Source organism: Dama dama, chromosome 23 (assembly GCF_033118175.1).
Source record: "Dama dama isolate Ldn47 chromosome 23, ASM3311817v1, whole genome shotgun sequence".
In the NCBI taxonomy this organism is placed as follows: domain Eukaryota; kingdom Metazoa; phylum Chordata; class Mammalia; order Artiodactyla; family Cervidae; genus Dama; species Dama dama.
In genome coordinates, this window is record NC_083703.1 from 51,036,750 (window position 1) to 51,180,928 (window position 144,179).

General features: G+C 43.9%; 1 protein-coding gene and 3 pseudogenes across 2 annotated transcripts; 1 reads left to right on the top strand and 3 right to left on the bottom strand.

Annotated features, from left to right (window-relative positions):
* The first annotated feature begins 13,176 nt into the window (after positions 1-13,176).
* On the top strand, positions 13,177-14,250 carry LOC133044854 (melanocortin receptor 3-like; annotated as a pseudogene).
* Positions 14,251-25,173: 10,923 nt separating this feature from the next.
* Positions 25,174-26,293, bottom strand: LOC133044266 (alpha/beta hydrolase domain-containing protein 17C-like; annotated as a pseudogene).
* Positions 26,294-29,794: 3,501 nt separating this feature from the next.
* Positions 29,795-69,839, bottom strand: LOC133044855 (tyrosine-protein phosphatase non-receptor type substrate 1-like). Of its 2 annotated transcripts, none has more exons than XM_061126668.1 (6): positions 69,717-69,839; positions 45,138-45,497; positions 39,057-39,377; positions 37,954-38,283; positions 34,855-34,960; positions 29,795-34,224 (listed from the first exon to the last, which is right to left on the bottom strand). In XM_061126668.1, exons 1-5 carry the CDS (start codon positions 69,787-69,789, stop codon positions 34,863-34,865), a joined length of 1,182 nt encoding a protein of 393 aa, XP_060982651.1. In that variant the 5' UTR covers positions 69,790-69,839; the 3' UTR covers positions 29,795-34,224; positions 34,855-34,862. The 2 variants fall into 2 exon arrangements, with proteins under 2 accessions (XP_060982651.1, XP_060982652.1); XM_061126669.1 differs by having other exon boundaries at positions 29,795-34,246.
* A 17,697-nt stretch (positions 69,840-87,536) lies between these two features.
* Positions 87,537-95,408, bottom strand: LOC133044267 (NADH-ubiquinone oxidoreductase chain 5-like; annotated as a pseudogene).
* Between the last annotated feature and the right edge of the window lie 48,771 nt (positions 95,409-144,179).

Consider the following 144,179-nt stretch of genomic DNA (forward strand, 5'->3'; position numbering starts at 1 on the left):
GCGAGCTACAGTCCATGGTGTCACAAGAGTCAGACATGGCTTAGGGGCTAAACCACAAACCAGTCCATTTTAGTTCACTGATTCCTAAAATGTCGACGTTCACTCTTGCTATCTCCTTTTTGACCATTTCCAATCTGCCTTGATTCACGGACCTGACATCCCAGGTTCCTATGCAGTATTGCTGTTTACAGCCTCGGACCTGACTTCCATCACCAGTCACATCCACAGCTAGGTGTTTATTTGCTTTGGCTCCATCTGTTCATTCTTTCTGGAGTTCTTTCTCCACTAATCTCCAGTAGCATATTGGGCACTTACCAACCTGGGTAGTTCATCTTTCAGTGGCCTATCTTTTTGCCTTTTCATACTGTTCATGGGGTCCTCCGGGCAAGAATACTGAAGTGGTTTGCCATTCCCTCCTCCAGTGGACCACGTTTTGTCAGAACGTTCCACCATGACCCGTCTGTCTTGGGTGGCCCTTCAAGGCATGGCTCATAATTTCATTGATTTAGACGAAAAAGTACATCAAGGCTGTATATTGTCACCCTGCTTATTTAACTTGTATGCAGAGTACATCATGAGAAGCTGGGCTGGAAGAAGCAGAAGCTGAAATCAAGATTGCCGGGAAAACTATCAATAACTTCAGATATGCAGATGACACCACCTTTATGGAAGAAAGTGAAGAAGAACTAAAGAGCCTCTTGATGAAAGTGAAAGAGGAGAGTGAAAAAGTTGGCTTAAAGCTCAACATTCAGAAAACTAAGATCATGGCATTTGGTCCCATCACTTCATGGCAAATATATCGGGAAACAGTTGAAACAGTGGCTAACTTTCTTTTGGGGGGCTCCAAAATCACTGCAGATGGTGATTGCAGCCATGAAATTAAAAGATGCTTACTCCTTGGAAGGAAAGTTATGACCCACCGAGACAACATATTAAAAAGCAGAGACATTACTTTGCCAATATCAGTCCGTCTAGTCAAGTCTATGGTTTTCCAGTAGTCATGTATGGATGTTAGAGTTGGACCATAAAGCAAGCTGAGCACAGAAAAATTGATGCTTTTGTACTGTGATGTTGGAGAAGACTCTTCAGAGTCTCTTGGACTGCAAGGCGATCCAACCAGTCCATCCTAAAGGAGATCAGTCCTGGGTGCTCATTGGAAGGCCTGATGCTGAAGCTGAAACTCCAGTACTTTGGCCACCTGATGTGAAGTGCTGATTAATTTGAAAAGACCCTGATGCTTAGAAAGATTGAGGGCAGGAGGAGAAGGGGATGACAGAGGATGAGTTGGCTGGTGGCATTACTGACTCAATGGACATGAGTTTGGGTAAACTCCAGGAGTTGGTGATGGACAGGGAGGCCTGGCGTGCTGCAGTTCATGTGGTCACAAAGAGTCGGACACTACTGAGGGGATGAACTGAAGGCAAGGCTGTGGTCCATTAGATCTGATTGGTTAGTTTTCTGTGATTGTGGTTTTCATTGTCTGCCCTCTGATTGAAAAGGATAAGAGGCTTATGGAAGCTTCCTGATGGGAGAGACTGACTGAGGGGGAAAGTGGGTCTTGTTCTGATGGGCAAAGCCATGCTCAATAAATCTTGAATCCAATTTTCTGTTGATGGGCGGGGCTGTGTTCCCTCCCTGTTGTTTGGCCTGAGGCCCAACTATGGTGGAGGTAATGAGGATGACGGTGACCTCCTTCGAAGGTCCCATGCCCGCCCTGCTGCACTCAGTGCCCCTGCCCCTGCAGCAGGCCACCTCCGACCCTCCCCTCTGCCGGAGACTCCTGGAAAATAAAACTACAAAATGTAAAAATATAAGCACACACGGTCATAGTGGCTAATTCCATGAGTCATTAGAGTTCTGATATCACCTATCTTGTCTCTGAAGAACTTCACTGCACTCAGGACAGAATGACAATGGAAGTAACGTTCAGACTTGTTGTGAAAATAGTTTTGACCTCTTGGACCCCCTGTCCCCGTGGGTCTCTGGACTTCAGGGATTCTCAGGGCACACTTCAGAACAACCATTTTAAACCATTGACATGTTTGGATGTGAAATGATAGAGGGGCCCTTGTGTTGACACGGAGTTTAAAGTTTCACTTTTATGTTTCTCGCTTGTTTCTTTGACTTCTCTTAAGAAATTTAGACCTCACAATTCCTATTTTTTAGAGCAAATATTTTTGTGTTGTATTCATTCTTGCCTCATGGCACTCTGCTCTTTGGATCCAGTGTGGTCCTAGACTTATCCTATTTTCACGTGGAAACAATTAGTCACCCACAAGGCGATCATTTCTTATATAAGTTTATGATGTCTATCCAAGGCTTAAAAAATCAGTTCTGAAGATATTGGTAACTTGAGGAAAGACCGTCTCATTGTAATTAAAGTAGTTGTTGCTGTTGGTGATGTTCAGTCGCTACGTCCGGTCCAACTCTCTGTGACCCCATGGACCGCAGCATGCTAGGTCTCCCTGTGCCTCACCATCTCCCGGAGTTTGTTCGAGTTAATGTCCATTGAATTAGCAGTGCTATCCAACCATCTCATCCTCTTCTCCTCTGCCCCCTTCTCCTCCTGCCCTCCATCTTTCCCAGCATCAGGGTCTTTTCCAGTGAGTCGGCTCTTCACATCAGGTGCCCAAAGTATTGAAGCTTTAGTTTCAGCATCAGTCTTTCCAATGAGCATTCAGGGTTGATTTCCCTCAGGATTGACTGGTTTGATCTGTTTGCTGTCCAAGGGTCTCTGAGGTGTCTTTTCCAGCACCACACTTTTGAAAGCACCAGTTCTGCGCTCAGCCTTCTTTATGATCCAACTCTCACATCTGTATGTCACTACTGAAAAAACCATGGCTTTGGCTGTACGGACCTTTGTTGACAAAGTGATGTCTTTTCTTTTTAATGTTGTCTAGGTTTGTAATGTTAATTAAACTAGTAACATTCATTAAAAGTGTTTTTAAAACCATGGTCTCTAGAACACAGGGTATTGTAAGGCATAATTAAGTGTAAAATCAGTTAGAAATATATTTTCTTAATAATATATCTGTGTGTTGAAAAAATTATTGGTAAAGTTCTTATGGAATACAGAGTATGGAATAGAAACTGAGTGAATCAAAATCAGTAATACTAGAAACTTAAAAAGTAGAAGAAATGAGACACTAGTTAACATCTCTCCATGAACGACAGTGACTCATCTGCATATCTGGGGTTATTGATATTTCTCTCCACAATCTTGATTCCAGCTTGTGCTTCATCCAGCCCGGCATTTCCCATGATATACTCTGCATGTAAGTTAAATAAGCAGGGTGACAATATACAGCCTTGACGTACTGCTTTCCCAGTTTGGAACCAGTCTGTTGTTCTATGTCCACTTCTGACCGTTGCTTCTTGACCTGCATACAGGTTTCTTATGAGGCAGGTAAGGTGGCCTGGCAGTCCCATCTCTTTAAGAATTTTCCACAGTTTGTTGTGATCCACACAGTCGAAGGCTTTGACATAGTCAGTGAAGCAGAAGTAGATGTTTTTCTGGAACTCTGTTGCTTTTTTGATGATCCAAAGATGGCAATTTGATCTCTGGTTCCTCTGCCTTTTCTAAATCCAGCTTGAACATCTGGAAGTTCATGGTTTATGTACTGTTGAAGCCTGGCTTGGAGAATTTTGAGGATTACTTTGATAGCGTATGAGATAAAGGCAATTGTGTGGTAGCTTGAACATTCTTTGGCATTGCTCTTTTGGGGGACTGGAATGAAAATTGACCTTTTCCAGTCCTGTGGCCAGTGCTGGGGGTTCCAAATTTGTCAACATATTGAGTGTAGCACTTTAACAGCACCATCTTTAGGACTTGAATGAACTCAACTGGAATTCCATCACCTCCACTTGCTTTGTTCATAGTGTTGAACTTGACTTCGCACCCCAGAATGTCTGGCTCTTGGTAAATGATCATACTGCGGTAGTTATCCGGGTCATTAAGATCTTTTTTTGTGTAGTTCTTCTGTGTATTCTAACCACCTCTTCTTAATATATTCTGCTTCTGTTAGTTTCATACCATTTCTGTCCTTTATTGTGCTCATATTTGCATGAAATGTTCCCTTGGTGTCTCTAATTTTCTTGGTGATATCTCTACTCTTTCCTCTATTTCTATTGCTTTCCTCTATTTCTTTGCACTGATCACTGAGGAAGGCTTTCTTATCTCTCCTTGTTATTCTTTGGAACTCTGCATTCAGATGGGTATATCTTTCCTTTTCTCCTTTGCCTTTTGCTTCTCTTCTTTTCTCAGCTATTTGTAAGGGCTCCTCAGACAACCATTTTTGCCTTTTTGCATTTCTTTTTCTTGGGGATGGTTTTGATCACTGCCTCCTATACAGTGTTACAAACCTCCGTCCATAATTCTTCAAGCACTCTGTTTATCAGATCTAATCCCTTGAATCTATTTGTCGCTTCCACTGTATAATCATGAAGGATTTGACTTAGGTCATACCTGAATGGCCTAGTGGTTTTCCCTACTTTCTTTATTTAAGTCTGAATTTGGCAATAAAGAGTTCATGATCTGAACCACAGTCAGTTCCAGGTCTTGTTTTGGTTGACTGTATAGAGCTTCTCCATCTTTGGCTGCAAAGAATATAATCAATCTGATTTTAGTATTGAGCATCTGATGATATCCATGTCTAGAGTTATCTGTTGTGTTGGAAGAGGGTGTTTGGTATGATTGTGCATTCTCTTAGCAAAACTGTTAGCCTTTGTCATGCCTTGTTTTGTATTTCAAGGCCAAACTTGCCTGTTACTCCAGGTATCTCTTAACTTCCTACTTTTGCATTCCAGCCCCCTATGATGAAAAGGACTTTTTTTTTTTTTTTTTTTTTTTTCGTGTTAGTTCTAGAATGTCTTGTAGGTCTTCATATTCAACTTCAGCTTCTTCGGCATTAGTGATTGGCGCATACATTTCAATTACTGTGATACTGAATGGTTTGCCTTGGAAACAAGCCAAGGTCATTTTGTCTTTTTTGAGATTGCACCCAAGTACTGCATTTTTGACTCTTTGTTGACTATGAGGGCTACTCCATTTCTTCTAAAGGATTCTTGCCCACAGTAGTAGATGTAACGGTCACCTGAATTAAACTTACCCATTCCTATCCATTTTAGTTCACTGATTCCTCAAATGTTGATGTTCACTCCTGCCATCTCCTGTTTGATCACTTTCAATTTACCTTGATTCATGGACCATTTAATGTTCCAGGTTCCTATGCATTGTTGTTTTTTACAGCATCAGACTTTCACCACCAGACACATGCACAGCTGGGCATTGTTTCTGCTTGCTTTTCATTCCTTCTGGCGCTATTTCTCCGCTTGGTGGTTCATTGGAGAAGGGAAGGAAAGTTAAATGAGCTCCATTCATTTTAATCCCCCCGTTTTTGTTCTTGCATTCTCTGACCGAACCACTAGATGGCGCCACGTCATAGAGGGAAAAAAATCCCACCTTCCTCTTCATTGATGTCTAAGTTCTTGTTAAAGTGAGCTAAACTTATACGAACTTAAGCTCTGTAATTCAAGTCTTTCAGTGGATTAACCCTTGGAGTAAATTTTAAAGAAGAATCTACATCATACTAAATTAAGTTTATGTCTGTATTATGTGGGTTTTTGCAGAGTGATAAGCAAGGGTTTTATGAGAAACTGAAAGATGAACAAAATTCACCTTCAGTTCTGCATATTCACTGACCAGTGAATTCACTGACTTCTGCTGACATCTAAGGAAGCAGTCCAGTGTGTGGACAAAAGTTTCCACCAAGAATGCCTACCAGAACATGATTTATAAACCTGAAAACAATCTAAGTGGCCAACCGCAGAGAGATCATCCATCAGGGCATGTCTGCACTTGAGTGAATGAACAAATAATTCACGAGCCTCCACCCCATGCCAGGCACTGTGCTGAGCATTGAGGACACAGTGCTGAACACAGTGGACCGGTCCTCACTGTCCTAGAATGGAATTGTTAAAGGTGTGTTATTTTCAGAGTTGGGAAAACGTTCATTATATCATGCTGCTGCTGCTTAGTTGCTTCAGTAGTGTCTGACTCTGTGTGACCCCATGGACTGTAGCCTGCCAAGCTCCTCTATCCATGGCATTCTCTAGGCAAGAGTACTGGAGTGGGTTGCCATGCCCTCCTCCAGGGGATCTTCCCAACTCAGGGATCTAACCTGAGACTCCTGCATTGCAGGCAGACTCTTTACCGCTGAGCCACCAGGGAAGCCCTCATTATATCATAATCAGAAGCAAAACAAGAGTTTTAAAATGTTTATGCAGCATGCTGCAAACTTATTTAATGTACATCATGATAGAGTATGAAATGTTTCAGTCCCCAAATTCATGTTTGTAAAAAAGTGAACACTTTTTATTTTTCATCAATTCAGTTCAGTCACTCAGTCGTGTCCAACTCTTTGTGACCCCATGGACTGCAGCACGCCAGCCCTCCTGTCTGTCACCAACACCCACAGTTTACTCAAACTCATGTCCACTGAGTCAGTGATGCCATCAACCATCTCATCCTCTGTCATCCCCTTCTCCTCCCAGCTTCAATCATTCCCAGTATTGGGGTCTTTTCCAATGAGTCAGTTCTTCCCATCATGTGGCCAAAGTATTGGAGTTTCAGCTTCAGCATCAGTCCTTCCAATGAATATGCAGGATGATTTCCTTTAGGATGGACTGGTTGGATCTCCTTGCAGTCCAAGGGACTCTCAAGAGTCTTCTCCAACACCACAGTTCAAAAGCTTCAATACCTCGGTGCTCAGCTTTCTTTATAGTCCAACTATCATATCCATTGGAGCTTCCCTGGTGGCTCAGATGGTAAAGAATCTGCCCGCAATGCGGGAGACCCGGGTTCAATCCCTGGGTTGGGAAGATCTCCTGGAGAAGGAAATGGCAACCCACTCCAGTATTCTTGCCTGGAGAATCCCACGGATGGAGGAGCCTGGTAGGCTACACTCCATGGGGTTGCAAAGAGTCGGACACGACTGAGCAACTTCACTTCACTCACTCATATCCATACATGATTACAGGAAAAACCATAGCTTTGACTAGACGGACCTTTGTTGGCAAAATAATGTCTCTGCCTTTTAATATGCTGTCTAGGTTGGTCATAACTTTCCTTCCAAGGAGTAAGCGTCTTTTAATTTCATGGCTGCAGTCACCATCTGCAGTGATTTTGGAGCCCCCCAAAATTAAGTCTGTCACTGTTTCCACTGTTTTCCCATCTATTTGCCATGAAGTGTTGAGACCGGATGCCATGATCTTAGTTTTCCAAATGTTGAGTTTTAAACCAACTTTTTCACTCTCCTCTTTCACTTTCATCAAGAGGCTCCTTAGTTTTTCTCTGCTTTCTGCCGTAAGGGTGGTGTCATCTGCCTATCTGAGATTATTGATAATTCTCCCAGCTGTCTTGATTCCAGCTTGTGCTTCATCTAGCCCAGCGTTTCTCATGATGTTCTCCGCATATAAATTAAATAAGCGGGTGACAGTATACAGCCTTGACATACTCCTTTCTCTATTTGGAACCAGTCCATTGTTCCATGTCCAGTTCTGACTGTTGCTACCTGATCTGCATATAGATTTCTCAGGAGGCAGGTCAGGTGGTCTGGTATTCCCATCTCTTTAAGAATTGTCCACAGTTTGTTTTGATCCACACAGTCAAAGGCTTTGGCATAGTCAATAAAGCAGAAATAGATGTTTTTCTGGAAGTCTCCTGCTTTTTTGATGATCCAGTGCATGTTGGCCATTTGATCTCTGGTTCCTCTGCCTTTTCTAAATCCAACTTGAACATCTGGAAGTTCACAGTTCACGTACTGTTGAAGCCTGGCTTGGAGAATTTTGAGCATTACTTTACTAGCATGTAAGATGAGTGAAATTGTGCAGTCGTTTGAGCATTCTTTGGCATTGCTTTCTTTGGGATTCCAATGAAAACTGACTTTTTCCAGTCCTGTGGCCACTGCTGAGCTTTCCAGATTTGATGGCATATCGAGTGCAGCACTTTCACAGCATCATCTTTTAGCGTTTGAAATAGCTCAACTGGAATTCCATCACCTCCACTAGCTTTGTTTGTAGTGATGCTTCTTAAGGCCCACTTGACTTCACATTCCAGGATGTCTGGCTCTAGGTGAGTGATCATTATCATTGTGATTATCTGCATCGTGAAGATCTTTTTTGTATAGTTCTTCCGTGTTTTCTTGCCACCTCTTCTTAGTATCTTCTGCTTCTGTTAGGTCCATACCATTTCTGTCTTTTATTGTACCCATCTTTGCATGAAATATTCCCTTGGTATCTCTAATTTTCTTGAAGAGATCTCTATAGTCTTTCCCATTCTATTGCTTTCCTCTCTTTCTTGGCACTGATCACCGAGGAAGGCTTTCTTATCTCTCCTTGCTATTCTTTGGAACTCTGCATTCAAATGGGTATATCTTTCCTTTTCCCCTTTGATTTTGGCTTCTCTTCTTTTCACAGCTGTTTGTAAGGGCTCCTCAGACAGCCATTTTGCTTATTGCATTTCTTTTTCTTGGTGATGGTCTTGATCCCTGTCCTCCTGTACAATGTTATGAACCTCCGTCCATAGTTCTTCAGACACTCTATCAGATCTAGTCCCATAAATCTATTTCTCACTTCCACTATATAACCGTAAGGGATTTGGTTTAGGTCATACCTGATTGGCCTAGTGTTTTTCCCTACTTTCTTCAACTTAAGTCTGAATTTGGCAATAAGGAATTCATGACCTGAGCCACAGTCAGCTTCCAGTCTTGTTTTGCTGACTGTATAGAGCTTCTCCATCTTTGGCTGCAAAGAATATACTCAATCTGATTTCGGTGTTGGCCATCTGGTGATGTCCAGGTGTAGAGTCTTCTCTTGTGCTGTTGGAAGAGGGTGTTTGCTATGACCAGTGTGTTCTGTTGGCAGAAGTCTATTAGCCTTTTCCGTGCTTCTTCTTTACTCCAAGGCCAAATTTGCCTGTTACTCCAGGTGTTTCTTGACGTCCTAGTTTTGTATTCCAGTCCCTGATAATGAAAAGGACATCTTTTATGGGGGTTAGTTCTCGAAGGTCTTATTTTTCATAAATCAATTTAATTTTACTTCTAAGTCTAGTCCTGAAAAAATCTTAAGAAATTTGGCCTTGGTTGGGCTCAGCCCTTCCTCCATCTACCATCTGGGGTTTAGTCAAGGTTTTTACCCAGAACCCCGTGGTCTTTGCTCATGTGTGCACAGCATTATCCCAAAATGCCCATTCCCAAGGCCTTCTTTTTCTGCCAGGTCAGCTGCTCTGGTCTCTCTGACCAGAAAAGGTTACAAGTCTGGGTGACACTTATGCCAAAATTCTCGAAAGCAACCTTGACACCCTGTAGGGCCCACCACTCCAGGTGTGGTCTGAACCAGCAGCATGAGCATCACTTGGGTACCACGGGATTAGAGCCTGCACTTCAACCAGATCCTTAAGTGATTTGCGTGCATATTATGTTTCAGGCCTTAGGGCTTCCCCATGGCTCGGATGGTAAAGAATCTGCCTGTAATGCAGGAGATGCGTGTTTGATCCCTGGGTGTGGAAGATTCCCTGGAGAAGGGAATGGCAACCCATTCCAATATTCTTATTCTTGCCTGGAGAATCCCATGGACAGGGGAGCCTGGTGGGCTACAGTCCATGGGGTCACAAAGAGTCAAAAACAAGTGAGCGACTAATAGAGGACTTACCACACCTGCCTGGTACAGCCCAGGTAGAGCTCAGGCTGGGGTCATTCTGGGAACCCCAGGTTAATCATCACTAGTCTGAAGAAGTCCCTCTTTTCTTCCATCAGTGAGCACTGATGTGGAAATAAAGACAACAAAGGAAGGGTCTTGTAGGCAACTTAGCCAGCCTCCCTGCCCCGGCACAGGGCCCCTCCCCAGTTACGGAAGATCAGGGCCCTGTACATGCGTTAATATAGGGAAAGCAGGAGAAAAACTCAAGGAGGGAGGGTAAATTCTAGTCACAAACATATCTTGTTTTTCATAAAATCAAGACTAAAATGAGAATATCATAAGGAAGGTAGCAGTACTATCACTTGTTTTATTTCTTTCTTAAGCTTTTCTGTATTTTTCTACAATGAATATAATTAAATTTACAAAGAGAAAAAAATTAAACATTCTTCAAGCAGGCAGGCATATGTATGGGGATGTTTATTTCAAGGAAAACTTGACAAACACCAAAGCAAGTCATGGCACATTTGGCCAACTCATCCTTCTTTTCTTCAAGTCACTGTTGAGTAAATTGAGAAGAACAAGAGCTTCTTTTCGGATTCTGGCCCTGCCTGAGCCTAGCAGATTTCCAGCTCGTAAATGTTGAGCTTCATCATCCTACATCATTCACTGAATTAACATATCTTTTGAGTATCTACTGTGGAGCATACAACCTCCCCATTTTCTGCCATCTCACAGGAACTTTCAATGGACAACATTCCCAAGCCTCTGAAAACCACTTCATAAAGTCAGAAGACTTCATGAGTGAAAACACATTCTCAGGCACAGAAATCAAGACGAGAGCTATAGCTTCAGTTTCTGCTCTTGGTATCAAGGTGACATTGAGGCTGTTTAATGATGGCTTTGAACAAATAAAACTGTTCTTGCTCTCAGGTAGAAGTCCAGAGGTGGCCAGGTAAGGTGGCTCTGTGCCAATAAGTCCTTAGGAATCTAATTTCTTTCCAGATTCTTATCCCTGAACTGTAGCACTAGTACTCATGGTCCAAGATGTTGGCTGGAGCTCCAGCCATCACAGTTATCTTCAGAAAGCAGGATGGAAGTCAAAAACAAAGGGCATTCACCAGCTCTCCTCAGGAAGTGTCATTGGAAGCCACCAAACAAAGCTTCCATTGCCATCCTACTGGCCAGAATTTAGCCACAGGACACACCTAGCTGCAAGGAGGACTGAAAACAGAATATTTGCTCTGGGTCACTGCCGAGGTCCAGCCCCAGCAGGATCCAGGGGGTTCCCTCAAGATGAACGGCGTCGGCGAGTGATAGAAGACATGTGAGACCAGCCTTGATAGGGCCAAGTCTGTCTTTATTTCTTGACAACAGTTTTTATACCCTTACTCAGAATGTATCCAGGATACAAGATGCTCACTCATGTCTATACAGGGTTAGTTTACATTACGTCAGTTTGTCCTTAAGGAAGAACAAGATGCTTTCTGCATTTCATTTCTATAATAAATCTTTACACATTATCTTTTGGCCTTAGGGCTTATTAACATTTTATGTAAGTCAGGTGAATATAGGCCTGTTTTCTGTTTCTGTGGTGACCTTAACAGAAAAGTTACAGTCTCACAGGGCAACAGGACAGCATGTCACAACATAATAAAAATATAACCCTGTTAATACCAACATCAATTCTTCTGCAAAAGTTGTCAGTTAAATTTATCTAAAAGTTTCACCCCATACAGACTTTGTGGCTCTAATAAGACGGCCTCTGCCTAGCACTCCTAGCTAATAATTAACAACTATTTCATTGTTACAATACTAGGGCTAAGCTCTTATTTCTCTAGATCTATAACTATATTAACAATGATTACCATAGCACAACCTTAGCACACTAAAAGCAAAAACACAGCAAGCAAACATCAACCCAATAACCACTTCTATAATAATTTTTCTTATATATTTTAATTAAACTCCTTCATCCCTCAAAAATGCTCTATATCTATTAGGGCTTTTATATAATTAGATTCTTTATACTATTCTATGATTAAAATATCATAAGCAATCATGCATAATAATACCAAAAACATAAATGCATTTAACTAACAAACTACCAGCAAAGGAGCTCAAATTAAGACACTCCTCTCACCCTAAATAATCTCATAAAATACCACCACCTAAAATACTTATTGATTAAAATTCTAAATTAATTCTCATATGGGAAGAAATCGGGGAAGGCCTTCCTGCCTGTGTCAGAGAAATTAGGGAGTAATCCATTGAGGCAGGCATCAGAAAGACAGATATCATCTTTAAGGTGAGAGCTGGGAGCAGCTTTGGGGCAGCTTTTTGGAATCCCTGAAAGCCTGATCCGCCTTGCCTGTCAGGCTTTCTCCCCATGACCTTGTCATGGGTGGGATCTCGTGAGCTAGCCTTTTTGGAATCCTTGAAAACCTGATCCGCCTTGCCCGTCAGGTTTTCTCCCTTATGGCCTTGTCATGGGTAGGGTCTCATGTGCTGGCTCCCGGCAGGTCACCATGTGTAAACTTTTTATTATTATGGCATGATGGAGAGTAGATACTGAGGAAGGCAAACCAGCAGTCTCTGCCATCGTGTGTCTGTTTGAACTCAGATGATTGTCAAGAAAGTATTTGATGAATTAAAACATGCTCATCACTTTAGTCCCTGCATTCTGAGAATTATTTAAAATTTAATGGTGACTTCTCACATTGCATTCCCTCCCCAACCCCTGGGTATAAGGAGCTTTGTTCATGGTGTCACTCACTGGCTACTTCAACAGTCAAGTCCTCTTGAAGTTCCCCAGCTGGAAGACTCTCAGGGCTGCAAGGAGCCTTGCCTGCTGCTCTTGAACAATTTAGCTATCAGTGGAGACTGGGAAACACAAGAAGCAGTGCATAAGAGGGAATAGCAAAGTTAGCAGAAGAAGCAAGAAAAATCATAGGGAGGCCATGGTTCATTGGAAAGTGTGAATCATTCATCTCATGAGATTTTTCTCAAAGGGAAGAGCTTCAATTTCCTCAAGGTTTAATTACAGCAAATCCTAGACCTGAGGAATATTTGATCCAAGAAGTTGAGTCAGTATATTACCACCAGGGCATCTAGAAAATTAGCAAGTCAAAGAGGAAACACGGCATCTTTGGGATCCTATTAGGCATCTGTTACCTGCTTTATAGGAATTCCTAGGTGGTACTCTGGAGCCAACTCATTGGCAAAGACCCTGATACTGAGAAACACTGAGGGCAGGAAGAGAAGGGGGCAACAGAGGATGAGATGGTTGGATGTCATCACAGACTCAATGGACATGAGTTTCAGCAAGCCCCAGGAGATGGTGAAGGACAGGGAAGCCTGGCATGCTGCAGTCCATGGGGTTGCAAGGATTTGGACACGACTTAGTGACTGAACAACAACGACAGGTAGTTCAGTGGTAAAGAATCTGCCTGCCAATGGAGGAGATGCAGGAGACACAAGTTTGATCGCTGGGTTAGCATATGGACAACATCTTTGACTCCATGATCTGCATCTTCCTGGTGGTTCCCATCTGTAACCTCCTGGCCATTGCAGTCAACAGGTACATCACCATCTTCTACATACTTTGCTACCACAGCATCATGACCATGTGGAAGGTGCTGGTCTTGATTGCGGCCATCTGGCTGGGCTGCAGGGTCTGCAGTGTGATGTTCATCGTCTACTCTGAGAGCAAGATGGTCATCGTGTGCCTGGTCAGCATGTTCCTTGCCACGCTGCTGCTCTTGGGCACCCTCTACGTGCACATGGTCCTCTTCGGCCTGCTTCACATTGAGCACATCACTGCACTGCTGCCCGCTGATGGGGTGGCCCATTGGCCAGCAGCACTTGTGTGTGAAGGGGGCAGTCACCATCACCAGCCTGCTGGGGGTCTCCATCTTCTTCTGGGCCCCCTTCTTTCTCCACCCTGTCCTCATCATAACCTGCCCCACCAACCCCACTGTGTCTGCTACACCACCCACTTCAACACCCACCTGATCTTCATCATGTGCACCTCCATCATCAACCTGCTGATCTATGCTTTCCAGAGCCTGGAGCTGTGCAATACCTTCAAGGAGATTCTCTGTAGCTGCAACAGCATGAACGTGGGATAAGACGGGGGTCCACGGGAAGGGTACTCAGTCTGGTCACCTTCAACCCTCCAGCCAGCCCAGGTGTTTAGCAGGAAGGGAGAAAACTACTTAAAATACATAAAAAATGTGTTATTAGCCATGATCCTACGTGTCTTTTGTTTTTAAGCTTGCAAGAAGCCTTTTGAAAGGGAAAAATGGATATAACAGGCTCTCTGAAAGGATGCCCACGTGCTGTGTGGTTGTGTTAAGTCACTTCAGTCATGTCCGACTCTTTTGTGACCCTGTGGACTATAGCCCACCCGGCTTCTCTGTCCATGGGATTTTCCAGGCAAGAATACTGGAGTGGGTTGCCATTTCCTCCTCCAGGGGTCTTCCTGACCCAGGGATCGAACCCATGTCTCCTGTGTCTCCTGCATTGCAGGCGGATTCTTTACTGGCTCAGCCATGGGTAAGTCACAAACTCTGATTTCTCGAATAGTCACTGGTTGGGGAGGACCTGTGGGGGCTGCTCGGGTGCTGTCTGAATTCATTTTCAGGCATCCAGGGTCTGTGATGCTTCCCACTCACTCCTTCATGTTTCAGGTCAGGCAGACTGAAGGATTTGCAGTAACAGTAAGGGTGGCTGAAATCTCCCTCAAGCAAACCTGTTACAGCTACCAACACCTAGCTGCCAGCTGCTCAAAGAGCTTTGCCCTCATCTCATAAGAGACTGAGTTTCTCATCTATTATTCTATTTACAGTAAAACAACTTCCTAAAAACAGCAACCTCTTTGTGGGAGAAGTAATACTATGCTGTTTGCCCCTCTTCTTGACTCCACCCCCCCCCACACCAAAATAGCATGGGAATGGAACCCACTTCTATTTTTGTGTTATTGATATTGTTTTTGTTGTTGTTGGGTTTGTAAGCATTCAAACAGGGCAGCTTGCAAGACTCTAATGAAAGAGAAGTAAAGTGCTTTGGAGAATCAGAACATACCTGGGTACAAAGTATTTTGATTTATACGTTATGTTTTATGTATTATCTTACTATTTTACAGCATACATTTCCCTATTTCAAAAACGCAATTTTTCCTATCTTTAGGAAATTTCTGTCTTTAAAACAAGAGAGGGAATCGTGGGTGGGAGGATATGTGTTTCAAGAAACCGCTGGATTGTAGTTTCAGGGAGTTAGACTCTGAGCTGCCTGTGGTTTTCTTGGAAGCTGTTTTGTTCATAAGAACTGAGTCTCTATCACAGGTTTTCTATTTGCTGTGATCTATGAAGGAGGATGGTTTCTAATTCACAGTTCCTTTTGTTCAACATGGTGTTACTGTTGGGTGACCCTGTTATCAAGGTCTATATCAAGTAAAGTGATTCACTCCTGTGAACTCAGGGCAAGCTTTGCTGATGAACCCTGTCCAAAGCTGTGTGCTGCATGCATCCATCAAACCCACTTCCACCCCAGGGGACTTTGGACTGTACTTTCTGGATGTCCCCACGTTCCGCTCTCCCATGAATTCTTACATTATGCTGTGTCTTTGGTATACAACTGTGTATTTTTCTTGTGCTGTAATGTTTTGGGGTTTTTGTATTTTATCTGTGCTAATGTGAACAATATGATTTGTTTCTCACTTTGGTTGTGATGTTTGAAAATAATTAAAGGCTTTTGTGGCTAATAAACATGTGTCACATTGAACCATACCACCTGGAAGCATCCTACTGGCTTCTGCTTGTGGCCATCGTTCGTGACATTGCAATTCCATGACTATTTTGTCAATGGTATAAACATCCCCATTGACCACACTGCTGGTCTTTTCTAGGGTAATGCTATTTTGCCAAACTACAAAACTCTCCCATTTAGTTTCCAAACATACCAGGCTGAAATTCCTGGGCCACTGTCACTCTGCATTATTGTAATCGAGACACCAAGTAATAGGTCTTTGCCACTCGGCAAATTAACATGAAAGATGGGGAATTGAATTCTTTGAAAATGGTATTGACAGCCATAGGGATTATGATGTCTTTTTTCTATGTAAACAAGATAAAATAACATACTTTTCACTCTTTTATATTACTTTTCACATTAAAGTCTCCAACATAGGTGAGTCACCTCACAGATGAAGAAATCTCATTCCAGAGGGGTTATGTGACTGCCCCAAAATGCCAGGTAAATCAGAGTCACTGTATATTTTGTGCCCTGGAGCTGATGTCTTTTTGCACCAACATGATGCTGCCAACAGGTTTCCATATCAAAACGGACCCAGCTGCCCTTTCTATGTACCTTTTAACTGAGAGCAGTGCTTTTGAACAGAAATGCCTGCTGGAATCACCCTGGATCTTGTTCAAGTGCTAAAGCTAATTCAACAGGTTGGGAGTGGAGCCTAAGATTCTGAATTTCTTTTTTTATCCTTTATTTTTAATTGGAGTACAATTGCTGTATGATGTTGTGTTAGTTTCTGCTGCACAGCCATGTGAGTCCGCTATAAGCATATTTATATCCTCCCTCTTGAGCCTCCCTCCCATCCCCTACCATCCCACGCCTCCAGGTCATCACAGCACCAAACGGAGCCCCTTGTGTGACACAGCAGCTTCCCACTAGCTATTGTCCATCTGGTCCTGTACATATGCTAATGTCCTTCTCTCAGATTCTGAATTCTGACTCTGACAAGCTCCCATAGGATATGGCTACTGGCCTGGGGCCCTCCTTTTAAATAGCAGGGACACAGAGCACTTATACATGAGCACAGTGTGCAGCCAAAAATACACATCTGCATGCAGAGCTGACCCCATGCCAGGAACTGGGCTAAGTTCTTTACAGGCACTCACTTCCTTGGTCTCTGCATAACCTCTTGAGGCAAATACTGGGCTCATCCTTGTTTTACAGATGAGGCATCTGAAACTCAGGAGTCTACAGAAACTCAGCTACAAGTGGAGAAGTGGAGATTCAAACTCGGGGTGCACACCCACACCCCCAAGTCCAACCTGGACACCCTAGCACCTCTCCTGAAAACTGCATCATTGAACCATGGCCCAGTGACCCCAGAGGGTCATTGCTGCCATGGAGGAGGCTTTAAGGACTATTTCTACAACCAGGAGTCGATATGTTAATAACAGAGCTTCCATCAAGCTGTCATAAAAACCAAGAAGACAATTCATCGTTTTACTTGCTATACCCTTCCAGAGTCTGTGGGTAGCCCTGGGAGTGCAACCTTTTCTGGAGTAAATGACCCTGGATGTCATGCTGCCACTGTCTCCCCCGTGACCACTTTCCCAGACCTTCATGCGGAAACCCACTGTGCATTTTAAGCAGGGGGACAGTCAGGTTCAAAAAATGCTTAATTTTTGGAAATAAAAGTACACTGTGATCTTCATTCATTTGTTGGACTCACTTTCATCCTCTATCTCCAAGGCAGAATCACAGCAGGTGTTGACTTATGGCACCCCTAGAAATCATCACCTGTGGTCCTTATTTAAGTTGAACTTTTGAGCTTAATTGTGATGACTTTCTATGACTTTCTATAGGGTTTGGGGTCCCAAAGAGTCTGACATGACTTAGCAAGTAAACAACAACAACAACATCCCAGAACAATGTAAATCCAGGAACTGGAAAGAAACAGTTGACAAAACGAAGAAAACAAGCAAACCCTTCAAATGAAGAACTCAACCTTTCTCACATAAGAACACTTAAGTGAGAGTCAAATAAGTAAGTGACAATAATACCTGATATTATTATGTGCCAGACATTGGACTAAGCACTTAGGTATATTAACTCACTGAATTCTCATGAAAACCTTATGAGGTAATAAGCACTATTAAAATCTTGTCCTGTAGAAAAAGAAACTTATTAATAGGATCATGGAGGAGGTTAATCATCCAGACCTGAGCTACTCAAAATTCGAGGAGCAGAGCTGGGACTCAGCCCATAGTCAGGCTCCTCGATCCATGGGTTGCCCAGGTACCCATTGTGTGATGAAGCATGTGGCCTGTGGTGACACCCTTCAGGTTTGAAGGGACTCCAGCAGCTCTCAGACCCAATAGAGAACTTTGCGTCCTTTCTAATGAAAGTATTAATAATCAATATACAGAAAAATCCTTACATATTCTCCTTTTTGCCATCTTTTCATCAGGTGACACAGAAAGCCTCTTTAGCCGCAGAGTCAGCAGTTGAGTGGAAGTGGGAAGCAGCTAATGATGTGAGTTGCTCAAGCCAAAGAATTGCATTTCCCGTGAAATACCTGGATAACTGGCTCATTTCCCTGAATGTTATATAGAGCACAGGTCTGACCCAAAAAATAGATACTGAGAAACAAAGAAGAAAGGAAGATTCTTTCTTGGTTTCTAATTGCAGGAAGGAAAGAATCCTTCCCTGAGTTTGTTCCGTTCATGTGGTGACATGCGCTGGATTTTCAAGGGTTGGCACTTTCATGCATCATCAGAGGGAACAGAAGAGCAATGTCACTGATGGTCCCTTAGGATGGATGCCACAAGAGGTGCTTCGAAGAACTCTCTTTATCAGGATATAAAACGGTTTTCCCCTCTCTGAAAACACTGGGGGTGTCAACAGAGGAAACTGAACTGGAATTCAGGAGTGCCTGGGACCTGGCATGTCTCTAGACTGGTGTGGCCGTGAGCAAGTCTGTCACTGTCTCTGGGCTTCAGTCAGGCATCTCTGCAGCTGACAGAACCGGACGTGATGGGAGGTTTTCAGCTTTGTCCCTGTCCATGGCGGTCCCAGGTAACTGCTGCCGCAGGATTGCGAATCAGGTGACTCAGACCCCACTCACCATCAGCCACAGGGAGGTGCCTGGTCCACGAGTCCACCACAGCTGGGGAGCAGCAGCCCCATGTGGCCCAAGGCAGCCCGGCGAGACTCTCAGAACTCGAGCTACTGAGAAAGAGCGGTCCCCCTTCCCATGGACCACTGGGTACCAAGTTGCATGGGACTGCAGGAGTGGTATCTGAGGATGAAGCCACCATCAAAGAAAGCAGGAGGCAGACAAAAGGGACAGGATGCCGGCTGTTCTCATTTGCGCACCTGCCTCCAGCTATGCCTGAAGTTAGTCCTATGCCTGGACTTTCTGTTAGGAGCTCCTGTCATTTGTAAACAATATTGTCGTGACAAATACAGAGGCCCATGGGGGTGGGGTGGAACAAGACGGGGAGGCAGGTGGGGAAAGGGGAGAAGAGAGGGGCAGAGACTGAGAAGAGAGAAGGGCTGCAAGCTCAGGGAGACAGATTCTCCTGTGATCTGACTTACATATTGGGTTTACATATAAGATGCGATGTTCAAAAAGAATTAGCTAAAAGTGAAAACAAAAAGTACTAGAGGAGATGATTCAAGGGAACTTGCGTTTTGCCTTCCTGTTCTACTGAAGATGAGGCAAGCAGAACTCCCCAGAAATGTTTCTAATTAGGGTATGAAAAGAAGCAGAAATCTAGACAACGAAATCAACATTTCCAGTGCTGTGTGTCGCTCACCCTCTCCTTGACCCCTTGATCTTTAGATGAACCCAGATTGAGCACTTCTGGTCTGATTCCATAACTAGAGAATGCAAGGATGCTAACACAATCTGGGTTTTCTGGGCAGCCTCTTCCAGAGGGAAAGACATGCCGTTGTCAGCAGGTGATGGGCAGCTGGATGCAGGTCATGCAGCACAACCCACAATAAATTAATAAAATTAATTTTAAAAAAGATGTTAGGCTTCAAGTATCCCACTCAGCACATAAAATATTTACTCGCTTCAAAGTCTACCTTTTCTTCTTCACATCTCACTTCCTCAGTCTCTTCTGTCATCACAAGTGTCTGTCCAGTGTTTAATGTAGACCAGGTACTGTATGCCAGGGGCAGGGGAGGCCATATCCTCAGAAAGGCTAGGGAGCAGGTGAGGAGACTGCCCTGGACAAGCAAGGTCTGGATCTCCTTTCAAAGTGGGAGACTGCAGGGAAAGAAACAGATAGCCCTGGGCAGGTTGATCTTTTCAGTGTGTGTCTCCTTGACCTAATCATCTCGCCATCCTGAGCCTTGATTTTCTCATCTGTGTCACAGGAGTGGATCTTGTTCTTATCAGCTTCCGTGAGGGGGTAAGGAACAAGAGTTCCAAGTAGATTTTAAATTGCTCAGACTTCCATCCCAACCTCAGATCAACTCCCCAGCAGAGGAAGAGAGAAGGAAGCAAAGATCCAGGGAAAAGACAAATAAACCTCTCCCTGTGTTCAAAGACTCAGCCAGAAATGCTTGAACAGGTAAGAATCTGCTTCACCTCTCTTAGGAACAAGAGACAGCTTGTTACTCTCGTGTTTTTAAATCTAATTCTGATGACCTCAATGTATTCCAAGCAAGAGGAGAGTCAAGACTGTTTGAATTGCTGACAACAAAAACCCATCTCTAACTGGCTTTTTTAAAAACAGAGGGAAGAGTTTATTAATATTTGTCCTCCTACATCTGGGGACTGAAGAGTTGCCATCATAAATCTCTGCCTCATGAGTAATTTCCTCTCCTTTGACTTCTTTCTTGGACAGGTTTTTTTTTTTTTTTTCTTCCACAGTGTGGACCCAATAGCACCAGACTTCTATCAAATCACTGACTCCAGTAGAAAACCAACTTCTCTGTCCCAATCCTCTCCCTATCCATGCCCCACCACCCAAAAGAGAAAAACTTCAGACCAGCTAAATTAAATCATAGGCCCACCCCTATCTCTAAGATAATCACTGTGGCAACTGCATGTGCTCAGGCTTGGATGAAACTCCCACCTGGGAGCTGGGACAGGGCCATCAGCTGTGTAGGGGGTGAGATTGTGGGAGGAGGTCCCACACCAGACACCTGAGTGCTGTTTCCAAAATGAGGCACTGTCCACTCTCCACTCACCCTCCAGCCCTGTCCCCAGTACTTTTGTAGGCTTGATTTGCAGACTCCACTCATTCTTGCCAGTTTCCTGGATTCTTGTCCTTCCCTTAGGATACCCTTGACAGGGATTTTCCTGGTGGTCCAGTAGCTGGGTTCCACGCTCCCATTGTAGAAATCTTGGGTTCAAAGCCTGGTCAGGGAACTGGATCCCACATGTTGCAGCTAAGAGTCCCCATGCTGCAAATAAAGATCCTGCATGCCACAACTATGACCTAGCACAGCCAAATAAATGTTTTAAATATATATATACTTGATAATTTCTAGGTAACTCAATACATTTCTGGGCTTCCCAGGTGCCTACATGCCTGCCTGCCTGAGAGTGACTACTCAGTCATGTCCAACTCTTTGTGACCCCATAGACTATAGCCCACTAGGCTCTGCTGTCTATGGGATTCTCCAGGCAGAAAGGAGAAAGGAGTTGGTTGCCATTCCCAGGTGGCTCAGTGGTAAAGAATCCACTTGCAGTGTAGGAGACACAGGTTCAATCCCTGGGTCAGGAAGGTCCCCTAGAGAATGAAATGGCCCTTCTCCAGTATTCTTGCTTGGGAGATCCCATGGGCAGAGGAACCTGGTGGGCTATAGTCGATGGGGTCACAGAAGAGTCTGACACCACTTAGTGACTAAACAACAACAACACATTTTCAGGTGACTCTTAGCACATTCATTCTAAACTTCTCAAATATCCTTAAAAGACTCTATGCAAAAACAAATATACATGCCAAAAAAGAGACTTCATTTTGTATCAGGCCAACCTACAGTCTGCTTTTTCTAGTCCTTTGCTTCTAACATTCAGGGCTTATATAAGCTAAATTGCTGAATTGCTTGTCTCTCATCCCTACTCTTGTCCTTGGTTTCACAATATCAAGAGGGGGCAGCTTTGAATTTTCTGGGCCATGGACCTCCTAAGAACTAACGGAGTGGATGAGTATTATGAATCAGACAGAAATATATGTAAACAGCATCTTAACACTTAAAACAGTAGTATGAACTGACACATGAAGCAGAGCAAGCCAAGTCGGCGCTCAGGGACAACCCAGAGGGATAGGGGAGGGAGGGAAGTGAGAGGGGAGCTCATGATGGGGGGAACACATATTTATCTGTGGCCAATTCATGCTGATATATTGCAAAAACTGTCACAATATTGTAAATAAGTATTCTACAATTAAAATAATTTTAAAAAATCAAAGAATCATGACCTAAATATCACTTTCATTTTGAAACTTTTCTCCTCTGTACAGATTATTATTATTAAAAATAAATATTATTCATGCAAATATTCTAGCAGCATTGTTTGGTGTAGCCCAAAAGTGGAAAAGAAAAATTAGAACCCTGTATGGAACAACTGATTGCTTCAAGATTGAGAAAGGAGTATAACAGGGCTGTCTGTTGTCACACTGTTTGTTTAATCTATATGCTGAGTACATCATGAGAAATGCTGGGCTGAATGAGTTACAAGCTGGAATCAAGATAGGCGGGAGAAATATCAACAACTGCAGATATGTGGATGATATCACTCTAATGGCAGAAAGTGAAGAGGAACTAAAGAGCCTCTTGATGAGGGTGAAGGAGGAGAGTGAAAGAGCTGGCTTAAAACTAAATATTAAAAAAAAACTAATATCATGTCATCCAGTCCCATTACTTCATGGCAAACAGAGGGGGAAAAGTAGAAGTAGTGACAGATTTCCTCTTCTTGGGCTCTAAAATCTCTGCAGATAGTGACTGTAGTTATCAAATCAGAAGACATTTGCCTCTTGGCAGGAAAGCGATAACAAACCTAGACAGTGTATTAAAAAGCAGTGACATTACTCTGCTGACAAAGGTCCGCATAGTCAAGGCTATGGTCTTCCCAGTGGTCATGTATGGTTGTGAAAGCTGGACCATAAAGAAGGCAGAGTGCCAAAGAATTGATGCCTTCAAACTGTGGTGCTTGGGAGTCCCTTGGAGAGCAAGGAGATCAAACCAGTCGATCTCTGGATTCAGTCAACCATGAATAATCTTTGGAAGGACTGATGCTGAACCCGAAACTCCAGTATTTTGATCATATGATTCGAACAGCTGATTCATTGGTTATGTCCCTGATGCTGGGAGAGATGAAGGGCAGAAGGAGAAGAGGGCATCAGAGGATGAGGTAGCTGGATGGCATCACCGATGCAATGGACATGAACTTGGGCAAACTTTGGGAGATGGTGAGGGACAGAGAGGCCTGGCTTGCTGCAGTCCACAGGGGTCTGTAGGGTCACAAAGAGTTGGACACAACTGGGTGACTGAATAACAACAATAAAAAGTGGAAAAACCCAAATGTCCATCAACTGATAGAGGGATAAACAACAATGTGGCACATTTGTACAATGAAATATTAGCCACAAAATGGGATGAACTACATTTATAACATGGACAACCTCAAAATAGTATGTCTAGTGAAGAACCAGACACAAAAGATGAGATTTCCTATTACTCCATTGATACAAAAATATCTAGAAAAGGCAAATTCATAGAAACAGAAAGTAGATCTATGGTTACCTGGAGCTGGAGCTAGGGATGAGGATTAACTGTAAAAGACAAAAGAGATCTCATTGGGGTGACAGAAATACCCTAACACTGGATTGTGGTATTATTGGATATGATGTAAGAAATCAATATTTGGTCTTTGTCCCTGGTTCCTGGGACATGACTCCTAAAATCCTTGGTGTCTCTGGGGTGATGAGTGGTCTAGATGGCTTCAGCAAGGAGGCTAGTAGCCAAATGACTCATGTTGGGGGCCCCTAGATGGCTTCAGGAAGGAGGCTAGTAAGCACAACTAATGAGTTAAGTTGACCTCCAGAGAGGACAGAGGAGCTAACAGTGAGTTAATCACCACTGGCTAATGATTTACTCAATCAGAACTACGTAATGGATGCTCCATAAAACCCCAAACATCAAGGTTCAGGGAGCTTCCAGACTGGTGAAAACACCAAGGTGTTGAGAGAGTGACATGCCCAGAGAGAGGATGGGAACTCAGCGCCCCTCCTGCATACCTTGCCCCATGCCCATGCAATTGCTCCTGAGTTGTACCCTTTACCATAAACCAGTCATAGTAAGTATTTTCCTGCATTCTTTGAATCCCTCTAGTGAGTTATCACACCTGAGGAGGGGGATGTTGCAGGAAACCCCAATGTATAGCTCATCAGTGAGAAGTACAGGTGACAACCTGAGATTTGAGACTGGCGTCTAACGTGAGGACTGTCTGTGGGACTGAGCCCTGGCATCTGTGGGGTCTGCATAAACTCCTACAAAAATTGTTTTTTCAAATCCATGCATCCTTTATTCCATGACCAACCACTGTGTTGCATCCAGGCAACACTATACAAACTGGCAGTCAACTGCACCCCAGCTGTGCAACAATCGGAGGCCTAGAGTACATTTAAGGCTTTTAAATTTGGGGGAAAAAGTGGTTTTTTAATAAAACTGAAGAACTCTCAAACCCAAATCTTCAACCAACAGAAGTAGTGTAACAATATTAAGCATCTTACATTTCTGATGCTATTGGTGCAACCCCAGTGTCAAAACCCAAATAACTCCTAAACTAAAAAGATTAGTTTTGTGAAATTTTAATTACATGAAATTTTTAAAGCATAAACTTGTCATTTTTTTGTCTTGGAAATGTAAAAATTTTTAATAGCAAAACATAGCAATAAAAACATATTAACAAAATGTATTTAATCACTTACATTACAAGCAAGGAATCTGCAGTTCATTGCTGTGGCCTGACAGAAGAAAATTATTCAATGGGAATCTGTGCACAATGTGTTTGCAAATATGTACAGTACTTTAAAAAAGCCTACAAAGAGGAAAGTCGGCTAGGTTCTTTGTTAGACTAGCCAGACAATCAAAATATTAAAACTCTGTGGACTACTGTAATAAATTTACACTTAAAAAAAAGTTTCATTTTGTTTAAGAATATTCCAGTTATATTTATATGGTTCCAGTTGATGAAGCCAATCACCATAGTTCCAGTAAATTACCTTTAATTGATTTGTTTGGGGGAAAAGATTGGCATGTTAATAAAAATGAAAGAAGGAATTTTTATCACAATGGTTTCCAGTTAAACTATCACAGCTTCACAAATGGACTGATCCCATGAATCCTGTGGCTGAAAGAGAGCTGCTGGTCAAATACTGAGAACATGGGTGGAGAGAGGTTGAGTCCTGCATAAACAAATCCTACCTGACCGGTAAGGTGGACAAAGGGGTGTGAGCATCCTTTTTTACAGCATGAGAAAGTGGTTCCCCCACTCAGCTCTCATTCCCACCCTGCAAGGCAATGAAGCTGGAAGTGACAACTATTCCATTTAACACGATGTGTGAATCGGTAGGATATCTGGATACCAAAGACCGAGAAGGCCTCGGCTGTCTGATGAGGATGAGGAAAAGCTGCGTGCTTCCTTGTGGTGCTCACATCATGACCGTTGTCCAGGGAAAGCGTGTGTAAACGGAGGACTTGTGCTCACAGTCAAAGAGGTAATACCAAGTCGTCGTCTTCAGGAATCGGGAAGTTCATGAGAAGTTCTATTCTCCCTAGGTATTGTGCCTAAAGCTCTATGTCATTATGCCCCGCCCGTTCGGCCCCGGGCGGCTCCATGGCCTGGGGACAGAGCTCGTACATGGCCAGGCGGTGGGAGAAGTCAATGGCATCATCCTCTGGGCCGTGAATAACTAACATGGGAGAGGTGACTTTGGAGATCTTGTCAATGCCGGGGAAGGCGTCAAAATAGTACGTTTTCCTGCTGTCGGGAAAAGACACACGCCACCCAGACATCAGAGGCGAATGGAGAATCACGGCAGCACACTCGTACCTGGAGGCCAGGTCTACCCTGGGGGCCGTTCCAATGCTCTGACCATACAAGATGATGTTCTCGGAACTTCTGCCGTACATGGCAATCCATGCTCCAATGATGGTACGATACCAGAGCACATCCGGAAGAGCTCGTGTCTGCAGCTAGCTCATCACAGGCTGATACAGACAGCAAGAAGATGTTGCTGGGAGGCAGACAGCTAAGTTTTGTGCATTTCATTGATGCAGATCTTTCCGGGTGCGCAGAGTCTGCCACGCGGCGTCGATGTCTGCGAAGAGGTTCTTGGAGCGGCTTGCCGGAGCTGTTGCCGTAGCCGGAGTGGGTCGTAGGAGAAGATGTTGCAGTTGATGAGCGAGCCCAGACTGATGTAGAAGTTGCACATCTGGCTCAGGTCCAAGCGTTGCCGTGCGAGAAGAGCAGCGTGTAGCGGCTGGAGGGCGCGCAGCGCACGAACATGCAACCTAGCCGGTTGTTCCCCGCAGTGCGCGAGAAGACCTCGATCGCGTCCAGCTAGCGCCGCGAGTACTGCCAGTCGGCGCGCTTGGTCAGCTGCAGGCTGCACGCTCCGGGCCCCGCGCCCCTTTCCTCGGACTGCTGAGCCACGGCGGAGGTGGAAGCGGCAGAGGCCGGAGCGGGCGCTCCGGCGCCGCGCAGCTCCGACACCTGCACTGTGTAGGTGGGCTCGGGCGGCAGGAAGGCCAGCTTGGCGGCGACAGCACGCGGGCAGGCCGGCCAGCAGAAGAGCCAGCACAGCTCGCCCACTGAGAAACCGTTCATTCACTGCAAGTAGGCAGGCCCGCTGGGGAGCGAGGGCTGGCGGGCACGCGGCTGGAGGAGGGGCGGGGAGGCGCGCTGGGTGGGGAAGAGGGTGGGGTGGCCTAGCGGGTACGGGGAGGCCGGGCCGGCCTGGCCAGCGCGGCGCTTGCAGCCAGGGCGGGTCAGCTGCGGCCCAGCGGAGCGGGCGAGGCGCCAAACTCCAACAAATTGAATTGATTTGTAGGACACCCTATTGGCGCTGAGCGCCGAAGGATTGATGCTATTGAACTGTGGTGTTGGAGAAGACTCTTGAGAGTCCCTTGGACTGCAAGGAGATCAAACCAGCCAATCCTAAAGGAAATCAGTCCTGAATAGTCACTGGAAGGACTGATGCTGAAGCTGAAACTCCAATGCTTTGGCCACCTGATGCGGAGAACTGACTCATTTGAAAAGACCTTGATGCTGAGAAAAATTGAAGGCAGGAGAAGGGGACGACAGAGGATGGTATGGTTGGATGGTATCACCAACTCAATGGACTTGAGTTTGAGTAAGCTCCGGGAGTTGGTGATGGACAGGGAGACCTAGCAGGCTCCTGTCCATGAGGCGCAGAGCCTGACACGACGGAGCGACTGAACTGATTGGTGTGTAGTAAGTGGGAGAACTGACTGGTGTGGGGAGAAAACCCACGTATCTGGTGTCAGTGTGTTAGAAGTAAAAACAGCTCATTGCACAACTCAGCAAAATGACTAAAACTTAGTGACCCACTTAGAATGCGAGAATTTTATGGTATGTAAATTTTATCTAGATAATGTTGTTAAAACTGGTTTCCCTGGTGGCTCAGCAGTAAAGAATCCGCCTGCCAATGCAAGAGATGTGGGTTCAATCCCTGGGTGGGGAAGATCCCCTGGAGAAGGAAATGGCAATCCACTCCAGTATTCTTGCCTGGGAAATTCCATGGACAGAGAAGCCTGGTGGGCTACATGGGGTTGCAGAATCTGATATGACTTAGTGACTAAACAACAGCAAAGCTGTTGAAACAGGGAAACCTACAAAAAGAATAGACATGTAAACGAGATGTGATGCCCACTGTCCCAGGTGCACTGCTCAATGACCCAGCTACCTGGATGAGCAAGAGTCTAAACCAACCCCAAAAGATACTGGAGCACCTCCACTTTTATTGAAGTCAGGGATGGAGGACCAGTTTCACTTAAACCCATCTCCAAGAACACTTTCAGTTGGTAAGTTTTGCTTCTGGCAGCTTTTCAGGCACCTGACAAGAGGCAGAAGCTGCAGATTCTAAATGATAAAAGGACCGACCATGTGTTTCAGATTTAGCATCTTTACTCATAAAGGACTCACCTGCTTCATTGGTTTGTATGCTCCTGGGGTCCATTCCTTGCGTAGTGTGTACAGGATGTGGCAGAAGAAGGTGCCAGGTGCTCAGAGTAGCTTTTGAAATGAATCAAAACACTGAAGGCAGAACCCCTCTGGCTTAAGCTAATGGCGCATGTGACGGCTTCACAGTGTAGGACAGCCTGACCTTTTATTTAGGTGGAGAATGTATAATTACCTGAATTTTTTCCCCAGACGGCAACAATCGTGTCTTGTCCCATTTAATTTCATTAGTTAAGTTTTTGGTGTACTGAGCATCTAATTATTATCCAGTCATAGAAATGTACACTCAGACTTTGGTCTTTTTCTTTTCAGAGGTTTGGATTTTTCCATTAAAGAGGTATGCCCATCTTATTAAAATCCACCCTTGAGTGTTTTAGACTTTGAGGATTGGTAAATTCCTTTTTTTAAAAAAAAATGGCTGACTGGCTCCTGAACTGGACATGTAGGTACAGAAGTCTGGCAGGGGTGAAAATATCTAGATTAGTGTAATTTTGGACTGCCTCAGTAAGCCGTGAAAGAAAAAGGGCAGGATTTTCATCTTTTTCTTGAGTCACTTCTCTAATCTTATCGTAGTTAACATGAATGTGAGAGCTTTTTAGCATTCCTTCTAGTGAAAAGGCGATCATATGATGCAGGTACCGGATACCGGCATCACCTGCTTGATACGTCCACCGTGGCTCAGTTAAAGGGACTGCATCATCAGCCATCGGATTAGTCCTATCTTGGCTATGGAGCTGATCATCATGAGTCTGGGCTGCCTGCCATATCCGTTCCTTTTCGTCAGGGGTTAAAGTGGCATTTAGGATGTATTAAAGATCATTCCAGGTTAAATGATATGCTTGTGTAAGGCGGAGGAATTCTTTTCTGCATCTGGTAGGATTTTCTGAAAAGGATCCCAATTTTTCTTCAATTTGGCTCATATCAGAAATTGAGAAAGGCACATGAACCTGTGTCGGGCCCTCCGGTCCTGCTACCTCTCTGAGGTCCTGGCTGATGGGGGGGGGGGGGGGGGTGGTGGGTGGATATCTCTTTTGGGGTTTTGGAGTCACCGCTTCCTGTTTTGGAGGAGGAAGGGCTAGAGGATGTGGTCCCAGGGCGGTAGGGAGGAGGCTCATCTGCTGCATTGAAATTGGGAGCTGAGGGTTTAAGGGCCCTTTTAGGGGCTTTAGATTTGGATTCTTTTGTAATGGAGGGGGAGAGAGAGCAGAGGAGAATTTGATAGGTAGAACAGTCCTTGCAGAGAGAAGGACGGCTTCGAAGGTCCCAGAAGGCTTGACTATAGGGGACCTCTGACCATTTGCTCTTCCGTTTGAGAAAGTTAGTGAGATCTGATAAAATATTGAAATGGAAAGTCCCAAACTCAGGCCAGCGGTTTTGGTTATCCAGTTTGTATTGAGGCCAAATTTGATTGCAAAGTGACTTGAGTTTATAAACCTTGAGATTGGTCATGAGTAGAGGTTTGAGGTTTGGTCATGAGTAGAGGTTTGAGGTTTCATTTTACACAGGCCAAGGGAGAGTCCTGTGGGACGGATTGGCTTGACCCCATAGCAAATGGCTAGCGACTGTCCAGTTAAGAGAAAAGGTCGTCACCTAATCTTTTGACTGGGCAAAGAGAGAGAGAGACTCTGAAGGAGGGAGGGGCATCCCCCAAGTACCTCCCTAAAGGGCCTTTTGGCCGGAAGGTTCCCCGGGAACCCGGAAAGGATGATAGTCTATGGCGCCCTAGAGTACTGTCTGAGCTTACCTGGGCTACTGGGTCAGGTGAGAATTCCCCGTGGGTGGAGGGAGGTTGAATGGCAAAAGGCCTCTGTCCTGGAGTTGGTTGGTCTCACGGAAAAGAAAGTGTAGAGAAAAGAGGAAGAGAAAGAGAGGCCAATATTCCTCGGGTTACGTGGAAAACCAGTAAAGCCCTTCCACAGGACTTGTACCACTCACGAAGGCACAGGGCGTCCTCTTGAGGAGTTCTTGAAAGCCCGGGAGGAAAGTGAGCTCGGCAGGCTTTCACACTCTGAAGAGCTGGCCATGGAGAATGACAAGGAACCTCAACCTCCTGGGGTTTCAGCACCAAAAAATGTAGGGTAAGGGAGTTACAGAAGGCAAGGTTCGGAAAAAGAACAAGACCGGCACTTTACAGGAACAGATCACCTTTAATGAGGCGAGAAAGGGCAGCAGTCAGATCAGTGAGCTGCTGCACTAACCCAAGAAAAGAGTAAGTATATACAGGCACATATGTGGAAAACTACTGTCGTAAGGGGGCCTGTTCTTCTCCAAGGTTGTTCAGAATAGTTATCTCTTAAATGACTGGGGCAAGGAATTCTGGAGATCCGCCAGAGGCTGGACTGGCTGGGAGCTGGGCATAATCAACCTTAATGTCCATTTTTTTTTCCTTTGGGTGAGAGAGTTCTTTGTTTTACATAGCATGGTGGGGAGAACCTGGAGGGGAGTTTTAACTCCAGGCTATTTTGAGCCATGTAACATTCCTTCAATGACAAACCCAAACAGTGTATTAAAAAGCAGAGACATCACTTTGCCTCCAAAGGCCGTATAGTCAAAGCTATGGTTTTTCCAGTAGTCATGTATGGATGTGAGAGTTGGACCATTAAGAAGGCTGAGCCCCAAAGAATTGATGCTTTCAAACTGTGGTGTTGGAGAAGACTCTTGAGAGTCCCTTGGACAGCAAGGAGATCAAACCAGTCAATCCTAAAGGAAATAAATCCTGAATATTGACTGGATAGACTGATGCTGCAGCTAAAGCTCCAATACTTTGGCCACCTGATGGGAAGAACCGACTCATTGAAAGAGACCCTGATGCTGAAAACCCTGATGCTGGGAAAGATTGAAGGCAGGATGAGAAGGGGGTGACAAAGACTGAGATGGTTTGATGGCATCACTAACTCAGTGGACATGAATTTAAGCAAACTCCAGGAGATAGTGAAGGACAGGAAAGTCTGGCATGCTGCAGTTCACGGGTAGGAAAGAGTTGGACACAAATAGCAACTGAACAGCAGCAACAATGTTGTAAATTATACAAGAAGAATGTAAGTAGGGTGCAAGCATTTTTATATGTTTTTACAAAGAAATATTGATAAATTAGTTAAATTCTCAATGTTTCTAATTTATCAAAGTACAAGTAGTAGGAGCTGACAGTTTATAATGTTTTGAAAACAAATTTAAAGCATCATAGAATGAACATTATATTTCCTATTGATTACTGAGTTCACTGCCAGTTTATTCAGTAATTGTTATGGTCCTTTTCTACCATGCAAAGTGAGGACTGCATATGCTTGGTATGTCAGGTGGTAATATGTAGGGAGCCATATACCAGTATTGCAGGTGGGAGGCCTTGTACCAATGCCACAGATGCGGAACCCAGCACAAAAGTCATCTCCAGAACCGACTGACCCTCTTTCCATCCTTTACCATGACTCCCATCCCCACTCCTGATCTAAACTGGCCTTCTCCCTGACCCCACATTAGGTAAAAATACCTATCCTAACCAATCACTTACTGCCACCCTTTCAGCAGGAATTTTATTTTTCCTGAGGCTGTTAAAAGTTGACTACTAACCCACAGAAAGCATGGCTCTCCCTTGAGCTGGCCCACTGTTTAACAGTTATCTCTCTGTGGTCTGATAGGAAGTTGGCCCTTTGTTTCCAGTGTCCTCATTATCTCTGATCTTTATTCTTAGTTAACTCACTCCTTTCTGAAATATTCTGTGTTTAGAAATTCTTTTCCAACTTGTGTACAGACCATCAAGACAATAAGTACTTAGGAAACAAATTAACCAGGTTAAGAGCTCATGGAATGCCAGGGTAAGAGAGGAACTAACATTTTATACAGGGTAGTGTATGAAAGGTGCCTTGGATAAAGTGACATTTGAGCAGAGGTTGGAAAGAAGAGAGAGAGAGGTGCATATGTGTGGGGGTGGGGAGCAGAGGAGTGGTAGGATTTGACTGACATTCCCCAAAATTCACTGTGCCTGAAACAGGAAAGCCAGTTAGAGATCATAGCAATGGTACAGGAAGAGATGATGGTGGCTGAGACGAGGGAGTGGTGGTAGGGATGAGAATGTGGACATTATGGAAAGAGTCCAGTGGTGTGTTGGAAGAGGCTTGGACTGGCTCGTGAGACTTGATATTTTCATTCTGAGGTATTTTGCAAGCAAGTTGTTAAACTGATGCTAACCTAAAATTGACCACAGTGGGGGTAGTTACAGAAAGAATTGGCATGTCCTACCAACCAAGCTTTCCTTTTTTTTTTAAGAGTCAGTTGTTGGGTGGGATGATTTGAGAGGATAGCATTGAAACATGTATATTACCATGTGTGAAATAGACCACCAGTCCAGGTTTGATGCATGAGACAGGTGCTCAGGGCCGGAGCACTGGGATGACCCTGAGGGATGGGATGGGGAGGGAGGTGGGAGGGGAGGTTCAGGATAGGGAACACATGTACACCCATGGCTGATTCATGTCAATGTGTGGCAAAAAGCACTACAATATTGTAAAGCCTCCAATTAAAATAAATTAATTAATTAAAAAAAAAAAGAATCAGTTGTTAAAGGTTTACTATCTCACCGCTGGACTTTACTGTTTTAAAGGCAGAATTGAATATGAGTTATAAACTGTGGCAAATTCTTAACGAGATGTAAATACCAGACCATATTACCAACCTCCTGAGAAATCTGTATGCAGGTCAAGAAGCAACAGTTAGAACCGGACATGGAACAATGGACTGGTTCCAAATTGGGAAAGGAGTACATCAAGGCTGTATATTGTCACCTTGCTTATTTAACTTATATGCAGAGAAAAATCATGTGAAATGGATGAAGCACTAGCTGGAACAAGACAGCTGGAATAAATATCAACAACCTCAGATATGCAGATGACACCACCCTAATGGCAGAAAGTGAAGAGGAACTAAGGAGCCTCTTGATGAAAGTGAAAGAGGAAAGTGAAAGATCTGACTTAAAACTCAACATTCAAAAAATGAAGATCATGGCATCTGGTCACATCATTGCATGGCAAATAGATGGCGATAAAAATGGAAACAGTGACAGACTTTATTTTCTTGGACTCCAAATTCAATGTGGACAGAGACTGCAATCAGGAAATTAAAAGATTCTTGCTCCTTGAAAGATAAGCTATAACCAACCTAGACAGCATATTAAGAAGCAGAGACATCTCTTTTCCAACAAAGATCCTACTAGTCAAACCTATGGCTTTTCCAGTAGCCATGTACCAATGTGAGAGCTGGACCGTAAAGAAGGCTTAGCACCGAAGAATTGATGCTTTTGAGCTGTGGTGCTGGAGAAGACTCTTGAGAGTCCCTTGGACAGCAAAGAGATCAAACCAGTCATTCCTAAATCAACCCTAATTATTAATCGGAAGCACTGTGCTGTTGCTGAAGCTCCAAAATTTTGACTACCTAATGGGGGGAGCTGACTCATTGGAAAAGACCCTGATGCTGGAAAAGTTTAAGGGAGCAGGGGAAGGGGGTGACAGAGGATGAGTTGGGTGGCATCATCAAATCAATGGACATGAGTTTGAGCAAACTCCAGGAGACAGTGAAGGACAGGGACACCTGGCATGCTGCAGTCCATGGGTTTGGAAAGAGTCAGATATATTGAATGATTGAACAACAACAATAGCATAGAAGAAAGAGAAATCAAGGATGAATTCAAATCTTCTGGACACAGCATATTTCCCATGAGCAATTCATAAGGATTGTGAAATATTCAAGTCAATGGAAAACTACTCTTTCCATTGCAGAAAGAGGATGAAACACTAATTTCTGGGTTTGAGAAGTAGGCTATCTAGACAAATAGAGAAGGAGAAAAGTTTTTCTTAAAACCAAGATGGCACTTGGTTTAAAACTAGACAGGCACTTCAATGGTGGGGAGTTAAGTGAAGGCAAGAATTCAGAAGACAGAATAACTCTTCTCCACAGGGTATTAGTGTATAGTCCATGGCTCAGTCCAAGGTGATGGATGATCTGTATTAGTTGGACTCAAGGAGATCCTAGTCCATCCTAAAGGAGATCAGTCCTGGGTGTTCACTGGTAGGACTGATGTTGAAGCTGAAACTCCAATACTTTGGCCACTTGATGCGAAGAGGTGGCTCATTTGAAATGGCCCTGATGCTGGGAAAGATTGAGGGCAGGAGGAGAAGGGGACGACAGAGGATGAGATGGTTGGATGGCATCACCGACTCAATGGACATGGGTTTGGGTGGACTCTGGGAGCTGGTGATGGACAGGGAGGCCTGGTGTGCTGCGGTTCATGGGGTCGCAAAGAGTCGGACAGGACTGAGCGACTGAGCTGAACTAAATTCTCACGTCCCAGGGAGATGTTGTGAGTCAGTCTCCAGAGCTACTTCCCATGATCTCTGCTCAGGATCACATATGAAGATTCAGCTCTGGGGGTTTCATGAACATGTGGGCAGGCAGATCTCCATGGACAGAAGACTTTTGGAGTAGAGTTGTGGAAGCTTTCAGCTGGGTCCTTCTTGTGGGCTGTGTCCCCAGTGAGGGAAGGAGACAGTAGAGGCTGACGGAGGCACCTAGCAGGGAGGAAGGAAGGAGCTGTGGGAAACATTTTCATACTTAATTATCTGCTCATCATTCAAGAAAAGTTCTCTGCATGCCTCCCACATGCCCAGGTATTCTCCTCCTGGGCTACCAGTCCTCAAAGGATGGACAGCCCCTGACTCTGGCCCCTTAGCCTCCTCCCAGGTCCTCATGCTCCCTCCCCAGGCCTTCCACTCTGTCACACAGAAGTCACAGTTGGAACAGCCATCAGAGGAGCTGATCTGGGACTAATCAATATTACCTTAAGTGTGGATACCTGTTGCCCTAGGGAGCCCCAGAGTTCAGTGATCTAGAAATGGTCTCCAAGGGAGCCACGCACTCAGCTGCTCCTCATTCAGCACACTCTGCCTACCCCCTCCACAGAAACACCAGGAGAAACCCTTGGAAATCCGTGATCCAGTCCACCTCCTCCAGGACCTCACCGTCTCCTGGGAGCTGGGCACCTCTTAGAGGGAAACATGATACTCCTGAGGGTACTGAGGGAGGTGTGCCTCCTTCTCTTAACTCCGTGTGAGCCCTGCCCCTGTGTGGCCTGTGGGTGGCCCCCCTAATGACCACGTGTCTTCTAGATTTTGTCCTGCCCTCCCTCATCCATAACTCACAGGCAGGCTCAACACTTCCTGTGGACAAAGATGACAGATACAGTGAGCAGCAGCAGCACCTTGGGTACTAGGAAGACAACTGCCCAAAGAGAAGACAGCTCTGGACCTGGAAATCAGGGCACAAGAGGAGTGATTAGATACACCACGCAGGAGCCACTCCCAGGGGCCTCCACTTACTCCATCTGAAGCTGAAGCCCATCAACATGCTATGGCTTTGACCTGCAACCTGAGCTAAGGCTCAAGGCAGAAATTAGGGTACAGAATCCCCTCATTTTCCCTCTCTCTTTTCTCAGGCTGCAAGGGTCCTATTATTTGAAGAGAAAATGCCAGGATTGGAAATAACTGTGAGACAAGAAAAATTCAGCAAATCCTCATGCACAATCTCTCATTAGACTGTGATTCCATCCTTGGCAAGTCATCAGGAAAATGCAGGAGAAACAGGCAAGGCAGCTAGAACAGGTGCCTAGAATTATTTGGAATTATCATCATTAATATTAAATATATCTAAACTTTGAAAATATTGGGAAAATTTCCTAAGAGCACAGACTATAGGAAAAGGATTCAAGGTAAGCCTGATTTTAAAGGATTGGCACAAAATCCCCAGGTTCTGTGCATATGTTACCTTACATGTCAAAAAGGATTAGCAGTGGTGATTTGTTAAGGATCTTGAGATGGGCACATTAAATTAGATTTTCCAAGCAGAGCCAGTGTAGTTATGAAGATTCTTATAAGTGAAAGATGGAGGCAGGTCATTTGGAGAAGCAGACGTGATCAGAAGCAGAGGTCAGAGTAATGTGGGGCCTCTACCAAGGAGTGTGGGCACCCTTGGAAGCTGGGAAAGGCAAGGAAACGGATTCTCCTCTAGAATCTTCAGAAGGAACACAGCCTAGTCACCCATTATAGTGTCTGACCTCTACAACTATATGATAATATATTTATCTTGTATTAAATCACTAAACATATTAATTACTCACAGTGACTATAGGAACATAATTCAAGGAAGACAGATTTGACTCTATGGACAGGCATGATTTAAAATGCATACCCTCTGGGTAGAAAAGGCAAAAAGAGAAAAGAAGTGCTATTTGGCAATTGAGTGGTAAAGAGAAAAAGAAAAAGGTAGGGAGAAGGGATTTCAGACATTGGTTCCTGAAAGATGAAAGAGAACCAAAGAATTAGACAACTCAGAACTTTTTTCCCTCTATCAAAACCAACGAGCCAACCAGCCAAAAACTCCATTACTGTATTGGACTTTTCTATATTGCAGGAAGAGAAGTCATTAGGATAGGAATATATTGTAAAATACCCCAATACCAGAAAAACAAACAATAAGATGTCCATCCTCACACCAGGCTGACTGGACCCGGCATGGCAGTGGTTGAGCCCTCAGATGCCCAGGGTAGGTTCTGGGTCCCAGTAGGAAAGTCACATCAACATCTTACACTTCTCTTCAGCCTGACAACCTAGATGCCCCAAAAAACACACTAGCAGGCATGCTGAGTCAGGCCCCTACAGCAGCCCTGGTTGAGCCCAACAGGAGATTGAAGACTAAAAGCATGTCCAAGCCACTGCAGACAAAATGGCATGGGCTTTTCTCTCCTATGCTCCCTGTTAAGTACAACTTGAACCCTAGAAAGAGCATGAGAGACAAGCATAGGAGGACTCTGAGGTGGGAGAGGAGGCAGAGTGCCTAGGGATCTGGGATCTGGAGGAAGAACACAGTAGTCAGTCTTCCAGGTCTGTCCTCCTAACTCCACACTTCAAGAGGAGACTCAGGTGTGGCACTAGAAGAAAGAGAAAGTCTAAACCAATTACCTAAATTCCTGCCTCAATAAGTGAGAAAAGGAGGAGCAAAATAAACCCAAGGCAAGTAGAAGGAAGGAAATAATAAAGAAAGAAAGAAAAACCAATGAAATTAGAAACAGAGAAGCAATAGAGAAAAATCACTGAAAGAAAGAGGGTGTTCTTTTTAAAAGACCAATAACATTGAAAATTTTCCAGTACAACTGACAAATAAAAAAGGAGGAATGATACATTTCCAGTATTAGGATGAAACCAAGGATGTCACTACAGATACTGCAGACAAAAGGGTAATAAAGAAATGTCATGAACAACTGTACAGAAAGACATTTGACAACTCAGAGATGATGGAACAAATACCTCAAAAAAAAAAAACAAAAAACCCACTACTTCAGCTCATTCAATGTGAAATGAATAATCTGAATACTCTTAAATATTTGATTCAAATTAATTTTCAAAAGATTCTCAAGGCCAGATGGTTTCATGGGAAAATTTTGCCAAGAAGTTGCAAATAAATTAAAAATAATTTTGGTACACAGAAAACAATAATAGTATTTTGGAAAATTTGAATTTATGCTCCATTTGAAATGGTGTTAGTCAATTAGAATTGATTATATTCAGTGTGCACTTGTATGACTTTTGTAGAAAGTCAATATACTTAACCAGATAACCACACTACTGTGGACGCCATTGACTGGTTGTGCACACAGGACTAAGTTAAAGTGGACATTATTATGAAACTGTTCTGTATCTATTGTTTAAGGGAAGTTGTTTATTCTCCCCTTGCTCTCTTTATTCTTCCAGCAGGCAGGGACATGGACACTCGGTGACCCAGTATTGACCCAGCAGATGAGGACAACACCATAGAGTATGTCGGAAGAAATGTGGGCCTCTGATAGGTCTTCTGGAGTAACGATTCCTGAAACCTGACTTGACCCTCTCTTGATGTTACATGAGAGCCTACAAGATGTTTTATTTATAGAAAGGGGGACTGTCCTTGGGACAAGCCCCAGCTAAGGGGGGAATCTGTCTCTAATTAGCACATATTTATTATATAGACTGGTGGTCCCTGTCCTCAGAGACTCAGATTCACCTTGATTATCTTAGCCCAGTCATCTGGACTAAAAGTGACACATTTTTTCTTACCAGTGGTCTGGAGGTGGGAACTCACTTTAAAGTTCTATTTTATATCTATTGACTTCTAGATTGTTCTTTTAAAAGAATGAATTACTACCTTCAATAGTAAAAAAAAAAAAAAAAAAAGACAAACAGCTGGGTCAGTTGCAGTGGTGACCTCACCAGGGGTTTGACCTGTGTCCTGGTCCTTCTGGGGAGCAGAGACCTCCAGGGTATGGTTTTTGGAGACCGCCGGCTGCCCGTCATGCTCCACCTGGCAGGTGAGCACCACAGCCTCCCTGTGGGCAGAGGAGTTTACCAGGAACCAGCTTGTATGGTTAAAGGTCCCATCCTTGTTCTCTACGAGGGTCGAGGCCGGTTCTGTTCGGGACACGTTTCCGTTCTCCAACCAGGTCAGCTGTAGGCGCTGCGGGTAGAACTTGTTCACCTGACAGGTGACGTTCACCTGGTTCCCCGATGTGGGGTATCCAGTAATCTCCAGGGTGGGTGGAACTGAAACAGCACAGGAAGAAGTTCTGACCTCATGGAACACACAGGTCATAGGGGAGGAGATGGATAACAGCTCAGCACAGCCAGGGAGTCACCCAGAGCCACGCATGCAGTAGGTGCTCAAGCACTGAGGGTCTATTTGCATATGAATGAAGTCCCTGAACACAGTGAAAGTACACTGCTCAAGGACAGGGACCTCCTGTTAGGTTTATAATGTGTGAAATCAACAAGCTCAGCCTCTGGCATGCAGTTGGAATGGAAGACTGCAGCAAAATAAATGAAATCACCAAGCACATAGGGTCCTGGGCTTAGCATAGTTGCTCAGTAATTGGAGATACTCAGATGGTAAAGCATCTGGTTGCAGTGCGGGAGACCCTGGGTTTGACCCCTGGGTTGGGAAGATCCCCTGGAGAAGGAAATGGCAACCCACTCCAGTACTCTTGCCTGGAAAATTCCATGGATGGAGGAGCCTGGTAGCCTACAGTCCATGGGGTCTCAAAGAGTCGGACCCGACTGAGAGACTTCACTTTCACTTTCATTGATAAAGAAAAACTACTTATCACAGTGCTTGGCACATGGCAGTTGTACATCTGGCACTTTCATTAAAATGGAGTTACCAACTCTTCTAGGAGCCCTTTCTAGAAGGGCTAGATTGGACAGGACTGTCAGGAAGTAGATTTCAGGCAATTCAAGGCCTGAAGCAAAAGGCAAGGAGGAGGAGCAGGCTGAGGTCTTGGGGGCAGGTGTGGGCTAGGGTTGACAGAAGGGACATCTACCTCGGATGGTCTCAGACAAGTTGGCAGTCCCACGGAGAGGAGGGCCCCCCTGCAGGGTGACGTGGGCCACCTCGCAGATGACCTGGGAGTGGACGTCCCCTGGGGCCAGCAGCACCTTGGTTGTGCTGTTGATGCTGTAGGAAGCATTGTCTTTCTGTGGGTCCACGCTGGTCTGGGAGACTGAGAGCTGATTGCCATTTTTGAACCATTTCAGGGAGATGTTTCTGGGGGAGAAGCCGTGGGATGTGCAGGTGAAGCTCACTGTCTGCTCAGGTGTAGCCTTCACTGTAGGGCCGGATACCATGGGTGGAGAGGGCTTGGCTACAAAAGAAACATTTATAAATGAAGGACATAATTTTGATTATCATCACTACAAAAAGCTTGTAACAATGTTAAGAAATTGCAAATATATTATTTTTAAATTCACTGTTGCAGTGAGGGTTAAATCAGGCACTGGAAGCATTTTTTTCTGGGAGGAAAATGTCAGGTGCTTCACAAAACTAAAGAAACACAGACCTCTATTTAACCCAGAATGTATTTATATGCAGACCTGTCCTCTCAGGAATTTATGAATTTCCTTCACAATTGTCTTTCTTTTCATGAATATTCCAGTAGGACCAATGTATGAATCCCTGAATTTCCAAGGAATGGTGCAAAAAGGTATTTTTTCTGAGTCTGGGTTTTTCTCTTAGATTAGTACTGGGTTGAAAAGAAAGATTACTGAGTGCTGAGAAACCAGTGGTGGTTAATTTCTTATATATGTGTGTGTGTTAGCTGTTCAGCTGTTTCTTTATGTCTCAGTTGATTCTTTATGACCCCATGGACTGTAGCCTGCCCAGCTCCTCTGTCCATGGAATTCTCCAGGCCAGAATACTGGAGTAGGTAGCCATTTCCTTTTCAGGGGATCTTCCTGACCCAGGGATTGAACCCCGGTCTCCTGCATTACAGGCAAATTCTTTACTGTCTGAGCAACCAGGGAAGCCTGGTTAATTTTTTAGCTGTTATTAAATCTGTAGATACACAAATCAGCAAACCAAATATGAGGGTGGTTTCTCTCTGTTGATGGGTGCTGTAGGGTGTCTCTAAATTGTTCATTATTACACAACATCCCGTGTATAAGTTGTCAGACAGCAAATGTAACAAATATTTTCATTTCTAAACATTTAACTTGCTTCCTAAAACTCAAACATTTGAGGACATAGTTAGGAGTTACCTTAATATGTCAAATCCAACACACACCAGCATCATGGATGCCCCTTAAAGTACTGTGATTAGATACCACTTGTCCAGAGTTGTTCAGAGCTTAAAGATGGGCTGAACTCTTAACCACCCTCGGCTCTCTAATCTTCCCACCAGCCCTGAGGGGGGGAACTGAGAGTGGCCCTATACATAGGATGAGGCTCAGGAAGGATGCAGCTGGCCTGGGGCAGCCAGCAGGTGAGGTCAGAGCTCACCTCACTGCACAGGACATACTGATTTTAGTGTCGCTGTTCTTTATCCTGGAGCCTCACTGTTTCTGGACAAAGTGGATACAAGCACCATTTGTAAGATGAGTGAGGATGTATGTAACATAAAGAGCCTGACACACAGTAGATGCTTAATTAGTAACACCTGTGATTGTTATCCTATGATCTGATCGTTCTAGTTCTGAAACTACATTTTTGGCAAAAGAAAGCAAAACAAAAGCACAATAGAAGCACCAAGGAGAGCCTCAAGTCTTGCTCCATACAGCTGCCTTGCAAAAATCAACATGTAAAGAAATAGTAGGAACACCAAATTATGAATCTGACCCCTATAAAATACATAATCCCCTCAAGAGGTAAGTTTGGGAAATTGGCTTTCAAAACACACAAGAGACCACAGGTACTTTTCCTGTGGATCAGATCATTACAGAATCTGTAAGCAAGTTGAAAGGAAGGAGGACAGATTTCATCAGAGCCTCTCTGGTGTTTGAGGCAGGAGGGCTCCTGGCTGAGCAGGGAGTGTTTGTAGAGATTCTAGCACCTGTTTAGACACCTGTGTTTAAAGTTGGGAAGGTTTCCCCAGTGATGAAGCTCATGTCTGCACAGCGTGGCCTGAGTGGGGAAGAATACCCTCTCAGATCAGGAGAGCTTGGTTGGAGGTGGGATTTATTCCTACCACTCCACTTGGGATGATTTTCTTGGGCCTCCTAAGATCTGTCAATATCACAGTCTATTCTGAAGCACCGACCCCTGTGAGAGCTGTTCTTTCAACCCAGGCACCAGAGGGGTCCACGTCTATCAGGGAAAAACTGCAGCCCTCTCCCTCTGTGGCCCCAGAGAACACGTAGCTCTGAGCTCCTGTGCCCTGGCTGGACACCAGCGTCCTCCACAGGAGTTAAGACACTCAGCTGCCCAGACCGTGTCTGTGCACTTAAATCAGAGTTTCTAGGGTAGAGCCAGGGTCTGGGGATCTTTTCACCAGCTCCCAGGTGATGCCATGAATGGTTGAAGTTGAAAGGTACCTAGTCCCACACCAACCCTAGTTGTACTTAGTCTTAGAGGGAAAGTGGCCCATAGAACATCCTCTGGCTTTGGCACATCAGAGCTCATGTTGGTGGAAGACATGCCAGGCTCTGCTCTAATCACTTGACATGCGTCCCTCATTCAATCCCTGCAGCTACTCTGTTAGGATGGGGCTGTCACTGAGGGACGAGGACACTGACGCAGTGTTGGGAAGGACTTGTCAGAGGTCCCAGAGCCGGGATGGGGCAGAGCTGGGATGGGGGCCCAGTCAGGGGTATGGCCCAGGCTCTCAACCACAGTGCCCTGAGTCCAGGGCTTTTAGACCCTCACCAGTCATCACAGATTCTTGAAAGGTAATGTAATTACAACTATTTCACAGATAGGGAAACTGAGACGTTCCCAGGATCCCACTGCCCTCCTGGGATGGACAGCACCATCGCCCGCTGAGGGGTGGTGCTGTTACAGGTCATTGTATCCTCAGGACACCCTGCAAAGGTTGTATGATTATCCTTTTTCTACAGGTGAGGAATGGGGACAAGCTCAGGGAGCTGGGTCTCAGCTTTGAAATAACACCTGAATTAGGAGAACCTACTCTGTGCTGGTGATTTAGACAGAGCACCTCAAACACTTCTAATTCTCCTGAAAGGAGACCATGAGGACCGCTATTATACGAAGAGAAAACTGACGCTGAGAGAAGTGAAGAGACCGTCTCCTCTCACTCCCCACTGTGTCCCAGTGTTTCCTGTCACCTCCATGTTTCCCTTGTGGCTCCGCTGGTAAAGAATCCACCTGAAATGCGGGAGACCTGGGATTGATCCCTGGGTTGAAAAGATCACCTGGAGAGGGGGAAGGCTACCCACTCCAGCATTCTGGCCTGGAGAATTCCATGGACTGTTATAGTCCATGGGGTTGCAAAGAGTTGGACACAACTGAGCGACTTTCACTTTCACTTTCCATGAAAGTGAACCTGAACCGTGCTTCAGGTTCATTAGCAGAGCAAGTGCCCACCTTCAGGAGCCCCCAGACTGACCACCACCCTCCCCTTTTCCCTCAGATTCTTGACTTCAAAAGACTACAGGGAGGAGAGGCCTCTGAGGGCCCAGGCCTGGGGACCCTGAAGCCACAAGGGAAGACATGGACTCCTGACACCTAAGTCTAGACTAGGAACTCTTGCTCACACAGGGCCCCACACCCTCTAGGAAACACCTCCCCCTCCTCATCCTCAGTCTGCAGAACCAGGAATGGGCATGCCCAGTGCTGCTGGGGTCACACTGGCCCCTCTGGACTCTGTCCACACCACCCTTCCCAGACCTGCTCCACAGGAGGCCTAGTGAAGGGGCAACATCACAACAATGGGGAGAAAATCTCCTGATGCTTTTAAGAGTGCTAGTACATGTGCTGCCGAAGCAAGCACGGTTTTTAAGAGTGTTGATCCCTGTCACTGAGGAACGTTTCAGCACATCACACAACAATGAATGGTCTGTCTCATCTGGGTTGTAAAACTGGACTTGCTTCCCTTACAGGACTTTTTAAAGTGTTTATTTCTAAAGGAGAGGACAAAACAAGATTTTAAGAGGATGGGGTTGGAGCTTTCTCCATATGTTGACAAGCACAGTGGGGTGTGCAGAGAGCAGGGCTATGACACTGTGAGTGTTTAGGGTTCAATCTTGGCTCCTCTAGCTATTCACAAATCAAGTCCCCTCTCTGAACCGCAGGGTCCTCATCTGTAAAATGGAAAACAGACAACCTTTCCTTCTGAACACTGTTTGTAATGAGCAAATGCCTAAGGAGGATTCACCATCTGACAGGCTGCTCCTTCCCACCCCTCCCTCCTTTCTCATCCAGGGAATCATCTGGCAGGCAGCCTGAGGAAGAGGATGAACAGCCCTGGGAGACAGCAGATCTGAGAGGTGGGGGAGCCACTTACTAGCTGTATTGAGACTGAGCAGGGGACCCACCACCTGGGAAGTTTAGTAATATCTGCAAAATCATGATAAAGTTTGGGGAGATTCATTTGCTACCATGACTAGAAGGGAAATTTGGCAATACTGTCACACAAATTAAAATCCTCATACTGTCTAAACTAGCAATGCCATTTCCAGTGGATATTTCTCCTCTGAGGAGAGTGACACATGGAAATGTTATCCCTTCAGCACTGTTTCAGTAGCCCAAGGTTAGGAACAACTTAGTGTCCATCAACAAGAGACTGTAAGATGAATGATGGTGTTGCCATATGCTGAGTGCATGTAAATCCATGGCTGATTCATGTCAATATATGACAAAAACCACTACAATATTGTAAAGTAATTAGCCTCCAACTAATTAAAAAAAAAAAAGAATAAATACTCTCACATAGAAAAAAAAGAAAAACAGGGCAACTCTAGGTGGTGATATGGAATGAGAGTTTTTGGATCATGCAGCTGAAAGTAGGAAGAGTTTTCCAGGCACCTCAGGCTCAGGGTCTGAATGTGAGGGGCCTTCTGAACCTTGGGGGAAAGCAATGAAAAGAGCCTGTTTCATGGTTAATTCAAGGAACTTTTATTCTGCATCTTGTGTGTGCAAGTCTCTTCCATGAAAGGAGCTCCAGTGCTGGTGCAGGAAAGAGACTGGCTTGGAATCAGTTTGCGTTCTTAATGGATCCTCTCATTGTCTATGTGACTGTGGTCTGGACCCCTGTCATCTCCTGGCCTTGGCCACCATCTGTACAAGGGGGTTTGGAAGGATGGTGTCTAGAGATCCATCCTGTTCTGAGAGTCCAGGATTCAGGGTATTTGTCAGAAAAATATAAATAAACACTTTTTCTGCCTCAATAGGGCTGCTCCAGCTCCTAACTCACCCACATGGAGAATTGCTTCCCTGAGAAGGGACATTCTGAGATGCTGGGAGACTTCAGTGATTATGTGAGTCAATCCGTGAATGACAGAAGGATTTTTTCAACAGATCCTCTGGAAACACCCAACCTCTCAGCATAGTCTCCAATCGGGGCCATCAGAATAAACACTGAAACTGTGTCTCTTAGAATCTCTTTTCAGTGTGATAGTCTGACTAGAAAATAAAGAAACACATCTCTCCTCCCTGCCCTGGATGGATTTCTCCTCTTCAGAAGGGAAGAGGACATAAGCTTCAAGGGAGAAGAGCCCTTGTCTGCTTTGTTCACAGCTGTTTCCACAGTATCCAGAGCAGGACCTGGCACACAGTAGGTGCTCAATAAGTGCTGAATAAAGAGAAGACTCAGCCACACTGAGGGTGCACTCTCCAGAGGTAAGAAGTGAGGCCTGGCCTGTCAAGGAGCAAGTCACTCAGACTTTCATTTCCCTTATCCCTGGAATCAATGGACTGAATGTGATGGAAAAGACAAGGACTGTGGAGCCAGGTAGATGGGGGATCCAGACTTTTCCCATGTTGACCAGCTGAGGGGCCTTGAGCAAATAGCACAACCGTCATGGCCTCAAATACTCTGATCTGTAGAAGGGAGTAAAATCAGATCATGTCTGGTCACTGTTGTACCGGATTCCTTTTTTTGTTCAAAGAGTGAAGGGCATTCTTGTTGACTTGTCAGAGACCAGGGGATGAAGGACACCCAGGACATACTCACCACTCACAGTGAGATGAGTGCCTGGTCCAGACTTAAACTCCACGTCACCATGTTCTCCTCTCTGGAACTTCACACAGTAGTAGACACCAGTGTCTGCTGGGGTGATGTTACTGATGCGGATGGGAAAGTCCATGTTGTTTCTCTTTGTGTGATCTGAAACAGTTGTTACTCTGGGGAAGGGGACTTCTTTTTGACTGTAGATTAACTCCCGGCCTGGCCCAGTTCCTCTGAACCACTTTATGGGCCCCACGGGGTACAGGGAGGTCAGGGTGCAGCGCAGAGTGGCCGTCTCTCCTGCTGCAACTGACACTGACCTCTCAGGCTGAATCACCTGCAGCAGCTCCCCCTCACCTGCCGCTCCTGGAGGAAGACACAAAGCAGTTATTTATTCATCCTCATGTGATCCTGTAGGTTTTCTCAAGTGTTTATCAACAACAGCGTTCATTGTCTGAATGCACCTTGAATGGGCCTTAAACTCAGCACACGGCATGTACATTGCATGAAGCTTGCACAATGAGTCTGTAATGTGAGATACTAACACAAGTGAGGAGCTGAGGCACAGAGGTCAGTGATGTGGCAGAGACTGGGACTGAGGCCTTGAGCCCTCTCTGGAAGTGTCATGATCCACCCAGTATTCCTGGGTGTTCACTGTGTGTCCTCAGGGAGTGCTGCACTTCTGTCCTTTGCATTAGGTGGGACCACATGACCTCTTAGATCACTGAGTTGTGAGAAGTGATGCATGTATTTTGTCTGTGATTCATTAAACGGTAAGTACCTTTATGGGCCAGCTTCTCTCCTCCCCAGCAATCTACATACTCATGATAGAATTGGCTCCAACAACCTGGATACTTGAGTGACATTGATGCTCAGAGCTCCCAACACACAATGAACACTTAATTTATGAAGAATGTAAAGCTTTGTTTCAACTCCTTGGGATTTTTTCCAATGACACAGTCATGTTATATGACTAAAGCAGCTATAATAGATTATAGAAAATTTAGTGACTAAAAATGACAGTTTTATTATCTTATGATTCTGGATATGAAGGGACAAAAAACAGTATTACTGAACTAAAACCAAGGAGTCAGCTGGGCTACATTTCATCTAGAGGCTCTGATCATTGCCTCTCCAGATTCTTGAGACTGTCTACATTCTTTTTCTCAAGGTTTCTATCTTCTTATGACTCCAGTTGTGCTTCCATTGTCACCTGTCCTCTAACTTTGGCTTTCCTGCCTCCTTCTTATATTAGGCTTACATTGATAATCAAGGATATTCTTCCCATAGCACGATTCTAAATCACTTTTACAAAATTTTTTTGCCATGTAAAGTAAAACATTCACTGGTGAGTATTAGGACATAGATCTCTTTGGTGGTCTGTGTTTTGTTTACTTGACTTATAACTTGCTTTAATTGAAATATATCTATTTACAATGATGTGTTAATTATAGAAAATGACTCAGTTATACACATACATTTTTAATATATTCTCTTCCATTATTTTTATCACATGATACTGAATATACTTCTCTGTGCTGTACAGTAGGATCTTGTTTTTTTATCCTTTCCGTATATAATAGCTTACCTAACCCCTACCCCATCTACCTTGACAACTGAAACTCCATTCTCTATGTCCATGAGTCTGTTTCTATCTCATACATAGGTATACCTGTCTCTCTATCTCTCTTTGGCAACAACATACAGCTTGTGGACTGCATTTTTCTAGAAACTTCCATTTTTTTAAGTTGTTGAATTTGTTCAAATTTAACTGTTCATAGATTTCCTTGTTTTTTCTTATACTTGTGTAATATTGGTCTTATGTCTCCTTTTTCCTTTCTTGTTTTGTTTATTTGGGTTCTCTCTTATTTCCTTCAGCATTTTCATTATCTCCTTTTTGAAATTATTGTCTATTAGACTAAAGAGGTCTATTTCATTTTCTTTCTCAGGTGAATTTTCTTGATCTTTTAACTGGGCATGGTTCCTCTGCTTCTTCATTTTACTTTTATTTCTCTTATTCTGGAAGTTGAGGAAAAACAATTATCTCCTGTGGTCTTGGAGGGCTGTTTATACATGGCAGCATCCACGTGTAGATTGTGTGGGTTTAATATTTCTGGTGCAAGGACTGTTTTTAGTACATATGCCTGTCACCTCTTTTTCAGCATGAGCTGGCCATTATTCCCTTATGGGGGTGTGCCCATGTGGTGTCTGATACCCAGTTTGGAGTTCTTCATGGCAGTGGTGGCTCACACGTGCCCCCAGAGCACTCGATGGGAGTAGAAGCAGCTCATGACTCCACCTGGAGCCCAGGATGACAGTGGCAAAAAAACTGCTCCAAAGTGGGGGTGAGCTTCAAATCCTGCCCCTGCCCTTACCAGCAGACAAGCAGGCTGGGACGCGTAGGGCAGTTGCACTGACCGTCTGTGCATATCTCTCAATGTTCCAGCTGCTGCAAACTGGTTGCTACACTCTCCTTCAAGGCTCTGAGGTTCCCCATATCCCAGCTGATCTCCTTGCCACTGGGGGTACTTACCATGTTACAGGAACCTTTCTTCTTTCATAGCTCCCTCCCAAGTGTACAGGTCCCATCCTGATTCCTTTCTTTCTTTTTTTCTTCTCTTTTCTTTCATCTCACCCATATACACAGAGATTTTATTGCTCTTTCAGATGTCTGAGATCCTCTGCCAGCATTCAGTAGACATTCTGTGAGAATCATTCCACATGTAGATGTGTTTTTGATGTATTTGTGGGAGGAGGTGACCTTCACATCCTAGCACTCAGCAATTTTGATGTTCCTCCTTTGTCATGGGGCTATTTTGTGTCTACAGCTACATAAACCAGTTGCCGTAACAAAAAAATCTATAAATGTGTCACTGTCACACATGAAGAATGACAAGACAACTTATTGAAACTGAAAGAAATGCTCTTCAAACTGTAAAATTAAACTAGATCAATGACAGAAGAGGAAATAAAATAGTCACAGGTACATAGAACTCAAACAACATGCTCTTCAAAAATCAACATGTCAAGGAAGAAACATCACAAGGGAAATTAGAAAACACTTGGAGACAAATGAAAACATAAACACATACTATGAATACATATGAGATGCACAGAAAGCAGCCCTAATGGGAAATTTGTGGCTGAACATGCAGACATTGAAGAACTTTACACTGCAAGAAACTAGAGAAAGAAGAGTAAAGTAAACCCCAACCCGAAAGTTTGCAAATGAAAGAAAATAGCTGAGATTATTGAAGAGAAAAGTAAAATGTGAATAGTATAGGAGAGAAAATAAACAAAGCCAAGAGGGATTCTTCAAAAAGATCAATAAAATTAAGCAAATTTAGCTAGATTGCCTAAGGAAAAAAAACAAAGAGTGGCAACCCAAAAAACTAAAATCAGAAATGAAAAACATACTAATAATGTCAAAGAAATAAAAGGGATTTTAAAACAGTTCTATGAATGATTAAACACCAAAAAAATTGGATAACATAGATAAATTGGACAAATTCTTGTAAGGACATAATACCGAAGCTGAATTATGAAGCAATAAAAAATTAGAGTAGACCTGTAACTAGCAATCAGATTCAATTAATAATAAAAAACCTCCCAACAAAGAAAGGCCCAAAATTACTTGTCTTCAGTAGTGAATGCTTCCAAATTTTTAAAGAAAACTAACAGTATTCCTCTTCAAAAAAGTCTTAAGAGGTGGAAGGACTTCTCAATTCTTTCAGAGTTCTATTGGCATGATCCAGATATCACAGTGACATAAAGGCATAACAAGAAAATACAGACCAATATTTCTCTTTTTCAAATTCTTTTCTCATTTAGGCTGCTACATAATATTGGGCAGACTTTCATGTGCTATACAGTAGTTCTTCATTAGTTATTCATTTTAGACACAACAGTCTGTATATGTCAGTCCCAAGCTCCCTATCTATCCCTCTCCCAAACCCTTCTGCCCTCATAACCATAAATTTATTCTCTAAGTCTGAAAGAAACACAAGGCTTATGTTTTGTAAATAAGTTCATTTGTCTCATATTTTTTCCCACATATTAGTGTTATCTTATATTTCCCTTTCTCTCTCTGACTCACTTCACTCAGTATGACAATTTCTTGGGCCACTCACTTTGCTTCAAATGGCATTATTTCATTCTTTTTAATGGATGAGTAATGACCCATTGCATATATGTACTAAGACTGTACAATGGAGGATAGACAGTCTCTTCAGTAAATGGTGCAGGGAAAACAGGATAGCTACATGTGAAAAAAAATGAAATTAGAACATTTTCTAATACCATAAACAAAAATAAACTAGTTTAAAGACATAAATTTAATACCAGACACAATAAAACACAGCAAAACAAAGACAAAACATTCCTTGAATTAAAAGCAGCAATATCTTTTTCCACCCATCTCCAAGAAGTAAAAACAAAGATAAACAAATGAGACATAATCACCCTCAAAAGCTTTTGTGCAGCAAGGAAACAATAAACAAAATGAAAAGAGAGGGAGGAGCCAAGATGGCGGAGGAGTAGGACGGGGAGACCACTTTCTCTCCTACAAATTCATCAAAAGAATAACTGAACGCAGAGCAAACTTCGCAAAACAACTTCTGATCGCTAGCTGAGGTCATCAGGTGCCCAGAAAAGCAGCCCATTGTCTTCGAAAGGAGGTAGGACAAAATATAAAAGATTAAAAGTGAGACAAAAGAGCTAAGGACGGAGATCCGTCCCGGGAAGGGAATCTTAGGCGGTATTGCTTGGAGTAGGGTCCGGGCCTGAGTGCCCTGAGGACAATCAAAGGGAGCTTCTGTGAGTTGCCAGCTTGAACTGTGGGAGACCAAAGGAGAGAGAGTAAATTAACCTGCCCGAACACACTGCCGGCCGTTCGCAGAACAAAGAGACCGAGAAAATCCAGAGAAGAACTCGCAGGCTGCGGACCGGCCCAGCCGCGCCGGAGGCAGGAGGCAGGAGGCAGGAGGCAGGAGGCAGGGGGGAGGGGAAGGTGGCGGCGAGACACAGGGCACAGGCACCCGACCGGGGCGGGCGGGGACTGGGGCTGGGGACGCGGGGGGCAGAAGGCGCGCGCACCCGACTGGCGCCAGCGGAAACTGAAACTGGGTCCGTGGAAGGGAGTGGGCGCGCCACACCTGGGGAGAGTGCGCCCACCAAGCCCCTGGCTGCCTGGACCGCTCTGATGGGGAAGGCACAGAGAGCAGGCACAGCTTTTCGTTCCACGCTTTTGTGGAACACCCGAGGGCTGGAACCTCGCGCAGCGCGGGGCGCGCTCCATATACAACAGCCGGGAGCCTGAGCAGCCCAGACAGAGAAAGCAGCGTCAGCCCCTCCCGGCAGTGCCAGCCTGTCCCCGCGGCGCAAACCCCTCCCTGCAGCGCCAGCCCCTCCCTGCCCCGCAGAGCGACTGAACTAGCTACCTGAATAAGAGTCCACCTCTGCCCGCCTGTGTCAGGGCGGAAATGAGGCTCTGAAGAGACCGGCAAACAGAAGCCAAATAAACAAAAGGAACTGCCTCAGAAGGGACTGGTGCAACAGATTAAAATCCCTCTACAAAACACTGACTACACCAGAAGGGGCCTGTAGATATCGAGAAGTGTAAGCTGGAACGAGGAGCTATCTGAAACTGAGCCGAACTCACACTGACCGCAACAGCTCCAGAGAAACTCCTAGATATAATTTTATTTTATTTTTTTCTTTTTTATTATTTTTTTCTTTTCTTATTTTTTCTCTTTTCTCTTTTATTTTCTTTTAAAATCCCCTATTACTCCCCCATTACTGCTTAACTTCCATTTCCATAGATTTTTACGATTTTTTTAATTAAGGAAAAAAAATTTTTTTTTTCTTTTTCTTTTTTTTTCTTCTTTTTTTTCTCTTTCCTTTTTCTCTTCTATTTTCTATTTTTCTTTTTCTGTTATTTCTTTTAAAGTCCTCTAGTACTCCTCTACTACTCCTTAATTTTCATTTTCAATACACTATAACGTTACAAAAAAAAAAAAAAGAAGAGAAGCCCTATTTTTAAAGCGAAGATTATTCTCTCCCAATCTTGACTCTCTGTTTTCTACCTCAGAACACCTCTATTTCCTCCTTTCCCCTTCTCTTCCCAATCCAATTCTGTGAATCTTTGTAGGTGACTGGGCTACGGAGAACACTCTGGGAACAGACAGCTGCGTAGATCTGTCTCTCTCCTCTTGAGTCCCCCTTTTTCTCCTCCTGCTCATCTCTATCTCCCTCCTCCCTCTCCTCTTCTTCATGTAACTCTGTGAACCTCTCTGGGTGTCCCTAACGGGGGAGAATCTTTTCGCCACTAACCTAGAAGTTTTCTTATCAGTGCTGTATAGTTGGAGAAGTCCTGAGACTACAGGAAGAATAAAACTGAAATTCAGAGGCAGGAGACTTAAGCCCAAAACCTGAGAACACCAGAAAACTCCTGACTACATGGAACTTTAAGTAATAAGTGACTGTCCAAAAGCCTCCATACCTACACTGAAACCAACCACCACCCAAGAGCCAATAAGTTCTAGAGCAAGACATACCACACAAATTCTCCAGCAACACAGAAACATAGCCATGAACGTCAACATACAGGCTGCCCAAGGACACACCTAACACATAGACCCATCTCAAAACTCATTACTGGGCACTCCATTGCTCTCCAAAGAGAAGAAATCAAGTTCCACGCACCAGAACACTGACGCAAGCTTCCCTAACCAGGAAACCTTGACAAGCCAATCATCTAACCCCACACACGGGGTAAATCCTCCACAATAAAAAGGAACCACAGACCTCCAGAATACAGAAAGCCCATTCCAGATACAGCAATCTAAACAAGATGAAAAGGCAAAGAAATACCCAACAGGTAAAGGAACATGAAAAATGCCCACCAAGTCAAACAAAAGAGGAGGAGATAGGGAATCTACCTGAAAAAGAATTTAGAATAATGATAATAAAAATGATCCAAAATCTTGGAAACAAAATGGAGTTACAGATAAATAGCCTGGAAACAAAGATTGAAAAGATACAAGAAATGTTTAATAAAGACCTAGAAGAAATAAAAAAGAGTCAATTAAAAATGAATAATGCAATGAATGAGATCAAAAACACTTTGGAGGGAACCAAGAGTAGACTAACGGAAGCAGAAGATAGGATAAGTGAGATAGAAGATAAACTGGTGGAAATAAATGAAGCAGAGAGGAAAAAAGAAAAAAGGATCAAAAGAAATGAGGACAACCTCAGGGACCTCTGGGACACTGTGAAACACCCCAACATTCGAATCATAGGAGTTCCAGAAGAAGAAGACAAAAAGAAAGGCCATGAGAAAATACTCGAGGAGATAATAGCTGAAAACTTCCCTAAAATGGGGAAGGAAATAGCCACCCAAGTCCAAGAAGCCCAGAGAGTCCCAAACAGGATGAACCCAAGGCGAAACACCCCAAGACACATATTAATCAAATTAACAAAGATCAAACACAAAGAACAAATATTAAAAGCAACAAGGGAGAAACAACAAATAACACACAGAGGGATCCCCATAAGGATAACAGCTGATCTATCAATAGAAACCCTCCAGGCCAGAAGGGAATGGCAGGACATACTGAAAGTAATGAAAGAGAATAACCTACAACCTAGATTACTGTACCCAGCAAGGATCTCATTCAGATATGAAGGAGAATTCAAAAGCTTTACAGATAAGCAAAAGCTGAGAGAATTCAGCACCACCAAACCAGCTCTTCAACAAATGCTAAAGGATCTTCTCTAGACAGGAAACACAGAAAGGTTGTATAAACGGGAACCCAAAACAACAAAGTAAATGGCAACAGGACCACACCTATCAATAATTACCCTAAATGTAAATGGGTTGAATGCCCCAACCAAAAGACAAAGATTGGCTGAATGGATACAAAAACAAGACCCCTATATATGCTGTCTACAAGAGACCCATCTCAAAACAAGAGACAAATACAGACTAAAAGTGAAGGGCTGGAAAAAAATATTTCATGCAAACAGAGACCAACAGAAAGCAGGAGTCGCAATACTCATATCAGATAAAATAGACTTTCAAATAAAGGATGTGAAAAGAGACAAAGAAAGACACTATATAATGATCAAAGGATCAATCCAAGAAGAAGATATAACAATTATAAATATATATGCACCCAACATAGGAGCACCGCAATATGTGCGGCAAACACTAATGAGTATGAAAGAGGAAATTAATAGTAACACAATAATAGTGGGAGACTTTAATACCCCACTCACAACTATGGATAGATCAACTAAACAGAAAATTAACAAGGAAACACAAACCTTAAATGACACAATGGACCAGTTAGACCTAATTGGTATCTATAGGACATTTCACCCCAAAACAATCAACTTCACCTTTTTCTCAAGTGCACACGGAACCTTCTCCAGAATAGATCACATCCTGGGCCATAAATCTGGTCTTGGAAAATTCAAAAAAATTGAAATCATTCCAGTCATCTTTTCTGAACACAGTGCAGTAAGATTAGATCTCAATTACAGGGAAAAAAATTGTTAAAACTTCAAACATATGGAGGCTAAATAACACGCTTCTGAATAACCAACAAATCATAGAAGAAATCAAAAAAGAAATCAAAATATGTATAGAAATGAATGAAAATGAAAACACAACAACCCAAAACCTATGGGGCACTGTAAAAGCAGTGCTAAGGGGAAGGTTCATAGCATTACAGGCTTACATCAAGAAACAAGAAAAAAGCCAAATAAATAACCTAACTCTACACCTAAAGCAACTAGAGAAGGAAGAAATGAAGAACCCCAGGGTTAGCAGAAGGAAAGAAATCTTAAAAATCAGGGCAGAAATAAGTGCAAAAGAAACTAAAGAGACCATAGCAAAAATCAACAAAGCTAAAAGCTGGTTTTTTGAAAAAATAAACAAAATTGACAAGCCATTAGCAAGACTCATTAAGAAACAAAGAGAGAAGAACCAAATTAACAAAATTAGAAATGAAAATGGAGAGATCACAACAGACAACACTGAAATACAAAGGATCATAAGAGACTACTACCAGCAGCTCTATGCCAATAAAATGGACAACTTAGATGAAATGGACAAATTCTTAGAAAAGTATAACTTTCCAAAACTGAACCAGGAAGAAATAGAAGATCTTAACAGACCCATCACAAGCAAGGAAATTTAAACTGTAATCAAAAATCTTCGAGCAAACAAAAGCCCAGGACCAGATGGCTTCACAGCTGAATTCTACCAAAAATTTAGAGAAGAGCTAACACCTACCTTACTCAAACACTTCCAGAAAATTGCAGATGAAGGTAAGCTTCCAAACTCATTCTATGAGGCCACCATCACCCTAATTCCAAAACCAGACAAAGATGCCACAAAAAAAGAAAACTACAGGCCAATATCACTGATGAACATAGATGCAAAAATCCTTAACAAAATTCTAGCAAACAGAATCCAACAACATATTAAAAAAATCATACACCATGACCAAGTGGGCTTTATCCCAGGAATGCAAGGATTCTTTAATATCCACAAATCAATCAATGTAATACACCACATTAACAAATTGAAAGATAAAAACCATATGATTATCTCAATAGATTCAGAGAAAGCCTTTGACAAAATTCAACACTCATTTATGATTAAAACTCTCCAAAAAGCAGGAATAGAAGGAACATATCTCAACATAATAAAAGCTATATATGACAAACCCACAGCAAGCATCACCCTCAATGGTGAAAAATTGAAAGCATTTCCCCTGAAATCAGGAACAAGACAAGGGTGCCCACTCTCACCACTACTATTCAACATAGTGTTGGAAGTTTTGGCCACAGCAATCAGAGCAGAAAAAGAAGTAAAAGGAATCCAGATAGGAAAAGAAGAAGTGAAACTCTCACTGTTTACAGATGACATGATCCTCTACATAGAAAACCCTAAAGACTCTACCAGAAAATTACTAGAGCTAATCAATGAATATAGTAAAGTTGCAGGATATAAAATTAACACACAGAAATCCCTTGCATTCCTATATACTAACAATGAGAAAACAGAAAGAGAAATTAAGGAAACAATACCATTCACCATTGCAACAAAAAGAATAAAATACTAAGGAGTATATCTACCTAAAGAAACAAAAGACCTATACATAGAAAACTATAAAACACTGATGAAAGAAATCAAAGAGGACACAAACAGATGGAGAAACATACCGTGTTCATGGATTGGAAGAATCAATATTGTCAAAATGGCTATTCTACCTAAAGCAATCTATAGATTCAATGCAATCCCTATCAAGTTACCAACGATATTTTTCACAGAACTAGACCAAAGAATTTCACAATTTGTATGGAAATACAAAAAACCTCGAATAGCCAAAGTAATCTTGAGAAAGAAGAAGGGAACTGGAGGAATCAACCTGCCTGACTTCAGACTCTACTACAAAGCCACAGTCATCAAGACAGTATGGTACTGGCACAAAGACAGAAATATAGATCAATGGAACAGAATAGAAAGCCCAGAGATAAATCCACGGACCTATGGACACCTTATCTTTGACAAAGGAGGCAAGGATATACAATGGAAAAAAGACAACCTCTTTAACAAGTGGTGCTGGGAAAACTGGTCAACCACTTGTAAAAGAATGAAACTAGAACACTTTCTAACACCATACACAAAAATAAACTCAAAATGGATTAAAGATCTAAATGTAAGACCAGAAACTATAAAACTCCTAGAGGAGAACATGGGCAAAACACTCCCCGACATAAATCACAGCAAGATCCTCTATGACCCACCTCCCAGAATATTGGAAATAAAAGCAAAAATAAACAAATGGGACCTAATGAAACTTAAAAGCTTTTGCACTACAAAGGAAACTATAAGTAAGGTGAAAAGACAGCCCTCAGATTGGGAGAAATTAATAGCAAATGAAGAAACAGACAAAGGATTAATCTCAAAATATACAAGCAACTCCTGCAGCTCAATTCCAGAAAAATAAATGACCCCATCAAAAAATGGGCCAAAGAACTAAACAGACATTTCTCCCAAGAAGACATACAGATGGCTAACAAACACATGAAAAGATGCTCAACATCACTCATTATTAGAGAAATGCAAATCAAAACCACAATGAGGTACCATTACACACCAGTCAGGATGGCTGCTATCCAAAAGTCTACAAGCAATAAATGCTGGAGAGGGTGTGGAGAAAAGGGAACCCTCTTACACTGTTGGTGGGAATGCAAACTAGTACAGCCACTATGGAGAACAGTGTGGAGATTTCTTAAAAAACTGGAAATAGAACTGCCATGTGACCCAGCAATCCCACTTCTGGGCATACACACTGAGGAAACCAAATCCGAAAGAGGCACGTGCACCCCAATGTTCATCACAGCACTGTTTATAATAGCCAGGACATGGAAGCAACCTAGATGCCCATCAGCAGATGAATGGATAAGGAAGCTGTGGTACATATACACCATGGAATATTACTCAGCCGTTAAAAAGAATTCATTTGAATCAGTCCTAATGAGATGGATGAAACTGGAGCCCCTTATACAGAGTGAAGTAAGCCAGAAAGATAAAGAACATTACAGCATACTAACACATATATATATATGGAATTTAGAAAGATGGTAATGATAACCCTATATGCAAAACAGAAAAAGAGACACAGAAATACAGAACAGACTTTTGAACTCTGTGGGAGAATGTGAGGGTGGGATATTTCAAAAGAACAGCATGTATACTAGCTATGGTGAAACAGATCACCAGCCCAGGTGGGATGCATGAGACAAGTGCTCGGGCCTGGTGCACTGCGAAGACCCAGAGGAATTGGGTGGAGAGGGAGGTGGGAGGGGGGATCGGGATGGGGAATACGTGTAAATCTATGGCTGATTCATATCAATGTATGACAAAAAACAGTAAATAAAAAAAAAAATGAAAAGATAACCATATTTGGGGAGAAAATTATTGCACATAATGTGACCAACAAAGGATTAGAATCCAAAATTTACAGACAGATCATGCAGCTAAGTAACCAAAACAAACAAACATCCCAAACAAAAAATGGGAAAAAAACCTAAATAGACATTTCTCCAAGGAAGATATACAGATGACCAAAAAGCACATAAAAAGCTGCTCAACATTGCTTAAATGTTAGAGAAATGCAAATCAAAACTACAATGAGATATCACCTCATACCAGTTAGAATGGCTATCATCAAAAAATCCATGAACAATAAATGCTGAAGAGGGTGTGGAGGGAAGGGAACCCTCCTACACTGCTGGTGGGAAGGTAAATTGGTACAGCCACTGTGGAGAATAGTATGAAAGTTTCTTGAAAAACTAAAAATAGAGCTATCATACGATCCACTTCCGGGCATAAATCTGCAGAAAAACATGATCCAAAAGGATATATGTGCTCCAGTGTTCATAGCACTATCCACAATAGCCAAGACACGGAAGTGATCTAAATCCCTATTGATAGAAGAATGGACACAGACCAATAACTCACATGACTGTTGATGCAGCAGTCCTCAATAAAATGTTAGAAAATCCAATTCAATAGCATATTAAAAGAATTATGCACCAGGACAAACTGGGATATATTGCTGAAATATAAAAATGGTTCAACACATGAAAATATATGCACTGGTGTGCTGCAGTCCATGGGGTCACAAAGAATCAGGCATGACCTGGCAACTAAACAACAATATGAAAATCAAACCATGTATTTAACCACTTTAACAGAATAAAGAGAACAAAAATTAATGCAGAAAAAGGACTTAACAAAAGTTAACATTTTTCATGATAAGAAATCAATAAACTAGAAATAGATGGAAAATTGCCCAATAAATGAAGTTGTATATAAAACCCCACATTAACAGCCTCATCGATAGTGGAATTCTGAAAGCTTTTCCAAAATCAGGAACAAGACATGCCCACTTTTGCCACTTCTAGTCAACACAATACTGGAAGTTCAGAGAAAAGCAATTAATTAATATGTATAAAAGGTATTCAAATTGGAAAGAAGTGAAATGATCTTGTTTGTGAGTGACATGATTTCCATGTAGCAATTCTAAAGATTCCAACATTAAAAACTGGTAAATCTGTTTCACCCTAGATAATATACATGTTTTGATGCTGTTCTCTCAAAACATCCCACCCTCGCCTTCTCCCACATGTATATTATCTAGGGTGAAACAGATCACCAGCCCAGGTTGGATGCATGAGACAAGTGCTTGGGCCTGGTGCACTGGGAAGACCCAGAGGGATGGGATGGAGAGGGAGGTGGGAGGGGGGATCAGGATACAGAACACATGTAAATCCATGGCTGATTCATGTTAATGTATGACAAAAACCACTACAATATTGTAAAGTAATTAGCCTCCAACTAATAAAAATAAATGAAAAAAAAACTGGTAAATCTAATAAGTAAATTTGGCAACGTTTTGAGATACAAAGTCACCACACAAAAATCAGGTTTTTTTCCTACATACTAGTGACAGTGAATCCAAAAAAGAAATTAAGCTAGCAACTTCACTTATAATAGCTACATATTAGCTAAGTATAAAATACCTAGGAGTCAATACCTAGGATCCTCACATACAGTCTTTCCTCACTATAGAGCTTAGCCTATTAAAATATTGTGTCTGTTCCAAACCCACACTTGTATACTTTGCTTTTGGGGTGAGATCACTGCTCTATTTTCTGTCTTATGTTCATCTTACTCAATACTCATCTGACTCAATACTGGTTAGTAAAATTCTCTTTGCCCTAAATGCTTGGATGTTCCCTTTATACTCCTCAGGCCCTTGGTGTACTAGCTTCTTTCCTCACTCATGATTGACATATTACTGCTTTGTTTTGTTTGCATTTTATCCTTCAATAACTCTTTAATGAACTCACTGTAATAAATTCTCTTCATTAAAGTGAAAAAAAGACAACAAACAAACAAAAAGATGCCACCAGAAAACTAATAGAACTCATCAATGAATTTGATAAAGTTGCAGGATATAAAACTAATACATAGAAATCTGTTACATTTCTATACAACAACAAAAGATCAGAAAGAAAAATGAAAGAAACAATCCCACTTACCATCACATCAGAAAAAATACAATACCTAAAAATCAACATTCCTAAGTAGATAAAAGACATGTACTCTGAAAACTATAAGATGCTGTTGAAAGAAACCAAAGAAGGCACATGTCATTGAGTTGCTAATTTGTGTCCAATTCTTTGCAAACCCATGGTCTGCAGGGTGCCAAGCTCCCCTGTCCTTCACTAGCTCCCAGAGTTTGCTCAAATTCATGTCCATTGAGTTGGTGATGCTAACTATCTCATCTTCTGCTGCCCCCTTCTTCTTTTGCCTTCAATCTTTCCCAGCATCAGGATCTAGGACTAGAGTTTCAACTTCAGCATCAGTCATTTTATTGAATATTCAGAGTTGATTTCCTTTAGGATTGACTGCTTTGATCTCTTTGCAGTCCAAAGGACTCTCAAGAGTCTTCTCCAGCACCACACATCAAAGCATCAGTTCTTCAGTGCTCAGCCTTCTCTATGGTCCAACTCTCACATCTGTGCATGACTACTGGAAAAGTCACAGCTTTGACTATACTTATGCTTTTGGTTTTTAATATGCTATCTTTTCTTCCAAGGAGCATATTTTAATTTCATGGTTGCTGTCACCATCCATGGTGACTTTGGAGCCCAAGAAAATGAAATCTATCACTGCTTCTACTTTTCTCCCATTATGTTTGCCATGAAGTGATGGGACTAGATGTCATGATCTTAGTTTTTTGAATTTAGAGTTTCAAGTCAGCTTTTTCACTCTCCTCTTTCACACTTATCAAGAGGCCCTTTATTTCCTCTTCACTTTCTGCCATTAGAGTGCTATTCTCTGCATATCTGAGGTTGTTGATATTTCTCCCAACAATCTTGTTTCCAGCTTGTGATTCATCCAGCCCAGCATTTCACATGGTGTACTCTGCATACAAGTTAAATAAGCAGGGTGACAATATACAGCCTTAACGTACTCATTTCCCAATTTGGAACCAGTCTGTTGTTCCATGTTCGGTTCTAACTGTTGCTTCTGGAGACACATACAGGTTTCTCAGAGGGCAGTTAAGGTGTTATGGTATTCCCATCCCTTTGAGAATTTCCCACAGTTTGTTGTGATCCACACAGTCAATGGCTTTAGCCTAGTCAATGAAACAGAAGTAGATGTTTTTCTGGAATTTCCTTGCTTTCTCTATGATCCAATGAATGCTAGCAATTTGATCTCTGGTTCTTCACATAAGGAAAGATACACCACATTCTCAGATTGGAAAATGAATATTGTTAGAGTGACTATACTACCCTTAACCCCACCATAGAGCCACTGAGCAGATAACGTACAAACTGCAGAACAATTATGCCAAATAAATTATTACAGTGTTAAGTTCTAGGACCCACAACAGATTTCCCAACCTGGCGACCTGGCAAAGGGACAGGGAATCCCCAGGGAATTTGACTTTGGAGGCCAGCAGGATTTGATTACAGAACTTCCACAGGACTGGGGAAACAGACTCTTAGAAGGCACAAACAAAACCTTGTGTGCCCCAGGACCCAGGAGAAAGGAGCAGTGACCCCACAAGAGACTGATCCAGACTTGCCTGTGAGTGTAGAAGAGTTTCCGGCAGAGGAGTGGGTCGACAGTGGCATGCTGCAGGATCAGGGGCACTGAATACAACAGTGCCTGCAAAAGATCTTTTGAAGAAGGTCACCATTATTTTCATTACTCCCACCATAATTTTGCCTCAGGTCAAATAACAGGGAAGGAACACAGCCCAGCACAACAACAGAAAGTTGGATTAAAGATTTACTGAGCATGGCCCCACCTATCAGAACAAGACCCAGTTTTCCCCCACAGTCAGTTCTCCCATCAGGAAGCTTCCCTAAACCTCTTATCTTTATCCTTCAGAGGGCAGACAGAATGAAAACCACAATCACAGAAAACTAATCAAACTGATCACATGAACCACAGCCTTGTCTAACTCAATGAAATTATGATCCATGCCATATAGGGCCACCCAAAATGGATGCGTCATGGTGGAGAGTTTTTGTAAAACGTGGCCCACTGGAGAAGGGAATAAGCACTTCAGTATTCATCCCTTGAGAATTCCTTGAACAGTATGAAAAGACAAAAAGATATGACACTGAAATTGAACTCCCCTAGTCAGTAGGTGCCCAATATTGCTACTGGAGAAGAGAGGAGAAATAACTGCAGAAAGGAGACAGAGCCAAAGCAAAAACAGTGCCCACTTATGGATATGACAGGTGATGGAAGTAAAGTCTGATGCTATAAAGAACAATATTGCATAGGAACCTGGCATGTTAGGTCCATGAATCAAGGTAAATTGGAAGTGGTAAAACAGGAGATGGCAAGAGAGAACATTGGCATTTGAGGAATCAGTGAACTAAAATGGACTGGAATAGGTGAATCTAATTCAGATGACCATGTCATCTACTACTATGGGCAAGAATACCTTAGAAGAAATGGAGTAGCCTTCAGAGTAAGCAAAAGAGTCCAAAATGCAGTACTTGGGTGCAATCTCAAAAATGACAGAATGATCTCTCTCTTCATTTTCAAGGCAAGCCATTCAATATCACAATAATCCAAGTCTATGTCCCAACCACTAACATTGAAGGTCTGAATACAAAACCACTAAGGTCTGAATACAAGATTTTCTAGAACTAACACCCCAAAAAGATGTCCTTTTCATCATGGGGGACTGTAACGCAAAACTAGAAAGTCAAGAGATACCTGGAGTAACAGGCAACTTTGGCCTTGGAGTACAAAATGAAGAGGGCAAAGGCTAACAAAATTTTTCCAAGAGAACACACTGGTTATAGCAAACACCCTCTTCCAACAACACAAGAAAAGACTCTACACACGGACATCACCAGATGGTCAATACTGAAATCAGTTTGATTATATTCTTTGCAGCCAAAGATGGAGAAGCTCTATATAGTCAGCAAAACAAGACCGGGAGCTGACTGTGGCTTAAATTCAGACTTAAATGGAAGAAAATAGGGAAAACCACTAGACCATTCAGGTATGATCTAAATCAAATCCTTTACAATCATACAGTGGAAGTGACAAATAGATTCCAGGGATAAGATCTGATAGGCAGAGTGCCCAAAGAATTATGGACGGAGGTTCATGACATTGTACAGGAAGTAGTGATCAAGACCATCCCCAAGAAAAAGATATGCAAAAAGGCAAAATGGTTGTCTGAGGAGGCCTTACAAATAGTTGAGAAAAGAAGAAAAGTTAAAGGCAAAGGAGAAAAGGAAAGATATACCCATCTGAATGCAGAGTTCCAAAGAATATCAAGGAGAGATAAGAAAACCTTCCTCAGAGATCAGTGCAAAGAAATAGAGGGCAACAATAGAATGGAAAAGACTAGGGATCTCTTCAAGAACATTAGAAATACCAAGTTAACATTTCATGAAAAATGGGCTCAATAAAAGACAGAAGTGGTATGGACCTAACAGAAGCAGAAGATATTAAGAAGAGGTGGCAAGAAAACACAGAAGAACTATACAAAAAAAATCTTCATGACCCAGATAAGCACGATGGTGTGATCACTCACCTAGAGCCAGACATCCTGGAATGTGAAGTCAAGTGGGCCTTAGGAAGCATCACTACAAACAAAGCTAGTGGAGGTGATGGAATTCCAGCTGAGCTATTTCAAATCGTAAAAGATGATGCTGTGAAAGTGCTGCACTAATTATGCCAGCAAATTTGGAAAACTCAGCAGTGGCCACAGGACTGGAAAAGGTCAGTTTTCATTACAATCCCAAAGAAAGGCAATGCTAAAGAATGTTCAAACTATTGCACAATTGCACTCATCTCACATGCTAGCAAAGTAATACTCAAGATTCTCCAAGCCAGGCTTCAGTGGTATGTGAATTGTGAACTTATAGATGTTCAAGTTGGATTTACAAAAGGCAGAGTAACCAGAGATCAAATTGCCAACATCTGGTGGATCATCAAAAAGAAAGAGTTCCAGAAAAACATCTACTTCTGCTTTATTGACTATGCCAAGCCTTTTGACTGTGTGGATCACAACAAACTGTGGAAAATTCTTCAAGAGATGGGAATACCAGACCACCTTACTTGCCTCCTCAGAAATCTGTGTGCAGGTCAAGATGCAACAGTTAGACCTGAACGTGGAACAACAGACTGGTTCCAAATTGAGAAAGGAGCGCGTCAAGGCTGTATATTGTCACCCTGCTTATTTGACTTATATGCAGAGTACATCATGTGAAATGCCAGGCTGGATGAAGCACAAGCAGAAATCAATATGGCTGGGAGAAAAATCAATAACCTCAGATACGCAGGTGACACCACCCTTATGGCAAGAAGCGAAGAAGAACTAAAGAACCTCTTGATAAGAGTGAAAAAGTTGACTTAAAACTCAACATTCAAAAAACTAAGATCATGGCATCTGGTCCCACCACTTTAGGCAAATAGATAGGGAAACAATGGAAACAGTGGCAGACTTTACATTCTTGAGCTCCAAAATCACTGCAGATGGTGATTGCAGCCATGAAATTAAAAGGTGCTTGCTCCTTGGAAGAAAAGCTATGACAAGCCTAGACATTTATTAAAAAGCAGAGACATTACTTTACCAACAAAGGTCCATCTAGTCAAAGCTATGGTTTTTCCAGTAGTCATGTATGGATGTGAGAGTTGGACTATAAAGAAAGCTGAGTGACGAACATTTGATGCTTTTGAACTGTGGTGTTGGAGAAGACTCTTGAGAGTCCCTTGGACTGCAAGGAGATCCAAGCAGTCATTCTTAAAGAAAATCAGTCCTGAATATTCACTGGAAGGACTGATGCTGAAGCTGAAACTCCAATACTTTGGCCTCCTGATGGAAAGAACTCGCTCACTGGAAAGACCCTGATGCTGGGAAAGATTGAAAGCAGGAGGAGGAGAGGATGACAGAGGATAAAAAGGATGGCATCACCAACTCAATGGATATGAGTTTGTGCATGCTCCGGGAGTTGGTGATGGACAGGGAAGCCTCGCATGCTGCAATCCATGGGGTTGGAAAGAGTCGGACATGACTAAGTGACTGAACTGACTGACTGACCTGAAGTAATCTATAGAGTTAATGCAATGTATTGCATTGTGTATATGCAAGTGTAGAGCACAAGGAACTCTGGTCAATGTTATGTAGCAGTCTGGATGGGAGGAGAATTAGTGTGAGAATGGATACAAATGTACATATGGTTAAGTCCCTATACTGTCTACCTGAAACTATCATAGTATTGTTAATTGAGAATATTCCAATACAAAATAAAACGTTTAAAAAAAGAATCTGGGTGATTGATTATGATTGGACATCAAGTTATGAGTTGAAGAGCCATGAGTCACCATTGGGCCAATTATTTCACTACAGGTTCAAGCTATCCACTTGATTTCACTGCCTCATTGACTATCTGAAGTCACAGAGAAATACAAACACAATCCCTCTTATCTGAAATGTTCTATTAAACAAGCATGGGTTTCATTCCAGGGATGTAGATAAGAGGAGCAGGCTGCCTTGGGCTCAAAACAAACCCTGGCTTCTTTTCTATTTCTTCCCTACCCCTTTGTAGTTCAACCTTGCAGAGTGTAAGCCGATAAACCCATGCACTAAGCACTATTTCTAACCAATCATACCTCCCAAGGAGGAGACATACTATTACAGGGCAGGTCTTACGATGTGCCAACAGCTTCAGGTGATTTAGATTGTTAAGTCTGGAGAGAAAAAGTGAGGTTGTGGAAGTTGCACTGCTAAGACAAAAATGGGAAGAAACGTGAACGAACTTTGGAGGGAGAAATGGAGGGACAGGAAGAGGGAGGAGAGACTAGGAACCAGAGGGGTGAGAGGAGCCAGGAGATCGCAAAAATTCTGCCAACTGTATATCACTAACTCTCCAATTACCTCTCTGGCCCAGGCATTTTTCCAGAACTCTGATTTTGTATGTCCAACTATCAACTTGTCATACTTTCTGGACAGAAATAAACATCTCACAGTTAACACATCTAACACTGACATGAATTTCCCCCACACCTGCTATATTTCAGCTGAGCCACAGTTCTTCTTTCAGATGTCCAGTTATCAAAACCTCGAGATTTTTCTCTCCCATCCCACGTCCTATGCATCAGAAAATCTTATTGCCTCCTCATTAGTGTGCATCCAGTATCTGACCTCTTTCTCTTATCTCTACTAGCTGCTGTTCAGTGCAAGCCATTTTTACTTTTTTTGAATGAATGTTATGACTTCAAGTGCTCTAGTTGCTTCTATCAGTGTCCTGCGTCGTCCCTGCTGTGCTGAGCTGTGATTTGTCGCTCAGTTGTGTCCAGTTCTTTGCGACCCTATTGACTGTAGCCCACCAGGTTCCTCTGTCCATGGCGATTCTCCAGGCAAGAATACTGGAGTGGGTAGCCTATCCCTTCTCCAGGGGATCTCCCGTCCCAGGAATTGAACCAGGGTCTCTTGCATTGCGGGTGGATTCTTTACCAGCTGAGCCATCAGGAAAGCTCCCTGTGTAGTCTGTTGTCCATCAAATGCTCAAATAAATTAAAACTCATGTCAGACCAAGTCACTTCTCTCTTCAAAACCACAATGGCAATAGTTTCACTCAGGGCAAAAGCCCAATCCTTCATCACAGGAGGATGATTCTGCTCTCAGGGCCTCTGCACATGCTGCTCCCTGTCAGGAAGGCTCCTCCCCGAGATAACCACAAATGCTTACCCCAGAACTTTCTTTCAAACTTCCCCATCTCTGTGATGCCCATGCAAGACTACCAGGTTTAAAATACATCCCACCCAACAAATTCTCTCAATTCAGTTATCCAATTAATCTTTGTTTTGTTTCCTTTTTAATTTTTAATTTTGTATTGGGGTACAGCCAATTAACAAACAATGCTGTAATAGTTTCAGTGAAGGGACTCAGCCATACATATGCATATATTCATTCATCCCCAACCTCCCCTCTCATACAGGCTGCCCCATAGCATTGAGCAGAGTTCCATGTGCTATACAGTTGATTTTACATTTTAAGTACAGCAGACTGTATGTATCCATCCCAAACTGTACAACTATCCCTTCCCACCATTCTTTTTCCCACAACCATAAGCTCATTCTTGAAGTCCGTGAGTATGTTTCTGTTTTGTAGTTCATTTGTATCATGTCTTTATAGATTCCATATATAAGGGATGTCATGATATTTCTCCTTCTCTGACTTACCTCACTCAGTATGATACACTCTAGGTCCATCCATGTTGTTCCAAATGGCATTATTTCATTCTTTTTATGGCTGAGGACTATTCGACCATATGTACATACCACATCTTTATCCATTCCTCTGCTGATGGATGTTTAGCTTGCTTCCATGTCTTGGCTATTGCAAACAGTGCTGCAGTGAACTCTGGGGTGCATGTATCTTTGCAGATCATGCCCAGGACTGGGATTGCAGGGTCATAAGGTAGCTCATGCCCGGATATATGGCCAGGACTGGGATTGCAGGGTGGTAGCTCCATTTTCAGTTTTCTGAGGAACGTCCATACTGTTCTCTGGGGCTTCCCAGGTGGCGCAGTGGTAAAGGCCAATGAAGAGACCAAAGAGACATGGGTTCAGTCTCTGGGTCAGGAAGATCCCTTGAGTAAGGAATGGCAACCAACTCCAGTATTCTTGCCTGAAAAATTCCATGGACAGAGGAGCCTGGTGGGCTACAGTCCAAGAGTCATAAAGAGCCAGACATCACCGAGCAACTGAGTGAATACTGTTCTCTATAGTAGTGGTACCAATTTACATTCCTACCAACAGTGTAGGAGGGTTCCCTTCTCTCCACACTGGCTCCAGAATTTATTATTTGTGGGTTTTTGATGAAAGCCATTCACCGGTATGAAGTGATATCTCACTTTAGTTTTGATTTACATTTTTCTAATAATTTTGTTGACATCTTTTCAGGTACCTACTGGCCAACTGTATATCCTCTTTGGAGAGATGTCTATTTATCTGCTAATTTTTTGAGTGGTTTTTTTGCTTTGATTCTATTAAGTGTCATGAGCTGTTTGTAAATTTTGGTGACTGGCCCATTTCAGTCACACCATTTACAAATATTTTCTCTCAATTTGTGGGCTGTCCTTCATTTTGTTTGTTGTTTCTTTATTATGCAAAAACTTTTGAGTTTAAGTAGGTCTCATTTGTTTCTTTTTGTTTTTATTTCCATTATTCTGGGAGATAGATCAAAAAAGATATTGCTCTATGTCAAAGAGTGTTCTTATATTTTTCTATAGGAGCATTATAGTGTTAAGTCTCAAATTTAGGTCTTTAATGCATTTTGAGCTTATTTTTGTGTATGAAGTTAAAGAACAAACTAATTTCATTTTTTACATGTCAGGTATTCTTTTCTAACACATAGCACTTTCTAATATTCTGTATTATTTGCTGAATTATAAGTCTATTGTTTATTGTCATTTCTTTCACTAAGATAAACATCAATGAGGGCAATTAGTCTCTTTTACTCAACAATTCACCCCAAGTTCCTTCCTGCCATCTACTAAATATCAAAGTAATATACATATGATATGTGAACTGCCCAGTGTAACATCTTCCCAAGACAATGAGCTCTACTTTAAGCAGTTAATCTCTGTAGAAATTGTGTCAGAAGTTGAGTTTCCCATGTAAATAACTTGGTGAAAAATAAAAGGAACTTGCTTGTATGAGGAAACAAAAAAGTAACTTGCTTGTATGAGGAAGCAAAAAAAGAGCCCAGGAGAAGAAAACCACAAACCCTCTGCCCAACCCTTCCCCTTCATCAGACCCATTGGCAGAAGCTACAGAAATATCTTGGGATGGAAGAAGGGACACAGTATCAAGAAGAGCAATGGTTAAATTCATGAGCTCTACTACCAGATGTCTTGAGTTCAAACCATACCTCTATCAGCTAACACTGAGTATCCTTGAACTTCTCCTTGCTCAGTTTTATTATCTATAAGGTAGGGATGACAAGAGGATCTACCTTGGATATAATGATCACATGAGTTAGCAACCATGGGAATTTCCAACTCTGGCCCATGATGAATGTTTAAGAAAACAAATTGTTATTACTCATTAGATGTCCTGAGGAATGGAAGCTTCAACTAGCATTAGGTGATATAGATAAAGTTATAGACAGGGATGTGGTTATAATTACAAATATAGATATGGATATACAGATCATATAGGCAAGAGTCTCTGAGTCCTTTTTAGCCTTCATTCCTCCTCACCCTTAACCAGCATGGAAGAAGGGACTCTAAGATAGCAATGCATAAAATTCTACTCATTTACCAGGAGAGAAGTTTTCTTGTCTTAAGTAACAGTTTGGGTGAGAGAGGTTTATAGAGAAGGAGAAAGCAGGTATGTTGTTGAAAGACACCAAAAACTCAACACATGTTTATATCGTTTCATGTAGACTTAAAAATTAAAGAAGTCTTTTTGAAATCCCATGTGTCTGGAAAACTTCCTCACACACACACACACACACACACACACGCACACACACACACAAATACATGCATCCACAAACATGTATTAGAGAATAGCCTAGCATTGTAGTATACAGGTTGTTTTGAGGATCAAATGAAATTATAATACCTGTTAAAGACTCAGTGCAAACTTCAACACGTGGGAACCATCCAACACATCACTGACCAAAACTTGGGAGTACACAATGCAAGATTTGAATGCTTCTGTTCTCTGAGTGGCATCATGGGTGAAGACTAAACTATTGTTTATTTCTCAGTATCTTCTGATTTTTCTGCCATTAGGATTCTCTGAGAAGCTGAGTTGCATGATATGATTAAAAGAATCAACGTTGGAGAAGGAAATGGCAACCCACTCCAGTATTCTTGCCTGGAAAATCCCATGGACAGAGGAGCGTGGTGGGCTACAGTCCATGGGGTTGCAAAAGAGTCGGACACAACTTAGCAACTGAGCACACACGCATGGATGTGTACAAGTTTTGAAGAATTCTGTGGTTATTTCTTAACAGTGTCACATGCTTATTAAAATAATTAAATATAGGGACGCCTCATCAGTGATATAAAAAAAAAATAAAAGAATCAACTTGAGCTGGACACTCTAGATTTGAATCTCATACTACACTGCCTTAGGTCAGTTAATATCAGGCAAGTTACTCTCTGCCTCAATCTCCCCATCTGCAATTCAGGAGTAATAGTCATTTATCACATGGGATGTTGTGAGGATTATACAAGTTAACGCACATAAATCTGTCATTGCTGGTATTTGAAACATCATCCATTTGGATACCTCTGCTAAGCAGCTGGAGGTGGTGGATCCACAGAAAAAACTCTCAAATCCCTGATTTCATGCTTTCAGATAATGCCCAGTCTTTGGCCTTCTGCAGCTGTCCTTGGTGGCACACCCAGGTTTACATGGAGACTTTAAAAGTGCAGGGCAGTGGGGAGGTCCAGAGGGCAGGGAGAGGGGATTCTACCCCAAGAAATGCTCACCTATTAATCCCAGCAGTAGAATCATTGGCAGGCAAGGAGGAGGAGTGTGTAATGAGGAGGCAAGGATGGGCATCGTGGATGCCTGAGGAATCTGCTCTGTCCAAATGTGTGAGCTGGGAGAACATGAACTTCTGTGCTCTGTGGAAAGGAAAGAAGCCCCACCCCTCATGATATAAGAGGAGGTGCCTATGATAGGGTCAAATGACTATGAGATTACAATACATTTCTAGGTTCAAGACAGTTCCTATTTCAGATGTGATATACAAATCAGGCAGAAAATGTGGCTAGCTACTCATCTTACATTTTCAGAGACTGAACAGGCCTCGCAGAAATAAAACTCTTTCCGCACCCAGGGTCTCTGTTGCCTCCACTGGGTTCCTCTCCACGTTTATGGTGATTCTTAGTTGGGAGCCCCAGGCAAACTCACAGACCCCAAGAAGGATCTGTGGCTGGGGGCTGAGTTCTAAAGTCCCAATTCCAGGACCCTAGGTTGTGGCTGGATTGCAGTCTCATTCTGCACCTGCCTCAGTGAAGATCTACTGACTGACCTGGATAAAGGAAGGGGGTTCACCAGGGCCTTCTCAACTTTGGGATGGAACCAGATGTGCTCTTGAAATGATTTCTTATTCCAACATTTTATCAGTGTAACTGGCAAAACTTAGCCCAAATGAACAGTGCAATGTGGACCTCACAACTATTCAGGCTATAGACTGAATCCAAAAAAAGGAATCATTTTCCACTGTAAGGAGAGGAAGTAAATTGCATGATCCAGAAATTACACACTAAGGCATTTATTCCAGAGAAATGAAAACAGTGTCCACACAAAACCTGTGTACAAATGTTGTAAAAGATTTACTCTGAAGCAGAGAAGTGGAAGAAATCAAAATATCTAAAAATAAGTGAACAACCTTTCCGTATGAGGATCTACTACTCAGCAACCCAAAGGAATGAGCTATGTATGGGTGTGGCAATTATAAATCTCTTAAAGGCATTATGTTGAGTGAGCAAAACCAGTCTCAAAATATTAACTATACTTGTATAACATTCCCAAAATTTTATATAGAGAGAAAACAGAAAGGCATTTGCAAGAGTTTTGGTTTGGTGGGGTATTTATTTTAAAGGGCTAGCACATAGGAGACTTGGTGCTTATGGAATATTCTGCATCTGACCGTGCTAGTGGTTACACAAACATACACAAGACAGGATCAACATAAGCTAAAACTAAGAATGTAACAAATTCAGCTATAATATAAAAAATAATTTCATAGTCATAACATAGACACTGTCTATTAACATATTCAAGATTATAATTATATTAGAGTGATAAAGAATAAGTATGTGCATGTGTGACATGAGGTCAGGAGTAACAGAATATTACCTCCCTGGCTTCCATACTGAGATGTCTATGAATAAGGCCTAACAGTGAGATTTCAAGACATAGCAATAAGCGTGTTTTATGACAGGTGGCTAAAATAATTAGTTGAAAGAGCTGAAGTTGTCTTCCTCTCAGAAGTGGAAATGGCAGGAATTTAGAGACTCTAGTTTTCATATGTATAACTTCATATGTAGAACTATTGGACTCGTAAACTGTTTGCATATGAGTCTTTGATAAAGATAAAACTATTTGGATGTTTGGAGATTTAATTTTAAGAGAGTTACACATAAAAAGAATGCCCTTACTGTTAGCAATGGTAAAAGTTCTGTAACATGGCTTGATCTAACGTTCATGATCTACTTCAGTTATAATCCTATACAGTAGTCAAAACTATTAAAAACAGTAATAATAGTTTTTTAAAATTCTATGAATAAGAAAGCATTAATAATAGCTGTAATTAGAGATGCATAAGATCATTCGGGGAAAAAGCAATTGCAAAATTGTGAATTTAAAATATACAGAGTGAAGTAAGCCAGAAAGATAAAGACCAATACAGCATACTAATGCATATATATAGAATTTAAAAAGATGGTAACAATAACCCTATATGCAAAACAGGAAAAGAGACACAGATGTACAGAAGAGACTTTGGGACTCTGTGGCAGAAGGCGAGGGTGGGATGTTCTGAGAGAACAGCATTGAAACAAGTATACTATCAAGTGTGAAACAGATCACCAGCCCAGGTTGGATGCATGAGACAAGTGCTCAGGGCAGGTGCACTGGGAAGACCCAGAGGGATGGGTTGGAGAGGGAGGTGGGAGGGGGGATCGGGATAGGGAATACATGTAAATCCATGGCTGATTCATATCCATGTATGGCAAAAATCACTACAATATTGTTAAGTAATTAGCCTCCAACTAATAAAAATAAATGAAAAAAAATAATTTTAAAACAAATTAATAGAGATATATCAAATCATGAATGAGAAAACTGAATATTAGAAAAGATTTCAATTTTCTCAAATTAATATATAAATTCAGTCTGATCAAAAAAATAATTTTAAAACAATTTTTCATGAAATTTGAAAGTGTGATTCTAAAGTGCATTTGGAGACTGAAACTGAGGGGATGACAATTAAATTTTATACAAATGGAATGCCAAGAAAAAAGGGATGTCAATACTCATAAAAGACAAAGTAGACTTTAAAGCAAAGGCTAAAACAAAAGACCAAAAGGCATTATATAAGGATAAATCAATCAATATGAGAAGAGGCTATTAAACTCATTAACATATATTCACCTAATACAGAAGCACCCATTTAGAAAGAGTAAGCATTTTTGACAATCACTACGATATGGAAGTAGCGATCAATTACAGGGGAAAAAGTGGGAAAAGCACAAACATCTGGAGATGATGAAAAAAATCAAAGAGGAAATCAGAAAATATCATGAGCAAGGGAAAATAAAAATGCAACTTTCCAAAATCTATGAGATGCAGCTAAAGTAGTTTGATAAGGGAAGTTTATAGCAATATAGGCCCAGCTCAAGATATATGGAAAATATCAAATAAACTACCTAATCTACCACCTAAAAGAACTGGAAAAGGGAAAACAGACAAAGCCAAATGTCAGCAGAAGGAAGGAAATAATAAAGATCAGGGAAGATATAACTAAAATAGAGACCAAAAAACAACAGAAAAGATAAATGAAATCTAGAACAGGTTTTTGGGCTTTCCAGGTGATATTAGTGGTAAAGAACCCAACAATGCAGGAGACATAAGAGACTCAGTTTTGATCCTTAGGACAGGAAGATTCCCTGGAGGAGGGCATGGTGGTAACCTACTCAAGTGTCCTTGCCTGGAGACTCCTGTGGACAGAGGAGCCTGGTGAGCTACAGTGCATGGGGTCACAAATAGTCAGACACAACTGAAGTGACTTAGCATGCATGAATGCGCAGAGCTGGATTTTGGAAAAGATAAACAAAATTGATAAACCTTTAGACAGGCTCATCAAGAACAAAAGGGAGTGGACTGAAACAAAATAAGAAACTACAAAGAGAAATAACAATTGATATCAGAGAAATACAAAAAGGCATGAGAGTATGATGACCAGTTATAGCAACAAGTTTGACAACCTAGAAGAAATGGACAAGTTTCTAAAAACATACAACCTTTCAAGACTGAATCAGGAAGAAATAGATAATCTGAACACTAATCATGGGTAGTGAAATTGGATTTTAAATTACCAGCACACCTAAAAGCTAGAACTTGATGGCTTCATAGGGGAATATTACCAGAAATATAAAGAAAAGTTAATGCTATCCTTCTTAAACTATTTCAGAGATTGAAGAGGACAGAATATATACAAATTCATTCTATGAGTTCACCATTACTGTGACATAAAAAACAGATAACACACGATAAAAAAAAGATCATAACAGCCCAACATCCCTGATGAGTATGAAAAATCCTCAATAGAATATTAACAAACTGATTCAACAATATATGAAAAGATCATATACCACGTGCAGGTGGAATTTGTCCCAGGGAAGCAACGATGGTTCAATATTCAGAGATCAATTAATGCAATATACCACATTAACAAAATTGAGGATAAAAATTACATGATCATCTCAACAGAAACAGAAAAAAACTTTTTTGTTATTGTTGAAACCAAATTCAACATCCATTCATGCTAGAAATTTTCATCAAAGTCCGTACAAAGGGAATATGTCTCAACAAAATAAAAGCCATTTGTGACAAACCCAGAGTTAGCATCATACTAAATGATGAAAAGCTGAAAGCCTTCCCACTGCATTCAGGAAAAGCCTTCCCACTACATTCAGGCACAAGACAAGGATGCCCACCCTTACCAATTCTAATAATATTAAGCACAGTCTTGGAAGACTATCCAGAGCAATCAGACAAGAAAAGTATAAAAGGCATCATAATTGGAAAAGGAAAAAGCAAACCTGTCACTATTTTCAGATGATATGATATTATCTAGAGAAAATTCTGATGTTGAAGCTGAAACTCCAATACTGTGGCCACCTGATGTGAAGGGCTGGCTCATTTGAAAAGACCCTGATTCTGGGAAAGATTGAAGATGGGAGAAGAAGGGGACAACAGAGGATGAGATGGTTGGATGGCATTACTGACTCAATGAACATGAGTTTGAGTAAACTCTGGGAGTTGGTGATGAACAGGGAGGCTTGGTGTGCTGTAGTCCATGGGGTCGCAAAGAGTCAGACATGACTGAGTGACTGAACTGAACTGAAGACAAAATCCTAATATCACCACAAAAAAAAGTTATTATAATTAAAATATGAACTCAGTTAAGTTTCAGAATAGACGATTAATGTACAGAAATCTGTTTACTGTCTATACACAAAAGTAACTGTAAATGGATTAAAGAACTAAATGCAACATGGAAGCCATATAAATCCTAGAAGTGAACATAGGCAGAACATTCTTTGACATAAATTGTAGCAATATTTTTGAGATCTGTCTCCTAACACAAAAGAAGCAAAAGCAAATATAAACAAATGGGACCTAATTAAAATTGAAAGCTTTTGCACATCAGAGGAAATCATCGACAAAGTGAAAACACAACCTAATGAATGGAGGAAAATATTTTGTATATAGTATGGCCAATATCCAAAATATATATCCAAAATATATAAATATGTCTAAAATATATAAATAGATCATAAAACTCAATACAAAGAAAAACCGATAAAAGACCTGAGTAGACATTTTCCAAAGAAGACATACACATGGCCAATACTCACAGGAAAAGATGCTCAGTATCGTTAATCATTAGAGAAATGCAAATTAAGGCCATGGTGAGACATCACCTGACACCTGTCAAAATGACTATCATCAAAAATTCTACAAATAACAATACAGGTAAAAGTGTGGAGAAAGGCGAACACTCATACACTGTTGGTGGAACTGTAAATTGGTGCAGTCATTGTGGAAAACAACATGGAGGTACCTCAAAAAGCTAAAAAGAGAGCTACCGTATTTTCCAGCAATTCCACTCTATCCAAAGAAAACAGAAACATTAATCCAGAAAGATATATGCACCTCAATATTAATAACAGCTTTAGTGACAATAGCTGAGGAATGGAAGCAATCTAATTGTCTATCAACAGATAAATAAAGAAAATGTGGTATACAATGGAATATTACTCAGGCATTTAAAAAAAAGAATGAAATTCTGCCATTTGCAACAATGTGGATGGACCTGCAGGGTATTATACTTAGTGAAATAAGTCAGACAGAGAAGGACAAATAATCTATGTTATCACTTGTGCTATAAAAAAAATAATATAAATGAATGTATGTAACAAAGCAGAAACAGACTCAGATATAGAGAACAAACTAGTAGTTTCCAGTGGGGAGAGAGAAGGGGATAGGGTTATGGAAGGGTAGAGTTATGAAACTAAGAGTTACAAATTATTCTGTATAAATTAGCAACAAGGACATGTCGTACAGCACAAGGAAATATAGCCATTATTTTATAATAACAAGCAAAGTGTAAGGTTTCCAGTTATCCACATTGCTGTTAATATTTTGATCTTGATTGTAATCATTTAGTGAATGTGAACAAATATTGCATTGTGATTTTACCCTGTATTTCCATCATTACAGAAAGGAAATATACCTAAGACAATTTTTAACTCAAACCTCAGCATCCTGCTTAGTAGCCATAGCTGTTGCATTACCAAAACCTACTAACAGATACCCTATATATTAAAAAAGAATTAATCCCCAAAATCACTCATCAAAATTCATTAGGATAACACAACCAATTCTACCATGTTAATACATCCAAGGCCACTACAAATGTATGAAGATTTTGAAGAAACATCTTATAAAACTAAGAACAGGATACAATGAATGTCATCAGTATTCTTACATGGAATGGAAACATGGCAATGAAAATGGAGGCTCTGTGTTCTTTATTTACTTATTCATGTAGCAAGAAGCCTGCAGTGAGGATATCACACCTTTTTAGAATTATGAACATTAGAATTAGCTTACTGTTTCTTTAATAACCATAGCATTTATACATTAATCTGTTACAATGAGGCTAAATGTCCTTTTGAGGAGAAACAGTTATGCAAGCTTTGTTTTAGGCATTCCTCCCATTGGCACTAAGTCAAAAGAATCAGGAGGATTCTCATCTGCATTTGATTCTTTGCCGTCCGTTTTATCCTCCCATTTTTTAGTTGAAGTTTTAGCAGCAGATTACCTACTAATCTGTCATGAAACAGGGTCTAGTAATCCAACAGGGATCCCATTCAGCTATAGCAAAATCCCATTTCATCCAAACGACAAAGTTAAGCATCCCTTGGTTGCTTTGTTCTTATTAATAGTCTGGTTCCAAATCGGGAAAGGAGTACATCAAAGCTGTATGTTGTCACCCTGCTTATTTAACTTATATGCAGAGTACATCATGCAAAATACCAGGCTGGATGAAGCACAAGCTGGAATCAAGATTGCCGGGAGAAATATCAATAACCTCAGATATGCAGATGACACCACCCTTATGGCAGAAAGTGAAAAAGAACCAAAGAACCTCAAGATGAAAATGAAAGAGGAGCGTGATAAGGTGGCTTAAAACTCAAGATTCAGAACACCAAGACCATGGCGTCCGGTCCCATCACTTTAGGGCAAATAGATGGGGAAACAGTGGAAGCAGTGGTAGACTTTATTGTTTGGGCTCCAAAATCACTGCAGATGGTGACTGCAGCCATGAAATTAAAAGACACTTGCTCCTTGGAAGAAAAACTATGGCCAACCTAGACAGCGTATTAGAAAGCAGAGACATTACTTTGCCAACAAAGGTCCATCTAGTCAAGGCTATGGTTTTTCCAGTAGTGATGTATGGATATGAGAGTTGGACTATAAAGAAAGCTGAGCACCGAAGAATTGATGCTTTTGAACTGTGATGTTGGAGAAGACACTTGAGAGTCCCTTGGACTGCAAGGAGATCCAACCAGTCCATCCTAAAGGAACTCAATCCTGAATATTCATTGGAAGGACTGATGCTGAAGCTGAAACTCCAATACCTTGGCCACCTGATGGCCAAAGACCATTGAAAAGACCCTGATGCTGAAAAAGATTGAAGGCGGGAAGAGAAGGGGACGACAGAGGGTAAGATGGTTGGATGGCATCACTGACTCAATGGACATGAGTTTGATTAAACTCTGGGAGTTGGTGATGGACAGGGAGGCCTGGTGTGTTGCAGTCCATGGGGTCGCAAAAAGTTGGACACGACTGATTGACTGAACTGAACGGAATAGTGATGTTGACACCTTTTCTTGTGATTATTTGAAAGGGTGTGAGTTATGCTTACTTTTGAAATTGGCTTCATTAATGCCTGCCTTGTTTTGAATTCTTTTCCAATGACCACCCCTAAGGTATTCCTCCATGCCTTAGGAGGGCAGTTGTTTTTACTTTGTGAAATGAAAATATCTGCTGCCATATTAATAACTAAGAAATGTCACAGCCATCAGCGATTTCTGGCCTCCAAATGTCAATGAGGGCTCCCACATAAATCAAAGCAAGTCCTCTATGACCCACCTTCTAGAGTAACAGAAATAAAACAAAAGTAAATAAGTGGGACCTGATTAAACTTAAAAGCTTTTGCATAGCAAAGGAAACTATAAGCAAGGTGAAAAGACAATACCCTTAGAATGGGAAAAATAATAGCAAATGACACAACTGACAAAGGATTAATTTCCAAAATATACAAGTAGCTCATATAACTCAGTACCAGAAAAACAAGCAACCCAAACAAAAAGTGGGAAAAAGACCTGAACAGACATTTCTCCAAAAAGACTTACAGAAGGCTAACGAACAAGCGAAAAGCTGCTTAACATTGCTCATTATTAGAGATATGCAAATCAAAACTACAATGAGATATCATCTCACACCAGTCAGAATGGCCATCATCAAAAAGTCTACAAACAATAAACACTGGAGAGGGTGTGGAGAAAAGGGAACACTCTTGCACTGTGGGTGGGAATGGAAATTGATACAGCCACTGTGGAACATGGTATGGAGATTCCTTAAAGAGCTAGGAATAAAACCACCATATGACCCAACAATCCCACTCCTAGGCATATACCCTGAGGAAACCAAAATTGAAAAAGATACATGTATCCTGTTGTTCACTGCAGCACTATTTACAATAGCCAGAACATGGAAGCAACCTAGATGTACATCGACAGATGAATGGATAAAGAAGTTGTGGTACATATCCACAATGGAATATTACTCCGCCATAAAAAGGAATGCATTTGAGTCAGTTCTAATGGGTGGATGAACCTAGAACCTGTTATACAGACTGAAGTAAGTCAGAAAGAGAAAGATTAATATCGTATTCTAACGCAGATATAGGGAATCTAGAAAAATGGTACTGAAGAATTTATTTACAGGGCAGTAATGGAGAAACAGACATAGAGAATAGACTTATGGACATGGGGAAAGGGGAGGAGAAGCTGAGATGTCTGCCAAGAGTAACATGGAGACTTACATTACCATGTGTAAAATAGATCGCCAGTGGGAATTTGCTGTGTGGCTCAGGAAACTCAAACAGGGGCTCTGTGTCAACCTAGAGGGGTGGGGTGGGGAGGGAGGTGGGAGGGAGGGTCAAAAGGGAGGGGATATATGTATACCTATGGCTGATTCATGTTGCGGTTTGACATAAAATTCTGTAAAGCAATTATACTTCAACTCAAAAATAAACTAAAAAAAAATGGCTCCCCAAACTGAGATCCAGCAGATGCTGCCACCCCCCCCCCCCCCCCACAACAGTGATTCCTGAGGAGATGGGAATGAAAGAAGCAAGGTGAACAAAGAAACAGGATTGGCCCCAGATAGCTGAGGTGCATAAGAAAGGAATGAATGCAGTGAGCCTAGAGATTTGCATCTTCCATCATGAGAAACGCTGGGCTGAAAGAAGCACAAGCTGGAATCAAGATTGTCGGGAGAAATATCAATAACCTCAGATATGCAGATGACCCCACCCTTATGGCAGAGAGTGAAGAGGAACTAAAAAGCCTCTTGATGAAAGTGAAGGAGGAGAGTGAAAAAGTTGGCTTAAAGCTTAACATTCAGAAAACTAAGATCATGGCATCTGGTCCCATCACCTCATGGGAAATGGATGGGGAGACAGTGGAAACAGTGTCAGACTTTATTTTTTGGGGCTCCAAAATCACTGCAGATGGTGATTGCAGCCATGAAATTAAAATATGCTTACTCCTTGCAAGGAAAGTTATGACCAACCTAGACAGCATATTAAAAAGCAGAGACATTACTTTGCCCACAAAGGTCGTCTAGTCAAGGCTGTGGTTTTTCCTGTGGTCATGTATGGATGTGAGAGTTGGACTGTGAAGAAAACTGAGCGCCGAAAAATTGATGCCTTTCAACTGTGGTGTTGGAGAAGACTCTTGAGAGTCCCTTGGACTGCAAGGAGATCCAACCAGTCCATCCTAAAGGCGATCAGTCCTGGGTATTCATTGGAAGGAGTGATACTGAGGCTGAAGCTCCAGTATTTTGGCCACCTCATGCGAAGAGTTGACTCACTGGAAAAGACCCTGATGCTGGGAGGGATTGGGGGCAGGAGGAGGAGGGGACGACAGAGGATGAGATGGCTGGATGGCATCACCAACTCAATGGGCATGAGCTTGAGTCAACTCTGGGAGTTGGCCTGGTGTGCTACAATTCATGGGGTCGCAAAGAGTCGGACACGACTGAGCGACTGAACTGAATACACAGAATGCTAAATTCCTTAACTTGATATCTGATCTTTGCTTGCAGACTGCCTGCTCCCTTTGGCTCATGTTCCAGTATAGGAAAGCAGGAGATCCTTCCCTCTCAGGGCTGAGTTCCTAGAAATCAGCACAGTTCCCAGCACAGAGTATATGTGGTGAATTAGTGGACATTCACTTACACGGGTCAGGATAAGAGCATCAAGGAATAATCGCTGCTGCTTCCAGCCCCACCCCTGGCCCAGCTTCTGTGATGGCCACTCCTCAGGCAATGCCAGTCACTGAAGGGACCTGGGTCAACAGGACCAACACTCCCCCCCCCCCCACTCCAGATTCCTTTCCACTGAATTGGCACTCTGAGCGCTGGATGTTAGGAACCCTGGAGATCTAGACATGAGGTGCTCTGGGCATTTAGGGCCTCTGGGTGCTGGGAACTCTAGCTTTTGGGTTTGCTGTGGTGTTCAGAGCTCTGGCCCCCTTGGCCTTGGGAATCCTGGATTTTGAGAGCTCTAAGGTATTGAGAAATCTGAACCCTGAATGCTCTGGACATCAAGGCTGTACCCCACACAGGCCAAAGTCAATGTTTCCAATCTCTCCTTCTAATTTTACCTGCAGCTGCTGAGATCCAGCCTGGGCCCCTGCTCTGATTCCTGTAATTGGCTCATGCTGCCCCCCCTTAACCAGGGCCAGAGTAAGCACAGCAGGATGGCCTGAAGGGCACCTGGAGCCCCAGAGGCAGCTCTTGTTTCTGGAACCAACCTGGATCATTCCCTTACATTGGGACAGGATAGGGAAGGTGCTAGGCACTGACCACTAGGCTTTCAAGGGAGGAAGAATCTGAGAGCAGAGCCCAGGTGGGTTTCTGCAGCTCCTGAGGCTGGGGCTTCAAGCCTGGTCAGGCCAGGCTGTACCACAAAGCAATGGCCACACTGCCCCCACTTTTTCGCAGGGTCTCCCCGCACCCCTCCACCAAGTGCCGGTGCCGCCAGCTCCTACAGTGCCTTCCAGAAGTGCCCACCCTGGCCTGATCCCTCATCTCACCAGACACACACCTAAGCACACTCTGTGCCACCCGACAGAGGCCTTGCTTCTTCGGGCTGATGATGACACGTGAAACCAGTCAGCACCAGGGCATCCGACGTGGACCCAGGCCTCCCAGGAAATAGCACTGCAATGGGAGGCTCCTCAGACATGCCTCAGACCACAGTGGGTGGGGCCCAGCCGCTGCCTGTCCTCTTGCTGCCCTGCCCAGGAAGAAGCCAGCCAGCTAGATGTCTGACCCCATCGGTCCTCCCCTCTGTCCTCTGGCCTGATCCCCCTCCTCTCCCCACGATGGCTCAGGCTGGCCATGCCCTTCCCATCCTGTGGGCCAGCAGTCTAGGGTGGGGAGCTCACGGTGGGGGTGAAGCCATCTCTGCTCAGACCTGGGTTAGCCCAAAACCTGCCTCCCTTGGGCCTTGTTCTGTTTGGAAGAAAACAGCCACTTTAGTCTCTGATTCGTGGAGACAGGCAATGTTTCAAACCAGGATCTTTCTCCTAAGCTTTTCCTCAGGACTCACCTCATTGTGCATCTGCTTGAAGCCCTTTCTAGATGAAAATGGGTAAAATGCACAGATCTATAAGTCTCTGCATGTATGCAAATGTACTGTGTGTGATGTCATCAGTCTAGCAAAACCCATGTGGGCAACATCTCCAACTTTCCCAAATCCCCAGGGAAAATCTATTTCCCCCACCCCACAGGCTAAAGTGTGAGACTGTCTCCTTGTCCCGGGATTCATCTCAAATGCACCTTCTCCCTGACTCAGGACTGAGTCCTGAGCACTCCTCCCCTTCGTGTCTTCCAACCCCAGCCCACTCCCAACCCCCACTTCACGTGGAGCCCTTAGAGCGGGGCGGCCATGTTGGTCCCAGAAGCATCACTGACACTCAGGGCTCTCTTCTCAGGGACCCCCAGCCCCAGTCTATTCCTTCAAGGGGAGTGGAGGCCATTGTCCCACCCTCCTATTCTTCCTTGTCCCCAGTTCACTCCATGGAGGCTCTTCCAGCAGCCTCCATCCTTCTTCTCTGTGTGGTGGCCCTTTATGACAAGCCCCAGGGGGAGGGAGGGACGGAGAGACCAGAAAGAGGATTTATGTCCCAGCAGGAGAGGCAGAGGGAGGGAGGCTTGGATCACAGGGGCCCAGTCCCCAGAGTTGGGCACACACGCACACTGAGACCCAGGGCTGCTTCAGTGCACAGTCACTCCCCCCAGACACAGATCCATCTACACAAATCCACAAGGGCAGGGGGCATGGGGGCCACAGACTGCTCAGGAAGAGGACACACACCCGTGAGACACCTGCAGTTCGTTCACAGGATACACATCACAAACAAGCTGCAGAATACAAATCCCAAACCTGCAAGGCTGGGGACAGAGTTAAAACAAAACTAATCTTGCTGATGAGAAGTCTCCAAATCTTCCCTGTTCTGACCAAGCCTCTAATGTGAAAAGGTTGTAAGTTCAGTGGTTGGGCCCTGGAGAAGCCTGGTGGATTGGACTGGCGCTCTTTGGCAGGAAGTGTCTGTGCCTGATAACTGCTATCTCGCTCAGAGCCTCTGTAAATTAATAATGTGGAATCTCACTTGTCAACTGATCTTGTTTGAGTTTGGCATGTGTGCATCAGCTTCTTGGAGGCTGACTATACTCAGGGAACAAAGAAAACTGGTTTCCTGGGCAGACAACAGTGAGGACAGACTCAGGGTGCAGAGAAGAGACTGGTCCCCTTCCTGAACACATGCTGGGGCGACAATAGTCCCCTGACAGCCAGTACTAACTGGCCCTTCTCCTTGAAAGCTGGCGGCTTCAAAACAAGCAAATGTGGAAGCTCCTTTCCACCAACTGCCAAGCTTTGCTGCTCAGAGGCAACCTGGAGCAATGTGTTTTCTTTCTTTTGTAGGACAGGAAACTGAGGCTCAGCAAAGCTCCCTTTGGCAAAGACTCCTTTAGCTAGGATTGGAACCTCTGCATGTCTCCCCAGGGCGAGAACAGAGGGCCCAGGTTGGTGTCTGCAGCCCTTGTAATACAACGACCCCTGTGCGTGCTAAGTTATTTCAGTAGTGTCCGACTCTTTGTGACCCTATGGACTGTAGCCCACCAGGCTCCTTGGTACATGGGATTCTCTAGGCAAAAATACTAGAGTGGATTGCCATGCCCTCTTCCAGGGGATCTTCCCAGCCCAAAGATAGAACTCCAGGCAGTGTAGGAGTGACCAAACCAGTGAGAGGATCCGTGGAGAAAGGACCCCCAAGCCCTCAAGTTCCAAGGCATAGGACCCAGGCCTTACCCAGCCATGCCCACAGCCCCCAGCGGCGCTGATCCAAAGGGGATGGAATTGGCTCAGTCTTCTCTCTTGGGGGAAGGCAGGCACAGAAGCCCAGGATCTGGCCTTCTGGAAGGCTCACTCCAGCCCCAGTCCCCCAAGTGCCCCAGGCCTTTCTGGCTTCATTCCAGTCTAGCCCAAGGGGACCACATCTGCTTCCTCCAAGGGTGCCAGCTGGAGGGCAGCGAGGATGGGGCAGAGCAGGGGGCCCCCTTGCGGAGTCCACTCCCAGGGGTTCAGGGGGCTCAATCCTTGGAAAGCTTGGAGCAACTTGTAAATTTATTCCCTGCGAGAAGGAGCCTGAGGGTGGCGATGAGACTGGGGTGGGGGGTGGCAGGGGTGGGCAGGGCGGCCAGGGAAGCTGCTGGGAGAGGGGAGGGACTTGGCTAGGTTCCCAAGCCTTCTTCACTCTCCAGACTTTCACCAAACTCTTGGCCCCCACCCACCCGAAACCAAAACACAACAAGTTCAGGAGGAGCGACAGGCAGCGCAGTGGGGCGGGCCGACTGGCGGTGGCAGGGGGCTGATGGAACTTTCCCTTTAAGAAAGTCACCTGGGCTCAGGGCGCGGCTGCTGCCCGGGAAGCAGGCCTTGGGAAGGGGGCGCCCCGAGCCTCTTTCTATCCTGCGGTCAGTCTGGGTGGTCAGTCTGGGTGTTTGGTGGCTCCACGGGGCTGAGGCTCAGGAAGAGCGGGAGAGTGAGCAAGCGAGTGTGTGTGTGGGGTCGAGGATGCAGGCGGGCATCTGTGGATGAGTGTGGGGACACGCGTGGGGATGTCTGTCTCGTCGGAAAGGTTGGGTACGTGTGTATGTCTGGGTGTCACCACGGTCACCAAGGAGCTGCAGCGGGTGGGCAGAATGGCTGTGGCGGGGGGCGGGGCGGGCGGCTGCTCCTGGAGGCGGGGCGCTGCGTGCCGTCGACGGTTTGGCCCCTTGTGGCGGGCGCAGAGCACTCTGGGTATCACAAGAACCAGAGTGGCCATTTGAGGCGCCGTTTGAGGCGCCATTTGAAGCGCCAGTTGGGTCTTCCTGCTCTGGGCCTACAGACGCCGGGAACCTCCAGTCGGCCTGCCTCCCTATCTGCCCGCCGACTCACCAGTCAGGTGAGGGTTCCTGCGTGCCCAAAGGTCCTGGGAAGCCGTGCTAGGGAGTCTGGGTGCCCTCGGACCCTTGTCTGTGGCTCCCGGCTTTGGGAAGGGGTACTCCGCGGTGTTCTCCGACGGCTGCTCTCCCGGGAAGAATCTGCGCCCTCCCCGACCCAACCGTCATTCTAGTTGCGCTTAGGGCGTCCGGGCAGCAGTAGGTGAGGGTAGGGCCTAGTAGCCCGGGGCGCCCACCTCTACCTGGTGCCCCACACCCCCTGAGCCGACCCGGGGGCGGGGTAAGGGGGCAGGGACCTGGGCCCCAGGGTATTTTCCAAGGCAGGGGCCGGGGGGGGGGGGGGGGGGGCCTATCCGCCCCCACAGCAGCTGAGAGGCCCACAGTGGCGGTTGACCTAACGGCCGCTCCCGACACTTCGCACCCAGATTAAGGCGAAGGCGCGCTTCGAGGAATCGGGGCTCTCCAGGTGGTGCTACAGCTTCGAAAGCACCCTCGACTTTTCCTGTGGTTCAGGGGCCTCTTCTCAGCGGACAGGCTGAAATATATATAAAGGCAGGGGGAGGGGGGATAATGGGGGGGGGGGAAGAATTATAAAGTTGAAGCGTGAAATAATGGTTATGTCCAGTGACCATTGGCTATGATTCCCGTGCCTACCATTATGGTGATGCTCAAGATGCAATTAAGTCCAGCTACAATTCATGCTCCGGGTCGGGGCCTCAGACGGCCATAGCTGAGTCCAAGCATCCCCCCCAAAATTAAAAATACCAAATGTATGACACCACAGTTTGAGCATGGACTGATTAGTCACTAGTCCATCGAGATGTCTTATTTAAGGGGAAAGAATGGGCGATTTTAGATGAGATGGCCCTGAAGAAAGAACCAGATGTCTGATAAAGTTCATTAAATAGTTACCGCCACAAGTTATGGGCCCGGAGCGAGAAGAGGGATCCCTGCGGAGAGGGTTGTTGGTTTCACGCAGCATGGTGATTAAGCTCGTGATCTAGGGGACAGGATATGCATGTTGACAAGGACGGATTTGACTTAATGTGCTATGTACGATCAATGACTATATGTACTATGTACTATTAATAATAGCATGTACATGCTTACAAGCATGGGGCATATAATATAATGTACTATTATACATAGATATGTCCTAATACATTAATTTTATGTACTATACGTGCATGAAGTAGCATTATGTATATTGCTATGCATAAAGTGTGTAATTAATGATGTGTTGAGTATAGCGTGGCTGTTGAGTGCAAAACTGTGTTGAATTATTAAAGGTTTTAGAAAATTTAATACTGATAAGGTTCTTGATTTTTGTGGAGCTATATTAATAATGTTTCAGGGAATACTTTAAATAGAACTTCAGCTTTGGGTGTTGATAGTGGGGCTGTGGCTTCTTCCTTGAGTCTTAGGGAGGTTAGTTCTTTTCTGGTTTACAAGACCAGTGTATTAAGTATACTATGAAGACTTGTCTTCATTTCAGGAGATTATTTTCGATTATGCTAGTAACTGGTATGAGTACTAGAATAATGAGGAAATACAGATGCTAGTTGTCCAATGATGATGAAGGGGTGTTCGACTGGTTGTCCTCCAATTCATGTGAGTGTTAGTAGGTCTGCTACTAAAGTTCAGAACAGGCATTGACTGAATGGTCGGAATATCATGCTTCATTGTTTAGATGTATGGAGTAGGGGTATAAGAATTAGAACTAAGATAGAGAAGATTAGGGCTAGGACTCCTAATTTATTGGGAATTGATCGTAGAATTGCATATTCAAATAGGAAGTACCATTCGGACTTAATATGAGGGGGTGTATTGAGTGGGTTTGCTGGAGTGTAGTTATCTGGCTCTCCGAGTAAGTCTGGTGCAAGCAGTACTAATAGTATTAGGAAAAGAACTAGAAGTAAGACACCTAGAATATCTCTGATGGTATAGTAAGGGTGGAATGGGATTTTGTCTGCATCTGATGGGATTCCTGTTGGATTATTGGATCCTGCCTCATGGAGGAAGAGTAAATGGACTATGGCAAGTGCTGCAATGATAAATGGGAGAATAAAGTGGAAGGCAAAGAATTGAGTTAGGGTTGCTTTATCTACTGAAAAGCCCCCTCAGATTCATTCCACCAGGTTTGTGCCAATGTATGGAATTGCTGAGAGGAGGTTGGTGATGACTGTTGCTCCTCAGAATGATATTTGTCCTCATGGTAGGACGTATCCTACAAATGCTGTGGCCATCACTGTGAATAGAAGAATTACTCCGATGTTTCATGTTTCTAGGAAGGTGTATGACCCATAGTATAGACCTTGCCCTACATGTATAAATAGACAGATGAAGAATATTGATGCTCCGTTTGCATGTATGTATCGGATAATTCAGCCATAATTGACGTCTCGGCAAATATGAGTGATGGAGGAGAATGCTGTTATTGTGTCGGATATATAGTGTATTGCTAGGAATAGGCCTGTTAGGATTTGTAGAATTAAGCAGATTCCCAGCAGGGAGCCGAAGTTTCATCATGATGAGATGTTTGATGGGGCTGGGAGGTCAGTGAATGCGTTGTTTACAATTTTTATCAGTCGGTGTAAAAGATTTTCGAATGTTGGTCATTAGTGTTCTTGTAGTTGAATGACAATGATGGTTTTTCATATCATTAGTTGTGGTTAGATTCCATGTGGGAATAATGATAACATACATTGTATTTATTTTAAGTATCATTTTTGTGCTTGGTTTTGTAGGATTTTCTTCAAAACCTTCACCTATTTATGGGGGATTGGGTTTAATTGTGAGTGGTGGGGTTGGCTGTGGTATTGTATTAAATTTTGGCGGGTCTTTCTTGGGTTTAATAGTATTTATTATTTATTTAGGGGGAATAATAGTAGTTTTTGGTTATACAACAGGCATGGCTACAGAGCAGTATCCTGAGATTTGGGTCTCTAATAAGACTGTTTTAGGGGCGTTCATTACTGGTATATTAATGGAGTTTTTGATAGTTTATTATGTGTTGAAAGATGAGGAAGTGGAGATTGTGTTTAAATTTAATGGTTTAGGGGATTGAGTTATTTATGATACAGGGGATTCTGGGTTTTTTAGTGAGGAGGCTATGGGAATTGCGGCTTTGTATAGTTACGGTACTTGATTAGTTATTGTGACTGGTTGATCTTTGTTAATTGGTGTAGTAGTTATTATGGAGATTACTCGTGGAAATTAAATAGAACTGTACTGATGATAATTGTGACTAGGAAAGAGAGGAGATATAGTTTGATCAAGCCTTTTTGGCTTGTGACTATGGTTGATATTTTTATTTGGATAAGTGAAGTTGTTATTGGTAAGATATTTTCTAGTCAGATTAAGTCTAGGAGAGAGGATGCTGATTTTTGGCTTATTATTAAATTTATGTAGGGAGTCAGGCGATGTATGATCGTAGGAAAATATCCTAGTATATTGGGGAATTTGAAGGCATTTGATGGAGAATTAAATTTTAGGTTTTGGGTTATGTTACTAATTTCTAGTACTAGAATAAAACCTAGGATTGTTACTGCTACAGCTATTATTTTTAGATAGTTTTGGGTATTGTTCTTTGGGGGATAGTTGTTGGAGGAATATTGTTGGAAATAATGAATCCTGCAAAAAGGCTTCCAATTATTAGAATCCTGCAGAAAGACTTCCAATTATTAGACATTTGATTATTAGAAAGGGATTATTTTCATTGATAATTACTAAGGTTGGAAATCGAGGTTGTCCTAGGAGTGCAAAGAAGATAATGCGAGTGCTGTAGATGGCTGTGAAAGAGGTGGCAATTAATGTTATTAAGAGGGCTCAGGCGTTGGTGTACGACGTGTTAGCGGCTTCAATAATCAGGTCTTTAGAGTAGAATCCAGTGAGGAAAGGCATTCCTATTAGTGCGAGGCTACTGATGATTAGGGCTGTTGTGGTAAATGGCATGGCTTTAAATAGGCCTCCTATTTTTCGGATATCTTGTTTGTCATTTAGGCTGTGGATAATAGAGCCAGAGCACATGAATAGTGTAGCTTTGAAGAAAGCATGGGTGCAAATATGAAGAAATGCTAGGTAGGGTTGATTAATGCCAATTGTTACTATTATAAGGCCTAGTTGACTGGATGTAGAAAAAGCAACAATTTTTTTGATATCATTTTGGGTGAGGGCACATATTGCTGTAAGTAGAGTGGTAATAGCTCCTAGGCATAATAGGACGGACTGTGCAAATTTGTTGTTCTCTGTTAGTGGGTGAAAGCGGATTAATAGGAAGATGCCTGCTACTACTATTGAGCTTGAGTGGAGTAGTACTGAGATGGGGGTAGGGCCTTCTATTGCAGAAGGTAGTCATGGATGTAAAGATTTTCCAGTTGCAGCTAGTGCGAGGCCTATTAGGGGTATGTTGGAGTCACTTGGATTTAATATAAAGATTTGTTGAAAGTCTCAGGCGTTAAGATTAATGAGAAACCATGCTATTGCTAGGATGAAACTAATGTCACCAATGCGGTTATATAGAATTGCTTGCAAGGCCACTGTGTTTGCATCTGCTCATCCATATCACCATCCAATGAGTAGGAATAATATAATTCCAACGCCTTCTCAGCCAATAAATAATTGAAATAGATTATTTGTGGTGATAAGAATGAGTATGGTAATGAGAAATAAGAGAAGGTATTTAAAAAATTGGTTGATATTAGGGTCTGAGTGTATATATCATATTGAAAATTCTATAATCTTGTGATGAACAATGCAACTGGGACAAATATTATCGAGAAATAGTCTATTTTAAAGCTAAGTGATAGTTTGACAGTTTGAATTGTAAGTCAGTGTCAGTTTGAGATAATTATTTCTTGGCCTGTGTGAATGAATATTATTGTGGGAATTATACTAGTGATGAAGGCACATGAGATGGTTGTTTTTACATAAAGTGGGTAGTTAGAGGTCTTGTAATTGTCAGAGCTTGTAATTATGATGGGGATAGTTAGTAAAAATAGGGTAACTAGTGTAAAGGAAGAGACTAGGTTTATTAATTTTATTTGGAGTTGCACCAATTTTTTGGTTCCTAAGATCAACGGATTACTACCATCCTCTAAAAGTTCGAAAAAGCCACGTTGTTATACATGGGAGCATAAAATTAGCAGTTTTTGCATACTTTTTTGGTAAATAAGAAGGTAATAAACTTCTGTTATTAGATTCACAATCTAATTTTTTTTTCAACTACATTTACAGTATAAGGACCCTAAAATGATTTTTGGGTTCAGTGATAATAATAATAGGGGTAAAATGTGTAATGATATGAGGGCGTTCTCTCGTGTAAAGGAGGGTGAAATGTTATTGATATGGTGAGTATATTTACCTCGTTGTGTTGTGATTAGTATATATAGGGAATATAAGGCGGTAATTATATATTTAGCCCTATTAGAATAATTGTAATATTGGATCATGAAAAAGTGGATATTGCTACGAATAGCCCTCCAATTAGGTTAATTGTTGGGGGGAGAGCTAGGTTAGTTAAGCTTGCCAAGAGTCATCAGGTGGCTATTAGTGGAAGGAATGTTTGCAGGCCTCGGGCTAGAATTATTGTTCGACTGTGAATTCGTTCATAGTTAGAGTTTGCTAGGCAGAAAAGTATAGATGAGATGAGGCCGTGCGCAATTAGGGCTGTGGCTCCTATATAGCTTCAAGGTGTTTGGATGAGGATGGCTACGATGACAAGTGCTATGTGACTGACAGAGGAGTATGCAAGTAGTGATTGATTTAAGATCTGTTTGGCGAAGACAGATTGAGCTGGTCATAATTATGCCCCATAGGGATAATATAATAAAGGGATATGCTATGAATTTGGTAAATGGATTTAGGAGTATTGTGATTCGTAGTATACCATATCCTCCTAGTTTTAGTAGGACTGCTGCAAGGACTATGGAGCCTGCAATGGGGGCTTCTACATGGGCTTTGGGTAGTCAAAGGTGGAGGCCGTACAGTGGTATTTTTACTATAAAGGCCATTATACATGCTAGTCATATGAAAACATTTGATCAGGAGTTGGATAAAGGTTGTACTCAGTATTGAAGCATTAGGAAGTTTAGGGATCCGATTGTATTTTGGAGGTAGACTAATGTGACTAATAGTGGAAGAGAGCCTGCTAGTGTGTAAAATAGGAAGTAGAGGCCAGCGTTTAGGCGTTCTGTTTGACTCCCCCATCAGGTAATAATAATAAGTGTTGGGACTAGTGTTGCTTCAAATAAAATATAGAAGAGGATTAGCTCTATGGCGGTGAAGGTCATAATTAGAAATAGTTGTAATAGAATTAGTATGGTAATATATAGTTTTTTTTCGTGTTAGACTTTCTTTTGATAAGTGGTGTTGACTAGTTATTAATATTAAAGGAAGAAGCCATATGATTAGAATTAATAGTGGTGTTGACAGGGAGTCAGAGAAAAATAATAATGAGAAGTTGAGGCTGTTATCGCTAAACTGATTTATAAGGAGAAGGCTTGTGAAGCTAATTAATAGGCTATGAGCTGTAGAATTATGCTGCCTTTTGATAATCAGGTCAGGGGTATAAGTATTACTGTGGGAACAATATATTTTAGCATTGAAGTAGGTTAAAATTTTGTATGTAATCAGTACCGTATGTATTTGGTACTATTACTAGTAATGATAATCCTAGTGCTGCTTCGCAGGCTGAGAAGACTAGTAAAATAATAGGTATCATGCTTGCTAGGGTGAAATGTGAATTTAAGATTATTAGGGTGGCTATTACGAATAGGGATAGCATCATCCCTTCTAGGCATAGGAGTGATGATATGAGGTGGGATCGGTATATTAACAGTCCTGCAAGGGATACTATAAATGCTATTATAATATTTATATATACTAAAGACACTTCGTAGTTATGAATTTAATCATAATCTAAGGAGTCGAAATCATTTATTTTACTCTAAACTAAATACCATACTCAGTTCATTCTAATCCCTTTTGGGTTCACTCATAAGCTAGGCTTGCAGCTAGTAGTAAAATTAAGAAGAGGGCTATAGTGAGTATTGTGCCTAGGTTATTTGTTTGTGAGGCTCATGGTAGTGGTAGAAGGAGTGCAATTTCTAAGTCAAAAAGAAGGAATGTGATAGCCACTAGAAAAAATTTTATGGAGAAAGGTAGGCGGGCTGATCCTATGGAGTCAAACCCACATTCATATGGGCTTGTTTTTTCTGAGTAAAATTTAATTTCCCCATTTAATTGGGGAAGTCAGAATGCAATGATAACAAGTACTGAGGCTAGTGTAAAGTTGGTCAGGAGGGCTAGTATAAGGTTTATTATTTTTTTTCAGGCTGTACCGAAACTAACTGATTGGAAGTCAGCTGTATTAGTTAATACTAAAAGAATATGAGCCTCATCAATAGATAGATACGTAGAGGAAGAGTCATCCTACGTCTGCGAAGTGTCAATATCAGGCAGCAGCTTCGAAGCCGAAATGGTGGTTGGAAGTAAAGTGGAATTTTAGTTGGTGGAAAAAGCAGACAATTAAGAAAGTAGACCCAATAATAACATGTAGGCCATGGAAGCCTGTGGCTACGAAGAAGGTTGAGCCATAAACTCCATCTGAAATGGTAAAAGGTGCTTCATAGTATTCTGAGGCTTGTAGTAGTGTGAAGTAGACACCTAGTGCAATAGTAATGAATAGAGCTTGTAGTATATGGTTACGGTTTCCCTCTATAAGGCTGTGATGGGCTCAGGTAATGGAAACTCCTGAGGCTAGTAAGATGGAGGTATTAAGTAGTGGGACTTCGAAAGGGTTAAGTGGGTGAATGCCTGTTGGAGGTCAGCAACCGCCTAATTCGGGTGTTGGGGCGAGACTTGAGTGATAGAATGCTCAGAAAAACCCGGTGAAGAATAAGACCTCGGAAATAATGCAGAGGATCATTCCATAACGGAAACCTTTTTGGACAGTTGGGGTGTGGTGTCCTTGGAAAGTACTTTCTCGGATAATATCTCACCATCATTGATATATTCTAAGTATATTTGTTGTTTGGCCAAGTGTTAATAGGATTGTTGAGTTGAAGTGGAATCATATAATTAAACCAGATGTTATTAGGAGGGCTGATAGGGCTCCTGTGAGAGGTCAGGGACTTGGGTTTACTATGTGGTAGGCATGGGTTTGGTGTGTCATTATGTGTTGTCATGCAGGTATAGGCTGACTAGGAGGGTAAATATGTAGGCTTGAATTATAGCTACTGCAAACTCAAGAATTGTAAGTAGGACTAGAATAATAAATGTGATGAGGGCTGTTGTGGTGCTGATGTTCATTAGTGCAAGTGTGGCCCCTCCAATCAGATGAATTAGTAAATGTCCTGCAGTAATATTGGCTATTAGTTGCACGGCTAGGGCAATTGGTTGAATAAAAAGGCTGATAGTCTCAATAATGACCAGTATTGGAATCAATGGGGTTGGTGTTCCTTGTGGAAGAAAGTGGACAAGTGATGCTTTAGTTTTGTTGTGGAAGCCTGTGACTACAGCTCCTGCTCACAAGGGAATGGCCATGCCCAGGTTCACTGATAGTTGTGTGGTTGGTGTAAATGAGTAGGGTAATAAACCTAAAAGATTTGTTGATCCAATAAATAAAATTAAAGACATAAGTATTAATGTTCATGTTTGTTATTTGGCATTGTGAATTCCTATTACTTGTTTTGATACAAGTTGAAGTACTCATTGTTGGAGGGAAATAAGATGGTTATTCACCAGTCGATTTGGTGTTGGAAATAGTAGGCTAGGGAACATAACGATAAGGGTAGCGAGTGGGAGGCCTAGGATTATTGGGGTAATGAAAGAGGCAAATAGATTTTCATTCATTTTGTTTCTCAAGTGGTGTTTTGTTTTTGTGTTTTAGTTAACGTGGGTTCTGGATTAAGATAGAAACTGTGTTTTGAAATTTTTAATTGAAAAATAATAAAGAGAACCAGAAATATTGATATAATTATTGTAAATCCAGTTGATGTATCTAGTTGTGGCATGTCATTAAGGAGAGTATTATGCCCTCAGTCTCTGGCTTAAAAGACTAGTGCTAATTTAGCTTCTTAACGATTTTATAGTATTGATGCAGATCATTTTTCAAAATATTTTGGTGGGACTAGTTCAAGAACAATGGGCATGAAGCTGTGATTTGATCCACAGATTTCAGAGCATTGTCCGTAATGTTAGAAAAACACCGCGGGAGGAAAAAAGCTGCCTCTAAGGACCATTGGTGAAGGCCTTTATTGAGCGGTCGCTCTCGGACAGAACTCCTGGGGGCGGGTGAGTGAGGAGACAAAGGGAGTCTGCGAGGTATGAGGGGGTGGGGAGGGGTTTTATAGCCAGGATCGGCATCCAAGCCAGGTCTTTTCATATAAGGAAGAAAGCGCGGGCTACAGCGGCGGTTAGTGTCTGAGGGCTTTGGGTCGGTACCTGATTGGACCAGGCTGCAGGGGGTCAGTCCCCGGAAGTTTAGCCAGCCTCCGGAATTTGCCTTGCGGCACTTTTCCGGGGCATGCCCCAACCTTTCATCCCGGCCTTTTTGTTATAGGACAAGGGGTGCCGGTTCTCTCTGGCTATTTCCTGCTGAACGGGGGCGACAAGGGGTAGGGGCCAGCCGGGACGAAAGGTCAGCTTATGCAGGATTGTGAGGTTGGTCTATGTCTTCTTGATTGAGTCGAGTGTAAGCTGTTAGGAGCATGGCCCGTCCGGTCGCAGCCTGCGCTATTTTTTGGACCCTGTGAAGAATAAGTTGGACGAGGCAGGGGCCTATGGTGAGGCCCATAACCAGCAGGAGTATAGGGCCTAGAAAGGGCAAGAGGTATGGGAGTAAACCATTGAGTCCGGTCCAGAGGGGGCTTTCTTGGAGCTGTCTGCGCCTTTGTTCCAGGCCTGATGATTGGGGCCGATAGGGGATGTGGAGATGCCAGTCGATGTCCAGGGCCGTAGCCACCTGCTGGGAGATCTGTGAGAGTATATTTCCTTTTAAGAGAGGAGTAGGGCAGGAGGGGATGACCAGAAAGGAGTGGGTAAATAGGCAGGAATCTAATTGACAGGGTGGTGGTTGGGTTTGGAGCGGACATGAGGGTTGGCCGTCAATGCCCATAACCGAAACCTGGGAAGGATGTAAAGTGTCCCCGAAAGAGGGAAGGACCAAATAGGTAGCCCCCGCATTAACCAGACTTACCCGTTACCTGAAGCGTTACCCTGGGTTTGGCTTGGGTTATCGGGGTTCCCGAGTCTGGGCGGCTTCAGCCATCGTCGAAGCTCAGCAGCTCGAAGGCCGGAGGAGGGCAGGAGGTCTCCCTGGGGCGCTCTGGTCCCCGGCCCCTAGAGGTCGGGGCCCGAGAGGCCTGGGGACAGTCACTAGCCCAGTGTCCTCGCTGTTTGCACAACGGGCACGACTTGGAAGGAGGCCGCGGATTGGGACACATCTTGGCCCAGTGTCCTTCTTGGCCACACTTGAAGCAGGCCCCCGGAGGGGGATTTTGGGACCCCGAGCCCACCGCTAGCCACAGGGCCGCTACCAAGGCCTGGGTTTGTTGGTTTAGGAGGCTTGCCTGAAATTCGGCCTCTTGCTTGAGACTTACCCTTTGGCTGGCCTCAGCAGTTTCTTCACGGGCATTGTAAACCTTAAAGGCCATTTTTACCAGGTCTCGAATAGGGGTCTGAGGGCCGTCCTCTGCCTTGGCCAGTTTTTTTCGGATGTCAGGTGCGGATTGGGAGACAAAACGATTGGCCAAGGTAGCTGCCCCAATGGGGGACTCAGGGGACAGTTTGGTGTATTGAACAAGGGCCTCAGTCAGCCGATTAAGAAACATGGCTGGGTTTTCGTCGGGCCCCTGAGTCACGTCATCTAGTTTGAGGAGGTTTACTACCTTATGAGAGGACATTTCCATTCCATTGAGGATACACTCTATCATATAGTGTACCCACAGCTGGCCGCCACCCCCTTCCTGGTAGTTCCAATCAGGGTCGGTGTCAGGAACTGCCTGAGCTCCCGGGGGACGCTCGGGGGAGGGGTTGGCACTGTGTTGCTGATCGGCCTTAGCCCTGGCTGCCATCCAAATGGCCTGCCTCTCTTCGGGGGTGGTGGTAGATCCCAGGATGACATATATGTCCTGCCATGTTAGGGCGTAGGCACGGGTCAGACCAGTACACTGCTTAATGTACTGAGTGGGGTTGGAGGAAAAGGATCCCAGCTTGGCCTCAATCTGTGCTAAGTCCTGGAGAGAGAAGGGGACGTGGACCTGGGCCAGGCCCTTGGCTCCGGCCACTTGTCGCAAAGGGAGTAGCGGGGCTGGGGGAGGGGGAGGGGAGGCTTCTGGAGGGTTGCTATGGGAGCAAGTGTGGGAGCTAACCGGAGAAGAGGAGGGAGTGACGGGGGAAAGGGGAGGATACAAGATAGGGTTAAGGGCCGGAGGATCTGGGGCCGGCGGTGAAGCCTCAGGGGCGGGAACAGGAGCAAAAGAGGCTGGAGTAGGGTTAGAGGGGGAGGGGTTAGGAGGGGCCGGAGAGGAGGGGGAGGGGGTAGGAGGGGCCAGAGTGGAAGGGGAGGGGTTAGGAGTGGTCGGAGAGGAGGGGGAGGGGGTAGGAACCGGAGAGGAAGGGAAGGGGGTCGTGGGAGAGGCATAGGGAGGGGGAGCCACCAGATCTTCTGGGAGAACAGAGAAAGCAGAGGACTCAGAGACGGGAGGAGTCGGCTTAGCTCGGGAGGGTGGAGTCTGGGGGCCATGGTGAGTAGGATTTGGCTAGGAACGCATGTAGTGCACAGGGTGGGGCGAGAGCGCAACGCCCAAAAGGCCTGAACATAGGGGACCTCAGACCATTTTCCCGTTCTCCGGCAGTAATTATCTAAATCACGGAGGACGTCAAAGTCTAGTATCCCTGTGGCTGGCCATTGTGAGCCATTATCTAGGGAATACTGAGGCCAGGCCTGTGAACACAGAAAAGTGAGCTGCTTGGGACGGATATCTCCCTTTCGTCTTAGAGTCTGCAGGTTAACCAGCAGGCACTCTAAGGGGGTGGAGTATTGGGGATCGGGTTTGGAGGCTGTCGATCCCATGACAACCGCGGGGCGTGGAGACAACCCCCGCTGTCCGAACATCTTCGGACGAGTCAAGGGGAGCCGGAGGTCCGTGTAGTCGCGGGGAACATCTTCCTCACGACCACAGGGACCCGGAAAGGCCGAAGCCGGAGGTCTACTCAGCCGCTGGGGACGTCTCCCCACCAGCTGGTGACCGGATAGGCCGAAGCCGGAGGCCGAAGCCAGAGGTCTACTCAGCCACTGGGGACGTCTCCCCACCAGCTGGTGACCGGGAGGGCCCAGTAAGTGCGCACCCGTTACAGGGCCCTAGGAGGTGGTCACCAGGGAGGGCAGGCCCCAAAGCCGAAGGGACTTACTCTGTATCCTGCCGTCCGGGGGATTGGTCAGCCGCCTGGGTCCGAGGCTTCCGTGGCGGTGGAGCTCGAGGGGGCCTCAACGGTGAGTGCTGGGGCCCTCACCTCGGGCCCCACGTTGGGGCGCCAGATGTTAGAAAAACGCCGCAGGAGGAAAAAAGCCGCCTCTAAGGACTGTTGGTGAAGGCCTTTATTGAGCGGTCGCTCTCGGGCAGAACTCCCGGGGGCGGGTGAGTGAGGAGACAAAGGGAGTCTGCGAGGTATGAGGGGGTGGGGAGGGGTTTTATAGCCAGGGCCGGCGTCCAAGCCAGGTCTTTTCATATAAGGAAGAAAGCGCGGGCTACAGCGGCAGTTAGTGTCCGAGGGCTTTGGGTCGGTACCTGATTGGACCAGGCTGCAGGGGGTCGGTCCCCGGAAGTTTAGCCAGCCTCCGGAATTTGCCTTGCGGCACTTTTCCGGGGCATGCCCCGACCTTTCACGTAATACAGGCCTGGTCGAGTTGACATAAGAGTTGTTTGGTTCAGGTGGCCTGGGATTGCTTCTGTTTTTAGTCCTAAGGAGGGTATGGCTCAGGAGTGTAGTACATCTTCAGAAGAAACTAATATTCGAATTCTTATTTCTATTGGTAATACAACTCGGTTGTCTACTTCTAGTAGTCACAGTTCTCCTGGTTTTAATTCTGATGTTGGAATTATGTAGGAATCAAAGCTTACATCTTCATAATCTGTGTATTCATAGCTTCGATATCATTGATGTCCCATAGTTTTTACTGTAAGGGATGGGTTGTTGATTTCGTCTGTTATATATAACATTCATAAAGATGGAAGGGCAATTAGGAATAGTATAATGGCTGGTAAAATAGTTCAGACTTCTCTACCTCCTGGGTGTCTATTATACTGGTGTGAGTTAGTTTTGTTGTTAACATTAATGAGATGATGTAGAGTACTAGCGAGCTAATTAGAAAGACAATTATTAGTGTGTGATCATGAAAGTGTAGTAATTCTTCTATGATAGGTGATGTTGCATCTTGGAAACCTAGTTGTATGGGGTAGGTCATATGAGGTATATGGGGTTTTCACCTGTAACTTAACTTTGACAAAGTTATGTAATGTTTTACTAACACCTCATCAATTGAGAAAGACATAGTGGCTATGATGTTGGCTTGAAACCAGTTATAGAGGGTTCGATTCCTTCCTTTCTTATTTTAAGTTGACGTATGTAGGTTCTTCAAATGTATGATATGGTGGAGGACACCCATTTAGTCACTCTAAGTTTGTTGTTGTCAGGTCTACAGTCAGGACTTCTTGCTTAGATGCTAATGCTTCTCAGATAATAAAGATTATTAGAATAACGGCTGTTAAAGAGATAAATGAGCCTATAGATGAAACGGTATTTCACATTGTATATGCATCTGGGTAATCAGAATAGCGTCGTGGTATACCGGACAACCCTAGGAAGTGTTGTGGGAAGAAGGTTATCTTTACACCTACAAAATATAATTATGAAATGGATTTTGGCTCGTGTGGTGTTGAGGGTGTATCCTGAGAATAGTGGAAATCAGTGAACAAATCCCCCTATAATAGCAAATACAGCCCCCATTGATAATACATAGTGGAAATGTGCAACTACATAGTATGTGTCGTGGAGAACAATATCGAGAGAAGAGTTGGCTATAACAATTCTGGTTAAACCTCCAACTATAAAAAGGAAAATAAAGCCTAGAGCTCATATTATAGCAGGTAATCATTTAATGTTACCCCCGTGAAGTGTTGCTAATCAACTAAAGACTTTTACTCCAGTTGGGATGGCAATAATTATAGTGGCTGATGTGAAGTAGGCTCACGTGTCAACATCTATTCTGACTGTAAATATGTGGTGAGCTCATACGATAAATCCTAGGAATCCAATTGATATTATAGCTCAGACCATTCCCACATATCCAAATGGCTCTTTTTTTCCTGAATAATAGGTTACGATGTGAGAAATTATACCAAACCCAGGTAGAATAAGAATATATACTTCAGGGTGTCCGAAGAATAAGTGTTGATATAGAATAGGGTCCCCACCTCCTGCTGGGTCAAAGAAAGTTGTATTTAAATTTCGGTCTGTTAATAGTATTGTAATCCGGCTGCTAGGACCGGGAGTGAGAGAAGTAGCAGTACGGCAGTGATTAGTACAGATCACATGAACAGAGGGGTTTGGTATTGTGACATTGCAGTGGGTTTTATATTAATAATTGTTGTAATGAAATTAATGGCCCCTAGAATTGAGGAGACACCTGCTAGGTGTAGGGAAAAAATAGTTAGGTCCACTGAAGCTCCTGCGTGGGCTAGATTGCCAGCTAGAGGGGGATACACAGTTCAGCCTGTTCCTGCTCCAGCTTCAACTATAGATGATGCTAGAAGTAATAAAAAAAGAAGGGGGGAGGAGTCAGAAACATATTATTTATTCGAGGGAATGCTATATCAGGGGCACCAATTATCAGGGGAACTAGTCAATTGCCAAATCCTCCAATTATAATTGGCATTACTATGAAGAAAATTATTACAAACACATGTGCAGTTAACAATTACATTATAAATTTGATCATCTCTGAGCAGGGTTCCAGGTTGACCCAGTTCAGCACGAATCAGTAGTCTTAGGGCTGTTCCTACTATGCCTGCTCAGGCACCAAATAGTAAATACAGGGTACTAATGTCTTTGTGATTAGTTGAAAATAATCAGTGGTTGACGAACATAGGTAAAATGGCTGAGTGAAGCATTAGACTGTAAATCTAATGACAGGGGTTTAATTCCTCTTTTTACCAAGTCCTGTGGTGAAATTACATGTTGAATTGCAAATTCAAAGAAGCAGCTTCAATTCTGCTGGGGCTTCTCCCGCCTTTTTTTTCTCACAGCGGGAGAAGTAGATTGAAGCCAGTTGACTAGGGTCTTTAGCTGTTAACTAAAGTTTCGTGGGGGTGGAGCCCACCAATCTAGTGAGGATTTAGCTTAATTAAAGTGGTTGATTTGCATTCAATTGATGTAAGATATAATCTTGCAATCCTTATCAGGAATTAAGTATATTGCACTTGCTTAGGGCTTTGAAGGCTCTTGGTCTAGGTTAACCTAAATTCCTATTCTAGTACTGATAGAATTGGTGTAAGTGGCAATAGTATAGTGGATAGTACAACTATTGTAGGTAGGAAGGTTATTTGTTTTGTGATGGAGAGTTGTCATTTTATTTTTATGTTGTTTGTAGAGGGAATATTGTTAGTGCAGTAGAATATGTGAGTCATATATAAAAACATATATTTAGTAGCACTGTAATTGCTATGAGGGTGGGTAAGATAAGGCTTTTTTTGTTATTTCTTGGATAATTATTCATTTTGGCATAAATCCTGACAGTGGGGAAAGTCCTCCTATTGATAGGAGGGTAACGAGGACTAGGACGGTCATTTATGGGTATTTTATTTCATGTGTGTGATAGTGATAGGGTGGTAGTAGTTGAATTGGCTATGAATAGTGTGAATATGGTGGAGGTTATAATAATATAGATGACTAAGTTTAGTAATATTATAGTGGGGTTATATGGTAAGACTGCTGTCATTCAGCCTATGTGGGCGATTGATGAGTAAGCTATAATTTTTCATAGCTGGGTTTGGTTTAGTCCTCCTCAGCCTCTGATTATAATTGACAGGCTGGAAAGGGTTAAGATTATATTTAGATTGATGGATGGGGAGATTTGGTAGAGTACGGATATGGGTGCTAGTTTTTGTCATGTAAGCAGGATTAGGCCTGATAAGGGGATGCCTTGTGTTACTTCTGGGACTCAGAAGTGAAATACATATTTTTGTTTGTTTGTTTCTCTTTATTTTTATTAGTTGGAGGTTAATTACTTTACAATATTGTAGTGGTTTTTGCCATACATTGACATGAATCAGCCATGGATTTACATGTGTTCCCCATCCTGAACCCCCTTCCCACCTCCCTCCCCATCCTATCGCTCAGGGTCATCCCAGTGCACCAGCCCTGAGCACTTGTCTCATGCATCCAACCTGGGCTGGTAATCTGTGTCACACTTGGTAATATACATGTTTCAATGCTCTTCTCTCAGATCAGCCCACCCTCGCCTTCTCCCACAGAGTCCAAAAGTCTGTTCTATACATCTGTGTCTCTTTTTCTGTCTTGCATATAGGGTTATCGTTACCATGTTTCTAAATTCCAAATATGCGTTAGTATACTACTGTATTGGTGTTTATCTTTCTGGCTTACTTCACTCTGTATAATGCGCTCCAGTTTCATCCATCTCATTAGAACTGATTCAAATGTATTCTTTTTAATGGCTGAGTAATATTCCATTGTGTATATTGAGAGGGTAACAGGCAGGAAGGCCAGGGGTCTCCAAATGGAGGAAAGAGGCTGCAAGTGCCAGACATTTTTTCTCTCTTAAGCGGCAGGAGGAAAAAACCAGCGATGTGTTTTTCTTTCTCTATACAAATTTAAAAGGAGGTTTCTCTTAAGATGCTGTGTTGCCATGACACCTGGTCTCACCTAAAGCTAACTACTTTCAAACCTTGAGTTAACCAATACATTTCTTTTTCTTATGGAAATGTTGTCTTAAGCTATGTTAATGTACCCCAGACTCTATCTTCAAGTTGGTTCCGCCAAATGGCCTAACTAACTTACTCAGGTATTGTTCCCCTAATCTATGTAAATGGAACTATTTGTTGGTATTCTGCCCTTCTACATGATTCAAGTCAATCGTTGTATGGCCAGGGATGAATTATCTGGTGCCATTCTAAATTTTATGACATTCCTTTCATTTCATTAACAGGCTGTGAGTGACTATATAACATACAGCTAAAGACTAGGATGGGGGTACTCTTTTGCCCCCTTCTGATGCCTATGTCAGAAGCTTTCTGTATCTCGTTTATACCGTAATAAACCTTTATTACACAAAAGCTCTGAGCGATACAGCCTCGTCTCTGGCCCCGGATTGAATTCGTCTCCTCCGGAGGCCAAGAATCCCGTTCTTATCGTTCAGCAACAACCTTTCAATATGTACCATAGCTTTCTTATCCATTCATCTGCTTATGGGCATCTAGGTTGCTTCCATGTCCTGGGTGTTATAAACAGTGCTGCAATGAACATTGGGGTACACATGTCTCTCAGTTCTGGTATCCTCGGTGTGTATGCCCAGGAGTGGGATTGCTGGGTCATATGGCAGTTCTATTTCCAGTTTTTTAAGGACTCTCCACACTGTTCTCCATAGTGGCTTTACTAGTTTGCATTCCCACCAACAGTGTAAGAGGGTTCCCTTTGCTCCACACCCTCTCCAACATGTATTGCTTGTAGACTTTTGGATAGCAGCCATTCTGGCATGTAATGGTACCTCATTGTGGTTTTGATTTGCATTTCTCTGATAATGAGTGATGTTGAGCATCTTTTCATGTGTTTGTTAGTCATCTGTATGTCTTCTTTGGAGAAATGTCTGTTTAGATCTTTGGCCCATTTTATGATTGGGTCATTTATTTTTCTGGAATTGAGCTTCAGGAGTTGCTTGTATATTTTTGAGATTAATCCTTTGTCTGTTTCTTCATTTGCTTTTATTTTCTCCCGTTCTGAAGACTGTCTTTTCACCTTGCTTAGAGTTTCCTTTGTTGTGCAAAAGCTTTTAAGTTTCATTAGGTCCCATTTGTTTATTTTTGCTTTTTTTTCCAATATTCTGGGAGGTGGGTCCTAGAGGATCTTGCTGTGATTTATGTCGGAGAGTGTCTTGCGTATGTTCTCCTCTAGGAGTTTTATAGTTTCTGGTCTTACAAATAGATCTTTAATCCATTTTGAGTTTATTTTTGTGTATGGTGTTAGAAAGTGTTCTAGTTTCATTCTTTTACAAGTGGTTGACCAGTTTTCCCAGCACCACTTGTTAAAGAGATTGTCTTTTTTCCACTGTATATTCTTGCCTCCTTTGTCGAAGATAAGGTGTCCATAAGCTAGCTGGTGCAGCAGCTGCAAGAAGATCAAGGTTGGGGGGCCGAAGAGTGGAGAAGGAGAGAAGGGCCTGAGAGGTTAAAGAACCCCAAAGTAAGGGAGTGTCAGAAGATTGGAGGGTAGTGGGTGAGGGGGACTGGTTCCAGGAAGGGACTAATGGGCGACCCTGAGCATGCTCAAATGTTTCCAAGCACCACAAGAGAATGCCCCCTTAACTCGGCGTACACTGTGACTGAGGCTCAGTGCCCAGCTCTGAGGATGCAGAAGAATCACACTTCTGCCCTGGGATGTCTCCCGCTGGTGGGGAAGGCAGATTTGGACACAAGTAACCTTGCTACAATGGCTGCATGCGAGGAACGTGTTGATCAGAGGTACACTGTGTGCATTGGGTGTAACTGGGGGCACAGTGGAAAGACTGACTGCAAGTGCAAGAAAAAGGTAGGCTTCTTGGTGGTGATGGCTTTGAACAGGTTTTAAAGATGGGTGGGGTATATACAGATGGAAATGGGGACAAGGGTGCTCAAGGGATAGGGAATTGCCTAAGCCACAGAATGAAGGCCAGAACCCTCTGGGGATGCTGGATAGTCCCACATGGCCCCCAGATGGCCATAAGTGGCTGTAGGTAGCTGATTTTGGCTCTAGGCAGAACTATGGACCCTTCCCCACTTCCACAGCCTCCCCTCCCTCCTTCGCACTGAATGGGAAATTATGCTTCCTCTTCTATCTTTTTCCTAAACTGTGAGGTTCTTGAAGGCAGAGAAAAACCTTGTCACCTTTCCATCACCAGTAAGGACTTCAAGGCTTTGCCCAGATGGACCCTTAAAATGGAGAGACCTGGCAGTCCTGATTGGAGGAGAGGCAGACTGAGCAATGAGACAGTAAAGATGGACCAGGTCCTGTGACTGTCCTCTCCCTGTCCTCCCTTGGGTGGCTCACAGGCAGCTTAAACCCAGGTCACCCAACCTCCTCATCCTCTCCCAACTCCAAACCTGTAGCATCCCCAGCGTTTCTGTCTCTGGTCTCTGGGACAGGCACTGGCTTCTTCCTATTATACCCTTAGAAACCACAGACTCAAAAAAAAAAAGAAACCAGAGACTCCTCCTCATCCCCCAGCCCCAAGTCCAACGCATCACCAAGTCCTACCAAAGTTCCCTTCTATATTTCCCTCAAATCTGTGCACCTCTCCCCACCCCATCATCACCTTCCTGAGCCAAGCCCCCTCATTCCTGGCCTGGCCTAGTCCTAATCAATTTGCTTTCTTCCCCCTCTTCCCTCCCTCCAGTCCTTTCTCCATACTGCTCTAGGTTGGGGTTTTCAAAATGTATATACCACCAGTTGCTCCTGTCAGTTACAACTCTGGTTGAAAGACTTCAGTGGCTGTCATTGCCCTCAGGATAAAGATCAAAACAAGGCCCCAAAGACCCTGACCCTGCTTTTGCCTCCACCTTCATCTTTGGCCACTTTCTCCCTCACTGTCTCAGCCCCAGGCTCCTGGTCTTTTTCTGTATTATTTCATTTGCTTGAATCTCTCTTCTTCTTGTGTTGCTCACTGTTGCTTAATCATCCCCTTCTGACTCTAAAACATCACTTCTCAGGTGAGTCCTCTGTAACTCTCAGACAAGGCCAGGCCCACTGCTATAGACTCTGGTTAAAGAGGATCTGTCCCTTTCCCACCCTTTATCGTAGGCTCTAACTCTATGCATTTGAGTCACCTGTTTGACTGGTTTCTGTTTCCACCCAGCCTGTAAGCTGCAGGAGGCCAGAGACTGAAGAGTCCATGGCGCCCAGCACAGGTCTGGCCCAGAGCAAGCCCAAAATAAATATTTGTGGAATAAATGAATTGAACTGTGGCCAGCCCTGACTGCCTGCTGAACGATTTAGGCCATATCCTGTTGGCTGTGGAAGACTGTTGGAGGGAGTCAGGGTTTTAGGACTTTGGGACGATGAATGGACTGGAGGGGAGGAGAAAGTGGAGGACCTGTAGAGTCGAAACTTAACGAGAAACTTCAGAAGGTACAAAGGAAGTATAATTAGCCACATCTTCCATATTGAGAAAACCAAGGGTCAGAGAGGTTAAGTAATTTGCTTGAAGTCACATAGCTAGTGAGTTGGCAGAGTCAGTTCCTCCTCCCAGGTCCCAGAGTCCAAGCTCTTCATCACAAGCTGACCTGACTCTGACCCTCATGGCCCAGACAACTTGTCAACAGGGGTCCATATGTGGGTGAGGGGCAGGCCTGGTGCCTGGGTCATGTGGATGCCCAACCCCCTATCAGAGGGCCTGACCTATCATAGGCTCTCAGGTGATACTTTTTGAATGGATGGATGGGGCCAGTTAACAGAAACAGCAGAGGCAGGAGAAGTAGCAAAGCTTTGTACCCAACACATTGTCCTGGGAGCAGCTGCCCAGCAGTCTTTTTTCCACCAAGAAAGAGAAGCACCTTGAACACAAGGGCCGTATTTGCATTTCTCAGGGATGTCACTCTGTAGCCCAAGGTCCAGGACAGAGTGTCCTCAGTTTACTCATCTGAGCAGAGGCATGATGTCCAACTGTGAGGCGGCTGTGCTTCATTACTATCATCACTGTTGTTATTATTTGTTAGCCAACGTGTGACAGCTTTGAAAACAAAAAGTCTAGAGTTTATAGCTTGGAGGGAGGGATGTGGTGAGAAGAAGGGTATGATCACATTCCCTCTTCTCCTGACTGCCCGCAGAAGACCAAAGCCATGAGCAGGGACTTCTCTAGAGAGGCAGGAAACCTGGCCTGGGTGACTAAGCGAAGGGAAATGGTCACAAGTCACACCCTTGCCTGGCTCCGAGGTTATTCAGGACACCTGGTGGCCAGGGGAAAGGCCAAAGGTAACCTAGTGTGGAATTTGTTTTAGGTCATACCTGAATGGTCTAGTGGTTTTCCCCACTTTCTTCAACTTAAGTCTGAATTTGGCAGTAAGGAGTTCACGATCTGAGCCACAGTCAACTCCCGGTCTACTTTTTGCTGACTGTATAGAATTTCTCCATCTTTGGCTGCAAAGAATCTAATCAGTCTGATTTCAGTGTTGGCCATCTGGTGATGTCCATGTGTAGAGTCTTCTCTTGTGTTATTGGAAGAGGGTGTTTGCTATGACCAGTGCGTTCTCTTGACAAAAACTCTATTAGCCTTTGCTCTGCTTCATCCTGTACTCCAAGGCCAAATTTGCCTGTTACTCCAGGTGTTTCTTGATTTCCTACTTTTGCATTCCAGTCCCCTATAATGAAAAGGACATCTTTTTTGGGTGTTAGTTCTAAAAGGTCTTGTAAGTCTTCATAGAACTGTTCAACTTCAGCTTCTTCAGCATTCCTGCTCAGGGCGTAGAGTTGGATTACCATGATATTGAATGGTTTGCCTTGGAAACAAACAGAGATCATTCTGTTGTTTTAGAGATTGCATCCAAGTACTGCATTTCAGACTCTTTTGTTGACCATGATGGCTACTCCATTTCTTCTAAGGGATTCCTGCCCACAGTAATAGATATAATGGTCATCTGAGTTAAATTCACTCATTCCACTCCATTTTAGTTGGCTGATTCCTAGAATGTCCACGTTCACTGTTGCGTCTCCTGTTTGACCACTTCCAATTTGCCTTGATTCATGGCCCTAACATTCCAGGTTCCTATGCAATATTGCTCTTTACAGCATCGAACTTTTCTACTATCACCAGTCACATCCACAACTGGGTATTGTTTTTGCTTTGGCTCCATCCATTCATTCTTTCTAAAGTTATTTCTCCACTGATCTCCAGGAGCATATTGGGCACCTACCGACCTGGGGAGTGCATCTTTCAGTGTCCTATCTTGTTGGCTTTTCATACTGTTCATAAGGTTCTCGAGGCAAGAATACTGAAGTGGTTTGCCATTCCCTTCTCCAGTGGACCACATTCTGGTTTGTGATATTGTACAGGAGACAGGGATTGAGACCATTGCCAAGAAAAAGGAATGCAAAAAAGCAAAATGGCTGTCTGAGGAGGCCTTAAAATAGCTCTGAAAAGAAGAGAAGCGAAAAGCAAAGGAGAAAAGGAAAGATATACCCATTTGACTGCAGAGTTCCAAAGAATAGCAAGGAGAGATCAGGAAGCCTTCCTGAGCGATCAATGCAAAGAAATAGAGGAAAACAATAGAATGGGAAAGATTAGAGATCTCTTCAAGAAAATGAGAGCTGGAGATACCTAGGGAACATTTCATGCAAAGATGGGCTCAATAAAGGACAGAAATGGTATGGACCTAACAGAAGCAGAAGATATTAAGAACAGGTGGCAAGAATACACAGAAGAACTGTACAAAAAGATCTTCATGACCCAGATAATCACGATGATGTGATTACTCACCTAGAGCCAGACATCCTGGAATGTGAAGTCAAGTGGGCCTTCGGAAGCATCACTATGAACAAAGCTCGTGGAAGTGATGGAATTCCAGCTGGCTATTTCAAATCCTAAAAGATGATGCTGTGACAGTGCTGCGCTCAATATGTCAGCAAACTTGGAAAACTTAGCAGTGGCCACAGGACTGGAAAAGGTCAGTTTTCATTCCAATCCCAGAGAAAGGCAATGCCAAAGACTGCTCCAACTACAGCACAGTTGCACTCATCTCACAACTAGTTAAGTAATGCTCAAAATTCTCCAAGCCAGTCTTCAGCAATATGTGAACCGCGACCGTCCGGATGTTCCAGCTGCATTTAGAAGAGGCAGAGGAATCAGAGATCAAATTGCCCACATCCACTGGATCATCAAAAAAGCAAGCGAGTTCCAGAAAAACAACTATTTCACCTTTATTGACTATGCCCAAGCCTTTGACTGTGTGTCTACAATAAACTGTGGACAATTCTGAAAGAGATGGGAATACCAGACCACCTGACCCACCTAATGAGAAACCTGTATGCAGGTCAGGAAGCAACAGTTAGAATTGGACACGGACCAACAGACTGGTTCCAAACAGGAAAAGGAGTATGTCAAGGCTGCATATTGTCACCCTGCTTATTTAACTTCTATGCAGAGTACATCATGAGAAACGCTGGGCTGGATGAAGCACAAACTGGAATCAAGATTGCCGGGAGAAATAGCAATCAGCTCAGATATGCAGATGACGCCACCCTTATGGCAGTAAGCGAAGAGGAACTGAAGAGCCTCTTGATGAAGGTGATAGAGATGAGTGAAAAAGTTGGCTTCAAACTCAGCATTCAGAAAACTCAGATCATGGCGTCTGGTCCCAACACTTCATGGCAAATAGATGAGGAACAGTGGCAACAGTGACAGACTTTATTTGGGGGGGCTCCAATATCACTGCAGATGGTGACTACAACCATGAAATAAAAAGACGCTTGTTTGCTTCTTGGAAGAAAAGTTACAAGCAACCTAGACAGCATATTAAAAAGCAGAAACATTACTTTGCCAACAAAGGTCCATCTAGTCAAGGCTATGGTTTTTCCAGTAGTCATGGATGGATGTGAGAGTTGGACTATAAAGAAAGCTGAGTGCCAAAGAATTGATGGTTTTGAACTGTGGTGTTGGAGAAGACTCTTAAGAGTCCCTTGGACTGCAAGGAGATCCAACGAGTCCACCCTAAAGGAGATCAGTCCTGAATATTCTTTGGAAGGACTGATGCTGAAGCTGAAACTCTAGTACTTTGGCCACCTGATGCGAAGGGCTGACTCATTTGAAAAGACTCTTACACTGGGAAAGATTGAGGTCAGGCTGAGCAGGGCACAGAGGGGTCAATGAAACACATCCAGTGCCTCAGGGAACTGCCCAACCCACAGTTGACAGACATAAGCAAATATGTCTAGAGTGAGTTTATAAGAACACTGGTCGCACAAAACACAAAAGAGGAAGCAATTTGTTCCTTCTGGAGTGGAGTGGGGGCCGTGTCAGGAAAAGCAACAGAGGAGAAGTGACACTGAAGCAGGGTCCCAAAGGGTTTGTAGAATGTCACCTGGGGAGCAGGAGGGAAGGTGTTCGGCAGGGGCCCACCTGAGCAAAGGCATGGAGGCGTGCCTGCACATGCTGTGTTTGATGTGCCCAGAGTTTCTGGCCCAAGTGAGTGATGTAACTCCAGATGCCTGGAGCCCAGGCTGAGCAGCATCAGAATGGGGAAGGCCCATCCTGGCTGCCTGGCTGGGGCGAGGTGGGGGAGCATGTGCTGATCCAAGCTGACTGCCCTTCAGGGGAAAGGTTGAGGCCGTTCACACAGACGATGAAGGCATTGGACCCTGTCCCAGTTCTGTGTTCATTTTTTAAATTTTTTTTGTAATCGAATTGGGCATCTGGAGAGTCAAAAATAAACCTTTGCCCATTGAGACAGGAAGCCTGGAGACCAAGGGTTTCAGGGGAGGGCTTGGGAGAAAAGTGAGGTAGGAACTGGAATGAGGGTCATCCAGAAAGGAACAGGACGGGAGGGATGGGCGGCAGTGGTCTGGGGCCTGCACTAGCTGTCCTGGAGAGCCCCTCACATCCTGCCCTGCCTTCCCTGGGCCACATCCTCACCTCATTCTCTGCTCTCTCTCCATAGTTCTGGGGGCCTGTACTATGAAAGGTGCTAGACACAGAACCTGTGAGTGTGATGGGGGACTCCAGAGCCCCTAACCCACCACGACCATGGTAGAAAAGTGTGCCAAAGGCATGCTGGTGAGTACAGGGACCAGACTGCAGCGAGGGGGTGGGGGGCATGAGCACTGTCGGTCCCTTCTGGAGCCTGCTGTCATCTGCTGGCCCCAACAAGAGGGCCTAGCAGGCTCCATGGGGCCCCAATTCTGGCACTGCCAGGACTCCTGAGCGCTAGGGCTATCGCAGGCCCAGGCAGGCCGCCTTTCACCCAGTAGGTTAGATGCTGCCGCGGTTCAGAGCCCACAGCAGGCAGATTCTGCTACAGAGCCCGAAAGTCATGCTGGGAGACAGGAGGCACACTCCCCACCCTCGTCACAAGATACCCTGGAGAGCAGGCGGCAGTGGATCCTGCCGGGAGGGCTGTCCTGTGGCTGACACCCGGGCACCCTCATCCTGTGCTCTGCCTGTTGTGGGGAGCATTCCGTAGGGGCTGATCAAGGAGTCCTCAGAGCCTGATCTTTCTCTTCTTCCACTCGAAAAACAGCATAGAACATTTCATGTTGAATCCTCTTGTGAGGTCTTTCAGGACACATCCCTCTCCCCTTTCCCCAAGTCATGGCTCTTCACTGCCCACTGCCTCAGAGCACAGGAGAGGTGGTGCGAAGCAGAGGGCAAGAGCAGGGCCAGCTCATGGACGGATGGCTCATGGATGGACGGAGCAGGCCAGCTCTGGAATCCCAAGGCAGGAAGATACCCCAAGGGCGGTCGTTGTATTCCTTCTCTGGGGATATTGGCTCAAGAACCAGTGAGACTGGGCAGCTGCCCCGGAGGAAGCCAGTGGCTGAGCACTCCTCCCTTCCCCACATGGATTCCCCTGTTGCTGTTCTCATTGGGTGAAAGACTGACTGACCTCGGGTCTCTTGCTGAGCCCTCCCCAAACAAGCCCTGTCTCTCACCAGGGATTTCTGGGACTCTTAAGTCCTCAATCCAGAGAAATGCTGTTGGGGAGGGAGCCAAAGAGCTGTGCTCCAGGCTCAGGACCCTCTCTTGTGTGTGGTCCTGAACTTCAGCATCCAGCCCCTCAGGCCCGCTCTGGTCTGGCCCACTGCTGATTGGAACAAGTCTGAATGAATTAGGCTTCTCAAAGTATTCCTGAGTCAGCTGAGCTCTCGAGTGCTCAGATGTGGGCAGAGAAAGAGATCTCCAGACCCGCATACTTGCTAGGGGGGAGTAGATGCCATGATAAGATGTAGACTGGCTTCCTTCTTGCCAGAAGTGTTGGAATTGCCATGCGCCTGTAGCAGAAAGTGGAGTGCGGCTCTGCCCCTCCCTCCATGGAGATTCTGAGTCCCGTGAAACTTAAGAAACCCTCTGAGTACTCGCTGGCTGTTCTGCTTTCTCTGGAGGGTGATGTGGGGGTGATGTGGGACCCACGTGGGCAGCACAGAGAACCTGAATCCCAAGGTCCCCGAACCCCTGCCGGGGCTGAGCTTCCCCGACCCCAGGCTCTGCTGGCTAGCCCATCTGTGGAAGGGAATGCTGCCTTGGGACTCCTGTTCCCAGCATCAGGATGTGCCTAAAGATAGCCAGAACGTCCATGACTGCACTTTTTCCCCCTTCCAAGCTTGGGGCTGAGAGAGAGCTTACAGGTAATTTTTCTTCTTCTTGCTCTGCTTGTGTGCACGAGGGAACTTGAATTCTGTGTATTTGTCTCAGTGTTGGGAAAGGCAGTGATACAGACACAGTGTGTATTTTTGTTTGTGATCATTCAAGTTGGAGACAGGCATATTAATATTAAAAGGCCAGAAACGTTTTAGTTCCCTTGTTAGTTTTTCTTCTGTTTGTTTTGTCTTCCCATTTTATTTCACAAAGTACTCTTCACCTTCCTAAAATCCCTCTAAAATCAGTGAACTGCAAGCAGGGAAACTAACAAATGTCCATCCACTGTTTTTATGTGTGGTATGTTTTTTTAATGTTTTTTTTTTAAACTAAGCTTGAACCAAAGTCAGTTTTTAGCAAGCTGCTGTACTAATGGACTAGTTTATATCATGCAGTTCAGACACATTGAGGAGATAGATGCTACTGACAATTTCTTTTTTTCATTTGTCTTTATTAATTTTATATAAAAGTTGCTGCTTGTTTTAATCTTTTATGATGGTAAATTGTAATATCCTCTGGGCAGACATTAACTTCATTTTTTAAGTAGTTTATTTAGTTTGGTGTGTAAATAGAATGGCAGTGTCAGTTACTAATTTTTCTCCTCTTCATCCCTCTGTTTCTCTGATGTAGTTGAATTTGACCTTTTATCCTGATTTGACATCTCTAATTTTAGTCTGTGCAGATGATTTTAGGGCTGTCAGTTACACTGTAGCTGCCCACAGGGATGGGTCCCTCCCTCGGGAGTGGTAGGTTAGGAGGAAGGATTCAGGGAGGAAAATGTTGATACCCACCAGACTGGGTTAGAGGTTGTAGCATTCACTTCCCAAATCGCTACCAAAGGAAGTATTGAGTCCCAAGCGACTCAAGCCCAGTGGATTAAGAGGAGGAGCAAGGAGGCCGTTTTTGTTTGTTTGCCTACGTGGTTCAGAGATACTCCCCCTCCTAAATAAGATCGCCAATAGGCTTTCATATTAAAAAAGAAGATACTAAGCTTTAAATGTCAGTACAGTGGTCTTCTATTTCCTGCCCTGTCTGTAGTCTCTAATCAGTTTGGGATAAAGGGATTCTGCCTTTGTGTGGGTATGAGTGTGGATCACTTTGTGAGGATAAACTTTAAACCAGCATAAAAACCTGTGTTTATGATTATCTCAATAGATGCAGAGAAAGCCTTTGACAAAACTCAACAGTCATTTATGATTAAAACTCTCCAGAAAGCAGGAATAGAAGGAACATACCTCAACATAATAAAAGCTATATATGACAAACCCACAGCAAGCATCACCCTCAATGGTGAAAAACTGAAAGCATTTCCCCTGAAATCAGGAACAAGACAAGGGTGCCCACTCTCACCACTACTATTCAACATACTTTTGGAAGTGTTGGCCACAGCAATCAGAGCAGAAAAAGAAGTAAAAGGAATCCAGATAGGAAAAGAAGAAGTGAAACTCACTATTTGCAGATGACATGATCCTCTACATAGAAAACCCTAAAGACTCTTCCAGAAAATTACTAGAGCTAATCAATGAATATAGTAAAGTTGCAGGATATAAAATTAACACACAGAAATCCCTTGCATTCCTATATACTAACAATGAAAAAACAGAAAGAGAAATTAAGGAAACAATACCATTCACCATTGCAACAAAAAGAATAAAATACTTAGGAGTATATCTACCTAAAGAAACAAAAGACCTATACATAGAAAACTATAAAACACTGATGAAAGAAATCAAAGAGGACACAAACAGATGGAGAAACATACCATGTTCATGGATTGGAAGAATCAGTATTGTCAAAATGGCTATTCTACCCAAAGCAATCTATAGATTCAATGCAATCCCTATCAAGCTGCCAATGGTATTTTTTGCAGAACTAGAACAAATAATTTCACAATTTGTATGGAAATACAAAAAACCTCGAATAGCCAAAGTAGTCTTGAGAAAGAAGAATGGAACTGGAGGAATCAACCTGCCTGACTTCAGACTCTACTACAAAGCCACAGTCATCAAGACAGTATGGTACTGGCACAAAGACAGAAATATAGATCAATGGAACAGAATAGAAAGCCCAGAGATAAATCCACGAACCTATGGACAGCTTATCTTTGACAAAGGAGGCAAGGATATACAATGGAAAAAAGACAACCTCTTTAACAAGTGGTGCTGGGAAAACTGGTCAACCACTTGTAAAAGAATGAAACTAGAACACTTTCTAACACCATACACAAAAATAAACTCAAAATGGATTAAAGATCTAAATGTAAGACCAGAAACTATACAACTCCTAGAGGAGAACATAGGCAAAACACTCTCCGACATGAATCACAGCAGGATCCTCATTGACCCACCTCCCAGAATATTGGGGAAAAAAGCAAAAATAAACAAATGGGACCTAATGAAACTTAAAAGCTTTTGCACAACAAAGGAAACTAAGTAAGGTGAAAAGACAGCCCTCAGATTGGGAGAAATTAATAGCAAATGAAGAAACAGACAAAGGATTAATCTCAAAAATATACAAGCAACTCCTGAAGCTCAATTCCAGAAAAATAAATGACCCAATCAAAAAATGGGCCAAAGAACTAAACAGACATTTCTCCAAAGAAGACATACAGATGACTAACAAACACATGAAAAGATGCTCAACATCACTCATTATCAGAGAAATGCAAATCAAAACCACAATGAGGTACCATTACATGCCAGAATGGCTGCTATCCAAAAGTCTACAAGCAGTAAATGCTGGAGAGGGTGTGGAGCAAAGGGAACCCTCTTACACTGTTGGTGGGAATGCAAACTAGTAAAGCCGCTATGGAAAACAGTGTGGAGATTTCTTAAAAAACTGGAAATAGAACTGCCATATGACCCAACAATCCCACTTCTGGGCATACACACTGAGGAAACCAGATCTGAAAGAGACACGTGCACCCCAATGTTCATCACAGCACTGTTTATAATAGCCAGGACATGGAAGCAACCTAGATGCCCATCAGCAGACGAATGGATAAGGAAGCTGTGGTACATATACACCATGGAATATTACTCAGCCATTAAAAAGAATTCATTTGAATCAGTTCTAATGTGATGGATGAAACTGGAGCCCATTATACAGAGTGAAGTCAGCCAGAAAGATAAAGAACATTACAGCATACTAACACATATATATGGAATTTAGAAAGATGGTAATGAGAACCCTATAGGCAAAACAGAAAAAGAGACACAGAAATACAGAACAGACTTTTGAACTCTGTGGGAGAATGTGAGGGTGGGATGTTTCGAAAGAACAGCATGTATATTATCTATGGTGAAACAGATCACCAGCCCAGGTGGGATGCATGAGACAAGTGCTTGGGCCTGGTGCACTGGGAAGACCCAGAGGAATCGGGTGGAGAGGGAGGTGGGAGGGGGGATCGGGATGGGGAATACATGTAACCCCATGGCTGATTCATATCAATGTATGACAAAACCCACTGAAATGTTGTGAAGTAATTAGCCTTCAACTAATAAAAAGAAAAGAAAAGAAAAGAAAAAACCACTTTGTAAAAAAAAAAAAAAAAAAAGATAGAACGTAGTTTCCTTCATGCCCTTTGACCTTTGACATCTGCCCACTGCTGCTGCGTCTGAGGCTCCATAGCAGGTCTCCTGGGCGCCCCCAGTGTTTGCTTGAGATTCTCTTCCTGCTTCTTTCTCAGTTCTGCTTATGACCCTGGGCTACACTATTCTCAGCACTCAGTTGGAGCCTCCATGTAGCGCTTGTCTCTGAGGAGTGCCATCCCTCTTAGCTAACCTAGCCAGCTGTACCTGGACTTCATTAGTTGCCCGTGGTCCCCTAAGGGAAGATCATGAAGGATGCTCCTTCTCTAGAGGCCACGGTGGGGCAGAGCAGAGGGAGCTGAGGGCCATGCATGTAAACCAGGGGCACTTGGGCCCTCCCAGGTCTGTGACTTCTGTTGCCATCCGTGTCCTGGGATGCAGGAGTAGGCAGCTGGCCCTGGCCACGAGGTCCTCACTTCCATCCCTCTTTGCCTCAGGCTTGGGTATGATGACATGGGCCCCCTGGGTCTCCTCGGTGTCTACCATATGTCATCCTTGGAGCCTCTGCTGAGCTCTCCATGCGGCAGGTTCCCGTGGAGGGCAAGCCACTTCCCAGCACGTGCCCTGGCCCACATGCCTGCCACACGTGTTCCTGCCCACCAGTCCCAGCCCAGATGGTCTCTGCCAGGTCAGCTCAACTGCCTCCCTCACATCTCAGCAGCTGCTAGGACAGGGCCATGCAGGAACCCAGCTGGCCAGGGTGTTTCCAAGCCTGGGAGCAGCTGGGATGCTTGGCGACACCAGGGGTGTGGTGGGGGTGGTTCCTTTCATGGAGACCTAGTGCCTCTATTTATACACATGTAGGGCCGGGTTGACTGGGGCTCAGAGGACAGGGAGCTGGTAGAGAGGAGCCAAGGACAGGAGAGCCCCACTGCTGCTTCTAAGTTTCTTCAGTCGTGTCCGACTCTGTGCGACCCCTTAGACGGCAGCCCACCAGGCTCCTCTGACCACGGGATTCTCTAGGTAGGAATAGTGGAGTGAGTTGCCATTTCCTTCTCCAAGAGCCCCACTGGGTCAGCTTTAATCCCACAGTCTCACACGAAGTCCAACTCAGTCCCCTCCCCTGTGCCTGCTCCCCATGCGTACAGCATCTTGGGCAGAGGCCTTGGTGAGTCTTACTGGTCTCTCCCCTCCTCTCTGCTGCATTGGGTGCCTGTGCTACTGGGAAGCCTCATGATGAATAAGAGCAGAGTCACCCAGGGTAGGGCTCCAGGTGCTGGAGCATCGAAGTCGTCCTAGAAGGCTTTGAAAGCACCAGAGGCCGCCTGGGGCTGTCCCACCCTGGCCTGTTCTGCTCTTTGACTAAGGTGTTTAGATACTTCCTGTCCGCAGCAGCCATCACAGAGCCTGGTGCACAGTGGATACTCACCCAGCCCGGGTCCTGCCATGTGGCAAGTGCTCAACCAGTGTGGGCTTGACACATCCTGGGAGCTCAGCAAGCACAGGGCTTGGCATGCACCAGGGCCTCCCTTGGTAGAAGGCTTGTCACTTACCAGGCATTCTCCTAGCATGAGTCCTGGCACATGACCAGTGCTCACCCAGTGTGACACGGCACACACTGGGTGCTCGCCCAGCACAGTGCCAGGCGCACAGTGCGTGCTCACCCTGCTCAGGGCTGACCATATCCTGGGTCCTCACCTGGCCCAGAATTTGGTATACATGGGGCACTCCTCTCGTGCAGGACCCAGCAAACCACCAGGGCTCCCTGGCATGGGGCTGGCACACAGTGGGTCTCTCCCAGCACTGGACTTGGCACACACTGGGTGCCTTCCTAGTGTGGTTTGACACACGGTAGGTCTTCTCCTATCTTAGGCACCAACACACAGTGGGCGCACTCCTTAGATGACAAGGACTAGCACAGAGGAGCTGCCGTCCTAGCCAGGCCAGCCTGCCTGCACGATGACTGGATGACCCTAGATTCACAACTAAGCCTCCCCAGTGAAATGGGCAGTATCTAGATCCAGAGGAAAAGGCCCAACCTCCTCAGGCTTCCTCTCTGGACCTAGGACCTACCCTCCATTCCACTTGGCCTCCCTCTGCATCCTGGCCTCCCTGGAGCCCACCGACTCAGCTCTGCGGCCTCCCCTCCCCTCACACAGCTTCCTGGCAGCCCCACCACCCCAGCACATTGCAGTCCTGCCTCAGGGGGACCTTCTCTCGGAGTCACAGGTTGCAAACAAAGCCCCTCGACTCCTTGGCCCTCTGGAGGAATGCCTCCTCTTCTTCAGAAAAGTCAGAGATGGGCTTGGGGGAGCCGGCCTCCCTGAGTGGGACTAGAGCAGCTGGATACCACTAATGAGGCCTCATTATGGCCAGGACCCAGCAGGGCTGCTGCCGCCTGCTGTCCCCATGGCCAGAACCATAGAAAGCTGTCCAGCCAGGGCTGCCTGTTCTGGGCACCCGGCCCAGGCCAGGGCAGCCAAAGCCCAGAGCCCACCCTGGGTGAAAGTGAGCATTTGGGCATCATGGGTGACTGGGCCTTCCTGGAGCCAGTGGACCAGCCAGGAGCTAGGCCCTCAGTCTGGCCTCGCGGAAGACAGTAGAGTGTGTCTGGGGACCCAGCTGCATGAGGCTGGCCTGGAAGCAGCTCAGTTGCTAGGGTCTGAGCCCATTCTCTTGGGAGACTTGCTTGAGCCAAGATCACTCCCCATCTTCCCTCCCCAAATGGGCATAGTAGCATACCGATGTCAAGAGGCTGTTGGGAGGATTAAATGAGTTAATATATATCAATATGAAGTGTTTAGGACACCATCTGGCTCACAGTAAGCACTTCATATATATGATCTATTACTATTATTTATAATGCTTACTAGCTTCAAAGATGAGTAGATATGATCCCTATTTTCGAGAAACAGAAACAAGTAAAGTAACTTGCCTAAGGAGATACATGGAGGGAGATCCACCAGAGCTAGGCTGGAACCCAGCTCTGTCTAACTAAAGACTTTCCCTTTAAACATAATGATGTGGGGATTCCCCTGGTCGTCCAGGGGCTAGGAGACCAGCTGGCAGTGCAGGGGTCATGGGCTCAATGCCGCTGGTCAGAGAACTGAGGCCCCACACACCGCGGAGCAGCTAAGCTGTTGCACCACAACTAAAAAGCCTATGCGCTGCAACTTAGACCCAACGCAGCCCAATAAATATTTTAAAAATAATAATAACAGAAAAGGTTAAAATAAAATGCCATGTTCCCATTGGGGTCAGCACACTTACCAAACTCACAGGGGAGCTGTGCTTTACATCAGAATTCATGCTTGATCTTAGGTTACTAAGATCCTACGTAGTACCAGACCCTTTGCCCACCCATCAGTTTCCCAAAACTGGAAGCTGTGTCTTCCCAGCACCAGGACACTCGTGCCCGCCTTCCTGGTCACTGGTTTGTGGTGTCTCAGCACCCACTGGAGACTGAGCAGTGAGTGTGGCCTCAGAGAAGAGGCATTGAGGGTCAGAGTGACACTCTACGCAGACCACTCAGCACTGTCTCTCCGAGGGACCTCCTCAGGTTCAGCTGACGCAGTGCTCATCCTCAGGGGTCCGTGTTCTGCAGCTGCCCTCTCGGCTAATGCTATCTTTCTTCAGACAGGTGAGAGCGCAGTTCAGCAGCCCACCACTCTTTTTCACAGTCAGTCCCATTCTTATGTGAGGACACATCTACCATCTTGGCTGGCTGGAGATCCCCAAGTCCGGGGGGATTGCTCAGGGCCCATCACCCTCGGCCCTCAGCACTCTGCGGAGTCTGAATGCTCTTGGAGTGCCCTGTGGCTCCATCCCCTTCTCCCTGCCCCTTCACCCTCTCTGGGGCCCAGTGGTACCCAGCCTCGTGACCAGGGGCCCACCCGGTGCCAGGCCTGTCTGCTCAGAAGCATCTGGGCCCAGCCCCCACTCTAGAATGGGAAGGAGCCGCCCTTTGTCTGTCCTGGGCCCGCTCTGCCTCACCTGTGGTTGTGAGTGTATGTGTTGTTTGTTCCCATCACTTGCTGGGAACGAGGGAGAAACACAACAAGCCCCCCGCCTCACTCCAGCTGTGGTGTACCCGCGCTGGGGGACATGGGGACAGCCGGAGCGGGAGGGCCAGGGAGAGGGAGGCAGAGCTTCGGGAGGAGATGAGGTAAAGTAACGGATGCTGCCCAGCAGGCAGTGGAAGAGGCAGGGGATGCATCAGTGTCGCCTGGAGCTGGCGGAGGTGTGAATGAGTGGAGATGCACGCACTCCACTCCAAGTGTTCACCCCAGGATGGCGGCGGCTCATGGACCTGCAGACCCCTCTTCGCCAGAACAGATCAGTCATTTTCCAGGAGGTCGAGCCCCCTCTGTGGTGCCAGGCAGACTGGAGACAGGACTGGGGGTGGGGAGAGGGGCTGAGTGGTCTGTGCCAGGGAGGGGCAGGCACAGCCAGCCAGAGAGACAAACACCAGCAAAAGTGACGCAGAAAGTTGCAACTGCGCAAAGGAGCAGGAAGAGTTGGCTGTGTGGCGGGGGCGCGGGAGAGGAGAATGGGGGTGTGGGCCCCCCGCCCAAGGACCTGCAGAGAATCTGTTCTGTGCATCCAAGCTGCATTGTCCTAGCTCCCGGGGAGACGGGCCGGAGGTGCCCAGGACTTGTACTAATCAATTCAGCCCCATTGTCGGTGCCATGCAGTTACTCCTATGGGGAGAGTGGGTGAGGGGGCAGGGGGACTTGGTACAGGGGCTGCGTGGGGAGAATGGGGGGAGGGGGGCGGGTGAGCATCTCAGCCGGGAGGTGACAGACCCTGCGGAATGGTCACCAGTGTCCAGGATGAGGGCCTGGGGGGGGGGCGGGGTGGGCACCACCAGTGTGCCCTCATCCCTGGAAGCCGGGTATCGGCGGGGATGGCAGGCACAATGTGGCTGATGGCAGTGAGGGAGAGGGGACTGGGACCTTCTTTCTCTGCAGTGCATCCTGACTTGACCTCCAGAAGGCAAGAGAAGGCATGTCCTCTGGGGAGACCTGGGTTGGGTTTGGGAGTAGCATCATGCAGGGCTGCCCTCCACCCTCAGGACTGCCAGGGTCAGCAACCAAAGCCACTTCCAAAGTGCTGGCCTGCCTGCTGACTGGGGCAGAGGCTGCTCATGGCTGCCACAGTGCGGGGCAGGACTGCTGGGCTCCAGGGCAGAGACAGTGCCCACCCAATGGTCCCGTCACTACTCCCAGGGTCTGGAGTGGAGCCCGGCATGCCTGGGCTGCATCTCCTGTCCGTCATCCACAATATTGGCGGGTCAGTACTGGCAGAGCCCTCTGCCAGTCAGGGCTCTGGGATGAAACAGCACCGGGCACGTCCTTGCTTCTCTCACCTCCCATGTGAGGGCCTGATGTCGAGAGGTACCGTGAGGTTTTCCTTGAGGCAGGAGACACTCATAGCCCCTGCATACTGCTTGAGTCTGGGGAAGATTTTCCCATGGTCCCGCTCCTCCAGCCCGGCCGTTGACTCTTTCACATGTCTGGATCAGGGAGCCAGTTGAAGGATGGAAGGCTCTGTCATTGCAGGGCAGGTGCTACCTCAGAAAGACAAGTTGGGGAACCAAGAACCAGGGGGTGTGAGGTCATGGGGTCTCCCGGGGCAGCCACGGTTTACTGTCATGGCTGTTCTGCCTGAATTCCCCCACTGGAGCTTAGAGAAGGTTGCCAGGGATCTGGATTTGGCTCAAGGTCAGTCTGGGATGTAGGGTCTTGCCCGTTCTCCTCTGCAAAGTTTGTCTTGGATAGGACTTCATCCCTTGAGCAAACCCTGGGGCTGCAGAGTCCTGGACAAGAAGCCTGCCGGCTCCCAGCAGGGCCTGCCCGTCCTGGCCTGCTCTAGGAGTCCTCAGTGTCCACTGAGAGTAGAAGAGAGGGCACTTGATTAACAGAAATATCCAGTGGACACTGCTCTTGGAGGGCGGGAGTTGGTAGCCTGAGCACAGCTATCGCTCGGAGTAGAAAGCTGGGCTGCCTCTGAGTCTGGACACGAAGAAGGGACGGGCGCCCCTGGGGTGCGGGGTGGGAGAGTGGCCTCTGGGAGTGGGCTCTGCAGCATTGTGTCCTCTTGACACTTTGCTGTAGTTTCCAATTTTTTTTTTTAATGATAAGCTCATAATTGGAAGGAAAGCAATACCAATTTTTTTAAAGTTGTTTAGAAAGCCAGTGGGAACTATTGGAAAATACAGGAGAGAGTCAGAAGTAGCAAATTCCAGGCAAGGCAGAGCTACAGAATCTAAGGAGATCTATTGAGGTTGTCTCTCTATCCCCTGATTTTATAGCTAAGGTCTCAATGCTGAGAGTGGAAGAGGTTCGGGCTGCTGGGGGTGCAGGTTCTAGAATTCTAGGATGTTAAACCCCAGTGTGAGATCCCCGCCCTGCCACGTCCAAGGTGTCGGGGGAGCTCTGGTTTCTGCCCTCAGAGCTGAACTGCCTGAATTCCAGGAGCTCACCCAGAACAGATAATAAAGAGAGGGCGGAGGGCTAGGGAGAGGACTTACATAAGCAACTGCTCAGAGTGGCTCACCCTCCTGGGCAGGGATGGGGTGGGAGGTTGTGAGCCCAGGACAGGTCACACAGATCCTTGTGCAGGCATGGACACTGCTGCCTCAATGACTGCTTCTAAGGACAGGGGTGCTGAGGGTCTCACGTGTGTATGTCTTTGCATGGCAGATGTCGTGGAGGATGATCAGCCAGCCCACCCACACAGCTGTGGAAGGCACGACCTGTAGCCTGCATCCTGCTGGGCCTGGGGAAGCGTGGGCACAGGGCGAGGCAATCTCCACCCTGGAGGTCACCCATGAGGCCCATGACGACAAGTCAGAGGTGAGGGTAGGGGCTATCCAGGGAGCCCGAGGAGGAGGGACCAACCCAGAAGGCCACCAGGCCGCTCTGGTTTAACTCAGCAGCCAGGTGTGAGCGAGGGAGGGAGGTTGGGAGGGCATTGAGGGGCAGCACACAGTGGGAGATGGGTGATGGGCAGCAGGAGCCTGGAGCCTGGCCAGTCGGCGGGGCTGAGCTGGGTTAGGCAGATGGGCCACCAGTCTGGGTCAAACCCATGAGCACAAAGAGATTCTTTTGTGGGCACCTCAGAGCCAACAACCTCTGCAGGGACTGTTACTATCAGTGACAAGCCTTCCACCCAGCAGGTCAAAAAGAATGGAGGGCTTAGAATGAGGAAAATTATGCAAGGAAAAAAAAAAACTTGTGCGGCATTAGAAAAGTCTCGCCAGCCTTGGGCATTGCTGTCCAGGAAGGAAGTGGAGGGGAGTCTCCAGGGGAGGACTGGAAGGGAACTAGAGCCCCTAGGAGCCCCCACAGAGGGACCCTGCCCTCCAGTGTCCTTGGAGGAAGGTGGGCTTCCTCTGTCCTTTGCTGAGCGCCACGCCCTCACCAGTCAGACTGCCTGCCCATAGCTTGTACTGGAATGTGGAGCAGGCCCCCACGGCAGCATTCCCTCCACAGCTCCTGAATGGGGCTCTGAAGGGCTGGGATACAGGGCCAGGGAGCAGCCGCTGGTGCTGCACCATAGTAGGTGCTTATAAACCTCTGAGAATGCATGCACACAGGCTCTGCTGGTCGGCCGTGGGTGCCCTGTGAAGGGTTCCTGGTACTGGGCCCCAAAACTCCCAGGACCATGTGAGGCTCAGGGTCTCCTCTGGGCAGTGCTGGGTGGGAGGTGACACCTTTGGGCAGGACAAGGGTGCCTGTGCAGTAGTGCCCACGTGCTGTGCAAGCCCAAAGTGGCCCCCCAGATGCGTCCACTGAGAGCAAAGGGTGCGTGGCTAGGAGGGCCTCCATCAGGTGCTGGGGCCTCTGGGCCTGCCTTCCCAAATAGGCCTTCCTGGAAGGCGCAGGCTCGGTGAGACCATCCCCCCACTCTGCGCCTGTGGGTCAGTGTGAGTCCAGCAGCATGTCAAAGCCCCAGGCCCGTTTGTTTATTTGCCTGCGTGCCTTGAATCTGTCTCTTTCAAACTGAGGGTCAGTGTCACTACCACGCTGTCCCTCGGGAAGATCGTGCGGCTGTGTCACTGATCCTGGGTGTCCGCAGGGACACCTGGCCATTTCTCTCAGGAGAACAGGCCCCCTCTGGGAGACTGTCTCTGCCACTCAGGGACTCTCTGGGCTTCTCTGTTGGTGACTCTTGGGGTCCTCCCTTGCCTCTGAGACTCCTCTGACCCCGCAGGCTCTGGCTCAGGGTGGCTGACTCAGTGGGAGGGGTGGAAGGGACGTGGCATGGGGGATGGGTGTGCTCACACTTATAAAGGGCCTCAGTGGGTTAGTCCCAGCTGTGGGGTTGGGGTCCTCAGTGGGGCTTCGGGCCACCCATTCCAGCCCCGCAGCTCCCCAGGCAAACCTGCATCCTTCCTTTGGGGCGAACCCCCTCATCAGCCCTTCCTGACTAGCCCCCTCTTCTGCAACCCATGCTCTCTCAGCTCAGAGACCCTTTTCCGGAGTCACTCCCTCTAGTTCCCCTGAGGGAATTGGAACTAGAACTCCCCAGAGTCTGTCTTCCAAGTCTGGCATGGTGCCTACAACTCTGGTCTCCTTCCCCAACTCATGGGCAGCATCTCCCCCCGCCCCGCCCGGGTCAGCTTCCCCAGGTCTCCCCTCCCCTGTCATGGGCAATCAGAGGCGGCTCCCCTGGCCCTCCCATCCTGAGTCCCAGAATGCTTCCTCAGGTCAGGCCTAGCTCAGTTGCTTTCCCCTTCTTGTACCCTACAGCCCTGACCACCAGGTGCCCCCTAGAAAAAGCCTTTAGCTGGGGGAGGGGTCCAGCGTCCCCTCCCCCCCCAGCCAGCTGCCATGGGCAGCATGCTCAGCCTGGCAATATGGTGGCAACGGGTTGGGGGGCTGTCTGGACACAGGCCCCTTTGTGCCCAAGCCAGCTTGGCTGTGTGGTATGAGGCTCAGCTGCTCCCACATCTCAGCCAGAGGGGAGAGGGGAGGCTTTGGAGGGACTGGGGTAGGGGGGCTCTCAACTCGAGCTCTGTCTCAGTGTCCCACCTCTGAGATGCTGGCAGCAGCTCCTCAGGTGGGCTGGTGCCCCCAGCACAGGCTGCTGGGGGGCTGGTGAGGGAGGCCCTGCTTGGCACCCTCTGGCAGCCACTCTTCCCTCTGTGCTCCTCCGCCAGGCCTGCCTGCGGCTCCTGCCTACAGAGAGAAGCCCAGGGTGGGGGTGGGCGCCTGGAGGGTCCACGGTGTCCCCACTGGGGGAGGCCTGAAGGGTCAGGCCCCTCATGCCGATGCCTTGCTGATGGTGGCTTTTCTCCTGTCTGTGCAGAATGGTGCCGTGCCCAGCGAGGCCACCGAGAAGGACCACAGTCGCCAACAGGGCAACTGGGGCAACCGGATCAAGTTTATACTGACAAGTGTGGGCTACGCCGTGGGCCTGGGCAATGTCTGGCGCTTCCCATACATCTGCTATCGCAACGGGGGAGGTACCCAGTGGGCACAGGGCAGGGACCACCCACATGGATAGAGCCCAGCCACCAGGGCCCAGCCAGCCCCTTCCAGCCCTAATCTCCCTTTCCCCCACCCCTGGCTTAGGTACCCTTTACCCCCTGACCTTGGCAGCCTGATCCCTCGAGGGGAGAAAAGGTAGAGAGGAAAGCAACCCAACCTCCCAAGTCTCAGTTTTATACCCCCTGCATTTCAACAGCCACCCCCAAAATGAGTCGGGGGATATTTGAGGACCCCATCAGCTAATGTATGTGAAATTGCTTGGTTAAATCATCAATTCCCACCCGAACATGGCAGCTCTAGGACCTGGGTTCAGCTCAGAGCAGATTTCCTGGGAACCCCTGTCAAGTTCAAAAACAGGCCGTGAGCAGTGTGCCTCAGACTGAGGCTCCAGTCCAGCGCATGGCACACTGTCCTGGAAGCCCAGTCAACTGCAAAGATTCTGCTGTCGGGTTCTGAGCAGGAAGAGGGTGGGATCCCCCAAAGCCGGCCCTGAGCCAGCCCTCTCCCTGCCCACCAGGAGCCTTCCTGATCCCCTGCCTCATCATTCTCATCTTCTACGGGATGCCCCTCTTCTTCATGGAACTCTCCTTAGGCTAGTTTTCAAGTCAGGGCTGCCTGGGGGTCTGGAGGATCAGCCCCATGTTCAAAGGTGAGGCCCGGATGGGGTACACACACACACGGGCCTCTGGGGGCCGTGCTGACTCCCCCCATCTGTATAAAGACTGCCAACCCCTATGGAACCCAGGTGTTGGCCCCAGGTCCACATCAATGGCCAAGGCCAGGGACACATGCTGGGATCCATAGTTTACTTGGCCTCTACCCTCTCCTCCTAACACGTGCACACACAAAAGCCCTTTGCCCGCTCCCCCACTTAGCCCCCAGCTCACTTCTGCCAAGGCCTGTGAGTGTGATCTGGGACTCCAGAGCCCCTAACCCACCACCACCATGGTAGAAAAAGGTGCCAAAGGCATGCTGGTGAGTACAGGGACCAGACTGCAGCGAGGGGGTGGGGGGCATGAGCACCGTCCATCCCTTCTGGGGCCTGCTGTCAGCTGCTGGCGCCGACAGGAGGCCCTAGGAGGCTCCATGGGGCCCCAATTCTGGCACTGCCAGGACTCCTGAGTGCTAGGGCTATCGCAGGCCCAGGCAAGCAGCCCCTCACCCAGTAGGTTAGATACTGCCACGGTTCGGAGCCCACAGCAGGCAGATTCTGCTACAGAGCCCGAAAGTCATGCTGGGAGACAGGAGGCACACTCCCCACCCTCATCACAAGATACCCTGGAGAGCAGGCGGCAGTGGATCCTGCCGGGAGGGCTGTCCTGTGACTGACACCCCGCACCCTCATCCTGTGCTCTGCCTGTTGTGGGGAGCATTCCGTAGGGGCTGATCAAGGAGTCCTCAGAGCCTGATCTTTCTCTTCTTCCACTCGAAAAACAGCATAGAACATTTCATGTTGAATTCTCTTGTGAGGTCTTTCAGGACACATCCCTCTCCCCTTTCCCCAAGTCATGGCTCTTCACTGCCCACTGCCTCAGAGCACAGGAGAGGTGGTGCGAAGCAGAGGGCAAGAGCAGGGCCAGCTCATGGACGGATGGCTCATGGATGGACGGAGCAGGCCAGCTCTGGAATCCCAAGGCAGGAAGATACCCCAAGGGCGGTCGTTGTATTCCTTCTCTGGGGATATTGGCTCAAGAACCAGTGAGACTGGGCAGCTGCCCCGGAGGAAGCCAGTGGCTGAGCATGGCCCTGCCCTTGGCTCCTCCCTTCCCCACACGGATTCCCCTGTTGCTGTTCTCATTGGGTGAAAGACTGACAGACCTCGGGTCTCTTGCTGAGCCCTCCCCAAACAAGCCCTGTCTCTCACCAGGGATTTCTGGGAATTTTAAGTCCTCGGTCCAGAGAAATGCTGTCAGGGAGGGAGCCAAACAGTTGTGCTCCAGGCTCCCTGCTGTCTGGGACACCTGACCTCAGTGAAACAATAAAATTCTCCTTGTTCTGAAAACCCCTGAGATTCGGGAGTCTGTTAACACAGCCTAGACTAGCCTAATCCTGTTCTAAGTCTCAAGAAGTTCACATGTCCTAAGAAGACATGTCCTATTATTGTGGAATAGGTTCCAAAGAACCTCCATAATTGAAGCAAAGCAAGGGATTACTCTTTGCAGCACAGTGTTATTGGCTTCAAAAACTACAAATTTTGCTCCCACCAAAGATGCATGACCAAGTTCAAGTTGGTCTAGATACCACATAATGGATGTTCTTCCATTAGCATGCTGAACCAGTTTCTCTAAGGACTTGGTGGTATGGAAGTTTAATCATTTTGTTCTTACTACACATGTCCCTAACATCTTTCAAAAGTGGAAAATATAATATCCATTATTTCAGTCTCTGAGGGACTTTGTCCTTTGTGCTTTTCTACTGCTATGCTGACAGGAAGGGTCAGGTGCAGGCAGAGTCTTCTGTGTGCCCTAGGAAACCAGGTCAACTCACAGTGTCTTGGAGGGATAGAAGCCACCCTTGCCATCTTCTCCAGCCCTGGTCACCTCCAGAGCTCAGGACAGAGGGGATCTGAGGGCAGTGAGTTTCCATAGGCAACACAGCAACTGTGACGAGGAGAAAGCCTGGGATCTTTGCACTCATTCTTGAGTTTTTGTGAACTTCCCAGAGCAGCTAAAGCAAGGGTTTGGGATTCATCAAGTCAAGGAGAAGGAGGAAGAAGAGGAAGAAGGAGGGACAATGAACAGACAGGATGGAGGATGGACACACGAAGATTATTTTTTAACGAAGTAATACTTTTCACTGCCTAGGCAAATGAATTCTGTGAAATTCTTCTATGAAAACCAGTACACTGTTTTGTTTTTACTTAGTTATCGCCATCATTAGGTTTTGATGCAAGTGGAAATTTACAATAAAATGAAAACAGCATCAAGGATCACATACAATTCTATGATAAGGTGATTTGTAAGTCAGGCAAAGTACTGCTTGAGGCTCACATCTTGATTTCCCACTCCAGTTGCTGGTGATGCTATTTAAGGAAGCAGGAAATATACAGATGAAGAGAAAAATAACTATCACTAGGCTAAAAAATTAAGACCATTATAAGAATATAAATAACAAATTTATAATGTATTGCAATACAAATAAGCAGTATTTTTAGTATAAAAGCTGCATTTGCATTGTTTAGTAACAAATATGATTGAAATACATCAGAAACATGTTAAAGTTGTATGAGTCACATACATACAGTGTCACAGTTCACATGAAGGTGTACTGAGAATAAGCCATCTGAAGGCCATGTGTCCTGATCTGAAACTATCAAAGGCCTTTCAAGCAAACTTCCTGGTTCAGGAAAGAAGCTCAAAAAGCTGCCCCATCTAGGTCCATCTGACTTGACTCCATGTTTGGTTTTCAAAATAAGCTATAATCTTCTAAAGGAGAGCATAACATAGACTGATGTAAACAGGTAGTAAACAAGAAGGAACTTTTCCATTGGCACAGAAGATTTACATGACTACTTCCCCAAATATTATATTTGAAAGGATGGGTGAACCACACATTTATAATACTGGCAGACATAACAATTTAGCACTGAGAGAAAGGACATATAAAAACTACTGATGCACATTAGTAATAGCACCAGTCACCTCCTTCCTTTTCCTATTTCATGCCAATTTGAGGTTTTAAGCTAAAATTTCAGGTATGTCTTATCATTTTTACTCTTTTGGACTCTCTAATGTTTGCCATTCTGTAAAACATGCTCCACTCTTAAAGGACTTGGTAATAAAATGTCACGTGCCAATTACTTGCCTTAAAAGACAGTTTTATCATCTACCCAAATTATATATACCCAAATCATGGAGAAACATCACAGCTATCAACAAGGATTTGGGCCATAAAAGAGTCAAAATTTGGCTTTCTCCAATGTCAGTGTCAGCCTGGCCAAAGCTTGCTTGCTTTTTATCAAAGTAGTTATTTTAGATTTGGATTTCTTCTTGTAGTCAAAGAGGACAGTGACTAACAGGGATCTTATGCCAAGGTCAAGCTACAGGTGTATACACATGGGTGCCCAGCTCTGAGCTGAATGAACCAGCCTCTCATCCCATTCATACTTACAATTTAAAGAGCAAGAAAGAAATGGACTGCCTATATGTTGCTTCAGGATGAGATCTCTAAGCAAGCTGGGGTCATTCGCCAAGAGATGAATAATAAAAGGAAGAAACCAAGGAAACAGTAATTGGAGGTTTCAAACTTTCTCTCTAGTAAGTACATAGGCACTCCTCTCTCACTTCTCACATAGAAAGCACTGCCCCCATTCCCAAATGAATAGTTTAATTTACCTAACCTTGATATTCTATAGCTAAATAACTGATATTGTAATATTGAGAGATGATAATTCTTTTTATTTTTTGAATCAAAATCATTTTCATGCACTTGACTTCTGGATTAAATATATTATCTATAGGAAAAATCTATCAAATCCTATTGAAATGTTAATCTAATATTAAATTATTTGGGGCTGATATTTTTCCTTTAGTTTTATATTCAGTAAATACTGAAAATAAACCTAAAGGCTGCAAGTAGAAAGAAATTAAATTAGACGGTGTACATCTTCCCCAGGATATTAAAAAAAAAAAGTAAAATCAGTCCCCAAAGTCACATACTTCAACTTTTAATGGATCCACATCTCCAAACTGTTTTCTCCTCTTCCTCTGATTTTTTTTAAGTATTGCTGAAAAGAAAATATATTTTTCTTATTATATAGTAAAATACTATCTGGAATCCAACTGGGAATTAGTGTTACGTTTATAAAAAGCCAAAGTAGATTTTTTTTTTTTCATTCCATCCCCTTTAGTAAAATACTCCACTTAAATAAAAAAAATATTTCAACATGGGGGAGGTTGGGGGAAGTATTATACAGAAAAGCCAAACTACAAAACCTATTTGGTTCCATACTGTTGAACTTGAATTCAACGATCTTTGACAATTTTGTTTCAGCTGATTAGAAAAGAAACAGAATTCAGTGCCAGGAGGGCAGGTTCAGCTTGGCTCTGCTCCAGAAAGGCTTCCTGATATCAGGGAGATGGAGCTGCCTCCCTGGAGGCACCACTAGAAAGGATGCTATGGGTGAGGAGGTGTCAGAGACCCAGATGGTGAGAGGCGCTAGAAATGAGCACAAGCCAAGGTTTTCCCAGCCTGTCAGCTCTGTGATGGCCTCAAACTTGTCGTGTTGCTGTCTAAAGAGAAAACCTATTGGCAACTCTTAACGTCACCACACTGGGGGATGAGACTAAGTCTCAGGCATTCACAGATGCTTTCACTAGTATGTGGAATCTAAAAAAATAAAACGAATATTATAAAACAGAGACAGACTTATACAGAGAACAAATGAGTGGTTACCAACTGGGAGGGGCAAGAGAGAGGAAGGGGATAAGAGGTAGAAGCTACTGCAGACAGAGGGGAAAGTTAACACATTCTTTTGGTGTATTCTGTAGGTATAAAATCTACAAGATACAGGATGTAATGTACAGCATAGGGATATAACCAATATCTTATAATAACTTAAAATGGAGTATAATCTATAAAAATGTTGAATCAACCCTATTGTACATCTGAAACTAATATGTTTGACATCAACTATACTTCAATTTTATTTTTTATTTTTATTTTTCTTATACTTCACTTTTAAAAAGGTCATTCAGCAGTTGAGTGCATTTAGCTTTGAAATGAAACGATAGGGCATAGGATGGCTTTCTCCATCTTGAATGTTATACACACAGGATAGATCTCTGGATAGTATCCTAGCCCCACCCAGAGCATCTCCGCCTCTGGAGACTCACTGAGCGTGCTGACTTTGGCAGAGCCCAGGGGCATGGAGGGCAAAGATTCTTTGGGTTCTGTATTATGTACCTTGTAGAATGCTCAGTGAAACACTCACTGGTAATGGTGATTGGTTCCAACTGTGACTTAAGCAGAGCCAGTTGGAGTACTTTCCAGGAGTTTTTGGCCAAAGTGAGGAGGAAAAGCTTTCTCTCTTTCTACAGGGATTGTTAAACTGATAAAATGTGAGTTGGGGCTGTTGAAAGCCACTGAATCAGCATCATGGAGATGGAAAACTATCATCCTTGGGCTGAGCATGAAACCAGAACATGCTTGGATTTTTCAGTTTTGTAAGCTAATAAATTTTCCCTTTTTCCCCTAAGTTAGTTTAAACTGGGATTCTGTTACTTTTAAGAATTCTAAGGAACATAACATAGTTTGTAATTATATATGGAAGTCTGAAAGCCTTAAGAACTTCAAGAATTGAGAAGAAATATAAGCTTACTTAAACTCTCACATAAAATTCAACAAATACAAAGTCTCATGAGTCTTCAAAGGGATTTCCCTGGCAAACCAATGGTTAAGACTCTGTGCTTCCACTTCAAGAAGTTCAGGCACAATCCTGGTCAGGAAACTAAGATCCCACAGGCCACAAGCAGGGCCAAAAAAACAAAGTATTTCTGAAAACAATAGGAATAAAAGCAAGGAAATGCAGGGTTATTGGTCCCAGAAACAGTGTGAAGTACTGAAAGGATTTGGGAAGACTGCCTTTAAAAGGTTCAGGGCCGTTTCTGGTACACAAGAGAAACAGTGAGTGTCACTTCCCCGCCCTCCTTGCTCATCCGTTTGAATGAAGGAAAATGTGTCAACTGATTAATGAAGGGCGTACAATTCAAGGGAAAAAGTAATTTCCAAAATGAATGTTCCCAAATTTAAGAGAGGAGATAAAAGAATGCTTGCTCAAATCTATCTAGAGGACACATTTCAAGGAATTTGGTGGTGGTGGTGGTTTGGTCACCAGCAAACCAAGGGGAAATTCACTATGAGCACAGAAGGACATACCACAGATTTCCGAAGATACTCTATCTCGTAAATTTGTCATACTTACCTGAACGTTCAGAATAATTCCTTGAAAGTGGCAAATAGAAACACTCTGATATTACTACTAAGACCTGGAGGGAAAACAGTGATTTTACAGTGACTGAATGGGACATTTATTACAAAACAACCTTAAAGTTAGGCCTTGCTTCTATAACCAGATATTCATAGACAAATACAGAGCAATTGGTCAAAAGTCCTCAAAAAACAAGACAAGGATATAATTAAGAATTTTCTTTTCTTTTTTTTCCATTTATTTTTATTAGTTGGAGGCTAATTATTTTACAATATTGTAGTGGTTTTTGCCATACAGTGACATGAATCAGCCATGGATTTACATGTGTTCCCCATCCAGATCCCCCCTCCCACCTCCCTCTCCACCCAATCTTAAGAATTTTCTGTTTATATTTATGTGATATAATGTAGGAAATCACTATTAGTTTAGAACAGAGGTAACAAAGTCAAATGTATACACACAGCCCTCTAAAAATAGATGAATTAAATGAGTATAAGAAAACAGACATTATCAGCCAAGTCTGAAGTTGATCTTTTAAAAAACCCTACTATGACAAATGATGCCACTCTAATGGCAGAAAGTGAAGACGAACTAAAGAGCCTCTTGATGAGGCTGAAGGAGGAGAGTTAAAAAGCTAGCTTAAAACTCAATATTCAAAAAACTAAGATCATGGCATCTGGTCCCATCACTCCATGGCAAACAAAGGGGAAAGGTGGAAGCAGTGACAGACATCCACTTCCTGGGCTCTAAAATCACTGAGGATGGTGACTGCAGCCATGAAATTAGAAGACAATTGCTGCTTGGAAGGAAAGCTATGAAAAATCTAGACAATGTGTTAAAAAGCAAAGACATCACTTTGCCAACAAAGGTTCATGTAATCAAGGCTATAGTCTTTCCAGTAGTCATGTACCAATGTGAAAGCTAGACAATAAAGAAGGCAGAGCACCTAAGAATGGATGCTTTCAAATTGTGGTGCTGGAGAAGACTCGAGAGTCCTTTGGAAAGCAAGGAGATCAAACCAGTCAATCTTAAAGAAATCAACCCTGAAAACTGTGGAAGGACTGATGCTGAAGCTGAAACTCCAATACTTTGGCCACCTGGTGTGAACAGCTGACTCACTGGAAAAGACACTTGTGGTGGAAAGACTGAAGGCAGAAGGAGAAAGGGCAACAGAGGACGAGATGGCTGGATAGCATCACTGATTGAATGGACATGAACTTGGGCAAACTCCGGGAGATGGTGAGGGACAGGGAAGCCTGGTGTGCTGCAGTCCATGGGGTCACGTAGAGTCGGACATGACTTGGTAGCTGAACAACAACAACAATAACAGTGACAGTAAAACTAGTCTGTATATGGGTTTTCCCTCCCCAGTGGGAAACCGTGGTTATGTGGAAGAATATTTCATGGTACAGAATTACTAAGAGTGCCATAAGAAGTTAACAGAGGGACAAACTGAGAAAACACAACAATGATGTGAACTAAATCTTATTTTCAACAGTGATTGGCTGGCCTCACCTCCAACCTTGATTGCAGCATTGACTCCCTTTCTACTTACTATAAACATGCTGTTTCCCTTGATAAACTACACGCTTCCTAGAGGCAGGTTCATTCCAGTCCATGTTCCACACCTGGACTGTGGGCTGCGCCAATGAAACTGATGGCGCAACGTGTGAAACAGGGATGAGTCAGTTGGAGCCCCTGGCTCTCTACACCCTCACATGTCCTCCCTACAGCAGCGCACAGCACAGAGAGACCAGCACAGAAGGAAGCCGCCCGTTGAGAAGGGCTTCACAGGTCCTCTTGTACCAAGCTGACTCCTGGGCTTCACCTACACTGTGAACAACTGCCAAATCTTTACAACAGGAATAGGACTTCGTAAATTTAAGGGGGTTAAAATTTTTCAAACTCCAAATTCATAGTCCTTTGATTCAATTTCGTAAACATCAAATGAGTAACTCACTTTGATTATTACCACCTGTATATTCATTTATTACTTAATATTTGGTTCATTACATTTAAGATATCATGTTAACATCTGGGGGGAAGGGCTCAGGAGGAGATTAAAAAGGAAGTTTAATTATAAAATGGTATGGAACAGGGAACTCATAAAAGAATGAAGAAAGCTCTTTAATAGAATCTTAAGAGATGCAGAAATGACAACCAGGCATGGGGGTGGAGAAGGATCTAGAATGACCACTTGAAACAGGTGGCCTTTAGGGCCCTGGACCTGGTCAGGAGAGGACAGGCAACACCAGTGATCTGACTCTTGTAAGCAACACAAAATTGGACCACAGAGGCTCTTAGATCCTGTTGTTCAGTCACTCAGTGACCCCATGGACTGCAGCATAGACTGCATGGACCCCATGGACTTCCCCGGGGTTTGCTCAAACTTATGTCCATCGAGTCAGTGATGCCATCACTCACCTCACCCTCTGCCACAGCTTTCTCCTCCTGCCTTCAATCTTTCCCAACATCAGGGTCTTTTCCAATGACTGTTTGCATCAGGTGGCCAAAGTATTGGAGCTTGGATCCAGAGAAATGCCTAGATGCCAGGCAGAAGACTCCTTACATGCAGGGCAATGAGATGCACAAGGCACTGTGGGTAGGAGAAGAACAAGCTTCAAGCCATTAAATTGATGTGAACAACAAAGAGGAAAATATTTCAATCCAAAAAGACAGTTTGAAAACATACATGATAGCCACATGCTTCTAGTAGCTATTCAATGAACATGTTTTTTGTGACTTTCTTTTTCCTTTTTCCTTTCTTAATACCAACTGAAGGGGAAATTTTTGGTCTGGTCACATTGCAAGGGAAAGAAAAAACACCTGCTAGTGACAAATAACTGGCATTTACAACAAATCCTGGAAGGAAGTCCCACCTGTGAGATACCTGGGCCATCTGGAATGCTAGGTAAGGGGGCCTAGAAGAGACTTAAGGGACACCAGCCTCAACCTTGGGGAAGTCACTTAACTGTTTTCTCACTTGCATTCTCTCGAAAGGACAAGTCTGGGGTCAGTCTACCACTAAGGGCTGTTTCATGTCTCTAATAGTATGCAATTCCATTACACTGTCATCCTTCCCAGAAATTAGGAGGAAAATCCTCTCATTCTATCAGTTCAGGGTCTATTTTCCAGTCTAAAGAACCACTCTCTAGGGATGAGCCACTTTCTGAGCCACAAACAGGGTGTAAATAGAAATGGTACTCTCCTCTTTCTCTTTCCTCCAACAGTTAGATTTTCAGGTTTCAGCTTAGCAGACAGCTAAGCATCTAAAAGAGGACAGCAGACGGATTTGCCATCTTTCACAGAGAGTGACAGCTACACCTCCTGATACTAGAGTCCCTCTCTGTGGAGGCTCTGCGCTAGGAACTGATCAGCAACATATACTGGGTTGACCAACAAGTTCATTAGAGTTTTCCCATAAGATCTTTGGGGAAAACCTAAATGAACTACTGGCCAACTCAACAGGAAAATTGTCCACCCAAGCTGCAAAATTCAAAGTGTCTACACCAACTGAAATGGAGATGAGAGGCATAAGATTACTCTCTTATAAGATTGCTCTTATAAGATTGCTGCCCATGTATTTCATGGCTCTTCTACCTGTCCACAGCTTTGCTGTTTTCCATCCTTCAAAGCGCAGTTGCTGATGTCAGAAAGTGATGAGGCCAGAGTGATCTTATATACAGATATACACTTATGGATCTTTCCCATATTGGTTTAAAATGCAAAATACATACTTGATTTCTAAAACTGAGCCCTTTGATTACATGTGAAAAATAACACTTGGTAAAATATTTCAGCCATTACTAGACTCAATCAAGAGAGCAAACAAAGATCAAACTAGCAGCCTTGTTTTAACTTCCCATCTTTTAAAATTACAGAAAAATTTTAAAAATGTAATAGTCAGTCTTATGGGAAACATAGACATGATCCGGAAATCACTTCTGTATGGAAAACATCCTGCCCCTCCTGACCAATGCATATGTTAAACTCCATAAACACTCATAGAGGGAAGGAGACCCTCTGAGGTCACGAGGACCAAACTTCACATGATGGCACACCGGGCCTTGCTTTCAGTCCCCAGTTAATGGCAAAGGTGACACAGAGCAATGAGCTATCACCTGAGACCTCACTAAAGGCAAAAATTCTAGCTGTTGTGTCTCTTTTAACACACATTACAGTTGTAGAAAAGGCATTTTGAGCAGAGATATGCGCTTGCTGTTTTATGGAAATGTATTAACAGAAAACGTATGAGTCTATTTAGTCCAGTTGAGTCGCTCAGTCATGTCCGACTCTGTCATCCCATGGATTGTAGCGAAACAGGCTTCCCTGTCCATCACTATCTCCCAGAGACTGCCCAAACTTACGTCCCTCAAGTCGGTGATGCCATCCAACCATCTCATCCTCTGTTTTCCCCTTCTCCTGCCTTCAATCTTTCCCAGCATCAGGGTCTTTTTCAATGAGTCAGTTCTCCGCATTAGGTGGCCAAAGTATTGGAGCTTCAGTTTCAGCAACAGTCCTTTCAATGAATATTAAGGACTGATTTCCTTTCGGATTGACTGGTTTGATCTCCTTGCAGTCCGAGGGACTCTCAAGAGTCTTCTTCAACACCACAGTTCTAAAGCATCAATTCTTCAGCACTCAGCTTTCTTTATGGTCCAAATCTCACATCCATACATGACTACTGGAAAAACTATAGCTTTGACTCTACAGACCTTTGTCAGTAATGTCTCTGCTCTTTAATATGCTGTCTAGGTTTGTCATAGCCTTTCTCCCAAGGAACAGGTGTCTTTTAATTTCATGGCTGCAGTCACCATCTGCAGTGACTTTGGAGCCCAAGAAAATAAAGTCCATCACTGTTTCCATTGTTTCCCCATATTTTGCCATGAGTCTATTACTGCTTTGAAATTATTGTTTCCTTAAATAATGCTCTCTTCCCAACTTCTTATGAAGGAACAGCATCACTTGGTCACTTGAATAGTCTAGAGTCAACTCTCTTCTTCAGATCAAGTCTCTAACAACCTTCCTACACTGATAATTTGACTCAGTTTCCAAATAAACTTAGGACTTATGCAGGCCTGACTTGTTAGACTTAAAGTCAACCTCAAAAATAAAATTCTAAAACCCTTTATGCTGAGAAGAGTTTTCAGTGGTCTTCCAATAGGCCCATACTCAACTACATCCACCATAACTCCACCTCAGAATCTCCCAGGATCTCATACTGTTCCCCCTACAGAAGCCATGCAGTCATGCAGCTCCAAAGTAGATAACAGTTGGAAGAAGTACATTGATATCCACCAAGTTATATCCAAAGCCAAATCATTTTAGGCCAGAGGACTAAGGACACATTAATTAGCAATAAGATTAATACAGCAGAAGGGAACACACCCAGGACTAATGAATAACATTCTATCCCTACCCGTGAAGTTAATATCAGCAGTCAAATGACAAATACAAACCATAATATGAGGTAAGCATGCTCATGGCAAAATAAAATCAAGCCTCTTTGGAACCTTGAAATATTACTTTGTAGTACCAACTTGTGACTTGCTCTAAAGGTGACTGCTAACATTTTCTTTAAGTTTATTTTTTAAAAGATGGTGCAAAAGAGTTGAAATACATTACAAAATGTAAGGACAGACTTCAAGACAATTTTACATAAAGGGCTGTCCTTCTAGAAATTTTTCAGTTCAGTTCAGTTCAGTCGCTCAGTTGTGTCCGATTCTTTCCAACCCCATGGACTGCAGCACATTATTATATGCAGAGTACATCATGAGAAACACTGAGTTGGAAGAAGAACAAGCTGGAATCAAGATTGCCAGGAGAAATATCAATAACCTCAGATATGCAGATGACACAACCCTTATGGCAGAAAGTGAAGAACTAAAGAGTCTCTTGATGAAAGTGAAAGAAGACAATGAAAAAGTTGGCTTAAAGCTCAACATTCAGAAAACTAAGATCATGGCATCCGGTCCCATCACTTCATGGCAGATAGATGGAGAAACAGTGGAAACAGTGTCTGACTTTATTTTGGGGGGTTCCAAAATCACTGCAGATGGTGGCTGCAGCCATGAAATTAAAAGATACTTACTCCTTGGAAGGAAAGTTATGACCAACCTAGATAACATATTAAAAAGCAGAGACATTACTTTGTCAACAAAGGTCCATCTAGTCAAGGCTATTGTTTTTCCAGTGGTCATGTATGGATGTGAGAGTTGGACTGTAAAGAAAGCTGAGCACCGAAGAATTGATGGTTATGAACTGTGGTGTTGGAGAAGACTCTTGAGAGTCCCTTGGACTGCAAGGAGATCCAACCAGTCCATCCTAAAGGAGATCAGTCCTGGGTGTTCATTGGAAGGACTGATGTTGAAGCCGAAACTTCAATACTTTGGCAACCTGATGCGAAGACCTGACTCATTTGAAAAGACCCTGATGCTGGGAGAGATTGAGAGCAGGAGGAGAAGGGGACGACAGAGGATGAGATAGGTGGATGGCATCACTGACTCAATGGACATGAGTTTGGGTCAACTCCGGGAGTTTGAGATGGACAGGGAGGCCTGGCGTGCTGCAGTCCAGCTTGTGCTTCACCCAATCCAGCATTTCTCCTGATGTACTCTGCATATAAGCTAAGTAAGCAGGGTGACAATATACAGCCTCGACATACTCCTTGCCCAATTTGGAACCAGTCTGTTGTTCCATTTCCAGTTCTAGAAAATTTTAGTGATCAATTATTCCTATCATATAGCGTTTAAGAGCTAAGTAATTAGTATATAGTATAACTTTTATGAACTTCTTGGTGTTTAGTGCTCAAATTGGTCAAGAGCAGGTAAAGAGAAAGATTTCAAAAATACATATGACCAGGAGTAAAACATACCCAAACATTTACAGTAGCCATATAGTTAAATATAAATGTATTATTCCAACCCCTATCTAAAACTCTAGGAAGAAAGTGTACAGATACCTAATGAAAAGAAATTTTCGAATCCAAAGAAGACATAGTAATGTGGCTTGCATCTCATGTTTACACATAATAACGATTGTGATTTTTTTTTTTTATCCACATTATCTTACAAAATCCACCTTGGGAAAACTGGAGTGTATGTATAAGAAGCTGGCCACATTTAAAGGTTCAATTTGAGGATACAAACAGGAAAAATCATCTTGTTTACCCAAGGAACAAATTCACAGGTTTGGCCTTATCACTACGGTGTTCTAATCATGTAGGCAATGTGTGACTTCACAACTGAATCAGTTGTCAACTATCAACTCAAGTTAACGTGTCTATATGTACCACAGCTTCCTTATCCATTCATCTGCTGATGGGCATCTAGGTTGCTTCCATGTCCTGGCTATTATAAACAGTGCTGCGATGAACATTGGGGTGCACGTGTCTCTTTCAGATCTGGTTTCCTCAGTGTGTATGCCCAGAAGTGGGATTGCTGGGTCATATGGCAGTTCTATGTCCAGTTTTTTAAGAAATCTCCACACTGTTTTCCATAGCAGCTGTACTAGTTTGCATTCCCACCAACAGTGTAAGAGGGTTCCCTTTTCTCCACACCCTCTCCAGCATTTATTGCTTGTAGACTTTTGGATAGCAGCCATCCTGACTGGCGTGTAATGGTACCTCATTGTGGTTTTGATTTGCATTTCTATATTACTCAGCCATTAAAAAGAATTCATTTGAACCAGTCCTAATGAGATGGATGAAGCTGGAGCCCCTTATACAGAGTGAAGTAAGCCAGAAAGATAAAGAACATTACAGCATACTGACACATGTATATGGAATTTAGAAAGGTGATAACGATAACCCTATATGCAGAACAGAAAAAGAGACACAGAAATACAGAACAGACTTTTGAACTTTGTGGGAGAATGTGAGGGTGGGATATTTCAAAAGAACAGCATGTATACTATCTATGGTGAAACAGATCACCAGCCCAGGTGGGATGCACGAGACAAGTGCTCCGGCCTGGTGCACTGGGAAGACCCAGAGGAATCGGGTGGAGAGGGAGGTGGGAGGGGGGATCGGGATTGGGAATACATGTAAATCCATGGCTGATTCATATCAATGTATGACAAAACCCACTGGAAAAAAAAAATAATAATAATAAAAATTAAAAAAAAAAAAAAAGAAAAAGTAATAATGATCTGTCAGTAATCTGCTTGTCATATTATTTGTCTAATCAGCTTTTATAGTCTTCAGTGTCAATATATGTCAATAAAGAACCATCCTTAAAAAAAAAAAAAAAAAAAAGTTAACGTGTCTATTTCTCTCTTCAACACTGCTTATATTTTGGGTAGCACGTATCTTCAGAATATTTAAGGGAGAGGATAGGGTGATAATAATTTAATGAATTTTCCATTATATCTCAAGTTTCCATTGAAAGCAGTATCTTAAAAGCAAATGTTATTTAACTGCTTAGATTATACACAAAATGATGTTTGTTTATATGCTTTTTCTTTCTTGGCTGCTTTCTAGTTTTGCATGAAACCAACTGGCTTTAAAAACAAAAAAAGAAAAGAGAGGTTCACATTATCTCTTACCAGACCCATGAAAAGGCCAAAAATCAAGGTGGCTATGATAAAAAAAAAGATATAAGAATACCAAGCAGGAACTCTAAGGGTCACTGTGAAATAGTTGTGAAGATGCTGTAATCATAAGAAAAAAGTAAAAATATATATTTTTATTTATAATGAGAACTAAAAAATGTTTGTATCTCCCTCTTTACCACTTTACTCAAGTCTACAATTGTTTCCACTTATGAACTCCCACAAAGATCATCCAGCAGATTATGAATCTTTATTATTTTTCAAGAACAAGACAAATTTTACAACACTGAGAATCTGAAAGTAATAATCAAGGTCGTATCTAGTAAGAGTTGTACTTCCTTGAAGTTCATGACCAAACAGAACTCTGGTAGGATTGTTTATATAGTCCCTTCGTCCATCATGAGGTGTTTTTTTTTTTGGTCATTATCCCCAAATAATTTATATACCTTAATTTTTAATCATAATATAGTATCCATAAAAAATTAAACTTCTTGGACCTTTATCAGTTTTTCAGTAGAACTAAATTACTGCTTATGGAACATCAACCATTTAAATGTCTCCATACTTCCTTTTTCTAATCAGATTCTTACTGCTCTACATTCACCCTTCCTTCACAACTTTCCTAATCACCATAAAATCTAAATGTAATAATAGAAGACATTTTCCAGTTAATTCATTATGAGCAAATAAGATATCATCAGTCTTTGAAAAAAGTGCACATCCCTTCTTGTTTACTGTCCCTTGGGACTCTATTTGATGCCAAACACTAAAAAAAAAAAAAAATGAGTGAGGAGATACAATCTGGGTTAGAAATGTTACATGCTAACTCATACAGGACTTAGAGATATGGACCTGCTTGTGTGGAATCAAAGCCCATTTAGACATGGACTTGTAGGAGCCATGTTGCTTCATTATGCCTTTGTGATCATCTATTTTAGGCCCTTTCAGCTGCAAAAGCATTCACTAAAAAGCCGTAGTTTTATGATTTTTTATATTTATAGATAGCTTTATCTACAAAATAACTGGGCACAGGATGAAATGGCTCCAAGCTAAATGCCACCAGCAAATAGAAATAATGACTGAATGACTTGCCTAGAACTGATGAGGTTGATGAAAACTAGTCCAAGATTCTATTTTAATATTTCTCAAAACTGAAGCTACTCAAGTATCTCCCATTGGTTTCTCAGTTTGTAACTGTCAATACAATTAAATAATATATTTAATTCTTAATTTAGAATAATAAACAAAAGTTTGTTAACTGATCTAGAATAATCTGAGATCTCTTCTCTCCAATTGTTTACTCAGCAATAGTGATACATCTTAAGACTCCTCAAGTTTTTAAATATTGATACATGTAATCAAAGTCTTCAATAAGTATTTATTGAATAAAAAAAATATACTAGAAAATCTTTAAACTATTCACAGGAAATGCACACAACTCCTGACTTATGAAACAGTTGATGGCTCTGGTCATCATTCTGTCTTCAGTCAAGGCAACTATTTAAGAATAATCTAGCACTCTGCAGCCCAAGAAAGCAAAAGAGGTATTTAGGATATAAAAGGTTGTTTTGTTCAAACTCTGTTTAGTGGAAGTTTTAAGACGCATTGTATATTGGAAATTTGCTACATTGAGCGTAGTCTATTTATGCTTCTCTTGATTATTCAATGCCGTCATTAAAATTAAACTCTAAAATGTGCCAAAGAATTAGAAGATGTGAAAAACCAGCATGCCTTGTGCTGACCCATGGACATATGAATTCTGTAACTTGCTTTGTAAGTAGTATCACGCCATATAGTTGGAATAAATAACACGTCTAGTTCTAGCCCTTCTGGACAGTGTCTTACGCCCTTTTGCAAAATAAATGATGTAAGAAACCCTCAAGAAATGTTCTAAGTTATTTTCTAGAATTCAGTAATGATGTGCCTTTGAATCACTGCACTGAGTCATATACTTAGTGCATTCAAAAACATCCTCTTACAAGTTGTACTTCAATTTTCTTGTATTGACTTTCTCCTTAAAGGATTTGGTTGAGCTTCTTAGAGAAACGCTGCCATCTTGTGGTCGTTTTAGGTGATTATTACTAAAGCCTCATTAATCAGCCACAAATCTTTATCTGTTTACTTTTGTCTGAGTCCACAATGGTTTCAGAGTGCCTTTAAAACTATTAGGGTTCCTGGTACTAGGCAAATGAAGTTAGCTGTATACATGTTTTCAAGTAATAACTGATTAAAATTGATCTAGTTCAATTTTAGATTTCTGTGTTTCTGTTTCTTTAATTGCCAGGTAAAGTAACAATTTTCACTTGTGGGAAATACTGACCTGATTTCAATATAATGTGCTGATTACAAGGAAGCATCAAGTTTTTTCCTTAAAATGTAAGAAAATGTCACCTGCTGGACCCAATACCTTATATTATACTTTTGTAAAAGTTACTGAATTAGAGATAAATTTTAGTTATTAACAGATTCGAATGAGAGGACTAGATGAAGACACTCTTACAGCAGAAAAAAGGAGAAGGACATTCCAACCAATGGTCAGATGGATTAGAGGAATGGAAGCAGGCCAAGGCGTCCAAGGTTCAGAGGTGGAGCTTTTTATAAGACTCACTCAGAACACAACAAAAAGGTTGAAAGTTGAAAAAAAAAATAATTCCAGGTGTGCACTAACCAAAAAGAAAAAATTATGGTTTTAATATTAGACAAAATGACCTTGTAGAATGTAAATGTAATTCTTATGTGTCAAATACTACAGTTTCTTACAAAATTAAACTTTTGTTCTTAAAAATATCTGGAAAGTCTAAACATTATATATGTGCATATATATATACACACACACACACACATATATATACTGTACTTCTCAATCACTAATAAGAAAATATTAATTAGTTATTCAGAGGTGGATCATGTTCTGTTATTCAAATGGCCTCTTCTCTGCAGTCCAATGCATTCACACAGAACCCATCCATGCTGCTCAAGCTGTGCCCTGTGCCAACAGAGGTAAAACATCAACTCTTGGCCTTGATGTGTTTCAAATGTCATGCACTGAAATCATTTGCATGACATATGAAAAAAAAAAAGGTAACTTCTTGTTTATCAGTCAAATTACAAAAGGTTTAAGCAATTATTTATTTTTCCTGATACTGTCTTTGAAAATAAAACTACTTTATAACAATGTGTGAAGGCTACAGTCAACTTCCATCTAATCTTTTCTTAACCCTCAGAACAAATTCCGTTCTTGACCTGCAGTTATAATAGATTTTGTGCTAAGCTCTTAAAGATTCCTGACACCTATTACAATTATCCTGTTGGTTTAGACATTTTATAGCTATAAGGTTTTCAGACAGCTTTCAGAATATATGACTCCATGGACCTTTAATGTCAAAATATTACAACAGTACAAAAGGAAGAATCCTTACTCTCAGTTCCTGGTTTGCAGTTCAAAATTCTCAACCTTGGGATAAACTTCTCAACAATATTAAGAAAATATCAGAAGAAAACCAAACAAAACTCAAGCTATCTGGAAAGAAGAAAAACACTAGTTATTGTTTAATATGATATAAAAATGTCAAAAAAGGACAGTTAACAGAATTTAAACAAAAAATGCTAAGTCCAAGTCACCAATATACTTTCAGTTATTAAAGAAACGAAATAAAAAGTAGGTATATCTCACAAAGCAGGGAATATAGTACAACTGAAAAACTTAGACACAAAAACTTCTTAAATTTCCCTAAAGATACATTAATATGCACAAAAAGAGTTTTCATGAGATCTTTGAATAATAAGTTCTAAATATGACAAATGACCTATAATCATAGCTTAGAAAAGACAAAAAAAGTGTCTTTACACAGCTCTAAAACCACAGGGAAACGTTTTTTCTGAACGTGGGAATTTGGACCCGATGGTAAAAGCACTGTTTTCCTCCTGTGAAAGCAGGATATTTACAGCCTCAAACCTTCCAGAAAAATACACTGGCTCTATTTCTCTTCATCACAGCATTTTTGGTCAAGTATCTGAGTTTTCAGAAAGAAACAGCATGCTTGCCACTTCATGCTGGGAAGTCATCTGACAGTAGGGTTTCACCTAATCAGTGTAACAACAGGTATGGGAGTCAACACTCACAGAAAACTCTTCCCTGACCTATTTTCTCATGAAATGGTAGTGTGTCTTACATGTATCTTTACATAGCTGTGAAACTTCAGGGAAACATGGTTTTGTGAACCTGGGAACTGGGGCCTGATGGTAAAAATAGAATTTGCCTCCTGTGAAAGCCGAAAAGTTGCTGCCTCAAACCTGCCAGAAAAGCACACTGATTCATTTTTCTCTTCGTTTTCAACAACAGCTTTGGCCAAGTATTTTAGTTTTCTGAAAGAAAGAGGCTGCTTGTCACTCCTTGCTGGGAAGTCATCTGATATTACAATTTTACCTTCTCAGGGTGACAACAGGTATGGTAGACAACAACCATAAAACATACTCCCTGACATCTCTTCACATGGAATGGTCCAGTGTGTCCTAGGAGTGTTTTACACAGCTCTGAAACTGCAGGAGAATATTTTTTTTTTTGAACCTGTGAACTGGGGCCTAATGGAAAAATTAGTATATTCCCTTGTGAAACTTGGATACTTGTAGTCTCAAACCTACCAGAAAAACACAGTGATTCATTTTTCTCTTCATTACAACAGCATTGGCCAAGTATTTGAGTTTTCTGAAAGAAATAGGCTGCTGGCGTC

Bases quoted from the DNA above. Each gene is read 5' to 3' on its own strand.
- LOC133044855 (XM_061126668.1), bottom strand. From the start codon at position 69,789: ATGCCCATCCTTGCCTCCTCATTACACACTCCTCCTCCTTGCCTGCCA. The intron at 38,284-39,056 runs GTAGATGTCCCT...GTGCTGTTTCAG, and splicing joins CTTGTCTGAGACCATCCGAG to TTCCACCCACCCTGGAGATT. The intron at 34,961-37,953 runs GTGAGGTCACCA...CCTGATTTCCAG, and splicing joins GGACACAGGTCAAACCCCTG to GTCCAGAGCTGTCTTCTCTT.